Here is a 126,530-nt window from a genome sequence, read left to right as displayed (position 1 = left end):
TGGTCTCCTTCCTATCGGAAAGATGTTGTGAAACTTGAAAGGGTTCAGAAAAGATTTACAAGGATGTTGCCAGGGTTGGAGGTTCTGAGCTATGGGGTGAGGCTGAACAGGCCGGGGCTGTTTTCCCTGGAGCGTTGGAGGCTGAGGGGTGACCTTGTCGAGGTTTACAAAATTATGAGGGGCATAGATAGGATAAATAGACAATGTCTTTTCCCTGGGGTGGGGAAGTCCAGAACTAGAGGGCATAGGCTTAGGGTGAGAGGGGAAAGATATAAAAGAGACCTAAGGGGCAACTTATTCACGCAGAGGGTGGTGAGTGTATGGAATGAGCAGCCAGAGGAAGTGGTTGAGGCTGGTACAATTGCAACATTTAAGAGGCATTTGGATGGGTATATGAATAGGAAAGATTTGGAGGGATATGGGTCGGGTGCTGGCAGGTGGGACTAGATTGGGTTGGGATATCTGGTCGGCATGGATGGGTTGGACCGAAGGGTCTATTTCCATGCTGTATATCTCTATGACGCTATATGACTCATCTTGAGTCGAAACATTAGCTTGCTCTTTCTCCATGGATGCTGTCTGACCCACTGTGATCTCCAGTATTTCTTGTTTTCAGTACAGATTCCAGCATCTGAAGTAATTTGATCACCATTTCTGTACACCTGGTTTATTCAACCCTATTAGAATGTTTTATATATTGCAAATCAAATCCTGTGAAGGCCTTTGACAAGTTCTTGCATGGTAGACTACTCAGTAAGGTCAGATCACTTGGGATCCAGGGAGAGAAAGCCAATTGGATACAAAATTGGCTTGACGGTAGAAGACAAAGGATGGTGGCAGTTGAAGGCTGTTATTTGAACTGGAGGCCTATGACCAACAGTGTGCCGCAAGGATCTGTTCTGGGTCCATTGTTGTTCAACATTCACTCCAACAATTTGAATGAGAATATCAGAGGTATGGTTAGTAAGTTTGTGGATGACACCAAAATGAGTGTTATAGTTGACTGTGAAGATGAGTATCTCCGTACAATGAGATCTTGATCAGAAGGGCCAATGGGCTGAGAAGTGGTGGATGGACTTTAATTTGTGCAGGGTGTTCTAGCTAGGTGGATAAAGAACTGGTTGAGCAACAGGAGACAGAGAGTAGTAGTTGAAGGGAGTTTCTCAAAGTGGAGAAAGATGACCAGTGGTGTTCCACAGGGCTCAGTGCTGGGGCCACTGTTGTTTGTGATATACCTAAATGATCTGGAAGACGGCACTGTTGGTATGATCAGCAAGTTTGCAGGTGACACGAAGATTGGCGGAGTAGCAGAAAGCACAAGGGACTGTCAAACAATACAGGAGAATATAGATAGATTGGAGAGTTGGGCAGAGAAGTGGCAAGATGGTGTTCAATCAGGGCAAATGTGAGGTGATATACCTAAATGATCTGGAAGACGGCACTGTTGGTATGATCAGCAAGTTTGCAGGTGACATGAAGATTGGCGGAGTAGCAGAAAGCACAAGGGACTGTCAAACAATACAGGAGAATATAGATAGATTGGAGAGTTGGGCAGAGAAGTGGCAGATGGTGTTCAATCAGGGCAAATGTGAGGTGATGCATTTTGGAAAGTCTAGCTCTAGAGAGAATTATACTGTGAATGGAAGAGCCTTGGGAAAAATTGACGAGCAGATAGATCTGGGAATGCAGGTCCATTGTACCCTGAAGGTTGCTGCACAGGTAGATAGACTGGTCAAGAAGGCATACTGTATACTTGCCTTCATTGGACGGGGTATTGAGTATAAGAGCTGGCAGTTCATGTTAAAATTGTACACGAATTTGGTTCAGCCGCATTTAGAATACTGTGTACAGTTCTGGTCACCACATTACCAAAAGGATGTGGACACTTTGGAGAGGATGCAGAGAAGGTCTACGAGGACGTTGCCTAGTATGGAAGGTGCTAGCTATGAAGAGAGGTTGAATAGGTTAGGTTTGTTTTCATTATAAGAAAGGAGATTGAGGGGGGACTTGATTGAGGTTCACAAAATCATGAAGGGTATAGACAGGGTAGATAGAGATAAGCTTCTTCCCAGGAAGAAGGAGTCAATAATGAGAGGTCATGCTTTCAAGGTGAGAGGTGGAAAGTTTAAGGGGGATACACGTGGCAAGTACTTCATACAGAGGATGTGGGCGTTTGGAACGCGTTGCCAGCAGAGGTAGTAGAAACAGGCATGGCAGATTCATTTAAGATGCGTCTGGACAGTTTATGAGTAGGTGGGGAACAGATGGATACAGATGCTTAGGAATTGGACGACAGGTTTAGACAGTACATTTGGATTGGCTCTGGCTTGGAGGGCCGAAAGGCCTGTTCCTGGGCTGAAAATTTTCTTTGTCTTTGTTCTTTAGATAATTGTGAGCAGTTGCATTTTGATAAGGTAAACCAGGATAGGACTTACACAGTTAATGGTTGGGCCCTAGGGAGTGTTGTTGAACAGAGGAACCTAGGGTACAGGCTCATAGTTCCTTGAAAGTGGTGTCACCCTATACAAGGTGGCGAAGAAGGTGTTTGACATGCTTGTTTTCATTGGTCAGACCAATGGGTATTGGAGTTGGGACATCATGTTGTGGCTCTACAGGATATTGGTGAATCCACTTTCAGAATACTGCATACAATTCTGGTTACCCTGCTATAGGAAGGATGTGATTTGACTAGAAAAGGATGCAGGAAAGATTTCCAAGCGCGTTGCTGAGACTGGAGAGGCTGGATAGGTCAGGACTTTTTTCCCCTGGAGCATTGGAGGCTGCAGGGTGGCCTTGTAGATGTTTGTAAAATCATGAGGAGCATAGATAAGGGAAATAGCCAAAGTTTTTTTCCAAAGGTAGGGTAGTCCAAAACTAGAAGGCATAGGTTTAAGGTGAGAAGGGAAAGGTTTAAAAAGAGACCTAAGGGGCAACTTTTTCACACTTGTAATTAGCTGCCAGAGGAAATCATAGCGGCGGGTACAATTACAACATTTAAAAGACATTTGGACAGGTAGATACCAGTTTCTTTTTTAATTGTTTGTTATACCACCTGTACACTTTTATTGACTGGTGTACAAGGAAATTGTACAATATTGACATTTGTACATCTGCATTTCCCAATATATCACCATTTAAATAATACACTGCCTTACAGTCTTTCATACCGAAGTGTGTAACTTCACATTGAATCACTTGTATTGCATGTGTTTGCCCACTCACTCATCTGAACTACATTAAAACTCCAATGCATCCTCTTCACAACTCAAAATCCTGCCCAGTTTTGCGTATCAGCAAACTTGGAAATGTTGCATTTGGTTCCCTCATCCAAACCATTTATATATACCTGGGGCCCGGGCACTGATCTACACTAGTCACTATTGGCCACTCAGAAAAAGTTGCATTTATTCTTATTCAATCCATGTAAATACATTATCCCAATTCCATGTGCTTTAATTTTGCCCACTAATCTCTTACGAGGTAACTTATCAAAAACCTTCTTAAAATTCAAATACACCACATCCATATGGTTCTCTCTTATCCACACTACTAGTTACATTCTCAAAAAAATACAGTAGATTTACTAATCACAATTTGTCTTTCACAAACCTATGCTGGCTTTGTCCAATCCCATTAGTGCTTTCCAATGAGTTTTAAACTGCATGACGTTTATTCTTTCTGTCTGTAGCAGACACAATTCCTTTTAAATTTATTACCTGTGTGTGTGCATGTGTCTGATTAATGGTTTCTTTTTTTTCTCACATTTAGGAGGTAATAACATTCATCCTTTTTTCAGGAAAGTGAATCTTGTAATTGGCTTCTTTTTTTAATCTAGTTAACAACATTGTAAATTGACATATGATAGGGATATATACTAAAAATCATAAAAATATTTGTTGCAACTGACTAAGAATGGACCACAGCAAGGGTAGTCAATTTCCCGTCCTCACCTGGTCATAGCAAATTACATTCAGAATCTTAGAGATGCTATGGCACAGAAGGAGGCCTTCATGTCTGCACTGGTTCTCCACATCAGCATTGTGACTCAGTATCATTCTCCAGTCTTGTCCCCATACCCTTGAATATTTTAAAAATTCAAATCACCATCTAAGCCCCTCTTGAAGGCCTCAGTTGAACTGCTTCCATAACACAAACAGGCAGTGCACTCCAGATCCAAACATATTTTCTTCCATTATATTTTCTACTTTTAAATCTGTGTACTCTCATTCTCAATCCTTTTAAAAGGGGGATCAATTTCTCCCCATCTGCTCTTTTAGATTTCTTATGATTGTGAAAAATTCAAATGTATCTCCTCCTAACATTCTTCTCTTCAAGAGAAAAAGATCCAACCTCTCAAATTATCCTCACATCTGATGTTTCTCATCCACAGAATCATTCTCGTAAACCTTTTCTGAAACCTCTTCTCTACCTTCACATCTTTCCTTTGATCTATGGCACAGTTCTCGAGCTGAAGTCAACCAGAATGTTGTGTAGGTTCGACATTACCTCTTTGCCCTATGCTCCAATTAATATGCTCCAATTAATAAAACCCAGATTGCTGCATACTTTATTAAATGCTGTCTTCATTTGTCATACAGTCATAAAGTCATACAGCATGGAAACAGACCTTTCGGTTCAACTGGTCCATGTCGACCATGTTCTCAAACTAAACTAGTCCCACCTGCCTGTGTTTGGCTCATATCCCTTCAAATCTTTCCTATTCATGTCCTTACCCAAATGTCTTTTAAACGTGTAACTGTACCTGCATCCACCACGTCTTCAGTTCATCCCACACTCGAACCACGCTCCATATAAAAAGTCCTTTTTAAATCTTTCTTCTCTCACCTTAAAAACATGCATCCTAGTTTTGAACTCCCCCAACTTAGGGAAGAAAACCTTTGCTATTCACCTTACCTATTCCCCTCATGATTTTATAAACCTCTATAAGATCACCCCTCAACTTCCTACGCTCCAGTGAAGAAGGTCCTAGCCTATCCAGCCTATTTTTAAAAACTCAAACCCTCTATTCCCAGCAACATCCCAGTAAATCTTTTCTGACCCTCTCTAGTTTAATAATATCCTTCCCGTAACAGGGTGACCAGATTGCACAGCAATGTCTTATGCAACCTCAACATGACGTCCCTACTCCTATGTACAAGATACGCTGCTCTGGCATCTCAATAAGGACTGTACCCTTTGTTTTATATAGCTTGTCCATGCTCTTCCTACCAAAATGCAACATCTCTCACTTCTCTTTATTGAACATCATCTGCCACCCACATGTCCATTCCACCAACCTGCAACTCCTTTATTCAAAAAGCGAGGGAGACAGCAAGTAGAAAACCATAGGTCAGTCAGCTTAACATCTGTCACATAGAGAATGTTTGAAGCTCTTATTAAAGAAGTTATGGCTGAGTGTTTACACAAGTTCAAATTAATCAGGTCGAGTCAACATTGTTTTGCAAAAGAGAATCATGGTTAGCCAATATATTGGAATTTTTTGACAATGTAACATATTACTTTGTATGAATGTGAACCAGTGTTGATTTCTCGAAGGCATTTCACAAGCTGTGCCATCAATGTTTATTGCGGAAAATTAAAGCTCTTTTGTAGAGGGCATCATGTTGGCATGGATGGAAGATTGGCTGGCTAACAGGAAGCAGAAAATAGTCATAAATAGGCCCTTATCTGGTTGGCAAAATGGAATGAGAGGTGTTTCTGATACCTCAACTGTGCAATTTTCCATCAATGACTTGGATGAAAGAATAGAAGATATGGTTGCCAAATTTGCTGATGGTACAAAAATAGAGAGGCAAGTAAATTGTGGAGAGGACATGTGGAGACTACAAAAAGCTTTTAAATGAGTGGGCAATGACCTAGAAAATTGTCAGAAGTCACACAACACCAGGTTCTCATCCAAGAGGTTTATTTAAAATCACAAGCTTTCAGAGCGCAGCTCCTTTGTCAGGTAAAGTGAAAATTGAGTACAATGTGGAAAAATGTAAAGGTGTCCATTTAAGCAGGAGAAATTAAAAAGAAGTATACTGGTTGGAATTTTGTACATTTTTCTCTCCCTCTCTTTTTGAATAAAGGAGTTGCAAGTTAGTGAAGTGGGCATATAAGTGGCAGATAAGTTCAATGAGAAGTATTAGAATTAGAATTCCTACAATGTGAAAATGGTGCATTTTGGTCAGAAGAACATGTACAGATAATATAAAAGAAAGGCACAGTTCTTAAGGAGATGCCAGAGAGCAATGTTACCTGGATTCATATGTACACAGATCATTGAAAGTGGCAGTACAAATGGAGAGATCAGTTTAAAAGATCAGTAGCTCCAAATGTAGTTTCATCAGTGCCTTGTATAATTAAAGCATAATCTTCCAACTTTTGAATTTCATTGCACTCACAATAAATGATTAAAAAATAGCTTTCATATTTACTTGCTGTATCTGCATATTGTGGGCGGCACGGTGGCACAGTGGTTAGCACTGCTGCCTCACAGCGCCTGAGACCCGGGTTCACTTCCCGCCTCAGGTGACTGACTGTGTGGAGTTTGCACGTTCTCCCCGTGTCTGCGTGGGTTTCCTCCGGGTGCTCCGGTTTCCTCCCACAGTCACAAAGATGTGCAGGGTCAGGTGAATTGGCTATGCTAAATTGCCCGTAGTGTTAGGTAACGGGTAAATGTAGGGGTATGGGTGGGTTTCGCTTCGGCGGGTCGGTGTGGACTTGTTGGGCCGAAGGGCCTGTTTCCACACTGTAATGTAATCTAATCTAAATCTAATCTAATTTAACCTTTTGTGATTCATGCACTATGAACACCCAGATCCTTCCACATCTCAGTGCTCTTACACATCTCAAATCTCTCACCAATTTATTTTCCAACCTAACTTTGTATCATCAGCAAAGAGGGACCTTCTGAACTTCCATGAAAATCACTTCTATAAATAGTCGATTAACCTATTAAGATCCAAGCAGAATGCTAAGAGAGGTAGGTGAGGAAATTGCTGGGGTATTGTACTAAATCTTTGTATCCCCTTTAGTCACAGGAAAGGTCCCAGAGGACTGAGAACAGCCAATGTTGTTCCTTTGTTTACGAAATTACAGGAAATTACAGAATCTTACATCAATGGCAGGGAAATTATTGGAGAAAAGTCACAGGGAGAGGACTTACTCCCATTTGGAAAAATATGGACTTATTCATGATAGATAGGATGACTTTGAAAGGGGAAGGTCATGTCTCACAAATTTGATTGAGTTTTTTTGAGCAAGTGACAAAGATGATTGATGAGATCAGGGTGTAGATGTTGACTATATGGACTTTAGTGGGGCCTTTGACAAAGTCCCTCATGGCAGGCTGATACAAAAAAATGAAGTCACATGGAATCCACAGTGAGTTGGTAAGATATTTACAGAACTGGCTTAGTCATAGAAGACAGAGAGTAGTGATGGAAGAGTATTTTTTAGACTGGAAATCATTGATTAGTGGTGTTCCACAGGGATCAGTGCTGGGATCCCTGTTGTTTGTAATTTGCATAAATGATTGAGGTGAATGTAGGTGGCCTGATTAGTAAGTTTGTGGATGATACAAAGGGGGGAGTTGAGGATAGTGAGGTGGATTGCCAGAGGACACAGCAGGATATAGATAGGCCTGAGACTGGGGTGGAGAATTGGCAGATGGAGTTTAGTCTGGACAAATGCGAGACAATGTATTTTGGAAGATCCAATCTGAGAGGGAAGAATACAATAAAAAGCAGAACCCTTAGTAGTATCAGCATATAGAGGCAAATAGGCACACAAGTCCACAGTTCCCTAAAATTGGCAACACAAGTGGATAAGCTGGTCAAGAAGGCATATAGAATGCTTACCTTCATCGATCAAGGAATGGAGTATAAAAATTAGCAAGTCATGTTGCAGCTGTATAGAACATTAGTTAGGCCACATTTGGAATATTGTGTACAGTTCTGGTCACCATTTGACCAGAATAATGTGAAAGCTTTGGAGGGGGTACAGAATCAGGATGTTGCCTGGTTGGAGGGTGTTAGGTGTGAGGAGAGATTGGACAAACTTAGTTTGCTTTCACTTGAACATCAAAGGATGAGGGGCAACCTGAAAGAAGTTGACAAAATTATGACAGGCACGGATAGAATGAATACTCAGAGTCTTTTTCCCAAGGTAGAAATGTCAGTTACTATGGGACATAGGTTGAAGAAAGAAGGAAGTCAGTTTAAAGAAAATGTGAAGCAGTTTTTTTTCACAGAGGGTGGTAAATACCTCAAATGTGCTGCCAGAGGAGGTGGTGGAGGCAGATAAAATAGCAACATATAAGAGGCAACTTAACAGACTGGGGGGAGGTGATGACCTAGTGGAATCATCACTGGACTATTAATCTAGAAACTCAGGAAGTGTCCTGGGGGCCTGGGTTCAAATCCTACTACAGCAGATGGTGGAATTTGAATTCAATAATAATCTGGAATTAAGAATCTACTGATGACCATGAAACCATTGTTGATTGTCATAAAACCCCATCTGGTTCACTAACATCCTTCAGGGAAGGAAATCTGCTATCCTCACCTGGCCTGGCCTAGCCTACATGTGACTCCAGAACCCCAGCAATGTGGTTGACTCTCATTTGCCCTCTGAAATTGTCTATTAAGCCACTCAGCTCAAAGGCAACTAGAGCTGGGCAATACATGCTGTCTACGCTCACTTCCCATAAGTGAATTAAGAAGAAGAATAGGCAGGGAATGTAGGGTTATGAACTATGTAGAGAAAAAAGGTTTGTAGTTTAGAAGGGCATCATGTGTCAGTGTGGTCTTGGTGAGCTGAAGGTTCTGTTCCTGTGCTGTACTGTTCTGAACTGTCCCACCTGAAAAAGACCCACTTATGCCCACTCACTGCTTCCTGTTCGGCAGCCAATCTTTTATCCATACCAATATGCTACCTCCAATATCATAAGTTTTTAGTTTTGCAATAATCTTTAAAGAGACATTTTATCATACATCTTCTAGAACCTCTTACTATGTAGAACATGGAACACAGAACATTACAGCACAGTACAGGCGCTTCAGCCCTTGATGTTGCGCCAACCTGTGAAATCAATCTGAAGCCCATCTAACCTACACTATTCCATTCTCGTCCAAATGCCTATCCAATGACCATTTAAATGCCCTTAAACTTGCCAAGTCTACTACTGTTGCAGGCAGCGTGTTCCATGCCACTACTACTCTCTGACTAAAGAAACTACCTCTGACATCTGTCCTATATCACCCCTCAATTTAAAGCTATGTCCCTCGTGCTAGCCATTGCCATCCAAGGAAAAAGGCTCTCACTGTCCAACCTATCTAACTCTCAGATTATCTTATATGTCTCAGTTAAGTCATCTCTCAATCTTCTTCTCTCTAATGAAAGCAGCCTCAAGTCCCTCAGCCTTTCATAGAGGCATTGGGTCATAGAGATGTACAGCACGGAAACAGACCCTTCGGTCCAACTCATCCATGCCGACCAGATATCCCAACCCAATCAGGTCCCACCTGCCAGCACCCAGCCCATATCCCTCCAAACCCTTCCTATTCATATACCCATCCAAATGCCTTTTAAATGCTGCAATTGTACCAGCCTCCACCACATCCTCTGGCAGTTCATTCCATACACGTACCATCCTCTGAGTGAAAATGTTGCCCCTTAGGTCTCTTTTATATCTTTCCCCTCTCACCCTAAACCTATGCCCTCTAGTTCTGGACTCCCTCACCCCAGGGAAAAGACTTTCCTCATAAGACCTTCCCTCTGTAGCAGGCAACATCCCAGTAAATCTCCTCTGAACCCTTTCCAAAGCTTCCACATCCTTCCTATAATGCTGTGACCAGAACTGTAATCAATACTCCAAGTGTGGCTGCACCAGAGTTTTGTACAGTTGCAGCATGACCTCATGGTTCCGAAACTCAATCCCTCTACCAATAAAAGCTTACACACTGTATGCCTTCTTAACAACGTGATCAACCTGGGTGGCAACTTTCAAGGATCTATGCACCCGGACACCGAGATCTCTCTGCTCATCTACACTACAAAGTATCTTATCAGTAGACCAGTACTCTGCATTCCTGTTACTCTTTCCGAAGGGAATCACCTCACATTTTTCTGCATTAAACTCCATTTGCCACCTCTCAGACCAACTCTGTAGCTTATCTATGTCCCTCTGTAACCTACAACATCCTTCGTCACTATCCACAACTCTATCGACCTTCGAGCCATTCGCAAATTTACTAACCCACCCTTCTATGCCCTCATTCAGGTCATTTTACATAAATGGCAAACAACAGTGGGCCCAAAACAGATCCCTGCAGTACCCTATTAGTAACTGAACTCCAGGATGAATATTTCCCATTCAACCACCACCCTCTGTCTTCTTTCAGATAGCCAAATTCTGATCCAAACCACTAAATCACCCTCAATCCCATGCCTCGTTATATTTTGTGCAATAGCCTACCATGGGGAATCTTATCAAATGCCTTACTGAAATCCAGATACACACCACATCAACTGCTTTACCCTCATCCACCTGTTTGGTGGAACTCAATAAGGTTTGTAAGGCATGACCTACCCTTCACAAAACAGTGTTGACTATCCCGAATTCATCTCTGGATGATTACAAATCCTATCTCTATAACCTTTTCCAATACTTTACCCATATCCGAAGTAAGGCTCATAGGTCTACAATTTCCAGGGTTGTCTCTACTCCCCTTCTTGAACAAGGGAACAACACCTGCTATCCTCTAGTCTTCTGGCACTGGAGGATGTATTATATATTTCTGGCTAGTTTGGCCTTCTATTCTATGGGTAACCTCTTTATTAGTGTTTTTGCTAAGTTCTTGTTAGGAACATGGGAATAGGAGTGGCTGATCAAACACTTCAATTCCTTTTACTCACTCCATTCCCATAACCCATTGCCATGAGTAATCAGAAATATATTAATCTTGACCTTAAACATGTTTAGAAACTGAGCTTATACAACTCTCTGAGGTAGAGAATTCCAAAGGTTCACAATCCTCTGAGCAAAACTATTTCTCTTCATTACAGATCAAAGTGATATCCCCTTTGGATATAAGTTTGCTCACTGAGCTGGAAGGTTCATTTTCAGAAGTTTCATCACCATACTAGGTAATATCATCAGTGAGCCTCTGGTGAAGCTCTGGTGTTATGACCTGCTTTCTATGTAAGGTCATGTAAGGTCACTGAGAGTGGGTCATTTTTTTTGTGGCTAGTCGATGTTCATGTATCCTGGTGGCTAGGTTTCTGGCTGTTTGTCCAATGTCGTGTTTGTTATAGTTCCAGAAACCCTAGTCACTCTCCCCTGCATCAAAGACATCTCTGAAATAACTGCCAGACTACTCAGACCCGTTGGCATCATGGTAGCCCACAAACCCACCAACACACTAAAACAGCAGCTAGTGAACTTAAAAGACTCTATACAGACAATAAGCAAAACGAACATCATTTACAAAATACCTTGCAAGAACTATAACAAACACTACATTGGACAAACAGGCAGAAATCTAGCCACTAGGATACATGAGCATCAACTAGCCACAAAAAGACATGACCCACTATCACTAGAATCCTTACATACAGATGAAGAAGGACATCATTTTGACTGGGACAACGCATCCATCCTTGGACAAGCCAAAAAGAGGCACGCATGAGAATTCCTAGAAGCATGGCATTCCAACCAGAAGTCCATCAACAGACACATTGACTGGGACCCTATTTACCAACCTCTGAGAAAAAGAACAGGAAATGCCATTGCCACAGGAAATGACATCACCAACCCAAAGAAACCTCAACAATTAAATAGAAAGTGAGTCATAACACCAGTGCTTCACCAAAGGCTCACTGATGATGTTATCTAGTATGGTGATGAAACATCTGAAAACGAACCTTCCAGCTCAGCGAGCACACTTACATCCAGAATCTCAACCTAAGCTACAAATCTTCGCCAAACAAGCAGATGTCCCCTTTATTTTACATTGTGGACACTGGTTCTAGACTCCCCACCAGAGAGAACTTCTTATCTACATATATCCTGTTTAATCTATTAAGTATTTTTGCAAGTTTCAATGAGATCACTTCTTCTTCTTCAAAAGTCTAGAGAATACAAGCCCAGTTTGCCCAATCCCTTTGCATTGCACTGTCCTGCCTTCCTGGGAACAGGTATGGTGAACCTTTGTTGCACTCCTTTTATTGCAATCATATTTTGCTTGAGATACCACTCAAGGATAAACAACGAAATGTGTGCTTGGCGGCAGATGATAAAGGTGAGATCCAAAATGAGTACTTTGCATTGGTATTCACCCAGGAGAAGGGTATGGAAGATAGTGAGATTAGTGCGGTACATGCATTTTGAGATCAGGAGAAAAGTGGGGTTGGATCTCTGAAGAGCATTAAGGTGGATAAGTCCCCAAGACATGATGGTTTCTACCTAGGTTATTGAGAGAGAGGCCAGGGAAGGGGACAGGCGAGTTGCTAATGTTCTTCCTCTAATCAAGAAAGGAATTAGGGATAATCTGGGAAACATCGCTGGTAGGGAACCTATTGGAGAGAATTCTTTGGGATAATATTTATGTGCATTTGGAAAAGCATGGCCTAATTAGGGACAGTCAGTAAGGCTTTGACTTACTAACTTGATTGAATTTTTCGAGGGTGACAAAGGTGATCGAAGACTGTAGAGGAGTGGATGTTGTCTACATGGATTTTAATGAATCTTTTGAAAAGGTTTCTCAAGGTAGGTTCATCCAGAAGATTAAGATGCATGGGATCCATGGTGACTTGGCAGCTTAGATTCAGAATTGGCTTGCCCATTGAAGGCAGAGGGTAGTGGTGGAAGGGTGTTTTTCTGACTGGAGGTCCGTGAATAGTGGTGTTCTGCTGGGATCCATACTGGGACATCAGCTGTTTGTCATATATATATAAATGACATGGATGAAAATTTAGATGAGCGGGTTAGTAAGTTTGCAGACAATACAAAGGTTAGCGGAGTTGTGGACAGTGTAAAAGATTGTTAAAGGATACAGGTGGATATAGATCATTTGCAGATATGTGCTGAGAAATGGCCGATGGAGTTTCATCTGAGTAAGTGTGAGGTGCTGCACTTTGGGAGATCAAATGTTAAGGAAATGTATACAGTTAATGACAGGACCCTGAACAGTATTTTGTTCAGAGGGATCTTGGGTTTCAAGTCCATAGCTCCCTGAAAGTGACTATACAAGTAGATAGGGTGGCAAAGGAGGCATATGGTGTGTTTGCCTTTATTGGTTGGGGTAACCGAGTATAAGAGTCAGGATATCATGTTGCAGCTTTATAAGATTTTGTCAGGCCACAACTAGAGTATTGCATTACCTTCTCGTTGCCACGTTACAGGAAGGATGCAGAAGAGGTTTACCAAGGTGCTGCCTGGATTAGTGGTTATGAGCTATAAGGAGAGGTTAGAAAAACTCAGGGTGTCTTCTCTAGAGCAGCAGAGGCTGAGGAGGGACTTGATAGAAATTTATAAAATTATGAGATTCATAGATAGGGTTGATGGTCAGAATCTTTTACCCAGAGTTGAAATATCTATATTAGGGGGCATGCATTTCAGGTCAGAAGGGATAAGTTCAAAGGAGATCTGAGGGGCAAATGTTTTTGATAAACACAGAGAGTGATAGGAGTCTGGAACGTGCTGCCAGGGGTGGTGGTGGACGCAGATACGATGGAGGTGTTTAAGGTAAGCACACAAATATGCAAGGAATGGAGGGATACGAACCAAGGGCAGGAGGAAAGGATTAGTTTAATTTGGCATCACGTGTGGCACAACATCGTGGGCCAAAGGGCCTGTTCCTGTGCTGCACTGTCCTATGTTTTATGCTATATATTCCATAAGGAGATCAAAATTGCTTCATCTGCGGCCTAACCAGCTCCTACAGAATTGAAGCAAGACTTCACTACTCCTGTACTCAAATGTTAATAAGCATTAACATTCCACTAGTCTTCCTAATAGTTTGCTACATGTTCCAACCCTTTATCATTTAAGAATTAGTCTGCACATCTATTTCTTCTACCAAAATAGATAACCTCACCTTTTATACAATAAATTCCATTTTCCATGTTCTTACCCATTTACTAAGGGTATCCAAATCCTCCTGAAGCTGCTTTACATCTTCATAACAAACATTTCCACAACTTTATTCCCACGTATTTTGAAATATTACATTTGGTCCGTACGTCCAAATTATTGATGTATAATGTGAACAGCTCAGGCCCAAGCATAATTCACATGGTCAAAGCATGCCAATGTGAGAATGATCCATTTATTCCTACTGTCAACTTTCTGACTGTTAACTAATCATTAATCCATGCCAGTACATTACCTCCGATCATTCAGATAATGCTTGTCTTTTTCAGTTCAAAAGACCAATATATGCAACATATATACATAGTGGAATGGCAACCACTCTTAGTTTGAACTGAGTTACACTTAGTGGAGTTTTCTTGCCTTCCATCTTTCACTCATGGGCTTAAGCTACAGCCACTCATCCTCTATGTTAAAACAACCCTTATAGTTTCCAGTGGAGTACTCCACTTTAGTTACCCTCTTCTGGCAAATATTTGACTTTCATACCCACTTTTGGTAGTTATCAGTGTCACCCTGTCCTGTATTTAGATGATTTTCTCAGTATGTTCACATCCTGTCCTCTGTTTTCTGAAGTATCATCAATTACCCCTTTACACTACTAAAGCCACTGGAAAGGAATACATCCTAAGGGTCTCTTTTTAGTGCTTCTGATATTTGTTCTAGCACTCTTTATTACGACAATAGTAACACCTTAAGACATGGAAGCAGATGTAGCAGATGAATAAGCTCATTGAGCCTGCTCTGTCATCAATGAGATCATGGTGAGATTGGATTAGATTCCCTACAGTATGGAAACAGGCCATTTGGCCCAACAAGTCCACACCGACCCGACGAAGAGTAACCCACCCAGACCCATTCTCCTACATTTAACTCTGACTAATGCATCTAACCTACACATCCCTGAATACAACGGGCAATTTATCATGGCCAATTTACCTGACCTGCACATCTTTGGACTGTGGGAGGAAACCAGAGCACCCGGAGGAACCCCACGCAGACACAGGGAGAATGTGCAAACTCCACACAGACAGTTGCCCGAGGAGGGAATCGAACCCAGGTCCCTGGAACTGTGGGGCAGCAGTGCTAACCACTGAGCCACTGTGCCACCCCAGTGGGTAATCTGATAATCAGATCATGGCTGATCTGATAATCCTTAAGTCCATTATCCTGCCTTTCACCCATAACCTTCGATGCCTTTGCAAAGAAACATTGAAAATATGAACAGGAATATGTCATTTGCCCCTTCAAGCCTGCTCTATCATTCAATGTGATCATGGCTGTTCATCCTATTCAGTACCCTGTTTATTCTTCATAGATATAATTCTTAGGGCTAAAAGATCTAATTCCTTCTTGAAAACATTCAATGTTTTGGCCTCAACTCCTTTCTGTGGCAGAGAATTTCACAGGCTCATCGCTCTCTGGGTGAAGAAATTTCTCCTCATCTCAACACTAAATCGCCTACACAGTATCCTTTCGACCCATGACTACGGTTCTGGACTCCCTGGTCATGGGGAATATCCTTCTTGTATTTACCCTGTCAGGTGCTGTTAGAATTTTACAGATTTCTATGAAACCTTCATTCTTCTGAAGTCCAGTGAATACAATCATAACTGACTCAATCTCTCCTCATATGTCAATCCTGCCATCCCAGGAATAAGTCTGACAAACCTTTGTAACACTCCCTCCATAGCCAGAATACCCTTCCTCAGATAAGGAGACCAAAACTTCACACAGTACTCCAGGTATGGTCTCATTAAAGCCCTGTACAATTGAAGCAAAACATCCCTGCTCTTGAACTTACATCGTATCACTATGAAGACCAATATACCAGTAGCCTTCTTCACTGCCAGATGCACCTGCATGCTTACTTTCAACAACTAGCATACAAAGACCCCCCAAGTCTAGTTCCATCGTCCCCTTTCTCAAATGATCACCATTCAGATAATAATCTGCCTTCCTGTTTTTGTTACCACAGTGGATAACCTCACATTTACCGACATTATACTTCATCTGACATGCATTTGCCCACTCATTCAATGTGTCCATATCACACTGAAATATCCTGCATGCTCCTCACAGTTAACTCTTCCCCATAGCTTTGTGTCATCTGCAAGCTTGGAGATATTACACTTAGTTCCCTCACCTAATTCATTAACATATATCATAACTTTTCAACGTGGTTTAATTTTTCTATTCAACCTCATGGCACATGTCTGCCCGAGTGAGAAGGCTGCACAACAGGGGTGCAAGATTAGTGGTGTTGGATGCTGGTGAGTGAGGGAGAATGTTGGATGCACGGTGTGAGTGGTAGAACACGAGCTTTTGTGGGAGATCGGTCTGGTAGCGAGAAAGAGTGAATATGAGGTATTGGAGAGAAGTGGTATCATGGAGAAGAACATTGGCCTTCTTCCTCAAGATGACTGAGCTGATCTAACATGAGTGGCAATCTTGGATCAGGCAGGCATGGTCTCGTGTCATGGGCTGCACTGCTGCTCCTGGAGAAAGAAAAAAGACTCAACTGTGCACTACCTTGACCAGCAGGAGCTTCAGGTCCTTGCCCACTAAGCAGGGTTCCAATAGCCTCCTGTTTGCCATATCTGGGGCAAATGTCAGGAACCGGGCAGGGCAGCACCAGACTGATAGCACTTGTTTGAGTGCACAATTGTCTTTCCTGTCCAGTGATTGCAAAGATGCCCATGAATGGCACTTAGTAAGATAGTTTGGAAATTTTACATGATATTCATGATAAGGTCTGAAATATGAATTAATGCATTAAGTTTGATGAGATAAGGTGAGGAAATTCCCTCAGCCTCACAATGAATCACTGCATCATACTTGACATGACTCAAACTGAGCCAAAAAAAATGAGATTCAGCAGTCTTTCATTTTTTTTTGGTAAACTTCAGTGTTATTGATTGCTTTACGCACTCTCAAACCCTTCTGGTCAAGTTGTTTGCTATTTTCTACATTTATATCTTTCTCTTTAAGCTTGACCTTACTTTTTGGTTTGCCACATCTTCCCAAATTTAATTTTGTTGCTCCACTAGTTAGTTCAAAATCCTTTATACTTCCCTCGTTATTCAGCTGCTAAGAATATTGGCTCCACCAAGATTCAGATGGAGACCATCATAATGGTGCAGACACATATTCATCAGTCTAATCTGATTTGTCATATTCAATTATCACACAGCTCAGCTGATAATTAAGAATTTAGATCAAACTGGTGCTGGAAAAGCACAGCAGGTCAGGCAGCATTCGAGGAGCAGGAAAATCGACGTTTCGGGCAAAAGACCTTTCTATTGAAGCTCTTGTAATTCACACCCAAGTGTTAGGTCAAACTGAGTTGACTAGTTTATATACTCCTGTCACAACAGGCCGAGATAGCAAGCTTATAGAGGAACTAGCTCTTCTAATTGAGTCTTTGTTAAAAAAAATCAGTTAAGGCTGGGAAGTTTAGAATTTCAACTGTAGATCTCAATTAAATACTGACTACAAACTATGTACAAAATTAAATTTCTACAAAAATATTAGATTTCCTTACCATCAACTGAAGAATTTAGTCCTGGATGGAGCTGAGTCTCCTAGTTGTATTTATATGCCCCTCCTGCAAAAGGTCTTGCTGGGCCACTAAAAGAGGAACTGGTTTAGCCAGCTTCTTTTCTTAATTAAACTAAAACTCTCTTCCAGTGGAGACATTGTTAAAACCTTGCTTTCAGTTAAATGATAACTGCAAACCACAAACAAAATTAGATTTGTAAAAAAGAATTATTTCCTTTCCTCTCATCTCCTTCCCTCCCTCCCAGAATCACCTTCCATTCCTCCATTATTTGAACCACTTCCAGGATCATTTCACAATTGAATATATCTTCCTCTCCTTGATCAACATTTTGATCCACTCCTCAATTACTCTTCCAACACACCTTCCCCTTCCCATGACACTTCTCCATTCAAGAACAGGAGATGCAACGCCTGCCCTTTTAATTCCTACCTTCACATAATCTAAGGTCCCAAACAACTGCCTTATGATGAGATGATGAATAGGTTGGGCCTGTATGCATTGGAATTTAGAATAATGAGAGGACAATGAAACATGCAAGATTCTTCAGGGATAATAAAACAAAACAAAGAACTGTGGATGCTGGAAACTGAGACAAACAAAAACAGAAATAGCTGGAGAAACTCAGCAGGTTTGTCACCATCTGTGGAGTGACAATAGATTTAACATTTCAAGTCCAGTGTCCATTCTTTAGAATGGATTCTTAGGGGGCTTGACTGGATAGATGTGAACAAGTTGTTTTCCCTTGTGAGAGAGCCTTGCATTAGAGAGCAAAATCTAAAATTAAGGAGTGGTACTTTTAAAACAGATGAGAAGGAATCACTTCAATCAGAAGATAGTGAATTTGTACAATTCTCTATTGCAAAAGGCTGGATTATTAACGAGTTAGGCAGACACATTTTTCATCAGAAAGAGAATCAAGGGTTGTGGGGGAAAAGCAGGAAAGTGGAGATAAACATGATCATATCAGTTAACTGAATGGTGAAGCAGACTCAATGGAGTGAATGGCCTATATCTATTCCTTTTTTCTTACAATTTTATGGCCCTAACTCTACCACATGACGCAATGGTTTACTTGTATGCTTTTCAGTTTAGTGTACTATATTTGCTGTTGACAAGTATAGGAGTTAGGAGGTTATGTTGCAGCTGTATAGGACATTGGTTAAGCCACTTCTGGATTAGTGCCTGTAATTCTGGTCTCCCTGCTATAAGAAGCGTGTTGTGAAACTTGAAAGGATTCAGAAAAGATTTACAAGGATGTTGCCAGGGTTGCAGGATCTGAGCTATATAGGGAGAGGCTGAATAGGCTGGGGCTGTTCTCCCTGGAGCGTCTGAGGCTGAGGGGTGACTTACAGAGGTTTATAAAATCATGAGGGGCATTGATAGGGTAAATAGAAAAAGTCTTTTCGCCGGAGTGGGTCAGTCCAAAACTAGAGGGCATAGTTTTAAGCTGAGAGGGGAAAGATTTAGAAGAGACCGAAGGGGCAACTTTTTTACACAGAGGGTGATGCGTGTATGGAATTGAGCTGCCAGAAGAAGTGGTGGAGACTGGTACAGTTGCAATATTTAAAAGGCATCTGGATATGTATATGAAAAGGAAGGGTTTAGAAGGATATGGGCTAAGTACTGGCAAATGGGACTAGATTAATTTAAGATATCTGGTTAGCATGGATGGTTTGGACCGAAGGGTCTGTTTTCGTGCTGTACATCTCTATGACTCTGTGACATTGTGTTCTGCTCCACTCTAATGAGACTAAACACAAATTGGGTAGCCACTTAGTGAAATGTCTCTGTCCATTTCAAAAGAATGATCCTGAACTTCCAGATAACTATCATGTTAACTTCAACTTTTTGTCAAGTTGACTTCTCTGGCCTTCACCTCCTGAATATTTCCAATTAACCTAATCATAAGTTTCAGAAACAGCATAAACACATAAGAAATAGGAGCAAGAGTTGAGCCTGTTCCCCCATCGATTTCATCATGGCTAACCTCAGGTTTCCATGTCATGTCATGTTCCACTCTTCCTCCCAGTTTCCTTTATTTTCTGAGACAGCAAAAATCAATCTCACACAAGTTTAAATCTATTCAATGAAAGAGCATCCACAGCCTTGAGGGGCAGAGAATTTGAAAGATTTACAACGTTTTGGACAATTAAATTTCTTCTTATATTGGACCTAAATGATCACTCACTCATCTTGGAAATATGCCCCCATATTCTAGATTCCTCAGCCATTGGGAACAACCTTAGAGTGTGTACCTCTTAATTCCCTCTCTGCCTTCCAAACATATGAAGACTATAGGCTCAATTTATTTAGGGACCAATCTAGCTGTACTACCTACAAGTTAAATGTAGCCTTTCTTAAATATTTGACCAAATTTCTCATAGTATTATGGGTATTATCCCTCCATCTTCCTGTACAATTGTGGTAAGAATTATTTAATCTCGTACTGAAACACCATTGCAATAAAGGGTAATCCTAATTGTTTTATACATTTCTATGTTTTGTATATTCTTTGTACAAATACCCAAATCTCTTGAAACATCAATGATTACAAGCTTCCCCACATTAAAAAATTCTGCTTATTCATTGTTATGACCAAAATTAATAACTTCACACTAGCCCACAGTATAGACTATTTTCCACTTTGTTACTTACTCACTTAACTATATACATTCTTTTCTAGCTTGTTGCGTCCTCCTCACAGCTTGCATTCACATCCAGAATTACATCATCAGCAAACGTATATACGTTTCTCCTGTCTCTTTGCCTACTATAGTCATTAATATAGTTGTAAATAGCTGAGGCCCCAGCACTGAACATTGTACTGATCCACTAGGCACATCTTGCCAACTTGAACATGCTGTTTTTTGCTTCATGCCCATTAACTAATTGTCTATCTTTGCTTATATAGTTTATGACCCCAAATCTTGTTATAGCGTCATAGAGATATACAGCACATAATCAGCCCCTTCAGTCCAACTCATCCATGCCGACCAGATATCCTAAATTAATCTAATCCCATTTGCTGCATTTGGCCCAATATCTCTTTTAAATGTTGTAATTGTACCAGCCTCCACCACTTCCTCTGGCAGCATATTCCACACACCACCACCTCTGTGAAAACGTTGCCGTTTAGGTCCCTTTTAAAGCTTTCCTCTCTCACCTTAAGTCTATACCCTCTAGTTTTGGATTCCCCCACCCGGAAAAAAAGCTGGTCTGCTTACCCTAGCCATGCCCCTCATGATTTTATAAACCTCTATAAGGTTCACCTTTATAACCTCTACGTCCTAACACTTCAGAGAAAACAGCCCCAGCCTATTCAGCCTCTCCCTATAGCACAAATCCCCAACCCTGGAAATATCCTTGTAAACCTTTTCTGAACCCTTTCAAGTTTCACAACATCCTTCTGAAAGGAGGGAGACAAGAATTGCATGCAGTTTTCCAGTAGTGGCCTAACTAATGTCCTATACAGCCGCGACATGACCTCCCAACACCTACACTCAATGCATTGACCAATAAAAGCAAACTGACCAAATGCCTTCTTCACTATCCGAACTACCTGGGACTCCACTTTCAAGGAACTATGAACCTGCACTCTAAGATGGATTCTACAGATAGGAGGCTGGCCTTTGTGATTGTCCAGGCTGAGTTCACCACTCTCTGTAGCCATCTCCAATCTTGAATGGTACAGTTACCATACCAGAAACATCTGACAGAATGCTCTTGATGGCACACCTATAAAAGTTGGCAAGGCTATTCGCTGTCATGCCAAATTTTCTCAGCTGCATGAGGAAGAAGAGACGTTGTTGGGCATTTGTAACCAGTGCATCCACATGAAGAGTCCAAGGAAGCTTGTTGTTGATGACCACTCCCAGGAGCTTGACACTCTCCACTTGTTCCACCTCCATGCTGTTAATGTGTAGGGGGGCATGAGTAACATCCCATCAAAAGTCAATAATGAGTTCCTTGATTTTGCCGGCCATGAGAGCTAGGTTGTTCTCAGTGCATTATTTTTCCAGGTCTTCCACCTCACGTTGATAGTCTGTTTTGTCGCCATCTGAGATTCGACTGACCGTGGTGGTGTCATCAGCAAATTTGTCAATGGCATTAGTCTGGTATTTGGCGATACAGTCATGGGTATGTAGGGGGCTGAGTACGCACCCCTGAGGGGCTCCAATGTTGAGTGTTAGTGAGGATGAAATATTGTCCCCAATCCTCACTGATTGTGGCCTGTGGATCAGGAAACTGAGGATCTAGTTGCAGAGTGTGGGGCTTAGTCCGAGATCACTAAGTTTAGTAATCAGTCTCGAGGGGATAATAGTGTTGAAGGCTGAACTGTAGTCAATGAGTTGGCTTCTTACAGAGCTGTTCTTGGTGTCAGGATGTTCTAGGGAGGACTGAAGGGCAAGTAATATGGCATCTGATGTGGATCTGTTTATGAAGTATATATCAGATTATCAAAAACAATTGTTATCCTTATAGCTATTGTCTTTTGATGTTGTGAAACTTTAAGCTTTCCTTGTGTGTTGTGGCTTTAAGTGGAAAATATTGACAAATTCTTCTAATTATGTTTCTGTGAGTTCAATATCCCAAATGTCAATGCAAATACAAATATATTGACTGCATCTTAGCTAATGAAGGAGTTAGTGAGAATAAAAGGTTAGCCCCTGAAATGTAGCTCAAGAGAAACCTCAGGACAAGTCCTTGCTAAAAAAAACCCTGCCTTCTAGTGTGAAGATAGACACAAAATATTTGTTCAACATCTCTGCCATTTCCTCATTCCTTATGATAATTTCTCCTGATTGTTCCTCTGTGGGATGAATGTTTATTTTAGTTACTCTCTTCCTCTTCTGTCAACTGGTAAAAGCTCTTATGTTTTGTTTAAATCTGTCTTACAAGTCTATTTTTTAATTCCATTTTTTTCCTTTGCTGGTTTCCAAAACACTCCCAATATTCATTGTTGCTACTAACCTTTAAAATCTCATAAGCCTCTTATATAACTATAATGCTAGTCTTTACCTCCTTAGTAAATACAGATGGATCGTTGTTGCCTAGTTTTCTTCAATGAAATGCACTTTTGTCAAATACTTTGAAATGTTACTTTTTACCACTGCTTACTTACCACCTTATCTTTTAGTTTATTTATGCATTAAACCTTATCCGTATCTCCCTCATACATAGAGCCAATGTAACTGTCTCAATTAAAATTCTTATTTGGGACTCAATTATGTTGCTTTCACATTTAATTCACTCATACTATGATCACTCAATCATAAAGTATCCTTTATGGAGAGATTAGAAATTATACATTCCTTGTTTCACTTGATCTAATTATACATTCCTTGTTACTGAAGATCTAAAATAGCCTTATTTGCAGTTGGTTCCATAATTTATTGTTTCAAAATATAAAACATTAAAACATTTTACAAATGCATCTTCCAAACCACCTTCAGCAATTTAATCAGTTCAGTCTTTATGAACATTTATTACATCCACAATTATTACATTGACTTTGTTACATGCTCCAATAAATTATTTAATGCTCTTTCCAATGGAATAACTATTCTAGGGGGCAGCACAGCGGCTCAGTCGTTAGCATTGTTGGCTCACAGTACCAGGGACACGGGTTCAATTCCATCCTTGGGTGAGTATGTGTGTGAAGTTTGCACATTCTCCTTCTGTCTGCATGGGTTGTCTCTAGGTGCTCTGGACTCCTCCCATGTCTAAAGATGTGCAGGTTAGGTGGATTGGCTTTGCTAAATTGCCCATAGTATCCAAGGATTTGTAGGCTAGGTAGATCAACCATGGCAAATGCACAGTTACAAGGATGAGGTGGGTCAGTGCGGACTCATTGGGCCAACTGGCCTGCTTCCACGCTGTGAGGATTATATGATAATTTTGTTACGTGGCCTATAAACTACTCAGAGCAGCATTTTCTGATTGTTGCTTCTTTTTCACGGGTATCTGAGCAAAATATTATTTCTCATTAATGTCCTTATCATCCTTCACTATCAGCACTATTCTTTCTCTTTTTACATTCTCTACAAGATTGAGTGCCCTGGATATATATTTCCCAAGCTTGGTCACCTTGTAACCATGTATCTATAGTGGTGTTTAGATCTAAACCATCCATTTCTATCTGTGCCACTACCTTGTTTGACTTCTTTACGATGTTTCAAATATTCAGATTAAAAAAGCCTTCAACTTTATTTGTAACTACTATTCCTTACCGACGCACTATTAATGTTAGACTCTGTCTTTACATACATCAATATTCTGTCCCATTGCCCCAACATTTTTCTTTGGATTTCTAATCCACCCTTTTCCCAAACCTTCCTTACCCCCTCCTACCTCCCAGCATCACCTGTCCTCTAGCCTCCTGCCTTCCAACCTAACAGAGATCTCAACTTTGTTCTTTAGTCATCCTCCTCCCTTGACTCACTTAAATCTTATTTTATTTCTAATGTTCCCCAATTCTATAGCAAGGAGCTCTGCTCCTGACTTCCCAAAGCCTGTCCACACCCACAAGGCACAAGTTAGGAGGATGATGGAATATTCTCCACTTGCTTGTGAGTGCAGCTCCAACAGCATTCAAGAAACTCAATACAATCAATAACAAACATCTTACTTGATGGGCACTCTATCCACTACCTTAAACATTCACACTTCACATCACCAAAGTACGTTGTCAGCAGTGTATACAATTTACAAGGTGTACCTCTGCAACTCACCAAATTCCTTCAACAGCAACTTCCATATCTGTGATCTGGAAGGACAAGGGTAGAAAATATCTGTGATCACCACCATTTACAATTCCTCTGCAAACCATCTGACTTGGAACCATTTCCATGCTTCTTCACTGCCATTGGATCAAAATCCTGGAGCACTCTTACTAATAGTATTGTGCTGGTACCTACCACTCCCAAAATTGCAGTGGTTCAATAACGCACTCACAACCACTTTTTCAAAAGCAATTAGGGATGGAAACTAAATGCTAGCCTTTCTAGCGATCTCAAAAGAATGACATAAATAAAGATTTGTTTTAAATAGTCAGCCTTGGCTTAATTGGAAGAACTCAAGTCTTGCTCCAGAAACTTATGTCCAAAAAATTGCCCTGGCCAATATCAATCCCTCAACCAACAGATTATTAACTGAATCTTAAAACAGATTACTTAGTTGGTATCACTTTGCTGTATCTAGAACCTCAGAGCACAAATTTGTTGCCATATTTCCAACATTATAGCAGTGAGTAAATTTCAAAAGTCCTTTAGGACATCTGAAGGTCATAAAAGATAATACAAGAGTGCAGGTCATTCCTTTCTCAAATAGCTTTAGGATTGAGACTCAGTGTATGATACCCCTTTATTTTCTCTTATGTTTACTTGACAAGAGTCTTTATGGAAAGGCTACATAACCTTCTATCATCTACCTTCCTGAATGACCTACTGTGAAATTTCAACATTTTTAATCACAAGAAGACAGTTCCCTATTAATTTAAGATTATTTCACGCTCCACTTGCATGTCCATTGATTACCTTCACTAAATTTTCCCTTCAGGTTGGAAAGTTTATTTGGCAATAGACGACAGCCTAACAAAAAACCACCTCCCCTTCCTGGAAGCACTCCTCTGCCCCCACTGTTGGGTTGCTCCCTCTCTTGAACGTAGCTGCAAACTATCCAAACAGTTAACGATCCATGTGATGCAAAAACATTTCCTCCCAATTAGATTAAAGAAAGAAGCAATGGGTTCAATATGTTGAAGACAATTGATAACTTGTGTGTGTATCTCTGGTATCCAGAGTTGTTGCCAAAACGCAAAGAGAAATAAAGAAAACTCTACACGTTCAAATAGGGAAGGGAAAGATAGTGATGAAGGTGGAAGACGAAGGAGAGTATTAAAAACTTTTTTAGATACATGCAGCATTGACACTGCCATGAAGTCTACAATACTTGACTCCAAGGTGGCGCGTGGCGCCTTGCGCTCCAACAGCCGGCTCGAGTGCTCGGCCAACCTACCTTAATAGTAGGGTGACGTTAGACATCGAGGTTTTTTTCACCGCTTGTCATTGTTGGCCCCGCCCCTCCACCCCCACCTCCACCAATCGAAACACGGAACCCCCACGGGAGGCCCAATGGCCTCCTCGGAAGAATGCAATTGGCCACTGGCCATCAAGCTAGGTTGATTCCGAGGTTATATAAAGGTGTCGGCCGCCCGGCGGCGGGGCGAGCGAAAGGGGGAGAGAGGTAAAAAAAAAGCTTTAGAGTAGTTGAGGCCGAGTTGTCTCCGCGACGTTTGGCCACTGAGGGAGATATTGAGTATAACATTAAAAAAGAGATTGATAGAGGCGAAGTGGGAGTGTTCAGGGAGTGACCGGCGACGTTAATAAACTCAGGCGGAGAAAGAGAAGATTTTTTTTCCTTCCAAAAAAGGCAAGCAACAAAATTGAAAACAACAACAAAATAAAACACACCAAAGAAGGGGCGGAATCAACTAATTTATTTATTTTTTAAAAAATAAGAAAATAGGGGCCTGGAAAATGGCCGGCGACAGCGGCACGTACGAGGTGGTGACCAGCCGGTATTTAAAGGACAGGGATGAGCCGTGTTTCCCCGGCTCGGGGAGAGGAGGCGGCGGCGGCGGCAGGGAGCTGGCCAAAGGCGGCGGCGAGGATGAGGAGGAGGGGGAAGAAGAAGAAGGGGAAGAAAAAGAATATTCTGGAAGGAAGGTCGCCGGCGCCTCCTCCAGCTCCTCGGGCGATCCGTCCTGGGCGGCCTCCGGCTACGAGCTGATCGACGGCACCTTGTACCGCAAGAGGCTGGAGAGGGGGGCGACCAGCTACACCGAGGTGCTGGTGGCGGCCGCCGAGGAGCAGCGGCGGGCTGTCATCGCCGCCTTCCACCAAGAGCCGGCCCCCGGGCACCGCCACTGCACCATGGAGGAGACCTACAAAAATGTTTCCGAGAACTACTGGTGGGAAGGTGGGTTAACTCCAGGCTTTACTCACCGCCAGCCTCCCCTCTCTTCCCCCTCCCCCCCCCCTTACTCTTGATGGGTTGTGGTGAGGGGTTTGGGTTGGGATAGAGAGAGAGAGTGTAGACATTGCAATGGAGAAAATGCCTGGGCTCAGTATGTGACCCATCGATTCGTGCATCTGTGGTGGAATGCAAAGTCAGTATCTTTTTTGTGCAACTTTTCTTTCAGAAGGATCTATCTGACTCCTGCACCCTCCGCTGATGTTTTTGTCATGTGACTGTTTTGCTCGACTCGTTAGGTTTACTGAAATTGTTTTGATGTCTTTCTGGGAGCTGTGGCAACACCCAGGTTTCCTTTTCACTCCCCCCGATATTATAGCCCAGCTTTCAAATGTGGATGCGATTGAAGATTGTGTAGCGCGATTTCTAAACGTGTTTCCATAAACTTTAAATCGGCCAATTTGCTGAACTTTTAATCCGCAGGGTTAAATCGCTGTCTTCCCCCTTGATTTTTTTTCTGGTTTTCCTGAAAGTTGTTTTTTCAGAGTCGGGCCGTGAGGGGCCAGGATGATCTGTTCACCAACAGTGTGTATTGGTGTGATTTGGCCTGAAGACTCTCCCTGTCCCACCTTGTTTCTGGGAGACTGGAACCATCTCCTGAAGGCCGGAGAACTCAATGGAATGATCAGGGTTAATGGAGTATGTTGAATTATAATACTGGTGTTAGCAGTAAACTAGCAAGTAAATAAAAACTCTTGATTTTCAATAATGGAAAAAAAATGTGGGTTACTTCATGTTCTTAAGTATACGTAGAGCTTCCAATGGTACAAAGGATGTAAAGAAGCTTGCGTTTCCGTGGATAACCTAGGTTCATGATGTCATGTTTGTTTGGTAATCTGAGCCACGTCCTGTCCAAATCACATTTGCTTTGCTTAATTTCATCATGCCAGTTGAACCCAGCTTTTTTTCAAGTTAGTTCAACTGCATGTGTAGTCTACAGCTCTTACTGTCAATGACTATAAAGATATTTGAAATTTCAGTTCCTTTTTTGATGTAGCTGGCTTATTGTTTAGGAAATTGTGCAAATACACTGTTTAGAAGTCCATAGTTGTGGTGCCGACTTCAGTATTTTCCATCGCTAGCGGGCTCTCTTGGGTAGCTCATTAAGAGCCTCTAGTGGTAGAAGATCATGATTGCAGTATTATGGTAAATGTTGGTTTCTTGTCAAACTTCAAAATTTACTGAGAATGGAGTTAGTCATCCAGTCTACCTTGAGAACAAATTTTTAGGCTATGAGTTGACGTTCGTTGTTTGTATGGAGGAATAGATCTTACCAAACTTTAGCATTTAATAACAACGTTTTCAAACTTAATTTCAAAGCTGTGTTAGTGGCAAACAATTGATTTCAATTTAAACTTGATGTCTTTTGACTTCTGTACATGGTAAAACAAATAATTGACCATAGTAATTGCATACAGCCATTTTCATATGACACTTGGAATATTTTAAGTGGTGACAGTAAAATACCTTAAAGTTGGAGAATATGGAAAGATGTGCAGGAAAAAAACATTTTGGAGAGGTGAGCTGATAAGTGGCTGCTGGTATTAGATATGGGCAAGTGTAAGGTAATGAGACTTGGAAAGAATAAAATAGTAGTGGTAAAATCCAGGTTATTACAAGATACAGGGTAGATTTAGTTTTTATGCAGGAAGAGGTAGAGTGGAGGACTTGACTACTTTTTTGAGGGGTTGGGGTAGAGAAAGATAGCGAAGCATAAAGAATCAGGAACCGATATGAAGCTGACTATCACCTTGGGAAAATATCGTGCCCTCTTTTCCGATTTTCTTATGAAAGTAAGGGACAAGTATCTTCGTAACCAAAGCTGCTTTGCAGTTTTTCTTTTTATCCATGTGTTACCATTGAAAATTTATCACACTTTATCATGTGAAGATGAAGAAAGAGACAAGATAATTTCCCAGTTGCCATTGAATACAAAAGAGAATTAGAATTTTTTATATAAAAAGAGGGAACTGTGAAGAAGTACTAACTGAAGGCTGTGAGGAAGGTTGTAATTAGTTCCAAAGGCCTGAGTTGTCCTGAAGTTCTGACCACCTAAGGCATGTGAGGCAAACCTATCAGGTCATAGAGATGTACAGCACGGAAACAGACCCTTCGGTCCAACTCGTCCATGCCGACCAGATATCCCAAACCAATTTCGTCTCACCTGCCAGCACCCAGCCCATATCCCTCCAAACCCTTCCTATTCATATACCCATCCAGCTGCCTTTTAAATGTTGCAATTGTACCAGCCTCCACCACTACCTCTGGCAGCTCATTCCAGACACATACCACTCTCTGTGTGAAAACATTACCCCATAGGTCTCTTTTATATCTTTCCTCTCTCACCCTAAATCTATGCCCTCCAGCTTTGGGCTCCCCCACCCCAAGAAAAAGACCTTGTCTATTTACCCAATCAATGCCCCTCATGATTTTATAAAACTTTGTAAGGTCACCCCTCAGTCTCCGATGCTCCAGGAAAACAGTCCTAGACTGTTCAACCTATCCCTAATGCTCAAATCCTCCAACCCTGGCAACATCCTTGTAAATCTTTTTTGAACCCTTTCAAGTTTTACAACATCCTTCGGGTTGGAAGGAGACCAGAATTGCGCACAATATTCCAAAAGTGGCCTAACCAATGTCCTGTACAGCTGCAACATGACTTGTATTCAATACTCTGACCAATAAAGGAAAGCATACCAAACACTGCCTTCATTATCCTATCTATCTGCAACTGTCAAGGAGCTATGAACCTGCTCTCCAAGGTCTCTTTGTTCAGCAACACTCCCTAGGACCTTACCATTAAGCGTATAAGTTCTGCTATGATTTGCTTTCCCAAAATGCAGCACCTTGCATTTATCTAAATTTAACTCCATCTGTCAATCCTCAGACCATTGACCATCTGATCAAGATCCTGTTGTAATCTGAAGTAACCTTCTTCGCTGTCCACTACACCTCCAATTTTGGTTTCATCTGCAAACTTACTAAATATACCTTTTATGCTCACATCTAAATCATTTATGTCAATGATGAAAAGTAGTGGACCCAGCACTGATCCTTGTGGGACTCCACTGGTATCTTCTCCCATCTCCTGCGGCTCCACACAAAGGCTGTCTTGCTGATCTTTGAGGAGCCCTATTCTCTCCCTAGTTACCCTTTTGTCCTTATTGTATTTGCAAAAACTCTTTGGATTCTCCTTAACCCTATTTGCCAAAGCTGAGTTCCCTCAAGTATACTCCTTCTGCCTTTATACTGTAAGGATTCACTCGATCTATCCTGTCCATACCTGACATATGCTTCCTTCTTTTTCTTCACAAAGCCCTCAATTTCTTTAGTCATCCAACATTTCCTACCAGACTTTCCTTTCACCTTAACAGGACTATACTGTCTCTGGACTCTCGTTATCTCATTTCTGAATGTTCCCATTTTTCAGCCATCCCTTTACCTGCAAACATCTGCCCCGAATCAGCTTTTGAAAGTTCTTGCCTAATACCATCAAAATTGGCCCTTCTCCAATTTAGAACATCAACTTGTAGATCTGCTGTAACCTTTTCCATCATTATTTTAAAACTAATAGAATTATGGTCGCTGGCCCAAAAATGATCTGCCACTGACACCTCAATCATCTGCCCTGCTTTATTTCCCAAGGGTAGGTCAAGTTTTGCACCTTCTGTAGTAGGTACATCCACATATTGAATCAGCAAAGTTTCTCGTACAGACTTAACAAATTCCTCCATCTAAACCCTCAACACTATGGCAGTCCCCGTCTGTTTGGAAAGTTAAAATACCCTACCATAACCACCCTATTAGTCTTCCAGATAATTTCCCTCTGACTAATACAATCCCAATAAGGTGATCATCCCTTTCTTATTTCTCAGTTCTAGCCAAATAACTTCCCTGGATGTATTTCCGCGAATATCCTCCCTCAGTACAGCTGTAATGTGATCCCTTATCAAAATGCCACACCCCCACCTCTCTTGCCTCCCTTTCTGTCCTTCCTGTATCCTGTATCATTTGTGTCCTGGAACATTAAGCTGCCAGTCCTGTCCATCTCTGAGCCATGTTTCTATAATTGCTATGATATCCCAGCCCCATGTTCCTAACCTTGCCCTGAGTTCATCTACCTTTCTTGTTAGGCCTCTTGCATTGAAATAATTGCAGTTTAATTTATCAGTCATTCCTTGTTCTCTGCTTTGTCCCTGCCTGTCCTGACAGCTTGACTCTCTTCTCAACTGTACCAGTCTGAGATTGATCTCTTTTCTCACTATCCTTGGGTTACCTCCCCATCACTTATGGAATGATAAAAATGATCATTATAAATACTGTTAAGAGGCACGAAGTCTGGAATTCTGCATTCGAATCCTAGCAAAGTTTAATTATGATCCCAAATTGCATAAGGGATCTAGTATGGGTTTGATGCAGTGAAGTAGTTTTTACCTTGGAATGGCGAAGTTTGTTTATAAAGATCCATAAATGCATTCCTTATCAAATGGGCAAAGATGTTAGAGATTTACGCTTGTTTTAGATGGAGTGGAACAAGTATCACTGAAGCAGGTCTATTCCACATGCAGCAAGACTTGTACAACATTCAGGTTTGGGCTGATAGGTGGCATAAGTGCTAGGCAATGATCGTTTGCTCAAGGCCTTTATCATTGTTGATTCACCAACAGTCAGCATCTTGGGAGGTGTTATCTTTGACTTGAAACTTAACTGAACCAGCTATGTAACTCCAAGAACAGGTCAGAGGCTTGGATTTCAACTCCTGACGCCCTAAAGTCTGTCCAAAGTCTACAAGATTTAAGTTAGGACTGCAATGAAATATTCTCCACTTTGCTCAATAAATATATACGTTTTAAAAATCCACTCTTGAGATGTGGACATTGCTGCCTAGGCCAGCATTTGTTGCCCATCCCTACTTGCCCTTGAGAAGCTGGAGAAGAGCTGCCTTCTTTAACTTCTGCAGTCCATATGTTGTAGGTAGATTGCAATGCTTTTTGAGAGGGAATTCTAGGATATTGTCCCAATGACAGTGAAGGAACGATGATCTATTTCCAAGTCAGAGTGGCTTGAAGGGCAACTTGCAGATGGTGGATTTCTCATGTATCTGCTGCCCTTGTCCTTCTAGATAGCAGGGATTATGGGTTTGGAAGGTGCTTTCTAAGGATCTTTGGTGAATTTCTGCAGTGCATCTTGTAGATGGTACCGCAATTATTTTCTAATCAACATAATCAGATATGTTATTACACACCTCTGGAACAGCTAAGACTTGTACCTGGACCTCCTGGTAGAGATGCTACCGATAAACCAGAAGAGCCCTTTGTGGATGGTATGTACTGTTGCTACTGAGCATCGGCAATTTTGTTCCAACAACACTCTGGAACTGGGCATTAGATGCGATAAAGCAGTCTTTTTGGCCATCATCTTACCCACCATCTTAAACATTTGTTTCCTGCACCACTGGTGCACTGTGTACCATTTACAGGGTATACTTCAATTTGAGAGGTTTTTTTCAGCACCTTTCAAATTTATGACTTCTGCTACCATAAAGGACAAAGGTAGCAGATGTGGCCTTGTCACCACCTGCAAGTTCCTCTCTGAGCTGCATATCATCTAACTTGGAACCGCATTGCTATTCCTTTCATATCACTGGATCAAAAACATGGCAATCTCTTCCTAACATCACTACAGATGTACTTATATCATGTGAGCTACACCAGTTCAATCTGGAGGCTATCTATCATGTATTTGAAGCAAAGTCATGGCTTGAGGAATTTCATAAGTTTGTGCAAGTTCCATTTCAAAACCAATTCAATTTTAGATAATATAAAAGGATGCTTTAAGAATTTACAGATAGCATTGTGCACAGGTTATTCACACTTATAAAATCAGTTAAGGGTCGGTTTTTATTTTGAGCAGATACTTCTCTTTGGCAAAAGTATATTTTGTGCAACTACATTTTTGCCTTACCTCTGGAATCCATTGATAGGGAAAGATTACATATTTCACAAAAGCACTAGAAATCAAGTGTGCAGCAACTGTTGGAAAATTAAGACTGTCCAATGTGGTATGTTCACTGCTATATTCTGAGAGCTGTAGATTTGGTGTTTTTTAAAGTAGGATTCTTTCATCTGTCAGCAAGTATCTAGGAAGGAGTGAAGTATGTATGGCTCAAATTCCAAGTGTTTAGCTAAGATAATGTCATCTTTTGACCATATTCTGAGAACTCTTTGCTTCAAAAGAGCATTTCGTGTGAAATTTAAAGGTGTCTCCTAAAGGATTGACTAATTAAAGGAATAACCTCTCAACCAATGAGTCAACTTTTCAATCAATCAGCACCCTTTCTCTTGTCCAAATTATTGTGGTCATTTAAATGTTGCTATTCAGCTCCAGAAAAATGACTCTCCAATATTTATTTTGTTTGTACAAGAATATTAGAATTCTAGTGAGAAGACAATTCAAAACTATTGATTCACAGTAACCTAAATCATTGTGGGCTGGTGGATGAAAAGGTCCCTAGACAGACTCTGCAACAATGAAAGAACATCATGTAGGTTCAGAAGTTTCTGGAAAGCTTTTGTTGTGTGATTTTTATTTTCTCTATAATACCATCAGAAGCTGCATGTATTTTTATATCGATGTTTGACAACAAGACCCAAAAATGTGGTGTAATAACAAATGTGATTAATGCAACTGGTGTAAATTGATTAACAGTTTATATATTTTCAGATGCAACTTTGTCTATTTCAGGAATGTTTCCAGACATCAGAGACTATGTCCAGGGATGCAATCAATGTAAAAATGGGAAAGATAATCTTCTGGTGAGTGTTGGGGAAATAAGCTAATAGTGAAGGAACAGAAAGGCGAAAATCAATGTGATCATGTAAATTCTATAAGCTTGTTTTGTTTAACTAATTATACATTTTCTCCTGAATAGGTTCTTGGGCTCTTTAGACTATCATGTCTGTATTAGTGTTCAAACTCCATTTGCAGCCATGGGCTTTTCATTGCATTTCCTGCTGTTTTCCTTTTCTTTCAAATCTGTATCCACTCTGTTTCAAATCATACGTTTTTTTAAAGGCAGTGTGATATCGATTCCACTCAAACAAGAGGGTGAAAGGTTATCATAAATATGTGGGAATGTGAGATTTTGGGTTTGCAGTATGATATTTTCAAAAATTACCGTGAATGGTGAAGCAATCTATTCCTAATGACCAGCAATAACTTCTGTTTATGTAATAGCAGAGGAACAGGAGTAGGCATTCAACCCTGCAAGTCTGTTGTGTCATTCTAGATCATAGCTGGTTATATAGTGCCTCTTAATAAAGGAAAATATCTTGAAATGCTTCACAGGAGTATTGTCAAACAAAATTTGACACTAATTCACACAGGGAGATGTTAGGATAAGTGACCAGGGCTTGGTCTTCAAGGTGAACATTAAGGAACAGGAGAGAGCAGTGGAGAGATGGTTTAGGGATGAAATTCCACAACTCAGTGTTGAGTCAATTGAAAACATGACCACTTGTAATGGATGGTTTAATATCAAGGATGCTAGCAAGGCCAGAACTGGAGAAATTTCAAAAGATTGCAGGGCTGTAGAGGTTGGACGAGGAATGCTTTGAAAGGGGAAAAAGCTCGTGGGCTTAGGTAATCGAAAAAATCCATAAATGCTCTACCAATAAAATTTGGGGTACTTGAGGCCAGAATTTGATCAGCACAGAGATCTTGAAGTGTAGCGGGGTGTGAAAGTTATGGCTCAAAGCCATAGGTATGAAATCAAGGAGGCGAATTTTAAAATTACTGATGTTTCTTAACTGCACATTAAGTCAGCAAGCGCGGGCATAATGAATGAAAGGGATTTTGTCATACGTCACCAAAATTGTATTATACTTTTTCAGTCTACTAGAGAACTTTCAAAAGTTAATTTACATAGTATTAAGGACTCCCATTGTTGAAAACAGAATTGCATTTTTATTGTTAATGTTGAGGCTAAAGTAAAATTAATTCAGAGGATTTGAAGCCTCAGGTTAGTAAGATTCTAGGAACATATTAATTTTACTTGAGTTCTTATCAGCATTGCTGTGAGGAATATATTAATCTAATGGGTCACATTAAAAGGCTGACCATTAACGTTCCTACAGGTTTGTTGTTACTTTTTATAGATTAGATTACTTAGTGTGGAAACAGGCCCTTAAGCCCAACAAGTCCACACCGACCCGCCGAAGCGTAACCCACCCAGACCCATTCCCCTACATTTACCCCTTCACCTACCACTACGGTGTAATTTAGCATGGCCAATTCACCTAACCTGCACATTTTTGGACTGTGGGAGGAAACCGACCCACGCAGACACTGAGCGAATGTGCAAATTCCGCACAGGCAGTCACCTGAGGCGGGAATTGAACCCGGGTCTCTGGCGCTGTGAGGCAGCAGTGCTAACCACTGTGTTGCCCCTTGTTGAGTGTTTCTTTTTCCTGTGTTACTCTAGTTATACTGGTAATGCAAGCAGTGATTATTTTTTTTGTTTTGGTATACGCAGTGTTTATATTGATTATAGCTTAGTACAAATGAAAAGGGGATAATTGGGCTTGATGGCTGATTTGCAATGTCGACTGCATGCACTCAGTTCCCATACCCACTGTAAATTATTATGAAGATCCTACCACCTTGACCTCTCCCCTTGCCTGAGGTATGGTGATCCTCAGGTTAAACCACCACTAGTTGTGCCTCTCTAATGAGAGAGCAACCAGTGGGATTATGGTGACTTTACCATTATAAATTAAAATTCAAAACTGTGTCAATTGCACCCATCGTAAATCATGGATACTTGCTGCCTGTGTAATCTATATCTCCTGGTTCCATTTGTGTCTTGAAGTACTGATACACTTCATGATAAAGTGGCATGAGGTTTGTTTGTGGTTGTGATGTTTTAATTGTGTTTTGAGCCTGTCTGGGAAGGGTACTAAAGGAATGTGATTTCCCAGATGGAGTGAAATAAATGTTGTGAAAAGTTACATTTGTGTGCTTTCTTTGGCAGATTTCAGAAGAAAAGCATATAACTCGTGAATTGCCGACACACTGCACCAAAGTGCTTGAGAGACTGAACAGTCAACGTTCTAAAGGCCTTTTTTGTGATGTAACTTTGATAGTGGAGAAAACATCATATCCAGCTCACCGTGCTGTGTTAGCAGCTGTTAGTGAATACTTCCAGGATCTGTTTTCAGAGAAAGGATCTACTTCTAATAAAATTGTGGATTTGAAAGGTGAAGAATTTTGAAATGATTATTTAAGCTTGTTTTATTTCTAATGTCAGCTTAACCTAGTGAAGTAATGAGTTTGGAGGACATAGATTCAAGTCCATGCTACAGAGTTGAGCATGTTATATAGGCTGACATTTCAGTCCTTTCAACACTAAAGTACGCTGTCAAAGGTGAATTCCTTAAAAGAAGACTTTAAACTGTATCTCTGACAAAAGTTGGACATAAAAGATTGTGTTGCATTATTTAACAAAGAGCAGGGCATTCCTCCAGTATTCTTCTTACATTTGGCCTTCAATTAACCCTTTCAAAAATAAATCAATTAACCAGTCATTTATTTCATTGCCTTTTGAGATAATTCAGTATATGCAATTTGGCTGTTATAATTACTGAAGAAAAAGATGACCACATTTCAAAAAATCAATTTATGAATCATTTTGGAACTTGCTGAACACATGAAGGATGCCAAGTAGATACAAGTTTGTTCTTTCTGGTATTGTTGCAAATGTTATAATGAATCTTTAGCAGACTGTGGCAACAGGGCACAATTGCTGTTGTATAGCTCTAGATCATAAGGTACCCAAGCCCAAGTAGGCCTTTCAGCCATCAAGCCTGCTCTGCCATTCGATGAGACCATGGCTGATCTAATAATCCTCAAATCCACTATCCTGGCTATTCCCATAGTCCTTGATTTCCTTATTGATTAAAAATATGTCTATCTCGGCTTTGAGTATACTTAATGACCCAGCCTGTATAGTTCACTGTGATAAAGAATGTACAGCTTCTCTACCCTCAGAAGAAAGTCCTTCTCTATTTCTGTCTTAAATGGCGAATCCCTTTTTCTGAGATTAAGTTCTAGACATTTCCACAATGGGAGGCAACCCCTCAGCATCCATTCTTTTCAGGTCCTGAAGAATCTTATTCACTAGTTACCCCTCATTCTTCTTAACTCCAATAAATACAGACCCTAGCTACTCAATCTCTACTCATTTTAAAATAAAGTTAATTTGCTTCCCTGTTACCTGTTGAACTTGTATGCTAGCTTTTTGTGGTGTGTGTAAGAGGATCTGCAATCTTATTGTACTGTAGTTTTCCACAGTTCTCCATTTAAATAGTATTCAGCCCCTCTATTCTTACTGCCAAGTGTATAATCTCACATTTTCCCGCATTATATTCCATCTGCTAATGCTTTGCCCATTCACTTCTCTGTATCCTGTCTTCACAAGTTGCCTTCCAACCTATATTTGTTTCACCTGCAAATTTGATAGTAGTATACTTGCTTTTTGCCTCCGAGTCACTAATATCTATTGTAAATAATTGTGACTCAGCACTGATCCCTGTGGTATCCCACGAGTTGCAGATTGCTATCCTGCCATTCCTCCCAACCTAATCCCAACTCTTTTGTTAGCCATCCCTCTATTGATGCTCGCAGACTACCATGACACTATGGACTCCTGTCTTAGTCTTATAAGAGGTATCTTATCAAATGTCTTATATCTTTAGATTCCCCTTTATCCGTCCTGCATCTTCCTACCTCAAAGAATTCTAATAAATTCATCATGCATAATTTCTCCTTAATTATGAAATGCCTAATGTGCTTGATTATGCAGTTTAAAATGCTGTGCTGTTTCATCCTTTATAATCCTCATTTTTCCGAGTGTCGGTTGTTAAAATAACTGGCAAAATAAGCAGAGAATTGCAGATACTAAAGATTTGAGACAACATAACAGAAACTGCTGGAGAAACTAAGTATATCTGCTAGCATCTGTGGAGAGAAAACAGACTTAACATTCAAGTCAGACCTGCTGAACTTCTCCAGTAATTTCTGTTCTTGTGTGTTAAGTGAACTGATCTATTTTATGTTTTTTTAACCCTCCCTTTTTGAATAAGAATATTTATATTGGCAGCTTTCCAACTCTGGACGTTTCCTAGAATTTAAGGATTCTTGGCAGACTACTATAGGTCATGTATCATAATCTGCACATCAAAAAACTACAAAGGCTGAAAAACCAAAGGTCTTTTGAAAGTGGATTTAAACAGACTAGTAGACATGCTGAGTATGGGCCTTTGGAAATGAACTTTGCTTTAAAAGCGAAGATTTTTTCCAAAGGTTCGGAATGGATCCGAACAGATTCAAATGGACTTGATAGTATTTGAAATATTATCCTAATATATCTGCGAGCCAAGCATATCCTTTATCTGAAAGTCAGTTGGCCCCCAGATTTTCGACCAGAGGATTTCCAATTTGTATCAGTGCATCCGATATCACTTTAGTTCTTCCTTAAATGTTTTAGGCTCTCCCCGGTTATGTTGAGGGGACTTATTGAACTGGCAGTAGGATAATCTGCTTTTAGTATTTATGTTGTAATAGTCAACTAAGGTTGACACGTGGGCTTTTAGATTTTGAGGATTTTACTCTTTATGGTTGTAAAAGCTTTAATACTTTTGCTGAAACAAAAAAAATCCTTTAGAAGCATAGCAACTCTGGCAGCATCTGTGAAGAGCAAAACAGTTCATATTTCAAATTTAGTATGATACTTCAGAGCTCCTTTGTTGTGAAGAACACTCATTTAAGATTCAAAATATTAACTGTTTGTTAGATGCTGTCAGACCAGCTAAATTTCTCCATGACTGTTTTTATTTCATTCTTCCAGTATCCTCAGTATTTTGCTTTTTTGAGTATTTAATCCCTCTGCTGTTTGCCAGAAATGTTCAACCTTTGGCTTATTGACCCTGACATCAGACAGTTTGACCATTGAAGGGCATTCAACTCAATTCTCACATACTAATAATTTGATTAATAATCTTAATTGGAAATTCATGAACTTTCCTTAAGGTGTTAAAATGTGAAATGCAGTACAGAAAATAATGGTTGAGGCAAATAAGTGATCCACTTTGAAAAGTTAAACATTTATGGGAGAAGAGAATAGAAAAATATGGTGATACAAGAGGCTGAAGTAATTTAGAAGGAAGCTTGTGTGAAATATAAACACTGGCATAATCTGTTGGCTGAATGGTCTGCCTTTGTGTTGTAAATCATGATGCATACATAATTCCATTTCTGCTTTTACTTTTTACTTAACTGATACTTTTTTTGTTTTCATGGTTTTGGAAGTACTGTTCTGAGCACTGTTGACTCATGAGTGAACCTGAAGGAAAACATTAACAAGATCTGTTATTATTACCAATTGAGTAAAATGCAAATTATTGAGTGTGCCAATTTGAACGTTGTGTGGCCCAGGGCACCATGATGTGTACCTTTATGACTTTTCTGTATAAGCCAAGTTATTTTTTCATTGCATTTAGAAGAATGCCATTTATTGAATTTTAAGGCCAGCAATTGGATTTGTATAGTTTGCATCATTGCTACATCAAGACGATTGTAGTGGTTTACTCTAATTCAGAAACTTTAGATTAAACAAAACTGCAGAAAACCTTAGTTTGAAAAATTTGTTTAATGTCCAACATGAAGAATTTATTTTCATGACTGAAGTGTCACTGTGCAAATTTCATAGAGGTAATATTCTCAATTTATAATACGTGAAATTACTTCCATTATATTTTCTAAGATGAATTGATTGCCTTAAACTTTAATAGTTATTGAATCACTGTGAGCTCAATTAGCTGGATGGCTGGTTTGTGATGCAGAATAATGCTGACAGTACTGTATAGGTTCAATTCCTGCACAAGCTGAGTTACCACAGAGCACTCTCCTTTGCAACTCCTTCCCTTGCCTGCGGTGTGCCTGAGGTGTGATGAGCCTCCCGTTAAACCACCACAAATCATCTCTCTCTGTAATGAAAGAGCAACTCTATGGTCCAGTTGGACCACTGCAACTTTACCTTTATCACCTTGTGATAAAATAGTTTAGGTGCTCATTATTTAAACTCTTGATTTTAAAAGTTACAGTGAAAGTCAATTGTGAAAGTATAGATAGCATTGCCTCAGATGTAAACCAAACTTGAGGAAATGGAAAATGTATTTTGCAATATAATCATCAAATGGCATAAGTTTGATTCCACTGAACACTGAATGTGAACTGGAAGAAAGCATAAATGAGGACACAAAAATGCTTGAAATGTCCCTCAGTTACAAAGTTTGGGAGAATCAGTCCAACTTTTCATTGAAAAGTTACATTTCCAGTGTTCAGGAATCCTTTGAAGTACATAGTGATGGTGATCCTGAAACTGTTTTCAGCTAACCTGTGTATGTTTGAATACTTGTCCCATTATTGGATGAAGTCATTTTTGTTATTTGTTATCTGGAAAAAAAAGAATTATTTTTGGGTTCTGTAAACCTCTTCTTAATTAACATTCAAAACAAAATGGAAAAAGCATTGCTTGTCAAACCATCATTTGATGAGCATAGTACCGAAGGTTTCGCAGTTGTAATGACATAAAATGCAATTTTTTTTTGCCTTCTAGGTTTCAGCAGCAAGAGTTTCCTTCCACTGTTGGAATTTTCATACACATCTTCATTGTCGCTGAAACCGGATTATTTTGCTGAGACATCTGCTTTAGCAAGACACCTGCGGATTTGGGAAGTGGTTGAGATGTGTTCAGCATTGCATAAATTCCATGGAACAGGGAACAATAAAGCACATAAGGAAGAAGGCAAAGAAGAGAAAAAGGAATTTTCTTCGTTTGAAGCTTTTATTGATCAATCTTTTACTGGAGCTAGACAGCATGTTTCAGACATCTGTTCAAAGTTAGGTCAGTTAGAAGATGGCACAACTCAGCACAAAGTAGATAGAAATGTATTTAGTGCAAGAGCACATTCAGCAATGATTCAAGGAGAAACAAAAGTCTCAGATTTTACTGTTAAGTTTCAAGAAATGCAATCAGGACTTTTCAAAGACAAAGTGACTCCAGTACATTGCGAATCTTCTCTTAATAACACTGAAGTGGAGGGATTGGAAAGTTCAAGTCGACGATTTAAATTATTTGACTTTTATGATAAAACTCCACCTAAATTCTTCCCAAAAGTTAAATCTCTCTCCCCACAAAGACATCCATCTGTAAATACAGCATTGAGTAGCATCCCTAATTCACTGGATTTTAAATTAGCTGGCATGTCAAGAAATGCTAGTCATCAAAGAAAATGTAGCTTTGAGAAAACTCCCATAAAATCCAAACCACGTACAAGAATGTCAAAACATTTGGATTGTAACATTGTGAGCACTCAGGACAACTCTGGTTGTAAAGGAATGAACGCACTTCTCCGATCACCTGTTAGACAAATGACCACTGAAGACGAACTTTATTCTCCTAACACAACAGAGAAATACAAACTGCTTAGTGTTTTAGGACTAAGGAGAAAAACTTCTGTTATAGATGAAGAGCAGGCTGGTTGGAAACAAAAAAGGAGACTTAGACAGCCTAAAGTAAAAAATTATTCATTGCTTACTGGGACAAAGAGAAGAAAAATAGACATTGCAAAAACTCAGTTGCAAGATGACCATATTAGAGCAAAAGCACTTGCCAATTGCTTTGTTGTCATTGAAAAGATTCTACCACCAGTGCAGAAACAAAAGGTCGACAATCAAAAATTAAACAAAGCAAATCTTGCACTAAACAAATCAAAATCTTTAAGTCATAAAAAAAATGTCTCTCAGGGTCCCACCAAAAAGGAAATGGTTTGCATTCCAACTAAAACACACATAAATAATCCTAAAGCTAAAACTAAAGGCCGAAGCAGTTGTCTTGACAAGAAAATTCAACGAGTGAATAAATATATTAAAGGCAGTAGCCAGAGGAATCGACCTTTAACAAAAAAATCACAACGCTGCAAAGTAGATTCCAGTATTTCACCAAATGTGTTGAGGAATGGGAAGAATTTCTGCAGGGATGACAGAAAACAAAACGCAGTGTTACCAAAATCTCAGGCAAATGATAGCAAGGAGACGGAAGGCAGTTCATTAACTAGAAACAGTAGATGTGCCAATTATATGTCTGTAAAAACTTCTTCTGTGCGAGGCAACACAACATCTAAGGTCTCACCCTGCCTGATAGATGACATACATAGTGGCAGACGGAAGACAAGGCAGTCATTTAATTCATCTATGAATTATAGCAATTGTAACTTAAACTTGGACAATAAAATACGAAGTTGCCCACAAAGTGTTGCACTGAGAAGATGTGCATCTGTAAGAATGCTGCCAACTCGTTTTAGATCATTAGATCAGACTCCAAAACTAATGGAGTCACTTTCTGATGACACCTGTTCGACCATGTCATCCAAAACTAATGAGAGGCAAGTTCTAGATGAGAATTCTTCACATCAACTGTCTCCAAAAGCAGGGGTAGGTAACATTCAAAGGTTTAAAGGGAAATATGAAGGGAATAAATTAGTTCCTAATATTCACCAAAACACTTGTGTAGTAGGAAATGAGCAGAAGAGAATGACTCGACTAGCTGGCAAGCCAATTGGAAATGATCAGCCTACATCACAATTGAGGTCTAAACAGGAGGCAAAGAAACCAGAACAGTTAAAACCTGTTTTCAAGGACCCAGGAAAGCAGACTAGAACTGCTTCATGTGAGAAAATGCAATCTAGAAGGAAAGTAAAAAACACAAGGTGCCAATCTTTAGGTGCTGAAAACCAAAATTCAGGTACTACTTTGCACAATATTCAAGCTCATGGAAGTATTCCAATACTAGGTAAAAGGAAACACATACCAACACAAAAACTGATTGAATCTGGATTTTCTTTTGGATTTTTTATGTCTGAACGTAAGAAAAAAACTGACATGCCCAAGCTATCCAACCGAACCGATAGTAAACAATTTGAGTTGTCTCCGAGTTGTACACTGAAGGGCAACCATGCAACTAAAGCAAAGGTGGATGTGCAAGAAAATTCTAAGCACACCATTTCTGTCAAACAAACACTGGTTAACATAAAGCAGAACTGTTGCAAAACTGAATGTGGCATTGGACGAAACCCATCATGCTCAGAAATTTCAGAAAGGGCAAAAGGTGTACCAGCAAAAAATGAAAACGTGAAGCTAGTTGGCTTGTATGGGAAGAAGCTAATAAATTTGAACATTAAGAATGCACTGTTGGATAAAAGGGCAAAGCATCCTAACACAATAATGAAAGATGAACAACTATCTACCTCGCAGAAGGCAATAAAGTTGCAAAGAGTAGCCAGAGCTAGTTCGAAGCTCATAGGTTCCAAGGACCCACCAAAGGTATGCTGCTTTTGTTTTAGAGAAATACTGGCAGTATTTTTGATCTGAGGACTAAAGTGACAAGATAAGCCATGGAAATGAAAATTGAGTCTCATAATTTTATACTGAAATTGACAAGGATAGTAGTTGATTTATAAGTAGAGGTAGAGTGTTCAAAGATCAAGGAAGTATTGCTAATTCTTTTTAATATATTTAGGCCTCGTTGAAATGTGTTTAATTCTGGATGTCATGCCTTAGGGAAGGCTCTTAAAGCCTCACAAACGATGCAGATAAGATTTACGAGAATGATATCAGAATTGAAGGGCATAATTAAATGAAGAGCCTAGAGGAACTGGACATGCTGTCTTTGGAGCAGAGATGGTTCAGGAAAAATTTAATAAAGGTGTTTAATATTGTGAAAAGTTTCCACTAGCTGAAGGGGTAACTGGGGGATATATGTTTGAGATAATTGACAAGAGTAAGAAGAAAATTGAGAATTTTCATAACACGGTAATCTATGACCTGAAGTACATTGCTTTACTACACTGTCAAGCTATTTCAAAGACTCTGTGACTATAATAATATTCAAAACTGATCAATATTTAATGGGGATAAATTTGCTAGAGCTTGGATGCGAGCATGTGCGTACAATTGGATAGTCTTTTTAAAGCTGCAGACGAAAAAGGAATGGGAATGGGCAACTTGGCCATTCAAGCCTGCTCCATCATTCAATAAGGTCATGGCTGATCTGATTTAAATTTCAACTGTACATTCCTGTATACTTCTGATAACCTTCCATCGCCTTGACAATCCAGCATCTATCGACCTCTGCTGTAAAGTATTTAAAGTTTCTGCATTCACTGCCTTTTGAGGAAGGGAATTCCCAAGACATTGGATTTTCTAAGAACTTTCTCTCTATCGTAAATGGGTGACTGTTTGTTTATTTTTAAACCATGACCTCTAGATCTAGATTCTCCCACGAGAAAACATCCTTTTTGCATCCACCCGATTGAGACCCCTCAGGATCTTGTGTTTCAATTAAATCACCTCTAATGCTTCTAAACCCCAAAAGATAGACATATCCAACCGGACCTTTCCTTATAAAGAAATACTGCTTATTCAAGATGTTAGCAAATGTGCTGCTGATACTAAGCTGGGTGGCAGGGTGAAATGTGATGAGGATGTTAGGAGATTACAGGGTGACCTGGACAAGTTAGGTGAGTGGTCAGATGCATGGCAGATGCAGTTTAATGTGGATAAATGTATGGATATCCACTTTGGCAAGAACAGGAAGGCAGATTACTACCTAAATGGAATCAATTTAGGTAAAGTGGCAGTACAGCAAGATCTGGATGTTCTTGGACAGCAGTCAATGAAGGTAAGCATGCAGGTACAGCAGGTAGTGAAGAAGGCTAATAGCATGCTGGCCTTCATAACAAGAGGGATTGAGTATAGAAGCAAAGAGGTTCTTCTGCAACTGTACAGGGCCCTGGTGAGACCACACCTGGAGTACTGTGTGCAGTTCTGGTCTTCAAATTTGAGGAAAGACATTCTGGCTATTGAGGGAGTGCAGCGTAGGTTCACGAGGTCAATTCCTGGAATGACGAGATTACCTTACACTGAAAGACTGGAGCGACTGGGCTTGTATATCCTTGAGTTTAGAAGACTGAGAGGGGATCTGATTGAGACATATAAGATTATTAAAGGATTGGACACTCTGGAGGCAGGAAACATGTTTCTGCTGATTGGTGAGTGCCGAACCAGAGGACACAGCTTAAAAATACGGGGTACACCATTTAGGACAGAGATGAGGAGAAACTTCTTCACCCAGAGAGTGGTGGCTGTGTGGAATGCTCTGCCCCAGAGGGCAGTGGAGGCCCAGTCTCTGGATTAATTTAAGAAAGAGTTGGATAGAACTCTCAAGGATTGTGGAATCAAGGGTTATGGAGATAAGGCAGGAACAGGATACTGATTAAGGATGGTCAGCCATGATCATATTGAATGGTGGTGCAGGCTCGAAGCGCAGAATGGCCTACTCCTGCACCTATTGTCTATTAGTGTCTTAAACCTTGTCTGAACTTCTATTATAGTAAAATTCTTCTGTAAGACCGGTGGCGATTACTGTATGCGGTACTCCAGAGCATTCTCACCAATGCCCTGTTTACCTGAAGCACAATCACCCATTCTTATGTTCAATTTCCCTCATAATAAAACGTAACATTCTATTAGTTTTCCTGGTTATACTTGTTGAACCTGCATACTAGCCTTCTGCAGTTCAGCGTTTGGAATTACCTAGATCATGAGTAAAAACACTAGATCAAATCTGACAGCTGAATGGCCGCCTGTGCTTTAAGGTTCCCATGATTTTAATTTTTTGTAATAAGATAGTGAATGCAAATACCATTCTCTTAGCAACTTGTCAGAATTGATAAATATCTGGTTGAAAGTTGATAAAATCAAATATACGAAAACATGGTTCAGTGGTGCTGCTATTTTGATATCAACAAAAAGCAGCCTATAATGCATTTAAAGTTGTCTGGATGGGTTACCACTTCACACTTTCGAAATTGACAATGTGAAAGGTATTGTTCCTGTGTAGTTTCAAGATGAATTTATAAAATGCTATGTTTAAACTTATTGCAAACTTACTAATCTTATGATTTAAATGACCTACCTTAATTAGGCTTTATGAAGGCTGACAAGTGGCAAGTAACATTTGCAGCATACAAATGCCAAGTATTGGCTATCTCCAGTAAGAGATCATCTAACCACTACCCCTTGATATTCAATAGTGTTAGCATCACTGCATTCCCACGATCAACATTCTGGTAATTACTATTGACCAAAGATTGAACTGGACTTACTACATACACACAATGGCTACAAGGGCAAGTCGGAGTCTAGGAATATAGTGGTGAATACTTTACAACCTGACTCCCGAACGCCCGATCACCATTTACAAGGCATAAGTCAAGAGTGTGATGGAATACTCCCCGTTTTCCTGGATGGGTGTAGTTCCAAGAACACTCAGGTTTGACACCATCCAGGACAAAACAGCCTGCTTGTTTGGTACCACATCCATGAGCATACTTTCCCTCCATCACTGACACACTGTAGCAACAATCTATACTATCTACAGGATGCACTGCAGGAATTCACCAAAGATCCTTTGCCAGCAACTTCTAAACCCAGAACCACTTCTTTCTAGAAGAACTAAGATGGAAGGTACATGTGAACACTCGCCACAGGCAAGTTCCCCTTCAAGCCACTCACCATCCTGACTTGGAAATTATTTTGGTGTTCCTTCACTGTTGCTAGGTCAAAATCTCAGTAATTGGCTGGGATTGAGAGTCAACCTACAGCAGTTGAAGAAGACAGCTTGCTATCACCTTCTCAAGGGCAGCCTGAGGTGGGCAGTAAAGGCTGTCCTGACCAGTAACAGCCACTTGCCACCAGTGACTTAATAAAAAAAACAACTTATTTGCCTTGCACCTTTACCATAAAACACTTCAAGGTGGCTTACAAGAGCATTATGAAGCAAAATTTGATACCAGGCATTATAATATATTAGTGTAGATGAGGTAATTTTCATAGAATGCTTTCAAGGAGAGTAGAGGTTGGAAAGGTTTTGGGAGGGAATTCTAGAACTTAAGCTAGCTAAAAGTATACCCCACAGGGGATAGACCAATTAGAGATCCAGATTCAACCTGCCACACCAATGTTATCTATGGACTGGAAAGAGATTACAAAGAAAGGAACAATGACACCAAGTAGGGATCTGAAAAGAAGAATGAGAGTTTGAAGAATGAGAGTTTTAAAATTGAGGTGTTAATTAACCAGGAGCCGATGTAGGTCAGCCCTTCCAAAGATACAGACAGCTGAGTTCTCAGTGACAAAGTCTGTGGAGGGTAGAATGTGGGAGATCAGTGAAGGAATGTTCCTCAGCAGAGTAGCTGATGCAGGTTTAATGTTGTGATATTATGGAAATTGGCAGTCCAGGTGACGATGAGGGCCATAATGATTTTAGCTGTTATGTGCTAAATTACTTAGTGTGCCCTCAATATACTTTTGAACTCCCTAGTTAGTCAAAAAACATCAAAGTTGATGATATAGTCCGATCCTTTAGACTTTGAGCCTGCTTGGCGGCAGGTGAGAAATATTAGGTTCAACTCCCCAGTATTATAATAACCTCTGATGAAATGCTAATCAGATGTGGACATTGTAAAATTGTTCTTGACCACCCTAAATTCTAATAGAAAACCAGCAAAAGCAGAGCAGGTAGTTTGGTTTTGTTCCTTTCATATTTATTACTGTCTTGAGGATATTAAATCCTAAAGTAAATATGCAATGGTCTATATGAAGAACTTCCTGGAAAATAATTGCAGCCAATTACTGTGCATCTTTCTAGCATATAACACTACTTTTATGCTGCTTAATGGCAGGTGTGCTACTTGTTGAATTTGAATACTGTAAGCAGGTTTCTTGGCCCACGTACAGGGCTTTAGCTGGAATTTAGATTCTGCCATCATGTATGTGCAATATAGCTGACCATTGAAGCAGAATTAAACCACTTGGGAAATATGTTTAACACCAGGTGAAGCAATCATGGCTTCAACCATTGCTATGATTATATTAAGTTAAAAATCACATGACAGCAGGTTATAGTCCAACAGGTTTATTTGGAAGTACAAGATTTCGGAGTGCTGCTCCTTCATCAGGTAGCGAGTAGGTAAGATCTTAGGACCCGAATATATAGCAAAAGATCATAGTGTCATACACTGATGCAATATATTGAACAAACCTAGATTGCTGTTAATATACAAATCTTGTATAAAACTCTTTTAAATTTCTTTTTAGCTGGATGCACAAAATGGCAATGTGACCTGATTAGTAGATTATAACTTATACTGAAACCCAAATGTACACTCCAATAGCAGCATAAAGCTGGTACTGAGGTATTATGGAAAAATGTGTTGTGTATGCAAATACATAATCTGGAACTGGCAACATAATTTTGTCATACCATTATTTAATAAAATGCTGCAAATAAAAGCCAGAGAACTATAGATCAGCGAGCCTAATATGTGGTGGGTAAGTTGTTGGAGGGAATGCTGAGAGACAGGATCTATTTGCATTTGAAAGGCAAGGGTTAGGGATAGTCAACATGACTTTGTGCATGGGAATTCATCTCAAAAATCTAAGAGTTAGTTGAAGAAGTGACCAAGATAGATGAAGGCAGAGCGATAGATGTTGTCTACGTGGATTTTAGCAAGGCCTTTGACAAGGTAAACTGGTTAGTAGGGTTGGATAACATGGGATCCGGGGAGAGCTATCCAATTGGATGCACAATTGGCTTGACAATAGGAGGCAGAAAGTGATGGTATTCAGACTGGAGACCTGTGACCAACGATGTGCCACAAGGATGGATGTTGGCTCCACGATCTGTCATTTATATCAACAATTGAGATAAGAATAAAGGAGGAATGGTCAGTATGTTTGCAAATGACACCAAAATTGGTGGTATAGTGAACAGTGAAGATTATTATTTAGAAGTACAGTGGGATTTTGGTCAACTGGATCTGTGGGCTGAGGAATGGCAGGTGGTGGTTAATTTAGATTAATGTAAGGTGTTGCATTTTGGTAAGACAAATCAGGGCAAACCTTGTACAGTTAAGGGTTGGGCAATGGGGAGTGTTGTCAAACAGAAAAACCTAGATACAGGTACATGGTTCCTTGAAAGTGGCATCACATGTAGATAGGGCAGAGAAGAAGGCATTTGACACTCTTGCCGTCTTCGGTCAGAGCATCATGTTACGCTGTACACAACTTTGGTCAGTCCACATTTGGAGTACTGTGTACAATTCTGGGGGTCACCCTGCTATAGGAAGGATGTTGTTAAACTGGAAGGATACAAAAAGGATTTACAAGTTTGAGTTATAAGGAGAGGTTGGATAGACTAAGATAATTCTCCCTCGAGTGTAGGAGGTTGAAGGGTGACCTTGTAGAGATTTATAAAATCATGATGGGCATAGATAAGGTCTTTTCCCCAGAGCAAGGGAGTCCAAAACTAGAGGATCGAGGTTTAAGGAGAGAGGGAAAAGATTTAAAAGGGACCTAAGGGGCAACATTTTTGCACAGAGAGTGATGCATGTGTGGACTAAGCTGCTAGAGGAAATGGAAGCAGGTACAATTGTAACATTTAAAATACATTTGGGCAGGTGCATAGATAGTAATGGTTTAGAGGGATATGGGCCAAACACAGGCAAATGGGACTTGTTCAATTTAGGAAACATTGTCGGCATGGACAATTTGGACCAACTGGTCTGTTTTTATGCTGTATGATTCTGAAAGTTTACAATTTATTTGTGTCTTTAGTTTCATTGTGAAGTGCTACTTGTAAAGTGAAATGTTGAATCTTGTAACATAGCACATTGTTGAATGGCAATGTAATTTAATCTCTGAGGACAATAAGCCTATGCAATTATATGTAACACTATGGCTTTATATTCTTTAGAACTTGCGGGGAGCTGCACAAATCCTGAAGAAAATGCAACCAAAAATTAATGCAACATTAAAACTAACAAGAAGAAGAAAATCAGTAACTGGAGAAAAAGTTAAAAAGACCAAAGTTTCAGAATCTCATACCTGCTATGAATGTAGCACAACGTTTATAAATTGTGACTCGCTGTTTGTGCACAGAATGAAACACATTAAGGGGAAGAGCTGGCAGTGTCTGGTAAGTACGGAAGCTGCTGTCTGTATTTGTTTAAATGTGATTAGTAAACATGTTTGCTTTTTTAAGGGTGGGTAACGTGGAAGCATTTGAATTGCAAGCGTTTCCCCGAATGCAAGAAGTGAGGCCTCAGGAAAATTTTTGATCATATGAACACTTCCACTATGTTTTAGAGGTCATAGAGATGTACAGCATGGAAACAGACCCTTCGGTCCAACTCATCCATGCCAATCAGATATCCCATCCCAATCTAGTCCCACCTGCTAGTACCCAGCCTATATCCCTCCAAACCCTTCCTATTCATATACCCATCCAAATGTCTCTTAAATGTTGCAATTGTACCAGCCTCCACCACATCCTCTGGCAGCTCATTCCATACATGTACCACCCTCTGTGTGAAAACATTGCTCTGTGGGTCTCTTTTATATCTTTCCCCTCTCACCCTAAACCTATGCCCTCTAGTTCTGGACTCCCTGACCCCAGGGAAAAGACATTGCCTATTTACCCTATCCATGCCCCTCATAATTTTGTAAACCTCTATAAAGTCACCCCTCAGCCTCTGACACTCCAGGGAAAACAGCCCTAGCCTGTTCAGCCTCTCCCTATAGCTCAAATCCTCCAACTCTGGCAACATCCTTGTAAATCTTTTCTGAACCCTTGCAAGTTTCACAACATCTTTCCGATAGGAAAGCGACCGGAATTGCACGCTATATTCTAGCAGTGGCCTAACCAATGTCCTGTACAGCCACAACATGACCTCCCAACTTCTGTATTCAATACTCTGACCAAAAAGGAAAGCATACCAAATGCCGCCTTCACAATCCTATCTACCTGCGACTCCACGTTCAAGGAGTTATGAACCTGCAGTCCAAGGTCTTTGTTCAACAACATTCCCTAGGATCTTACCATTAAGTGTATAAGTCCTGCTAAGGTTTGCTTTCCCAAAATGCAGCACCTCGCATTTATCTAAATTAAATTCCATCTGCCACTTCTCAGCCCATTGGCCCATCTGGTCCAGATCCTGTTGTAATCTGAGGTAACTTTCTTCGCTGTCCACTATACCTCCAATTTTGATGTCATCTACCAACTTACTAACTGTACCTCTTATGCTCGCATCCAAATCATTTATGTAAATAACAAAAAGTAGAGGACCCAGCACCAATCCTTGTGGCACTCCACTGGTCACAGGCCTCCAGTCTGAAATAACTCTCCACCACCACAACTCTCTGTCTTCTACCTTTGAGCCAGTTCTGTATCCAAATGGCCAGTTCTCCCTACATTCCATGAGATCTAACCTTACTAATCAGTCTCCCATGAGGGACCTTGTCGAACGCCTTACTGAAGTCCATATAGATCATATCTACTGCTCTGCCCTCATCAATCCTCTTTGTTACCTCTTCAAAAAACTCGATCAAGTTTGTGAGACATAATTTTCCACGCACAAATCCATGTTGACTATCCCTAATTAGACCTTGCCTTTCTAAATACATGTACATCCTGTCCCTCAGGATTCTCTCCAACAACTTGCCCGACGTCAGGCTCACTGGTCTATAGTTCCTTGGTTTGTCTTTACCACCCTTCTTAAACAGTGGCACCATGTTAGCCTACCTCTCCAGTCTTCCGGCACCTCACCTGTGACTTTCGATGATACAATTATCTCAGCAAGAGGCCCAGCAATCATTTCTCTAGCTTCCCAGAGAGTTCTCTGGTACACCTGATCAGGTCCTTGGGATTTATCCACCTTTACCTCAAGACACCCAGCACTTCCTCCTCTGTAATATGGACAAAAAACTGTTACCTGGCTCACTGGGCTAATAGTTTAGTGATAATTACCACTAGGCCATAGGCTACACTGAAGTTATTCATTGGGTTATCTTGAAGTTGTTCTGTTATGGGACTTTGGACCAGTCCTATCAAATCCTGACTCCCCATAAAGGTAATCGTTTATTGCTTTTCTCTAATTTCCCAGAGCCACTTAAAGATCACCACATTACTGTGGGTTTGGAGTCACAGGTAGGTCAGACCAGGTAAGGACAGCAGGTTACCATCCCTAAATGACATTAGTGAACCAGATGGATTTTGTTTTTTGACATCAACAGTGGTTACATGATCACCATTAACTTTTCATTCCAGATTTTATTGAATTCCATCAACCATGGTGGGATTCAAACACATGTATGCAGAACATTTGCATACACCACACTCTCTCTCTTTTTTAAAGAGTGATGATATGGTTGCCATGGAAATCTGCATCACAGCTGGTGGCCAAGAGTGGATTCTTATAGGGAACTGAGTGACTTGAGCAATAATGAGATTTGTGGCTGACTCGGATGAGAAGTCCTGAAAAAGTATCTTTTATGCTTTCAATGAGCAGGGGAGTTTCTTGCTGGTCACTTGAAACTTAACAAGGTGGATTATGGCCTGTTAAATGCCTTGCTTATGGTCCAATTCACCTCATTTAACAGTCAGCTTCTTCTCTTACCAAATGTACCAAAAAAGCACGATGTCAAGAAACCTCAGCGTGGAAATCAGAATGGGCATCTGGTGAATTCAGCTTCCTGTTTGTTCCAAAGTGCCTGTATGTCGGACACTGGGTGTGCTCCATAGGCATTAGCCATGCATCAGTCTACATCCATGGACATTGGCATCCAACAAGCATGAGCATCTTAGGACCCCTCTTGGCAAATCTCTGATCCATTTACAGGATGCTTTTGGACTTCACTGCTGTTTGTGGGCTGCACTAGCAACTGTCTTTGTAAACCCACAGGAAAGGATGCTGTGCTGTCAAGGAAATGCACCCAGCTTTTGGATTGTACTATGCTGCATCACCACTTGATTTTATTTGATGTCAAGCACTCACGCACTGGACCTACCTGGATGCTCTCAGCATCCCTGCTTTGCCTTTGTGTATTTTACCTTTCAGCCAGCAATACCCAACTCGTTACTCTGAAACAAGAGCATAAAGTGTTGGAGAAACTGAGCAGGTTTGGTAGCATCTGGAGAGAGAAAAACCCTTCCTTGATATGCCTTTTTCTATTTATGGGGATAGGTTGGCCACCAACATCCATTACAAACCAGTTAACTCCCACAGTTATCTAGACTATATATGCTCACCTTGCTTTCTTTAAAGATTCCATTCCACACTCCAAGTTTCTCCATCACTACTTCTGATGCTGTCACCTTCCACAAGGGTCCTCAGACGTGTCCACCTTTTTCCTCAACCTAGAATTCCCTGCTACTGTTGTTAACAGAACTCTGTGTGACTGACCCATTTCCTGCACTTCTGCCCTCATTCCTTCCTTTCCCTTTCCTTCCACAACAGTGATAGGGTCTCCCTTGTTCTTACTTCCCACTCCACATCTTAAAGATCATAAGCTACCATTTCTGCCACCTTCACTTGGATGCCATCACCAGAGACACATTGACCTTGCCTCTCTTGTCAACATTCCGCAGAGGCCATTCCTTCTGGGACACCCTGATCCTCCACTTTTCCATTCCAACACCACCCTACACTGCCATTGTCACCTTCCCAGGCAATCACAGGAAGTGTAGCACATGTCTTTTTACCAATTCCCTCCTTACTATCCCAGGCCCAAAAACACTTTACAGGTGAAGCAAGGAATTATTTGCAGTTCATTCCACCTAGTCCACTATATTCTCTGCTCACAATGGGGATTCCTCTACCGTGGGGAGATGAAACCTGGTCTATATGATTGTTTTGCAGAATATCTCTACTTGGTGCATAAAAATGACCCTAGTTTCCAGCTGCCTTCCGCTTGAATGCTTCATGTTTCTGTGCCAACTTTCTGTTTCGGGCCTGCTGCAGTGTTCCACTAAAGCTCAACGCAAGCTGGAGGGAGATACCTTATCTTCAGCCTCAGTACCTTGCAGCCCTTAGGACTCTATATTAAGATTACTCAATCTCAGTGCACAAACACCTTCCTCTATGTTTGTTACCCACCCCACACCCCCAAGTCATGTTTCTCTTTCCACAAATGCTGCCAGCCCAACTTAATTTATTCAACATCATTTTTGTTTTGTGTCTCCAGCATCCACAATTCTTTGTTTTGTCATACATTTCTGTCTTGCTTTGCACAGATACTTAGGCAAGAAACTTATCATGTTTGTCAGCAGACCTTGGTCAAGGCACAGACTTTGTTCAGGAGATCTTGGCACAGTACGTTGATAGTCTCTGGTACCAGCCCAGGAGCTTCGGCATGGTCTGTTAGCCACCGGAGCACAAAACAAAAATAATGTGCTCCACAAAAGGGGTGAGGAGCCTAATGTCAAGCAGCTCATCACCCATCTTGAATCTGCTTGTCCTTTTGTGGGCTGTTTACTTCCTGCAATCAGAGACCGCGGCAGGTATTACAGAGAATGATAGTGAATGAAACAACTGTTACTTTTGCTGCAGGGGGAAGGTGTCTTGAGCAGAGAGCATGCAGGGTTAATGTTATCATGGTTGAGGTAGTTGGAGTGAGTGAGAGAAAATATTGTAGTGTGAGTGATAGAACCTTGGTGGGAGGAGGGTACGATAACAGATGGTGAGGTGAGAATGATTGCCCTTAACGTCAGGGTCACATTTGACCAAGTGTGGCATCAACAAGCTCTAGCAAATCCGGAGTCAAATAGATTTGGGGAAAATTCTGTGCTGATTGTACTGATATCTGGTGGTCAGACATCAGTCATCTCAGCTGCAGGACATCTCTGCAGAAGTTCCTCAGCATACTGTCCTCATCCCAACGAGGACTTCAATGACTTTCCGTCCAGCATACAGTCCAGAAGTGGAAATGTTTGCTGATGACTGCGTAATGTTCAGCAGCATTAGCAATTCCTCAATTCAATTTTATTGCTATCATTGAATTTCACACTAGCAACATCTTGGGGGTTAGATTAGATTCCCTACAGTGTGGAAACGGGCCCTTCAGCCCGACCAGTCCACACCGACCCTCCGAAGAGTAACCCAACCAGACCCATTTCCCTCCCACTAATGTACCTGACACTATGGGCAATTTAGCAAGGCCAATTCACCTGACTTGCACATCTTTGGACTGTGGGAGGAAACCGGAGCACCCAGAGGAAATCCACGCAGACATGGGAGAATGTGCAAACTCCACGCAGTCGCCCAAGGCTGGAATCGAACCTGTGACCCTGGTGCTGTGAGGCTGCAGTGTGAACCGCTGAGCCTCCATGCCGCCCTAAATGGGGGATGATCATTCACCAGATGAACTAGACTAGCCATATAAATACAGTGGAACAAGAGCAGAGTCTGAGTCTTGCAGCAAGGATCTCCTCCTGACTCCCCAAACGTCTGTCCACCATCTAGGAGTAACTCCATCGACAAGCACAAGTGAGGAATGTGATAGAATACTGTTATGGACCAGGCCAAACCCCCCCTCAAAACATTTCAAGTAGGTAGCCTGGACCCTAACGTTTGTTGTTTTGACCAGGTGTACTGTGGATATTCCAGGAGTGATGCAGCTGGTCAAAATCCCTCAATTTTAAACAGAACAGAATTTATTTACAGAGTACCAAATGAAACACAATCAAAAGAGAGTATAATACAGAATAATTTAAACCCAACAGACTTTCCAACTTAATGATGTTGGTCCAAATTCCTGCAACAATTTCCATGAACACCCTTAGCAAAAAAAATTAAAATCAAACACGGTCTTACAGGAGAGGGGGATGTCAGAGGATTCAGCCTGGAACACACACTTCCATGGAACTGTTTCTTTGACCAGCAGCCTCAAAAAACTGACTGCTTGCTAAAACCAAACCAAACAAAAGCTGAGCTGGGAGAAATGGCCACTCCCCTTTCATTGTACAAATGTTTGTTTAAAAACTTAAAAGCTTCTTCAAGTAGATAAACACAGACATTTTGGAATCTCTGTGTTTACGACCACTCTGGGGAAAAAAAAACAAGGACAACATGATCTTGTTAAAGGACAAGTATCATCACACACCCCACATGCTAGGCTGTGTGTGGGTCCAACAACACTCAAACTTGACACCATCTATAACAGAGCAGCCAACTTAATTGACACCATGATCCCATGCTTCCACCACTGACACTCAGGAGCGGCAATGTGCATCATTTGAAAGATTAACTGCTAAGATATGACCTTCTGAATGGTAGTAGTTATGTATGGGAACACCACCACCTGCAAGTACCCTCCAAGACACTCAACATCCAGACTCTGAAATATGTCACTTCCTAATGGCATTGTGGATTTACCTATGCTGAATGGTTTGCAGTGGTTCAAGAAGACAGCTCACTACCATCTTCTCAAGGGCAGTAAGGGATAGTCAGTAGATGCTAGTATTGGCTACATTCTGTGAATTAATAAAAAGTAAGGTATTGGCAAGAAGCTGTCAACATTTATACTGGCGAAATGGTGAATGACATTGATCTTCCCTACAGCGCTGGGCATTCCTCCATGTGGCTAAGACTGCTCTAACCTGGATGGCAACATTAGATCAAGCTGGCATGGTCTGGTGCTGTGGCCTCCACTGCTGGTTTGTAATCTGCCCTGGTCCCAGCCTACAAAGCTGGACACCTGCCTACCATGTCAGGCAAATGTTAGGAACTGTGCAGGGCAGCTAACAAGTGACGGTGCTTGTCTGGCTGCATAAAGGGATTTTAAAAATGGTCTGGGTACAAGGGATGCTCGTCTTTCCACAGATATTTGCTGAGGAGCCAGTTGTTCAGGGAATGGCATGTGGTAAAATAGAGAATTGGGGATAACGAATGGGATAGGTTGTTCATGTTGCTAAAATAAGGTGAATAAATCTAGTTGGACCTGAGTCCCTCCAAAAAATTCAATGGAACTCGCACTTATCCAAAAATTGTTAAAATTCCACCTTATTCTATTATTACAGTTCACTTTGGTGCGACATAGAAATATTCTCACATCTAGAGCAGCCAATGAAGAAGAGCCCCTCAAGGACCAAAGTGGACATGTATGTGTAGAACTGCAGGAGATGGGTGAGATTCTCAATAAATATTTCTCCTCTGTGTTTACCATGGAGAAATACTTGAGAACTTGGGGAAGTTAGTGGTCATATCGTGGGGATAGTCTATATCACAGTAGAGGTGGTGTTGGATGCATTAGAATGTATGAAGGTGGATAAATCTCCTGGTCCTGACCAAATATATCCAAAAACACTGCAAGAAGCTAGGGAAGAAATTGTAGGGGCCCGAGCTAATAGATTTGCATCATTAGCCATGGCTGAAGTCCTGGAAGACTGGAGGGTAGCAAATGTTGTGCCATTATTCAAGAAGGGCTGCAAAGAAAAACTTGGGAACTATAGACCAGTAAGCTTAACATTTGTGGTGGATATGTTGCTTGAGAAGATTCTGAGATATATGATATACATGCATTTGGAAAAACGGTTTCATTAGGAGTAGTCAGCATGACTTTGAGAGTGGGAGATCATGCCTCACAAATTTTAGTTCTTTGAGATGACCAGAAAGGTTGATGAGTGCATGACAATAGATGTAGTCTATACGGATTTCAGTAAGGCCTTTTATAAGGTTCCACATGGTAGGCTGCTCTGAAAGGTTAGATCGCACTGATCCAAGGCGAGCTGGCAAATTGGATACAAACTTGGTTTGATGGTAGGAAGCAGAGGATAATAGTGGAAGGATGCTTATCAGCCTGTGGAGTGCCTTGGGTTGGTGTTGGGCCCATTACTATTTGTTATTTATATCAATGATTTGGATGAAAATGTACAAAGTACGGTTAATAACTTTGCAGATGACACTAAAATAGGTGGTATCATGGACAGTGAGGAAGATTATCAGAAATTGCAGCAGGACCTTGATCAGCTGGGGAAGTGGGCTGAGAAATGGCAAATGGAGCTTAATTTAGATAAGTGTGACATCTTGCATTTTGGAAAGTCACATCAAGGTGGGAGATTCATGGTGAATGATGGGGTGTTAAGCAGTGTAGTGGAACAGAGGGACCTTGGAGTTCAGGTTCACAGTTCTCTGAAAGTGGAGTCATAGGTAGGGCAGTGAGGAAGGATTTTGCCACACTGGCCTTCATCAGTCAAGGTATTGAGTATAGAATTTGGGCAAGTTCTGTTGTGGTTGTTCAGGACGTCTGAAACGACTCAACGGTCTGAGTTACAGGGAGAGGTTGGACAAGCCAGGATTTATTTCTTTAGAGTGTAGAAGACTGGGGGGTGACCTTTACAGAGGTGTATAAGGTCATGAGAGGCATGGATAAGGTGAATGCATTCACTCTTTTTCCTCGGGTTGGGGAATCGAGGATTAGAGGGCATCACTTTAAGGTTAAAAGGGAAAGAATAAAACGGAACCTGAGGGGCAACTTTTTTACAGTGGGTGGTACACATATGGAATAAGCTACCAGTGGAAGTGGTTGAGGCAGGTACATTAACAACATTTAAAGGCATCTATGACTCTGGATAAATACATGGGTAGGAAAGGATTAGAAGGATATGGGCCAAGAGCAGGGACATGGGGTTAGCAGGGCAGACATTTTGGTCATCATGGGCCATTTAGCACCAAAGGGTCTGTCTCCGTGCTGTAGGACTCTGACTTGAGGAAAACTCAACTTGCAGGACTCAATTTCAATGTTATTCCCAGTATCATTTAAAAATAAAGAAGCTGTTCAAAAGTTTGGAGGTTTTGGAAATGAGGAAGGGGCATTGATATGAGTGAATGCGCACAATGTTTTAAAAAGTGCTACTTTACTTAACAATGGGATGGCTTTGTAATTTTAAGCTGATAATTAAAGTATTAAAACCATGACAGAAATAATATTTTATTTTAAACACGTTCATTTAAAAAAAATTGTAGTCCATTTTTAAACATGCAGTCGTATCCTCATTTTCTTGTTTCTTTAGAACTTATTTTGCCCTCAGTTCTTATCCTGAACAAGTGTCACTAATTTTTCCAATCAGATGAATACCTAGATCATTCAAATTGATATGGTTCTGTCATGCTGTTTTCCATGGGCTGATCAAATTATATGTCATTGTTCTCTGTTATAACATAGATACCTTTGTAATAGACTTGGACTTTATCACTTACTGTCGACCAGCAGCCCTGATTATCTTAAATCACATCGGAGCATAAGTCTTGTTTTGTCGATTACTCCTACAATTTCTGAAATGGTAACATGTGGAAAATGTTTGTTTTTAGTTATGTGATAAATCGTTCTTTCGCCAGAAGAATGTCCAAATTCACCTTCGCTGTCATAATGAGAAGCTGTACAGATGTAGACAATGTATGACAGATTCAAAGAAATCAAAGTCATTTCAGGCCAAGTAAGTGCTCTCATTAGTATTTCTCTCCGTTTCCCTGACTACAGTTGCATTATGTCAGATTAAGTCGCAACGAAGTTTATCCACAAAAGGACAGTGCTAGTGTATAATTGTAATACAAAGATGTAACTTGATAAGTTACAAGGTTTTGTAACTAATGTTTTACTAACATGTTAGATACTGTATTTCCTTTTATCTTCCTGTAATAAAGACAACCCCCAAAACATCACCACCTTTATTTGAATAATTGTCAGAGCATTCCAAGTTCTCTGCTTACCAGTGAAATGAAGCTGAATAATTTGCATTAATTCCAGTTAACAAAAAAATTAGAATCATAAAATGCTTGCAGCACAAAAGACCATTTAACTCTATGTACATGCCAGACTCAAATGAGCCTGTTCAACTTCCCTGCCCTTTTCTTGAAGACTTGCAAACTTTCTTATTCTTGTGAAATTGCCTTTTAAAAACGACAATGGACTTCTGCCTCCACTACACACTCGGGGACTACACTCCAAATCCGAACTGCTACTGCATAAAACAGTTCTTCCTCATGTCACTATTGGTTCACCCACTAATGAACTTCAATCCCCTAGTACTCGATTTTTCTACTAATGGAGTAATTTGTCAATATCTACTACTTCCAAATGCAGACTAGTTCATATAAGAGTAACAGAAGGGCTTGCAGTGTGCGATAGACAAAGGTAAGTGATGCCACAAACAGTTTGAGCACATTTGTGAATGATGGACAATTAACAAACACCAGGAGGGAAAGAACTTACAAATATACCTGCCCACAGTTGAGGGGAAGCCCAGCACATCAGTGCAAAAAAACAAGGCTGATTTGTTACCATCTTCAGACAGAAGAGGAGAGTAGCTGATCCATCTTGATCTCCTCAAGTCCCCAGAATCAATGATGCTTGTTTCCAGCCACTTCAGTTTATTCTGCATGATATCAAGATATGGCTGAAGGCACCAAATACTATAAATGGTATGGTTCCTCATAAAGCCTTAGTAATAGTGCTTTGGAACTAGTTGCAACCCTAGTCAAGTTGTTCTAGCATAGCTATATGTGGGTATCTAGCTGTCAATGTGGACAATTGCCCAAATAAGTCCTCCCCAAAATATAGGATGAATCCAATCAAGCAAATTATTGCTCAGTCAGCCTTCTCTTTATTATTAGCAGCGATGAAAGAGGTAAGTGATAGTGCAATTGAGCAATACTTCCACAGTAACCTGCTCACTGATCTGTTTGAATTCTCCCAAGCCACTGAATTCATTACCATGTAGACCCAAACATGGATACAATAACTGAATTTCAGAGGTGGGTTGTGAGTGATTGTTCTTGGCATTATGGAACACTAGCAAAATTTAACTCATTGGGAATAAAGGAAATAGTCACTGCTAGCTGGAGTCGAACCTAGCGCAAAGGAAAATGATTATGGTTATTGATGGTCAAATCTTCTCAGTCCAAGGAGATCACTGCTGAAGTTGGTTATGGCTGTTTTCTGGGCCCATTTATCTTCAGCTGTCGAGCCACTTGTGGTAAAGAATCTTGAGGTCCCCAACCATCCAAACATTGATATTTTTCCACCCTTCATATTTCCTCCAAAGTTTGTCAGCATGGAGAGTACTGATACATGTACTGAGCAACACATTGATGGTAATCAGCAGGAGGTTTCCTTGCAGACATCTGTCCTTTATGCTATGGGACCGTGGGGTCTGGAGTCAATGTTGAGCACTGCCTGGGTACGCCTTCCCTCTTGGGATCAATGTGCTGCCACCACTGCTCAGTCTGTTCTACAAGTGGTACTGGACATACTAAGAGATAGAAGGTGAGGATTGCAGATGCTGGTGATCAGAGTTGAGAATGTGGTGCTGGAAAAGCACAGCAGGTCAAGCAGCATCCAAGGAACAGGAGAATTGATGTTTCGGGCATAAACCTTTCATCAGGAATGAGGTTTGTGGGTAGGGGCTGAGAGATAAATGGGAGGGAGGTGGGGTTGGGGGGGGCGGTAGCTGGGAAAGTGATAGGTGGGCGAAGGTCAGGGAGAAGGAGATAGGTCAGAGGGGGCAGTGATGTGCAGGTCTACTGCATCCGTTTTATCCAGTGTGGTCTCCTCTACATCAGGGAGACAGGACGCATTCTTATGGATCGTTTCAGAGAAGATCTCTGGGACTCCCGCACCCACCAACCCCACTGCCCCATGGCTGAACACTTCAACTCCCCCTCTCTCTCCGTCAAGGACATGCAGTTCCTGGGCCGCCTCCACCGGGAAACTGTTACCACCCAACGTCTGGAGGAGGAACACCTCATATTCCGCCTTGGAACCCTGCAGCAACACGGGATAAATGTGAATTTCAACAGCTTCCTCATTTCCCCTCCCCCCACATTAACCCAGTCCCAAGCCTCCAACTTGGCACCACCCTCTAAACCCATCCATCACTGCCCCCTCTGACCCATCATCACCTCCCTCGCCTTTATCCACCTATCGCGTTCCCAGCTACCTTCCCCCAACCCTGCCTCCCTCCCATTTATCTCCCAGCCCCGACCCACAAGCCTCTTTCCTGATGAAGGGCTTATGCCTGAAAGATCCTGCTTCTCGGATGCTGCCTGACCTGTTGTGCTTTTCCACCGTGTCATTCATGTGTGGAATGAGCGTCCTGAGAAGGTGGTGGATATGGATACAATTGCAGCATTTAAGATATTTGGATAAATACATGAATAGGAAAGGTTTGGAGGGATATGGGCCAGAAGCAGGCAAGTGGAAATAGTTTAGTTTGGGATTATGTTCGGCATGGGCTGGTTGGACTGAAGGCTCTGTTTCCATGCTGTATGTCTCTGGGCCAAATTTTGAATTTGTGCCACATCTGCGATTATATGTTAATTGTATGCTAAGAAAACCAATGCTTCTAGTATTAACCCCTAAGGGACGCCACCTAAATAGAGATCATTACTCTCTTCTTCCAGCCACTGGTTGTATCTGTGCTGCCAATTTTTCTTTTATTCTATGGGCTTAGACTTGGTGTCTTTTATATGGCATTTTATCAAAGGTCATTATAAAGTCCATATTTTCTGTATCTGTTACACTACATCTCGCACCCCTTGCTGTTACTTCATCCAATAAAACTCAATAAAGTTAGTTAAAAATCTCACAACACCAGGTTATAGTCCAGCAGGTTTAATTGGAAGCACACTAGCTTTCGGAGTGACGTTCCTTCATCAGGTGATTGTCACAGTCACCTGATGAAGGAGCGTCGCTCTGAAACTAGTGTGCTTCCAATTAAACCTGTTGGACTATAACCTGGTGTTGTGATTTTTAACTTTGTACACCCCAGTCCAACACCGGCATCTGCAAATCATCAATAAAGTTAGTTAACTATGTTTACATGTGCATGGTAATTAGAGCTGTTTTAAGATTTCCATAAACTCGCTGACTCCATTTGAACAAATAGCAAACATGATTTCACTTCCTGTCGTTTCAACTTTAACATGAATCAAAATGAATTCATGAATTAACAGGGGAATCATACTTTGAATAAGAGATAAATTTCACTTTAAATAGTCAGTATAACAAAGCTGTGCTTTTTTGTTCATTCATGAAGTGTGGCTGTTACTAGTTAGGCCAGTGTTTATCGCCTGTGAGATAGTGATGTGTTGCCACTTCAAAACACTTCAGTCCAGGCTGGATTCATACACCCATTCTGCTCGTCAAAAATTGGTTTCAGAATTTTAACCTGGCAAAAATGAAGGAATTACTATACTGAAGATGGTAGGTGATCATAAGACCATAAGACATAGGAGTGGAAGTAAAACCATTCGGCCCATCGAATCCACTCTGCCATTCAATCATGGCTGATGGGCATTTCAACTCCACTTACCCGCATTCTCCCCGTAGCCCTTAATTCCTTGTGACATCAAGGATTTATCAATCTCTGCCTTGAAGACATTTAGCCTCCCAGCCTCCACTGCACTCCGTGGCAATGAATTCCACAGGCCCACCACTCTCTGGCTGAAGAAATGTCTCCGCATTTCTGTTCTGAATTTACCCCCTCTAATTCTAAGGCTGAGTCCACGGGTCCTAGTCTCCTCACCTAACGGAAACAATTTCCTACCGTCCACCTTTCCAAGCCATGTATTATTTTGTAAGTTTCTATTACATCTCCCCCTAATCTTCTGAACTCCAATGAATACAATCCCAGGATCCTCAGCCGTTCCTCATATGTTAGACCTACCATTCCAGGGATCATCTGTGTGAATCTCTGCTGGACACGCTCCAGTGCCAGTATGCCCTTCCTGATGTGTGGGGACCAAACTTGACTAGCACTCCCAGATCCCTTTGTACTTTGGCTTTATGAATTTTCTCACCGTTTAGAAAGTAGTCCATGCTTGTATTCTTTTTTCCAAAGTGCAAGACCTCGCATTTGCTCACATTGAATTCCATCAGCCATTTCCTGGACCACTCTCCCAAACTGTCTAGATCCTTCTGCAGCCTCCCCACTTCCTCAGTACTACCTGCCTGTCCACCTAACTTCGTATCATCGGCAAACTTCGTTAGAATGCCCTCAGTCCCTTCATCCAGATCATTAATATATAATGTGAACAGCTGCGGCCCCAACACTGAACCCTGCGGGACACAGCTTGTCACCGGCTGCTATTCCAAAAAAGAACCTTTTATTCCAACTCTCTGCCTTCTGTCAGACAGCCAATCCTCAATCCATACCAGTAGCTCACCTCGAACACCATGGGCCCTCACCTTACTCAGCAGCCTCTCGTGTGGCACGTTATCAAAGGCCTTTTGGAAGTTTAGATAGACCACATCCACTGGGTTTCCCTGGTCTAACCTACTTGTTAGATCGGAAGGAACTTGCAGGCTATGGCATTCCAAATATCTGCTGTCCTTGTCCTTCTGTATGATCGAAGTCTTGGTTTAGAAGATGTTTTTGAGAAAGTTGTGTTGAGTTTTAGCAGTGCATCTTACAGATGACACACTGTCACTGTACGTTGCTGATGGAGGAAGTGAATGTTGAAGGTGCTGTAAGGAGTGCCAGTCAAGCAGAATGGAGTTGAGTTGCTTGAGTGTTGTTGGACCTGCAATCATCCAGGTATATTCCATCACATTCGTAACTTGTGCATTGTAGGTGGTAGACAGATGGGGATCTGGAGGGGAGTTACATCTTATCCAACCCATCAGTATTCTCATCACTTCTCACAGAAATGTAGCCCTTGTGTAACTACACAGTTCTACAATACACTGTTCTTTATTCAGACAGTAGGTCAAGAGTCCACCCAACAATGGTTTTACCTTATGAGTTTTGTGATTATGATTATATTCAGTAAGGCACATTCTCCGATTCCTGTCTGGTCACAACAATCCTGTCTGGTCACAACAATCCTATCTGTGTGGCTTTCCAGAGTTGTTTTTCAACGTATACCTTTTCAAGTAGCTCATGGTTTGGCCACCTTTGGGGAAAATATCCAGCTCGCACTGTAGATCCAAGAGTTGTTTTTCCCTTTTCTGCATAGCTGGAATGCTGACAGCTTCCTCAGAGTGACTTCTTTCTGATAGTTGACTTCTCACTATCCAGCTCCTCTGTTTGTACCATTCTTTGGCTACAGCTTTCCATTGTGTTTTCCACCACATGGCTTCTTTGTTAATTTTCTTCCTGCTGATTATGTTTACAGCTTGCCAGAATAAATGGATAAAAAGTGTTTCTTATTCAAGAAAACTATAATTGATTCCTTTGCAATGGATTCAAACTCTTAACTTTTTTTAAACTTAGAGTTAAGAAATTATACGTTTTTCTTACCTGTGCTTCCAAGTCCAAATGTGTCGTGGCAGTGTGTTAAGTGCAGTAATGTGTAAATCATAGCTGCACCTTTTGTTTCCAAAAAAGAGTGTTAATTCTCAAGTTGTAATAAAAACTCAGGCTGTATTCTCTGATGGCCAGAGAATCATCATTCTAGTGTAGATGTGAGTTATACATGGTGACTCTGCATTATCCTAATCTTAGATGCCAAAGAAATTGACTGGGAAGTTGTTCTGCTGGGCAAATCCTCTACACTTGGCACCCTCAAAACAAAAATTAAATCTGAGAATTAAGAGGGTTTTAATTAAACAATATACATATTCTGACTCCTAAATAACTATTCAACCGACCCCATACATAGCTCGTAAACCCCCAAACTACACATTACCCTGACCTTTGACACCCTGCTTCTCTTCCTCCATTCCATCAGCCTGCTTCTATCTGTTCTGCCCCATCCCCTCAGATATTTATACAATCATCTACAGTTACATATTCTTTCTTTCTATTTGTCTTTTCTGATGCCAAACACAATCTTGTCCTCCTCACTTGATTCACAATTGCATCCACATCCAACACAAAACTTTGTGTAAGTACAACTGGATTCTGCACTGGAGTTTGAAAAGTAGAAATTTGTTGAAATATTATTGAGTGGTTTTCAGTGATTTCGGACATATACTTGCTGATTTCACCTTTACTGCTATAATGAACCAAATGTACAACATGCTTATGTTTTGTAAAGATCTGTTGATGATTATTGCAAAATATTTCAGGAAAATTAACACTTGGTCTACATTTAAGAGTGTGGTTACCTAATCCATTGTCTACGCAACTTCTGCTTAGTGTTTGAAGTTGGTTAGTGTAGTTTTGTTTTGATGGCTGGTTTGTGATGCAAATTGATCTCAACAGAGTGGATTCAATTCCCGCACTGGCTGTTACTATGACTCCCCTCACCACCTGAGGTGTGGTGATCCTAAGGTTAAACTACTACTAGTTGTCTCTCTCTAATGTTAGCTGAAAATGTGTTGCTGGAAAAGCGCAGCAGGTCAGGCAGCATCCAAGGAGCAGGAGAATCGACGTTTCGGGCATGAGCCCTTCTTCAGGAATGAGGAGAATGTGCCAAGCAGGCTAAGATAAAAGGTAGGGAGGAGGGACTTGGGGGAGGGGTGTTGGAAATGTGATAGGTGGAAGGAGGTTAAGGTGAGGGTGATAGGCTGGAGTGGGGGTTGGGGCGGACTTTACCAACACCTTCCACCCCGACCTCAAATTTACCTGGACCGTCTCGGACTCCTCCCTCCCCTTCCTAGACCTCTCCATTTCTATCTCGGGCAACCGAATCAACACGGACATTTACTATAAACCAACCGACTCCCCACTACCTAGACTACACCTCCTCCCACCCTGCCCCCTGTAAAAATGCCATCCCATATTCCCAATTCCTTCGTCTCCGCCGCATCTGCTCCCAGGAGGACCAGTTCCAATACCGAACAACCCAGCCTTCTTCAAAGACCGCAATTTCCCCCCAGACATTATCGACGATGCTCTCCACCGCATCTCACCAACCCAACCTCCACTCCTGGCACCTTCCCCTGCAACTGCAAGAAATGCAAAACTTGCGCCCACACCTCCCCCTTACTTCCCTGCAAGGCCCCAAGGGATCCTTCCATATCCGCCACAAATTCACCTGCACCTCCACACACATCATTTACTGCATCCGCTGCACCCTCTATATTGGGGAGACAGGCTGCCTATTTGTGGAACGTTTCAGAGAACACCTGGAGAATTTGCAAGTAATATTTGATTCAGAACAAATAGCACTTGCTGAGTTGCTATGAGACAAAAACACAAATTTGAATTCTGACAATCAGTTTAAATTATACCCCGAAAATACCAAATTCTAATCAAGTTTGAATTGAGAATATTGGCAATCTTAAAAGCCAGTGACACCGATGCTTTGGGGATATAAGACTGGGGAAATTTGAACAGTTAAGAGAAGGACTAACAAGCCCAGCATGTAAACAGACTGCCTGAAAAATACCTCTGTTAAAAAGGTACCTTCTTGAACAGTAACCTGTGACACAGAAACTCCTAAGAAGAAGAAAAGAAGACACAAGAAAATCAGACTAGAAGAAAGAAAGCTGCCTAGTTTTGAGATAGGAAGTGTGGTTTTGTAAATCTTAATTGGGAGTTTTATCGGACTAGTATTATAGAAGGGAAGGTAAAAGATAGGTTAGAGGAAGAAATTGTAAATAGTGGTTAGTTACTTATTCTCTCTTATACTTTAAGACATAAAGTTGTTAATTTTTACTTTAAATAGTTCTTGGCCACTCGAATGTGTATAGATTACTGCGTGGGTAAATCTTTTCTGTGTTGCTGGTTTTAAATTTAGCAGCAGGGTTTACCCCATGTCATAACAGTTTGGGGGCTCGGGTCAGTGATTTGAACTGGTTTAGACAGATTTGAATAGATTTTGGGGTACAAAGAGTCCCAGCAGTTTTACACACTATCAGGTTAGTGTCCTAGATCTCTAAATAAAGTGTGGATGAGACAATTTGTTTAATTTCGATAACTTGATTGATTAAATTGAGAGAGAGAAATGGCTCTTAAAATTGCTAAAGAGGTTCTGGGATTTGAAGATGATTCTCAAATTTGCCAAGAAAGTTTAGAAAGAAAGAAAAAGACCATACTTTTAGAATTAGCAAAGAAGTTACATTTGGGTTTAACCAAGGACAAAAGTAAAGCTGAAATTGTAAGGGAATTACTCAAACACTTAGGTGTGTCAGAGAAACGGAGGTGCAGTAGAGGTAGAAAAACTTAAATTGCAATTGAGGAAAATGGAGTTAGAAGATAAACAAAGGGAGAGAGAGAGAAAAAAGAGAGAAGGTTCTTGACAGAGCAAAGAGAAAGAGAATTTGAGCTTGAGTTGCAACTTAGCAAAATCAAGTTAACATGATGGAGATTAAAAGAGAAGGTAGTGATATATATAAATCAAAACTGCCACATATTGATGAGAAAGATGTTGAAGCTTGCTTTATTTCATTTGAAAAATTGGCTAGGCAGATGGAGTGGTCCGAAGATTTATGGATAATGCTAGTTCAGACCAAACTGGTAGGTAGAGCTAGTGAGGTATTTGCGGCACTGTCAGATGAGGTGTCAAGGGATTATTAAGAGGTTAAACAGACAATTTTAAGTGCTTATTGGTACCAGAAGCGCATAGACAGCAGTTCAGAAACACAGAGGAATCAGGTCAGACTTATGTTGAGTTTGTGTGGGAAAAGATTTGCTAATCCACGATAGGCCCACAAAAGCAATATTGGCCCAACTATACCAAAACACCCAGAATTCCCGAGCAGCTCACAGCTGAATCAGACAGCGCACATATAAGGCAATACTCTTTAAGTTCCCATGGACATGACAGAGCACCACAGATATCTCAAAGTCCTAAGGGCAGTTTCACAATCCAGCAATACCCAAGCCACACAGAGCAGGACAGACAGACAGGACAATGGAAGCACCTCACCACTTCAGAAGAGACCTACCTGTGAAGATGAATGGAACCATGATACTGTCAGGATGTTGCATTGTGTGAAGGAACAGGACACTCCTCCGATAAACTGTTTTCCAATTAGCATCTTTGCAACTAAATTACTCCATTTCCAGAAACATTGTAGTTTCCCATTTCTTAATCAGTGTCATTGTGCAGCATTATTATAAAACTGGTCTCATCCTTAGCTGTGGGAGGAGAAATCTGATCTACCTGTGCAGACTGTCAGTTCTGTGTCAGCCTAGTCAATTTCTCTTCCAGTGATGTGTTTTGTGATCTCTAACCTATTGGGCAAATTTCTCTGGTAGTTCGAAAGAAATAAACATAGTCATTTTGATGGATGGGTCCATAACTACAAATTGAGGGGTGATAAATTTAAGACAGATGTCAGAGGCAAGTTCTTTACGCAGAGAGTGGTAAGGGTGTGGAATGCCCTACCTGCTAATGTAGTCAACTCAGCCACATTAGGGAGATTTAAACAATCCTTAGATAAGCACATGGATGACTTTGGGATAGTGTAGGGGGACGAGCTGAGAATAGTTCACAGGTAGGCACAACATCGAGGGCCGAAGGTCCTGTTCTGAGCTGTATTGTTCTATTTTCTATGCTTTGAAAAGACATAAAACATTTGAGGCTCTGGAGCGGTTTTAAAAACTCACTTCCAGAGATGCTAAGAATTCACGTGGAGGAACAGAAAGTTCAGGAAATGAGAAGGACAGTAGAATTAGCAGATGAGTACATGTTGGTGCATAAGACAAACCTCTGGCTAGAATTTCTTCCTGAGAAGGGGAGATCCTACGCTACAAAACCATTGGTAGAGAGCACTGGTAAGAAGTTAGCACATGATAAAAAAAAGCCCAGGAGGTGAAAGGCCTCAGATGAAAGTTGCCACCCAGATTGACAGGGTTGTTAAGAAGGCATACAGTGTTTTGGCCTTTATTAATAGAGGGATTGAGTTCCGGAACCAGGAGGTTATGCTGCAGCTGTACAAAGCTCTGGTACGGGCACACTTGGAGTATTGTATACAGGTCTGGTCACCGCATTATAAGAAGGATGTTGAGCTTTGGAAAGGGTGCAGAGGAGATGTACTAAGATGTTGCCTGGTATGGAAGGAATGTCTTGCGAGGAAAGGCTGAGGGCCTTGAGGCTGTTCTCGTTAGAGAGAAGAAGGTTGAGAGGTGACTTAATAGAGACAAACAAGATAATCAGAGGGTTAGATAAGGTGGACTGGGAGAGCCTTTTTCCAAGTACGGTAACAGCAAACACGAGGGGACACAACTTTAAAGTGAGGGGAGATAGGTATAAGACATATGTCAGAGGTAGTTTCTTTACTCAAAGTAGTAAGGGTACGGAATGCTTTGCCTGTAACGGTAGTAGACTTGCCAAGTTTAAGTGCATTTAAGTCATCATTGGACAGGCATATGGACATACGTTGAATAGTATGATTAGTATGACAGTGTGGCGCAACATCGAGGGCTGTTATGTTCTATGTATTTTCACTGTAATGGAATAGGACACGGAAAATTATAGTGCCGCTTGTTTCAGAAGGTGGGACACGTAAAGACTCTGTGCGTCGTTAAAGAAAGGCACTGTGGGAAAAGATGTGGTGAAAGAAGCTAAGCCAGTGACATTACTGAAGGTAGTAAAGGAGATCCCAAGAAGAGCCAAGGAGCTGCAGGAGAGTGCACGGCCTAGGGAGGGGCTGGGTATGGAGTTAGTACCTGATCTCTACAAAGCACTCGCCTCTGTAAGTAAAGTTTATTCAGAACGAACAGGGGAGAAGGATAAGAAGTTATAATTTTGAGAGGTACAGGATCTAACCAGTCACTGATAGTAAGGGATGAGCAAATACGCACCCTGTCTGATCTGTTACCTGAGAGTTTGTGGGATAACTGGACAGAAATTTAGCGTTCCCCTCCAAGATCAGGTTGGAGTGCCAGCTTAAGACTGAGGAAGTTACAGTTGAAGTGATTGACGGTGTGTCAGTTCCAGGAATATGGTTTCTTGGGAATGACCTGGCAGGTTCCAAGGTGGGAGTGACACCCCTTGTTATGGAGAAGCCCAAGGAAGACCAAGAAACTGAGGAGTTAAAACAGAAATATCCTAGTATTTTCCCATACTGTGAGATAACCAGATTCCATTATCATAAGTCACAGCACAAAGTGAAGAGAAGATGAAAGAATTGAGGTTCAGTTTGCGGATACCCTGTTTGACGTAATGCTGCAGGAAAAACTTGCACAGGCAAGGGTCACAAGAGAGGATGTGGTTAACTTGCTGTAGGCATCATATGTGGCAAATGGTCTGTAGGCCTCAGGTGGTAATAAAACCAGCATCCCCATGCCTGCGTGGGTTTCCTCGGGCACTCTGGTTTCCTCCCACAGTCCAAAGATGTGCAGGTCAGGTGAATTGGCCATGCTAAATTGCCCATAGTGTTAGGTGCATTAGTCAGAGGGAAATGGGTCTGGGAGGGCTACTATTCGGAGGTTCGGTGTGGACTAGTTGGTCCGAAGGGCCTGTTTCAACACTGTAGGGGATCTAATGTTATCTGATCTACTATAATATAATCGTTGTTGCCAATTCCTGCATTTGAAGAACCTTTCACGGAGATTATAATTGATTGTGCACGTTCCCCTTCCGAGAACGAAAAGTGAGAACCAGTGCTTGTTAACCATAATGGATGTGTCTACCAGATTTCCGGAGGCAATTCCATTACGGAGTATCAAGACACAAAGCCTAGTAGAGGAGTTGGTAGCTTTCTTCACACAGTATGGGCTACCCAGAGAGATTCAGTTGGACCAAGGGTCAAATTTTACTGCTAGGCTGTTTAAGGAGGTTATGGATAGTTCAGGTATTTAATTCAGCACTTTAATTCCAGTGCATATCATCCTGAATCCCAGGGAGCTTCAGAAAGGTGGCATCAGACCTTGAGTACCATGTTGAGAGCATACTGACAGGATTACCCAAATGATTTGGATAAAGGTATCCCATTCGTATTGTTTGCCATTAGAGATGCCCCAAATGAATCTACGCAGTTCGCTCCCTTTGAGTTAATATTCGGGTCATGAAGTGAAAGGCCCTTTGAAATTAATTAAAGAAAAATTGACAGCTCCAAAGTCGGAGATCTCACACTTCAATTATTTATCAGAGATGAGGGCGAGATTAAGTCGCGTAGGTGAGTTAGCTAAACAGCACCTAAAGAGGGCACTGTGTAGAATGAAGAAGGGCTTATGCCCGAAATGTCGATTCTCCTGTTCCTTTGATGCTGCCTGACCTGCGCTTTTCCAGCAACGCATTTTTAAGCTCTGATCTCCAGCATCTGCAGTCCTCACTTTCTCCACTGTATAGAATGAAGCAGGTGGCATATAAAAGCTGAGGCTTGGACATTTTCCCAAGGGGATATCGTGTTGGTACTGTTACTAATGATAAGAGATCCCTTCAAAACCAGGTTTAGTGATCCCTATCAAATTTGAGGAAAAGTTGAGTCGGGTGAACTATTTAGTAAAGATGCCAGATAGGAAAAAAATTATTGAGAATGATGTGAACATGGTGAAACGGTATTATACTAGAGAGAAAGAACTGGAGAAACAAGTGTTAGTGACTGCCTCGCAGGGTGAGGAATCCAATCCAGGTATTATTTGAGGTGCCTCAAAATAGATTAAAAAATGAAGTCACCCTTGAGGGATGGGATAAATTAATAAGCTATTTGTCTCAGGAGCATAGAACAGAGTTGAAAGGTTGGTTACTACAGTACAAGACATATGTAAGAATCAGATGGGGAGGACAAATACTATTGCACAGGAAGTAGACGTAGGGAATACTGCTCCGATAAAACATCGCCCCCATCGGCTTAATCCTTTCAAAGCCAGACAGGTCCAGATAGAGGTGGAGGCTGTGCTCGATGAGAACCTCATCAAACCAAGCCAGAATGAGTGGAGTTCACCAATCATCTTTGTTCCCAAACCGGACAGGACTCGATGATTCTGCGAGGATTATTGGAAGGTTAACACCGTTACACAATCTGACTCTTATCCAATTGCTAGATTTTGTATTCTGTAAGTTACATCACCAAGGTGGACTTAATGTTTGGTTACTGGCAGGCACCTTTATCAGAATTGGTGAAAGACATTTCTGTGTTTGTAACCCAAAATGGGCTATATCAGTTGGAAATGATGCCCTTTGGAATGAAGAACATGCCTGCCACATTCCAAAGACTCATGAACAGAGTTGTGACTGGGTTAACAAACTGCAGTCTATTTGGGCAATGTAGTGATATTTAGTAAGTCCTGGAAAGATCACATGGTACAGTTAAAAGAGCTCTTTGAACGACTGCAAGACGCAAAGCTGGTGATAAACCTAAAACGGAATTCACGAAAGCAGAGGTGACGTTCTTGGGACATAACATCGGTCATGGAAGGTTGACCCCACGGAACGCAAAGACAAAGGCCATTGAGGAATTTCCAGGACCAACCTTGAAGAAAGAGGTGCTTCAATTCTTAGGACTCAGCGGATTCTATCGGAGGTCTGTCCCAAACTTGAGCAGTGCAGTGGCACCATTAACTGATTTGCTGAAGAACACCACAGTGGACAGAACCATGCCAGGAGGCATTAGACCATTTGAAATTGATATTAACCACCAAACCAGTTTTAACTACACCAATCTTTTCAAAACCTTTTAAAGTCACCATCGGCGCTAGTGACATTGGAGTTGGAGCTGTAGTGCAACAGGAAGTTGAGGATAGGTGAATTGCTAGTTGGCTACTTTTCAAAGAAGGTCCACCAGAGTAAATACTCCACAAATGAAAAGGAACTATTGAGTTTGGTACTGGCTTTACTGATTTTAATGTGTATGTCACGAACAATGTGTCTGAGGCAGTTGTGTACACTGACCACAATCCACTTACATTCTTAGAACATTTTAAAGATACGAACATGCGACTATTTCGTTAGGAGTCTTATGTTACAGGCTTTAATTTAAAAATCATACATGTTGCAGGTCAGAAGAATGTAATCGCAGATGTGTTATAGCAGATTTAACTCTGTTTAGATGAGATTTGTTATATATGGAATATATTATATATAGGTATATGGAAAGAAGTTAAGGTGAACTTATATGAAACTTATCTGTATGTTAGGGTAATGTGTTGAAAAGTTTGATGAAAAAAGAAGCCATCTTTTCATTGATATTTCATTTTTTTCTTAAGGGGGGAGGTGTTATGAAGGTGTAGAAATATCCTATACCTTCAAGAGAGTGAAGGACTTGCAAGTACACAGAGTGCTGGAGACTTTACACAGTGACATTTGATTCAGAACAAACAGCATTCACTGAGTTGTTATAAGACAAAAACACAAATTCGAATGCAGCCAATCAGTTTAACTTATATTAAACTCCAATCCAATTTGAATTGTGTATATTTACAATCTTAAAACCCAATGACACAGTCCGATGCTTTAGAGGTATAAGACTGGGGAAACTTAAACATAGAGTCATAGAGATGTATAGTTGAGAGGAGAACTGACAAGCCCAGCATATAAACAGACTGCCTGAAAAATAGCTCTCTTTAAAAAGGTCAGTAACCTGTGATGCAGAAATTCCTAAGAAAAAAAGACGACACAGGAAGATCCAAATAGAAGAAAGAAAGCTGCCTAGTTTTGAGATAAGGGTGGTTTTGTAAATCTTAATTGGGAGTTTTATCGGACTAGTATTATAGAAGGGAAGGTACAAGATAGGTTAGAGGAAATTGTAAATAGTGATTAGTTAATTATTCCCTGTTATATTTAAGAAATAAAGTTGTTAATTTTTACTTTACATACTTCTTGGCCACTCGAATCTTTACAGATTCTTGCATGGGATAAATCTTTGCTGTGTTTTAAATTTAGGAGCGTTTACCCCATGTCCTAACACACTCCTGAGAGAGCAGCTCTATGGTCTGGTAAGACTATGGTGACTCAACTTTTATTTAGTGAGCAAAATATGACTTCTCACTATCAACTAGGTTACCTGGTTATATGAGACTGATGTTCCTCTACTTTGAAAGTTAGAAAATGTGAAGATGTATCATTGGATTATTTCATCCTGTTACCAAGAAACTAATTGCTGATATCATGATTAACTGGTGATGAAGAATTGTGTTTTCATGTTAAATAAATTGCTCCATTTACGTTATGACTGGAAAAGTGCCAATGAAACTTTGTATTTCCAAGTATCACTGGTAGATGGTGCTATCATTTCAAAAATTCATTGTGCCCTCAACTAATTTCCTCCAAATTAAATGATTTAAGCACTGTGGAAATCTGAAATCTTGTTTTCCAAGGATATTTTTAAAAGTGTTTCATGAAAGGAGTTTGTTTCAGTTAAAATTGATTAGCATCTAGCAGTAAGGAAGAAAATAATTTTAATACATTAGAATAATGGGCTAATACGTTTTCTGTCAATCAGTGCTTTGATAATTTACAATGAGTGCAGTGAAAGGTTTGCAGTATTTATTAGAAGTTGAATAAGCATGGAATTGTGATCATATAAAACTACTTTCCAGGTGTAAGTTGAACAAACAAAATCGTGCACTGATTAAACTGAAATCAAATATGTGGATAGTCTATTACAAACTGCAATGTACTAAGTGTAATTTGTTTTTTATTTCTTCCAGGCGCTGAGAATTATTGGACCACTGAATGAGGACGAAATGGTGAAATTTGAGAGATAGAGACTGCTGCATTTGGATGTACTCAATTGAGTTCATTCCAAAATTTGAGAAAACAGGAATTATGAGAGGATGGGCTAAAATTCTTATGTACTCTGGTGCTTACATTTCCATCTGTTGAATCTCTTATCAACTTAATCATTTCTCAATGAGGAAAACTTTGTGAAGCTAAGTACACCCATCCCTAGAAAAATTCAAGCCATTTTAAAATTATGTACCCAACTCTTTTTTTAAAAAAAAAAGTGGTATCTTTTGAAATTAGCATTACCGATTTTTGTCCCAAAATAGAAGTCTCATTTGATTGACGAATACCTTGACTGCAAACACTGTAACTAGACTGCAGGGTAAAAATAATCTGGGATGAATAAAAACTGTGCCTTTGAAATGAATTGTGTACAATATAAAGATATGGTGGTTACTAAAGCCCCTCAGTGGGCATAAAACAAAAGCATAAATGATACCTATGCACTGGAGCTTGGAAACTTGTAACTTGATAGTTAGAAATTTTATTTGGTGTTCATCTGTGGTTACAGTCATGTACTTGCTGATGTGACCATTACTGCTATTATGAAGCAATTGTGCAAAACACTGTAATGTTTTGTAGATAACTGGAGATGATTACTGTTGTAAATATTACAGAAAAATGTATGTTCAGTCTATATTTAAAAGAACGTGGTTACCCAATCAACTGTCAACACTTAGTTCCTTACTAGTGAACAATCTTATTGCATTCATGCTATAAATTTATATTTATGAATCTAAATGTATAACTGTAGTTTTCACTACTTGAATATTTTTAAGACATGTTCTTAAATGTATGTGAAACTGTAGCATGTTTTATCTCAAATAGAAGTGTACCAACTATTTTTAAGAAGCAGACTTTTTGAATTTTTGCAAAAGGGTGCTTACTGTTTTAAGCCTTGAAGAGACATTTTAAACAGAAAAGGCCAGTTCATGTTTCAGGAAGTTTTTTTGTCCAATCTAGCCAGTCTAATGATATTCTAATTTAAGTATTTTGAAAGTATGTTACCAGCACTCTGCATCTATGCACATGTGTGCACACTCCCACCCACTTTCTCATCCACTCAGGTTTTATTCAGTTGGATGGGTTTTAGAGAGAAACAACATGCAAGATAAAATTTTTGTTTTACTTACTAAATTTTCAGTTTCTTGCAATTTTTAATATTTTAATTGTTTAATAATCATTGCTTGTCTGAAAAGACTGGAACAATTCTCTCATCTCAGTGTCCTCTTAACTTTAAAATGAGCTAGGAAACTTGAGCCATTTTTACTGTGGAATTCTAAGTAAAGTCTTGTACCATATAATAATTAGATGCTGAAAATTCTCAGCAGATCAGGAAACCTCTTTTGAGAGAAACAGAATTGACATTTCAGCTCTTGAACTCTGATGTCATTATGACATTAAATGCCAACTGTTTCTACAGATGCTGGCTGACTTGCTGAGCCTTTTCAAGTATTTTTGTTTTTATTTTATATTTCCACTTCCTGCAGTATTTTGCATTTGTACTAAAGTCATTACACCATTGCTGTCTAATGGTCTAGTTTCCGATTAGTTATATTCTTTTGAACCATTCACTGTGTGAATTGGTCAAGTTTCAAATTGGACCCCCTCAAGTCTCAATCTGTTTTCCTTTATTTATGCAACGTGCAGTTTTATGAACGTGGAAGTGACAAGTCTTGTATCAATTGAAATTGTATTAACAGTCTGTTTAAAAATTGCCACTGTTAAGTTATATCAAAATTATTTTATGTCCCTATAATTCGCTTATAATGAAATAAGTGTTACTTTGGCAAGCTTTTAGTAACTGTGTAGACTGTTCAAGAGGATATGATGGTTTTTAAGTTTTAAATCTAATTTGCCAATTAATTAAACAGAAGAAAATTTTGTGGCAGGAGTTAGTATATTCAAACCCGACTGATGTGTAATTTGTTGATTATAATTTTGTTTAATGATGATTTAGGCTAAATTTTATTTGAAGGGAAAGATACCCGAATACATAAAGCACAATTGCTGAACAATTTGACATGCTTTTTAACATGATAATCCTCCAGTTTATCATGTTTTTTTTTCTCCTTTAGTCTCAGGTTCAGTATATTCTGTTACAGGGCTTTATATACTAAAAAAAAACTGCTTAAACTTAAGCCACAATTTATATTATAAATGTTCTTCATGTAACTAGTGTGGTTCATTTTGCACACTACTTGCTTTTTACAGATTTTTTCCAGAAGTAATGAGTTCATTATTCTCATATGTAGAGATATGCAACTATATTTCCTTAGGGGAAAAATGCCCTCCCTTGAACTGTTAAATATTTACTGTTGGAGATTGAATTTGGTTCCCATTCCAAATATTTTAAACTTTCTAGGAATGTAAATTTTGTATCAACATTAGCACCTAAAATTTTGTACATAAGGAGTTTTACAGAGTTGAGGTTTTTAGAATATAGATTTGAAAACCCCAATGAAAGATGAATGAGATGGTTTTTATTTTACTATTTTGTAATTTAACTTCTGGCAGGTAGAATCAAAATAGATTTTTAAGTAATGAAACCTTTCGATCTAATAAGGTACTTGTTACTATGTATGTTTCACAGATTTATGTATGTGATTTTCACCATTTTTAATAAAGGTATATATAACGCTGTATGTGCCTGTTGCGCGCACTCTTGAAAATGCTGTAAGCTGCTTTTCATTAAAACATGTAGGAATTTATTTTTCCCTCCACTACATCTCTGATATACTCGAGCAATTATATAATAGCTGTAATAAGATTAAAACATGATGTAAATTTTATAGTTTTGTTTTACATTTGCTCCATAGAATAAAGCACATTGTAAATACAACCATAATGTGAAGATATCCACAAAAATAAAGTAAGATTTAATATCTGCATGATTTCTGTGGCTACAGTTTTAGTGAAGTGAAAGTTGCCATATTTTAACAATATATTTTGACTTATTTGTAAACTTAAGTTTCAGGATAGAAGATGATCCTTGTTTAGTTGTTCACTTTGCTCCTTTCATGTCGCATGTACAGAGCCAATAAACATTTTCCTGAAGTAATCTGTCTCTGGTTCTAGTCCAGCTGTAAGTTGAGTCTCAGCGACCACCCTCTACCTTGTGTTCATTTCTCAAACTCAAACGACTGACATCCAAATTAATACAAATGTTAATTAAGGTACTGCACTGAAAAATCCAGTACTATTGGATCCTTTGCCCTTTCTGATTTTGTATGTTTATTGCAGCTAGATTATAGTCCAACAGGTTTATTTGGAAACACTGGCTTTTGAGGCACTGCCTCTTCAGGTGGTTGTGGAACATGACCATATGACACAATTTATAGCAAAAGGGTTACAGTGTCATAGTGTCATTAAATATATTAAAAGTTGTTTAATATATCATTACAACTCTATGACACTGTAACCCTTTTGCTATAAATTGTGTCGTATGGTCATGTTCTACAACCACCTGATGAAGAGGCAGCGCCTCGAAAGCTAGTGCTTCCTGGATAAATAAACCTGTTGGGCTATAATTTGGTGTGTGATTTTTAACTTTGTCCACCCCAGTCCAACACTGCAGCTGGGTCATTGTTGGCATGAGATCTTACAATAGAAATTGCCCACTGGATAAATAGCTAAGTACGTTTTTGTGGCACCACAGCCATTGTTTAATTCTTATCTGCATACAACTTTCTGAATACTTTATTTCTATAACTTATTACATAAGCTTTAATCAGTTGCTGCAAAAATTATAAGGTAGGCTATGCATGTACCATGAACGTTTTTGTTTAATATCCAAACACAAAAGGTTATCATATTTCCTTTATACATAAATGTTAAGCAATGAGTTGAATGCTAACAGCACTATTAAAATATGATTTGTGAACTTTTCAATGTGATAAATTTGCTGCTTTATTATTCAATTAAAGAAAAGCTTGTTTGTAACTCCTAAACGAGGTTTTGAGTAGCTTTGTGTCATATTGTGAGTAATATTTCATGAGTATTGCTTGCAAGGCCTGTAAATAGTTGTATTTGTGGATGTTTACAACCAAAAAAGTGTATTATATTTAGAGTCATAGAGATGTACTGGATGGAAACAGACCTTTGGTCCAACGTGTCCATGCCGACCAGATATCCCAATCCAATCTAATCTAATCCCACCTGCCAGCAACCAGCCCATATCCCTCCTAACCATATTCATATACCCATCCAGGTGTCTTAAATGTCGCAATTGTACTAGTCTCCACCACTTCCTCTGGCATACATGTGTGAAAAAGTAGCCCCTGAGGTCTCTCATCTTTCCCCTGTCACCCTAAACCTATGCCCTGTGTTTGCAATGCATGCTGAACTTAGTTTCCATTTTATCAGTGTTTATTTTTGACAACCTTGCAATATGTGACAATTATGCAATTTAAAAATCAAATTAAGCAGTAAGTAAATAAAGTAGAAATGCAGGGCCAGGCAATATATTGTACTTGCATGATGTGGTAGTTAGTGGACCCCATTTGTGGTTCATAGTGATTGTATCTGTAGCAAGTGTTGGTTGCTTGAGGAACTCTGGCTCAGAGTTAATGAGCTGAACCTGACTTTTGATCACTGTGACACCAGGGTGGGAGCAAAACTGTTTCTGGAGGTCCCTCCTCTGCCATAGATTAATTACCTCTAATTTGGTCAGTGGTCATGGAGAGGAGAGTGCGCTTCTAAGTGAGGCCAGTAAAGGGATCCAGGAAATAGTGCTGAAGGAGCCTCAGCCCTTGAGCTTGTCTAACAGGTATGAGATTCTTGTTCCTGTGCGAATGAGAGTGGAGTGGTAGGAAAGGATGAGCAAATTGTCCATAGCACTGTATTACAGGGGAAGAAAAGAGAAATGTAATCAGGGATAGTAGATTTGAGAGAATGGACACTTTTGGCCAAGGCCAGAATTGAGAATCCCAAAGACACTGTGTTGTTCGCCTAGTGCCCACATTCAGGATATCTCATTTGGGTTGCAAAAAAACTTGGAGTGGGAGGGGAATGATCCAGTTTCTGTGGTCCGCAAGTATCAACGATACAGGTAGAAAGATGTTCTGCTGAGGGAATATGACAGCTAGGAGCTAAATTTAATTAGCAGAACCAAAAAGGTAGTAATCTCTGCATTACCACTTGAGCTACTAGCCAACTGGCACAGGACCAATGAGATTAGTGTGTTATGAAGATCTGGGTGTTCTGTACCTTTGAGAGTTAAAAGCTGGCAGAACTACTTGACCCAGCAGCAAGTGTTCTGAAAAAGGTATAATGTAACATTTGGTCGAACAAATCGATTAGCTGATTGCCTGGAGACTATGAAACACATTTGAATTAGGCCAATAAATTTAAATTATCCACTGAAAAATACCAAACTCTGATCAAGTTTGAATTGAACATATTGACAATCTTAAAAGGCAATGACACAATCTGATGCTTTGGGGGAAAAGACCAGGAAAAATTGAACAGTTGGAAGGAGAACTGCTTAGCAAATGACATCTGCAGACTGCCCAGAGAATAGGTCTCTTAAAGGTACCTTTATCGATCAGTAACCTGTGAAGCAGAAATCTCTAAGAAGAAAAGAAGATTCGACATCTGGCTGGTTTTTGAAAAGTTGAATTTTGGGAAATCTTAATTGGGCTTATCAGAAGGGAAAATTAGAGGAAAGAGTTGTAAAAAGTTGTTAGTTAATTAATCTCTGTTATACTAAGAAATAATGTTATTACTTTCACTCGAACTGGTTCTTGGCCTCAAATTTTCACAGATTACTGCATGGGATAAATCTTTTCTGTGTTGCTGGTTTAAATTGAGCAGGAGAGTTTACTCTGTGTTGTAATGAGGTAAATGTGTGACTCAAAGATTGGTGTCGGAGAAATGGATTCAAATTAATGGGACATTGATGCCAGTACTGGGGAAGGAAGGAGCAGTTTTGATGTGATGGGTGCCAACTGAGTCACGCTGGGATTTCTTTTTGGGGGGCGGAGGGGTGCAGTGAGGGTGGAGGTCCAGTTACATGGAAAATTTATGGAAAAACTTAAAGGAGGCAGAGGGCTCAGCAGAGGTTATTCAACTTGCCAGAACAAATAATACAGGTTGTTTGGTTATAAAGCATAGTTCGTCGATACTAATTCACTGTCTTGTGATTGATGAATGGGGACACAGTTTCTACAGCGTGAACTTTTGAAACGTGTTGGCTGTAATGCAATTATAGTGGCAATGTTTTAAGCGCTGTTTCTAAAGCGTGATTTTTCTTTAACCTGGGTTTGCACAAGAACTCAACCATTGCATTACCAAAACAACTGACTGTAGGACAGACTATGGAAATACTTAGGCATCTATATTCAAGCACAGCAGGTAAGGGGACAATTATGATGAGGGGAGCAATCAACATAGGAGTGAGGGTGTAGTACTTAAATGCACACTGTATGTGAAACAAGGTAAATGAGTTTGTAGTATAGATTGAAATTGTCAAGTATGATGTGGGTTTCACAAAGACAGCCGGGAACTAAATGTTCAGGGATATGTCTCCAATCAAAAAGACAGGCCAGAGGGGAAGGATTACTTTGCTAGTAAGAAATGAAATTAAATCAATAGCAAAAGTAATATGGAGATGGAAGGTGTGGATTTATGCGGGTAGAATTGAGGAATTAACAAAGTGAAAGACCCTGATGAGAATTACGTTCAGGCCCTCCTAGCAGAAGTTACGATGTCGGGCAGAAAATAAATCAGGAGAAAGAAAAGGCATGTAAGAAAGACACTATTACAATCATCATGGCGGGCTTCAATATGCAAATGGAACAAGAAGGTCAGGTTGGTAGCAGACCTCTAGGAAAGAAATCTGTGGGATGTATGAATGTTTTCTTTTGGAATAGCTTGTGGCAGAGCCCACTTTGGCACAGGCAATTCTGGATTTGGTGATGTGTAATGTGGTAGACTTGATTAGGGAGCTTAAGATGAAGGAACCCCTTGGGGCAGTGACCATAATATGATAGAATTCATCCTACAGTTTGAGAGGGAGAAGCTAAAATCAGATATAACAGTGTTACAATTGAGTAGAGGTAACTACAAAGACATGAGGTTGGAGCTGGCTGGAGTTGATTGGAAGAGAAGTCTAGCATGGAAGATGATGGAGCAGCAATGCAGGTGTTTCTGGGGATAATTTGGGAGGCACAGCAGAAATTCATCTCAGGAAAGAAGAAATATACTAAGGAGAGGATGAGGCAACCATGGCTGGCCAGGGAAAACATAAGAGCAAAAGGAAAAGCGTACAATCTGGTGAGGGAAAGTTAGAAGCCTTCAAAAGCCAGCAGAGGATAACTAAAATAAATAATAAGTGGGAGAAGATGAAATGTGAGAGTAATCTTGTTAGTAATATAACAGATTTCAAGAGTTTTTTTTTCCAATACATAAAAAGTAAGACGCAAGAGTAGATATTGGACTGCTGGAAAGAAGAAGTAAGGGGGAGCAAAGAAATGGCAGAGGGAGTAAATGGCTACTTTGCATCAGTCTTCTTAGTGGAAGACACCAGTAGCATATCAGAACTTGGAGAGTCAGGGGGCAGAGGTGAGTTTCATGGCCATCACTAAGGAAAAGTTGCTGGGAAGCTGAAAAGTGTGAAGGTCGACAAATCATCCAAATCAAACAGACAACATCCTAGAGTTCTGAAGGAAATAGCTGAGGAGACTATGGAGACAATCTTTCAGGAATCACTAGAGTCAGGGAGGACTGGAAAATGGCCAATCTAACATCAATGCTTAAGAAGGGAGGGAGGCAGAAAACGGGAAGTCAGAGGCTGGTTAGCCTGACCTCTGTTGTTGGTAAGGTTTTTGAGTCCATTTATAATAATGAGACTGTGAAGTACTTGAAAGTGCATGCTAAAATAGTGCTGAGGCAAAACGGCTTTGTCAGAGGAGGTCATAAGAAAGTTAGACAAAGGAGAGCCAGTGGACATGGAGTCATTGAGATGTACAGCACAGAAACAGACCCCTCGGGCCAACTTGTCCATGCCGACCAGATATCCCAACCCAATCTAGTCCCACCTGCCAGCACCCGGCCCACATCCCTCCAAAGCCTTCCTATTCATATACCCATACAGATGCCTTTTAAATGTTGCAATTGTACTAACCTCCACCACTTCATCTGGCAGCTTATTCCATATACATACCACTCTCTACGTGAAAATGTTGCCCTTAAGTCTCTTTTATATCTTTCCCCTCTCACAAAACCTATGCCCTCTAGTTCTGGACTCCCTGACCCCAGGGAAAAAAACATTGCCTATTTACCTTATCCATGCCCCTCATAATTTTATAAACCTCTATAAGGTCATCCCTCAGCCTCTGACAGCCCCAGCCTGTTCAGTCTCTCCCTATAGCTCAAATCCTCCAACCCTGGCAACATCATTGTAAATCTTTTCTGAACCCTTTCAAGTTTCATAACATCTTTCCGATAGGAAGGAAATCAGAATTACATGCAATATTCCAACAGTGGCCTAACCAATGTCCTGTACAGCCACAACAAAACCTCCCAACTTCTGTACTCAATACTCTGACGAATGAAGGAAAGTATACCAAACACCTTCTTCACTATTCTATCTACCTGTGACTCCATTTTCAAGGAACATGATCCCTTTGGATTTCTAGATGGCCTATGACAAAGTGCACACAGGAGGCTGCCAAATGAGAGAAAAAGCCATGACATTGGCTGCAAGGTCCTTTTTGTAAAAAAAAATCATCCACAGGATATGGCCGTCACTGTCTAGGTCAGCATTTATTTCTCCAGAGGGCAGCTAAGAGTCAACCACTTTGCTATGGGTCTGGAGTTACGTGTAGGCCAGACCAGAATTGGATGGCAGATTTCCTTCCCTAAAGGGCATTAGTGAACCAGATGAGTTTTTCCTGGTCTCATGGCCATCATTAGACTCTTAATTCCAGATTTTGAATTGAATCCAAATTCCACCATCTGCCGCGTGAGATTCAAACCAAACGCCCAGACTATTAACAGTATTTCTGGATTAACAGACTAGTAATATCACTAAGCTATTGCCAAGTGGCATGGGTAGAAGATTGGTCGACTGGCAGAAGGCAGAGAGTGGGGCTCAAGCAGTCTTTTTCCAGATGGCAGCCTGTGGCTAGTGGAGCTCCATAGAGGTCAGTGTTGGGACTACAGCTATTCATATTAACCATTAATGATCTAGATGAAGGGACAGAGGGTATTGTTGTTAAATTTACAGATGAAACAAAGATAGGTGGAGAGACAGGTAGTGATGAGGAAACAGGGAGGCTGCAGAATGACTTGGCCAGATTAGGAGAGTTGGGCAAAGAAGTGGCAGATGGAATACAATGTGGAGGAAGTGTGAGGTAATGCACTTTGGTAAGAAGAGTAGAGACATAACTACACGGATAGCCTCACGATGCTACACTTTTCTAGCTTCCACCTTAAACATATTAAAACATCCATCCCCTACAGACAAGCCCTACACATACACAGGATATGTTCAGATGAGGAGGAACATGACAGACACTTGGACTTACTCAAGGATGCCCTCATAAGAATGAGTACATTGCTCAACTCATCAACCACCAGTTCTGATGTGCCACAGCAAGAAACTGTAATGACCTCCTCAGGAGACAGATGTGAGCTACCTTCCAGGAGCTAAAAAACTATGCCATGTTCTTCACTGCCTGCAAAACATTGTTGATGAGGATGAGCACCTCACAAAAACTTTCCCCATGCCTCCACTTCTTGCCTTTAAACAACCACCAAACCTCAAACCACCAAGATTATTGTTTGCAGTAAACTGCCCGGCTTTCAGGACAACACCATACAACCTTGTCACGGCAGATGCTGCAAGGCGTGCCAGAGTGTCAACATGGGCACCGCCGTTACACATGGGAACACCACCCACTATGTATGCAGCAGGTACTCATGTGGCTCAGGCAATGTTGTCTATCTCATACGCTGCAGGCAACATTGGCGAGACTGAGCAGATGCTACGACAACGGATGGATGGACACCGCACAACACTCACCAGGCAGGAGTGTCCCCTCTCAGTCGGGGAATACTTCAGCGCTCCGGGACATTTAGCCTCGGACCTTCAGGTGACCATCCTCCAAAGTGGACTTTGGGACAGGCAACAACGCAAAGTGACCGAGCAGAGGCTGATAGCCAAGTTTGAAACCCATGGATGGTTTCAACGGGATCTTGGATTCACGTCGCACCACAGGTGACCCCACTGCACTACAGACTCTCTCACACCTGCACACAAATTCCTACAGACCAACATACCCACACAGACCCCCCTCTCATACACAAGCTCTCTCTCATATGCTCACACATACACCCCCCCCACTCACACCCACACATGCATCCTCTCACAGAATTATACCCCATTACACTCACACACACTCTCTCACAGACACTCACACCCCCACACACATACCCACATGCGCAAACTCGCCCGGTCTCCCCTGCACAAAAACACACACACATAAGTTTCTGGGGTGAATTTGTACTTGCAGAATTACGTTTTATTTTGCTCAAAAACTGCATACATGTAAAATTCTGTAAATTCCACTTTCGCAAAAAAATCCACCTGATCTAACATTGGGACACAGACTGACTTTAACTTTGCACCTTCAATGCATTATCTGAGCTGAGATGACACCTATTGTTAAAAGCTATCTTGAGAATGTAACTTTTAAAATATTCTGGGATTTACATATGAAGAAACCAAAACTAACATGATCATTGTAAAAGATGTAAGATTCAAGCTAAATTTGTTTAATATTACATTCCTTGACACTGAAATCTGTTGCTAGATATTCTGTGTTGTATGATTCTGCTCCACAGTCACCTGGTGAAGAAGCAGCACTTTGAAAAATAGTGCCTCCAACTAAACCTGTTGGACTATAACCTGGTGTTGTGTGATTTTTAACTTTATAAATGGGGAAAGGCTTTGGAAATCTGAAGCACAAAAAGACTTGGAGGTCTAGTTCAGGGATCTCTTAAAGTTGACATGCAGGTTCAGTTGGCAGTTATGAACACAAGTGTCATGTTAGCATTCATTTCATGAGGGCTAGAATGCAAGAGCAGAAATGTACTGCTGAGGCTATATAAGGCTATGGTCAGACTGCATTTGGAATATTGTGAGCAATCTTGGACTATGTATAAAAGGGTGTGATGGCATTGAAAGTCTGTTATGAGGTAATGTTTCCTAATATCAAAGACTACTGATGTCATGTCATCTCATAAAGTATCAAGGCAGTGCTCTGAATTGTAACAGTCTTGTATAACTGAAGTCTATATCACACCTCCTAGTTGCAGAACGAAAAGCTCTCAGAGTACTTTTTAGCTGGATAGCATTCCAACTTCCATTTTCCAGTTTATAATCGAAAAGAAAAAAAAAATGGTGCTTTCTTACATAGTATTTATATGGCTGGACCGTTTCATTTTTTGAATTATCGAAATCTGAAGGTCAACTGTAAAGGAAGTGAAGTTGTGGAAAAGGAAACTCAGAAGAACAGAAATTAAGGCTGAAAAAATTATTGGATTCCACAAGGACACGAAAGGAATTAAATGTGAGGATAATAATTTTGAATTAGTTATTAGGGATTGGAAGTAAATTTGAATCAATGAGGAAATAGATTAAAAATGAGCTTGATGTAGGATAGGGTATGAAAGCAGATCTTTGGGCAAGCTACAAGTTTACAGAGGATGGGAAATAAGAGGCAGAGCAAAAGAGCATTGGAATAGCTGAAGCTGGAGATGACATAGTTATGGATGAGGATTTTAGTAGCTCAGACAGGGAAAAATCCTGGTGAATTCCAGTTCTACTTGTAAGAGAGGATTTTCACACTGGATGATCCACGGGGAATGATTTTGCCATCTCTGCAGGCAAATGAATAATCTTGAATTATAAACCAGCTCCCTTTTACCGAAATAATAAAAATTATAACATCATTTTTATAAATGTCAAGTCAATTTGTAAAACAACTTACTTGCCTTCTGATTTACAATAAGCATGCACTTCGATTTTCACTTCAAGTTAAATTGGTAGAAGTTACTTCCATACCTGGCCATTTGTACTCATTAGCACATTAATATTTAAAAGGTATCATTCAAGTACTTACAATTCATTTCAAGTTATGTTGAAATAATATTCCATCTGAAAAGGCAAATCCTCTTCAAATTGATACTTAAATTTCCAAATTTCAGTAGGAGATACTTGGTTTCAAATCTAGCCTTCAACATTAAATTGAGAAATAAGCCTTTCAAACTTTAGCTAGCCCAGCGACTGAAAAGAAAAAGAGCAACTATCAGAAAAGAGAAAAAGTCATACTGAATTGTAATAATAAAAGCTGAAGAAGGAGGTACTGTTTTAGAGGAGAGTCAGTAATTCTCTACAACCTGGATACAAAATTATCATGGATAGTCAAAGGGAAGTTATTTCAGTCGTTTAAGTTATAGCAGGAATGTTAGCCAACCATGAGTAAAGTCCATGTTATTTTCTGAATAATACTTTGGAGCCATACAGTGGAATAATATCTTAAGATATTTTGTTATGTTTGAGGTGCTATGTTGATGAAAGTTGTTGTTGGAATCTTTAATAATCACCTAAATAGGCAGGCATGGCCTTCGGTATACTTCTCAATTACAGGTCAGGACCTCTGACAACACTGCACTCCCTCAGCATTAGCCTAGTGTTTAAGTCTTTTGAGTAACACTTAAACTCATAGATTTCTGGCTGAGAGGTGTGCGTGCCATAGAAGTATATTATTCACACTTTTGACAATTGAGTACAGCACTTGGGAAGGAACAGACATGGTCACCAAGGCCAAAGTAGTTATCTAAATTCCATAGGAAGGGAAGAAAACCTGCATCACATTCACCGGTTGCCTCAAACCATGATGAGTGTTGAAAGCAATAAACTAAACCTTATGCTGTTTCAAAGGAAGTTGGGAGGAGCTATGTTTTGACACTATTGTCTGTCAAGATGATGGGACTGTAGTCCACATCAACAATGTTGTGCTTACTGCTTGGGTGGATTCCAGAAAATCTCCCCGGGGAATACCACCATTACTCTCTTGAAGTGTAAAGCACATATTGGTTTCTTAATCACCTGATCTCAGTCCGTGTTAGTTCGTCCTCAGGGGTTATCTGAAAGATCTGGCACATATGTGCCGACATCCAAAGTGCCCTGGAGGAACATAAGGTCAGTATCAAACCTGAAGTCTGGAGAATCCCCTGACATGCAATTTTAAGAGTTGTAAGCAGCTGTTGCAATGTGGTAAGCAGAGATCAAGCATTCTAAACAGCTGGCAACCCTAGTTTAACTGTCCTCTCAGTTTAAGTATTTAAAAACAAAATTGACAATCTTTCATTTCAACTGAAGTATTTCACTTTGCAACTTTGGTGCAAAAGAAAACATATTTCGCTTTTTAAAATGTTTTACTTCATTTTATTTCGTTATGGTATTGTGAAGGACTACTGCCATAAAAAATACAGTTAACTGGGATATTATGAAGGGATAGAATTTGATTTACACCAATCATTCACAACAAGATTACTTGAATTAATTCATTCTTCTTAAAGTTGCCGGTAAGTGGCTTTCTAGAGTGAAACGGATGACTTCTGGCACATCTTGTAGACTCTATTTGAGAACAATCCTGGCAGAAACAGCTACTACAAACAATTTAAATTCATAAATGCCTTTAATGTAAACACAATATCACAGGATTCTTCACAGGAACATGATAAAACACAATACATCACAGAGCTATTAATGGAGAATGTAGGACAAAAGCTTGGTCAAAGAGAGGATTTAAGGAATAATTTAAAAGAGAAAAGCAAGGTAGTGATATGAAGAGGTCTAAGGATGGAATTCCACAACTGATGGCCTTGCCAATGGAAGGCATGGCCATTAATGTTAGAGCAATTCAAATCGGGAAAACTCAAGAGAGCAGAATCAGATAACATTTACATGGATGCAGATAACAAAAGAGGGGGAGGAGTAAAGCCATGGAGAGATTCAAAAGCAAGGAATTTAAAGTCAAGGTATTGCCTAAATGGGAGCCAGTGTAGGTCAGTGAATACAGGAGTGAATGGTATCTGTTGCAAGTTCAGGCAGAATATTGGATGATCTCAAATTCATGGGCAGTAGAATGTGGGAATCCAACTAGCATTGCATTGAAATATCAAGTCTAGGGTTAACAAAGGTAAGAAAAGGCTTTCAGCAGCAGATGGGCAGAGGCAAGGATGAAGTCAGGCAAAATTAAACGTAGTGGTTTCAGTGATGATATGAATAAGTGATACGAAGCTCAGATCAGATATGTCACCAAAGCAATGAATGAACTGCTCACAGCCCAGGGAGAGGGATAGAGTTGGTAGCTAAGAATGGAACAGACAACTATATTTTATTGGAAACAGTTTCTGTTCATCCAGGACTGATAAGGCAGCCTTATAATTTAGCAACAGTGAAGCAGTTTAGATGGTTGTGTTAGAATTGAATGTCAAAGTGCATGTGGAAACTGAATTTATAATTTTGAATGATGTTGTCAAGGGGCAGCATGTAGATGAGAAACGAGGGAGCACCGAGGATAGAACCTCGGGAGAGACATCAGATGTAAGAAAAGCCATTGCGAGTAGTACTTTCACTACACTCAGATGGGCAACAACGGAAACAGATAAGAGTAGTCTACCCCATCTGCACAACAGTAGAGAGACATTACAGGAGAAGGGTGTAGTCAACCATGTCACATTAAAGCTGCTGATGTGTTGAGAGCACAAGAAGGGAAAATTTAACACAGTTACCTAGGATGTCATTGCTTACATTGATGAAAGCCATTTTGGCATTGTAGCAAGGATGGAAAGCTGATTAGAGAGATTTACGCATAAAGTTCTGAAAAAGGTGGACCACAAATTGAGATGGGGTCTGTCTGCTTTTCCTTTCAGTTTGCAGATGGTGTTTGTTGTGAAAGAATGTAGGGAAGGTGACACGGAAATGTATTTTTTAAATTAGGGGTGCAAATAGAATTTATGAAAGTCAGGAGTGCATCTGTGTCAATCTCCAAATACATGGTTTTCCCTCATAAGCTGCATGGTTCTGTAATTCTGTACAGCTGTAGCTCCCCATTTTCTCTTTGTTGCTGATATGTCTTCAAAGTCACCCCTTTGATATAGTTGCACTGAAGGTCAAAATACAAGTCTTCTATCTCACATGGGTAAAGTTGTCAGCACATATTTATGAGCTTTCTTTAAATCTTGACAACTTTTTCCCTATTCCTCATTAGTTTCTGGACTTCTGTACAATATTTGATATAATTCTATTAATTTAGAACTGATATTTACACTCTGCATTTGTTTGAAGTCACAATATCAGCAGACAATAGAGCATGCATATTTTTCTTTCTCATTACCTTAGCCGAGAGATTATCAGTCTTTGGTTAATTTTGTAATTATTTAACATTATAAACAGAGAAGGACAGTTTCAAATTTTTACTGATGTGCCTTTTTGGACCTCACTATGAAGTAAAGTGAAGTAAGCAATCTTTTTGAAAGCAATGCTGAACATTTTACTTATAACTAGCCACTTGATGGCAATCTTGCTAAAAGCTTTATTCTGAAAGACTTTGGGTACTGCTTTTTGCTGCTGGCATAATCTTCTTTGCTAAACCTTCCCACATTTCTTGATTGAAAAGTGGCTAGGGTCAGTTTCAAGGAACAATGTCCTGCACCCCAAGACAGCTAAATAAATAGTGTTTGGGGCTGTTGCATGGCATAAGCATTGAATAGCCTGCATGTGTAGATAAAGAAATTGAACTTCTACTGCACTTTGCAAGACCAACAGACATCTCAAACTAATTCCCTGCCAATTAATTACTTGTTGAATTATTTTTGCTGATTCAATATAAGAAGTGTGACAACCAAAATGCTCACAGCAAACTCCCACTAAGAGCAATGTGAGAATGACCAGATAATCTGTTGTTGTAATGTTGATAGAGAGATAAACATTGGTCAGTCAGTGGGACAGAATTCTCTTGCCCTTCTTCAAAAATAAGTACTGTGGAATCGTCTCCATGCATTCAGCTGGACAGACATGGCCTCAGTTTAATGCCTCAGCAGAAAATGGCATCTATGACAATGTAACACTCTGTACGCAATGCTGCACAGGAGTGTCAGCCTGAGTCCAACTTGAACCCCAAACCTTTCGGCTCAGTAACAATAAGTTTATTACCTGAGCCTTTTGTGACACAGTGCAGGGCTACTTATCAGACCTACTTTGCTCAGCTCCTCCCAAGTGTGATCACAGAGGCTAAGTTCATCTTGTAAATTTGATTCGGCCTCAGGAGGAGGAGGTTGACCCTTTCTCCCAGCTCCACAGAGGGCTCACAATCTTCAAGTGGTGATCGGTAAGCTAGACCTAACCCTAAACCGAATTCATCCCAAACGTACAGTGGGCTGCAAGGCTTTATTTTGAGCTAGCCTCAAAATTTCCCATATGGAGCAAGCATTTTACCATTTCATGCCTGGGAATGTTTATTTCAAGAAATTTCCAAAAGTGTGGAACCTAATGCATATTCTCTTGCTGGTTCCAATCAGTGTTTTCAGTAACTTTCATTGTCAGTGTTACTTTGATATTAAAGCATCTCAGTGATCCATTAGAATTAAATGAATGCTGGAGATATTGAATTTTTCATTCTTTTACTAATACGCTTGCCTGTTTACATGCTATGTTGATAGAACTTTTCCGTATGGGGCTGTCTTGTGGCTCAGTAGTGATGTCCCTACCTCTGGATCGAGAAGCCCGGGTTCAAGTCCCACCTGCTTCCAAGTGTGTAATAACATTTCTGAACAGATTGATTAGCAAAAACAAAACTCTTTTCTTAAGAAGCCTTAAGTTGGATTTTCTGGTCCCCAATCGGGAGCAAATGGAAATTCTGCCAGACAAAAAGATCTGACAATCAAAAGGAAAAAATTAATAAGCAAGCAGTAATACATAGAACTGAGTGCACCAGTCGAACTGGAGCTCCACTTTGAGGTATACTGACAAGTCAGCCAGTATGTTATACCAGCTATGAGGAGTGGGAAACAATGGATTGATGATGGGAAGCATTTAAAAGGTTTTGCCTCCTTTGTAGCTACAGTCATACAGTACAGAAACAGACCCTTTGGCCCGACTCGTCCATGCCGATCACATTTCCTTAACTGAACTAGTCCCACTTGCTTATGTCCCATATCTCTCTAAATTCTTGTCCATCTATCTGTTCAAATGTCTTTTAAATTTTGTAATTCATCATTAAATATTGTGGTATGCATGTTCCTGCATTCAGTGAGGTAGGTTATGACAGTACTGCTGTGAATGTAAGATGTAACTACCCCAAGGATTGTTCCTTCTGCCAATTGGATGGCTGTCAATGTGAACTAACAACATTGAAAAAAATTAGAAAAGTCTTCATGTGCATTTAAAAGTCTACTGAATTTATAAAAGTTAGAGTACATTTCACTCTATTGAATGGTAGACTAAAATACCTCCAAGTTCAACTTGAAGACTTCATTGAGGTAAAATCCTGTAACTCCCTCCAAAACAACATTGTGTACCTACCTACACCAAATAAACTGCTTCGCTTCAAGAAGGTAGCTCATAGCACCTTCTCAACGGCAACTTAAGATGGACAATAAGAGCTAGGCCAGCCATTGACCCCCAACTCTAGAGAGTGAATAAAATAATATTGATGAAGTATACATTTTAAGTCTTTTCCCATTGCTTTCAATATTCGGTCTAGATATTTATTGAGATAACAGTTCTAAAGTCTGTAGTTTCTGACTTTTATTAAAGGGTTTGTTGGTATTTCTCACAAATTGAGTAGTGATCGAGGAGTGAGGAATCGGAGAATAACTGAATGGGAATGGTAATGTTGCTGAAGGGAAGAAATGAGAATGAACAAGTGAGAGTGAGGCATATGAGCTGATGATGGTAAGGCATTGAGAGGGATGAGGATTATGGAGGAGACAGGTTTAAAGTGTTTAGACAGTTTTCCCATATATAGATGAGATTCTGATTGGAATTTAGAACTGTCTTGAGGATTCATTTGTGATCAAATGTAGGCTTTTAACTTCCAGCTCTGAACTTAGTCCACATCTATTCCTGACCTGAACATCAGACTAGTGAAGATCTGGACTCCTTGAAGATCCCATTTACCCGATGAATGGAGGCAGGCAATATGCTGAGATTAGTCTCATCTGCAATTCCCAACTCCAAGATGAAAACCAGTCTATTGACGGTATGCTTAGGAGAAGTAAGCAGACATATTTGTAAGGAATATGAGCACGGGATGGGCGATGCTGCAGGGAAACAGGCCTGGACATCTACAGATATGAGTTAGAACAATGAGTTACTAGCACAGAGATGGGTTTAGCCTGTAGGCATTGTTCTATGATTGCACAGATCTCAGCAAAGCAGTTCACCTAAAGGTAAACAAAAAACAACTGCAGATACTCAAAATCTGAAAGAAAAACAGAAGTTGTTGGAGAAACTCAGCAGCTGTGGCAGCATCTGTGGAGAGAGAAATACTGTTAATATTTCAGGTCCAGTAACTCTTCTTCCTAAAGTTAGTTTCATTATATCATGAGAAGTGGCATGCTGCTTTAAGAGGTCTCCATCTTACCCTCCCTGTATTCTGCAAGAGTGGTGACTGCAAAAATCCTGGCAAGATTTGACAAGCCTTTGAAGATCGACTTATGATCAGAGTTAATTTCAAGATTCGTTGACAGGAACTCATGTCATATCAGCAACAGCCAGCTGAAAATATGGAACAATTCACAGGCAGATGAAAACACAAAAGTAATTTTGTTGAAGGTAATTTAGCTGAATCGCTGATGAAGCTGATTACCTACATCTATCAAAAAAACCGGAAGACTACAACATTAACACACTGCTGGAAGAAAGTTATAAGTTTAAGGCAATTGTGGGACAGCATCATCCACAGGTCCTTGACTCTGCCACTATTATTCCTGATGAAGGGCTCCTGCCCGAAACGTCGATTTTCCTGCTCCTTGGATGCTGCCTGACCTGCTCTGCATTTCCACACCACTCTAATCTTGACTCTAATCTCCAGCATCTGCAGGCTTCACTTTCGCCCACTATTATTGCAAGCTTCCAAAATCTTTTGCTATAAATTCTGTGTCTTATAGTCCTGCTTCACCACTACTTGATGAAGGAGGAGCACTTTGAAAGCATCCAAATATATCTGTTGGACTATATCCTGGTGTTGTGTCATTTTTAACTTTGTCCACACCAGTCCAACACTGGCTTCTCCACCTCATGACTATTTTTGTAGCCATCAACAAGAACATCAAAACATCCAAGTTATATTTGAGATCTAGATGGTCTCGTTCACCAAAATAGTCCTCAGCATTTTATGACGTGCAAGACATGTTCAGAGGGCTAAATTGCACAAAAAATCTAAGTGCATAGACAGTCCCAAAGTGCAACATAGCTCTGTACAGCAGCACGTAAAAAAGATCAAACCAAGGATGAATATCAAAGCCACTTCCAAACTGCCATCTCTGGCAGGTAATCAATGAACTCAAAGATGAAATGGCAGTGTGAGAGCCTACAGACCCCAGTCAGAAGTGCATGTATTCAGCTTGACCATTAAAACTCCTCCATCCTAGTAATATATCGCAAAAGGAATGAACAACATGTGCTACATGCCAGCATTGAGATTATTGCACCTGCAAATCATATGGCACAGCAAAAGACAAGCGATTGGCACGTGAGAGTCCATCAACGTCAACAGTCAAGAGATCCACAAAAACGTCTTCTGAGCCAGGGTACACGATCATAACTCATATTCTCCATGTCCAAGGATGTGATTATATCCTGGTGACAGACTATTCCATTAAATTCCCTTTTGTCTCATTTTGCCCCTTGTTTTTTACTTGTACTTAACAATTTTTCATCATTCTATGAGCCATGACTCTATTGAGCAGGTCTTCTGTTCCCTTGCCTTTTCTATCATCATTCACTTTGGCCTTGCAACATGAAACATATTGCTATTTAATCCTGTCTTCCAACAAAACTTCTCTCTTTTTCCAATCTCCCCTTTTCAGTTGCATACAATCCATTGCATTGCTATCGTGTCCCAGTCCTGATGTGAGGTTAATTGTTCATTCTGTTTCTCTCTCCATAGACGCTGGCTGACCTGTTGAATATTGCAATTTTCTGATTTTGTTATAAGGCTCTCTAATACTAATTGCAATAAATTTCAAATCCATATTTTTCATCCTGGGAATGATAAGCTAAAGATTCTCAGTTGAAATGAATTGAAATGCTCTCTGAACAATAATAAGTGAATCACTCAAAGTTAACATAAAATTATATTAATGTGACTGAGAAAACAACTCTACAGGTTATATATTAAATGATAATGTCATGCTAATATTGCTTTTATTGTCAATTAAGTTCTGAAGTCCAAACAGTGTTACATTTCTTGCTGTTCTCTCTCCAGTCCATTATCGAAGATATGACAAACTTCAAATGCATTCATACTTTCCTTATGATCTTCAAGACTTCTGTTTTTCTTGCAAATTAGCATAAGCTTACTTTGCATCCTTCTGAAATGTATTGTTGCTTACCAGTCATTTATAATTCAGTTTTATAGTCCCAATATAGTTGCAGAATAAATCAGTGAGGTTTTGAAACTTTTAAAACTTAATATTTATTTTCAGTAATTAACATTATTAGATGTAATCATTCTTTTTAAGTACATAATTTGCCTTCTATTTATGAGGACGTTTGTTTAAGAATTGGTACCAAAACTCAAATATTTCTCAGGAAACTACAGGTTAAATGTAAATTAATCACTCCCAAATGTCCTCTAAAATAAATGTAATATTTAATACTCTAGAGTACAGTATATAATGTATAAAAACAGTTCAATTATTTCAGTCTGAGAAATTGCCAGGTGACTTCAGTGTTGGCTTTTCAATTTCTCTGGGGGCTAATTTGTGGCTTACTGATTAAAAACTGGGCTGGATTCTATAGATTGCAAATTTGGTAAAGGGCTATGACAATTTATTTGCAGAGACAGCGGTGTAGTGGTCATGTTATTGAATTTAATAATCCAGAGGCCCGGAGTTTGAATCCCACCAGAGCAGCAGCCGGTGAATATGCCAGTGAAGGCCCTCAATCTTAAGGGAAGAATTCAAACAGTTAGATTCTGGAAGAAATGTGCAAAAAGACAATCCATCCAAACCAGTCCTGGGCACTTTGAACAATTCATGCCTCATTGGTTCTGCATTAATGCAGCAAGATTGGAATATTTACTGGATAGTAATGGACAGCTCCCCCATCAAAAGGTGCAGGACAGTCCAAACACAGCTGGATACAGACACTGGACCTCGAGGGTCATCCTTGAAAAGAAACTTTGTGGAGCATCAATAAGAAATGTGTGAGGTTCTAACACATCTAATCAAAGGTTCCAGAGACATTGCATAGCCTTGGAGAGTGATTGAGGAGTCCATCTCTTGTGGGAGAGTTATGATGGCCCAGGTACTTGTGGTGACATCCACCGCCATTGAAAGAGTGAGCTACTGAATGGAGTGACAGGTTACTGAATGTCTGCAGGCCCAAACCAATGGCCTGCACATTCTGACTGTCACTTCAGAGAGAATAGAAGAAGCCGGGCCTTGGTGTATCAAATCCAAGAAAGTAGTCTTTAGAGAAATGTGGGGAGGCAATGGCTGATTGATCTTATTGCTAGATTGTTAATCCAGAGATTCAGGTAATGTTCTGAGAGCCTCTGTTTGAATCCGACCCTGGCAAAATTTGAATTTAATAAAAATTGGGAATTAAGAATCTCATAATGACATTGGAGCTATTGTTGATTGTTGGAAAAAATCCATCTGGTTCACCAATGCCCTTTTGGAAAGGAAACTGCCATCCTTACCTGGTCTGCCCTACATCTGACTTCAGACCCACAGCAATGTGGTTGAATCTTAACTGCCCTCTAGGCAATTAGGGACAGGCAACAAATGCTGGTCTAGTCAGCATCTCATGAATGAATAAAATAAAAGGTCATGAACAGCAATTAGAAAAAGCAACTATAAATTTTACATTTGTCACAATGATTATATGATTTATCTACAAATCGAAAAAAACTTACAGATGCAGAGATACAAGTACTTGCACCTTAAAGTTGGCAATATGTAACTACTCAGATAATATTATAGTGAAATTCGACTAGGCCTCACTTCCCCTAAAATTCGATCATCCAATGGTCTCGTTCTGCCAAGAGATTACAATACCTACATTTGCTATCATCTAAAGTGAATGAACAAAGAATTGATGGTTAGTGCTGGAAGAGCGTAACTTTGTAAACATATTTCAGATGCACGTTTCACAATTCCATGTCAAATGTTTCTGTAAGTATTCACCAAAATATGTATTAAATGACCCCAAAATATACAGAACAACTGATAATATTTCTAACTAGTTATTTCTCTGCAAATTGTAAAGCCAACACATTATTATTTTGCACTTATGTAACATGTTTTTATTACTACTTTCGGCTACTAATGTATTTTAAATACGTTTGCTTAATGGAACAATTTAGTAAATAGAGTAAAGCAATTCCACCAGGAAATTTCCAGTAATAGGCTGAAATAGCATTAATGTGCAAATAGTCTCATGACATGATCTCTGTCCAGTGCCTTATAAGAAGGAGCATTTGCATTTTAATCAAGATTAAAAGGAAAATAGAAGTGTTCTTGGATATGCTTTTTCTAAAAGTGAACTGTTTTGCATTGTTATTTAAATATGTTCCTAAGTTATTTAATCATGTGAAAATAAGAACAAGAAATTTTTGACAAAAGTGAGAAATAAAGATGTAGAATTCAGCTTTCAGAGGCTGTGAGAAGGAATGACCTTGTTTGCTGCATACCAATGTCATCAGTGTTCAATTAACATCGTTCGGTGCTCTCTGGACTCAAAGTGGTTGCAGGCATGCTTGGGTGTAAAATGTTGTAATAAAACTTCATAGAGGTCTGATTGAAAGCTTGCTAACTTGAACCATAAGCTGATAGACTGACAACTTGGCCCCTAGTGAATTTCTGTCTTGCAGTCAGAGACCATGCAGACGTGCCCTAAGTTTTGCTCAATGAATTTGGACCTTCTAATTGCCAGAGCTGTGAACTTGTGTAACCTTATGACTGTAGCTGTCATTTTACGTTAGTGTGACTTGAAACACAGTCAGCTATTTAAACCGTGCAATTACTAATTAACCTTGCACTTTTTCAAAATAGTCACAATCACTGGACAATGATTGTTTAACTAATCCCACTCTTTTATCAGTGACACACTCCGTATTACACCTTCAGTACCAGGACCCTCCACTGCTTCAGATGACTGAAAACCACTTTTATCAACTCAATCCCATGAACATAACTTCAGTATGGACAAACTTTAACTCCTAAACAAGAAGGTGACACTTTTGATCCTGTAATTGTATTCTCAATGTTAATAATGAATAATTACAGGATTGGTTGTTGAACTACAATGAAATTCTTTGACATTGGAGTAAATTCTGATGAAGGGCCATTGTTAATACATCGAGCAGCTTTCTTTTATGAACTTGTTTTACATTTTCAGCTGACTTTGGGAAGCTAGGGAGCAACTGAGGGTGTTATGTCTCATTGCTACTGTGAGTTGCATAGATCACATTTGGTTCCATTTCAGTGTAACCACAGGGCCTCAAGAGGATTGCTTCTTGATTACTACAGCATCTGACATGTGGTATTTTTGAACACCCCAATCACCTTACTCCACCTACATAATTTGCATATGTGTGTTGTGCACCTGGAAGGACTGTCTTGTGTAGGAGAAGAACCAGAGCTGGAGCTTAGTGTAACACAGACACATGACATCTCACTTCGCCACTCAGTCTGTCACCTGAGTAAGCTGCATAGCTTCACTTTGGACAGTTTAGCAATTTGAGAGTGTGAAGCATATGGCAGGTGCAAATGGAGGGTGAACAAAAGCAGCAGCAAAAACTGTTGGAGGCGCCAATCACATCCACTCTCAGCTGATGAGAGCAACAATCATGACTCCAGAGTCAAAACAGAGTGTTCTCAGGGCAAGAAAATTTGCTCCAGTCATTGAAACATTTTCCATGACCTTTCACCTTGTGATAGAGAACCCACATACTAACAAGTATGGGATTTGTCAGTATGGCATTAATACTCTGCATTCACTGTGGATAGAAATAGCACTGCCAGTGGCACCTGCTTAATCATAGAAGGCCAGTGTGGAAGCAGGCCATTTGGCCCATCTAGTTCACACCAACCCTTCAAAGAGCATCCCACTGAGACCCAACCCCATCTCCCCCCACCCCACCATCCCTCCCCACCCCCACTCAACCTTTTCCCTGTACATTCACAATTACTTATTGAGTGAATCACCCTTTCCCAAATTTGGGGCCCTGAGATTATAAGATACTTTCTAGATAAGCTTGTAAACCCTACTTTACAACCACTGGCAGTTGCCCCATTTTCCACACCCTCCATCATTGAATTCCTACAATGTGGAAGCAGGTCATTCAGCCTATCAAGTCCACACCGCCCTCCAAATAGTGTCCAACCTAGACCCACTCCCTTATCCCTGTGACACTACACTTCCCATGACCAATCCATCCAACCGGCACATCTTTGGGCTGTGTGAGGAAACCGGAGCATCCAGAAGAAACTCATGCAGGCACAGGGAGAGTGTGAAAACTCCACAAAGACAATCACCTGAAAGTGGAATTGAACCCAGGTCCCTGGCATGCCATCTTCATTGTTACGGGGAGCAAGAATGATTGTCCTGAGCAAAGATCGCTGCCAGACAATGGCTGAACCCCACTGGGGCCTCCCATGGGGTCTCCAAAATGAAGTTGCTGGTGAGACGTTTTGTCTGATGATCAGGATTGGTTGCAGACATAGTTGCATTGGTGGGGGCTGTGCCCAGTGCCAACAAGGATGAAAACTACTGCCAGCAGCTTCCCTACATCCATGTGAATGGCCGGTAAACCCTGCATGTGATCAGTGTCAGAGGTAATGGCACTCTGCATCCTCATGAACATTCACAGTGGCACCACATCTACAATATTCCAAGTTCCATTTCTAGTGACTTCCTACATGTCAGCAAGTGGCCAGGACTAGACTGTTACAGCCGATACAAATTAGGCTAAGGCAAGAATTGAATCGATTGAGTGTGAAAGTGAAAGGTTCTATGCCCTAGTGGATGAGTTAGAAAGCCTTGAAACCGACACTAGACAACTGTAGAGAGTGATGCAGATTCTTATGGTGGTAAAGGATGTATGTTGTACTCCATTCTCCATTCTTAAGGAAATCAAAAACCATCTGAATCCTGAACTTGGGAATCACAGAAACTCAATCGCTGACCATCTGATAGTATTCCCCTCAGTTAGATTTATGTTCAACACGTGCACACTAAGAAGACCATTTCACTTTGTAGTTTAGAGAAGATGGCATCTGTCAGGGGCAAAGGGATAGATGCGCGAAGGAGTTGATATGGGGGCTATTAAACAGAAGGCACCTCCTGCTAAAATTTGTTAAATGCTTGTTGCAGATGACAAAAGTGCTGTATCCACCAAACCCTTTGCTTCTTCTATTGATATCCTTAAACTATTCATCAAAAATCTATTGCTGTCAGTAATGATGCTGTTAATGGCGTGGGCATTCTGCAGATTGCATTGTTGTTGAATGTCCTGCAGAATGCCTGATGCTATCGATATCCTTGTTGGTCTCTGCAAAGACTCTACAGCTATCACCTTCATTGTCACTACAGTTGCAATGTGGCTGACTTACCATTTGATTCCCTTCTGCAACAAGTGACTCAACTCAGTTATAACTTCACTGCAAATCTGGGTATATGAATATCTAACTCTCATGTATACTTCAGATATGGTTGGTTGGTCAAGTACCTTGAAATAGGTACAAAAACTTGATATTTGATGTGGAACAGCACCCTGGTAAAGTCTGCTAACTTGGGGGACAGCCAAATGCAAACACAATCATGATAGCTCCTGGACTGTTCTAAATAAAACTCAACAGGTTCACTAAAGGACCTGCCATTCTGGCCTGGATCGTTTGAAGTGAAGCAAAGATTTATTTGTACTTCTTTCAATTTAGTTGACTGTATCTATTGCTGACAATGTAATCAGCTCTAAACTGAGGTGTTCAAATGTCATTTGGGTGACAGTGTTGCACAGTCCCTTTATTTAGCTTGAAAATGTGACCTGGAGCTTCAGGCCAGCTATCATTTTAATTCCCTTGTCATTCCTATTTTGACCTTTCTGCTCAGTTTTCTATCTAGCTCAATGGACCTCAACATAAGCACAAGGAATAGCACCTCAACTTTTTGTTACGCACTGCATGCCTCTGTACTTACAAACTGTTACATCTCTAACCTTGGCAAATTCTGAGGAAATTTGATCTGAAATATTAACTCTTTTTCTTCCTCCACAGAAACCATCACCCATGCTGTGTACTTCCAGCACTTAAATGTTTTAATTTTAAATGATAAATGCTGCATTGTCAGATGAAGTTGATTGAATAGCAGTATTTGAACCAGAAAATTCAGGTCAAAAATTAGGTCAAACAATGTCAACCTTCAGATTTAGATATCAATTGACATGAAAACCAAAATTTGAAACTGGTGTTCATAAGATATCAATGTCTTGATGTATGTCTGTCTCTAAAACGAGCAAAGAGAACCTGTGAGATTCAGATCTAAAAGTGTCATATGTTAAACAAGCTCAATTTTATTTAATTGCCAGTGCACGTGACTAGTTTGCATTATAAGCTTTACAGAATGTTGTAATTCATTAATGCACAGACATAAAAAAACTCACTGTTGATGAAATCAGCATTTGGTTGCTTAATATGATTTTATATTATATTATATATTTTATTTTATATTTTATATTATTTATATTAAGTTATTCTATAGTGTAAAATCATTCTTCGTTTTACAAAATTCTATTTATAGCTGTTGTTACAATCCAGAAAGCAAAATTGGCAATAATATATAATGATTTACCAAATAACCCCAAATTGAAGAAATTACCAACTTTTTTGAAATATTTAATTTAGCATGAATCAAAATCTACACAAATTAAATATACAAGAGATACTTCAAACAAAAAGATAAATAAAATTTTAAATACTTGCCATAACAATAATGCATCCTTCACAGCCATAAACTTCTGCAAAACACTCTTTATAGTTTTATGGCACCACCTGCAGTTTCAATGTCTTCTAACTCATCCACTGGTACATAAAATCACTCACTTTTTTGCTCAGTCATTTGACTCTTGCGTTGAATTTTAAACCCAATTTTTTTCAGTATCTGGAATCAGCATAATGATTTTTTTTACAGTATATACTGTGGTCCTGAGTTTCCTCTGTGTTTCTGGAGATGTTATTCAGGCAGTCAAAAACTACCGGGGATGGATTTTGCTCAGGCATTTATTCAAGCTATTGCTATCTGCGATTGCCATGCTGATGTTTGTGCAGTCTATCGCTACGCCATATCGAAGTAAAGATGGGTAGTTTGCTTTAGGTTCATATTAATAGACGCTGAATTATTTGATCATAGGACTTTGATTAACATTGATTGATGAGGCTCCTGACCCTGTTGAAATAACATGTCAAGACATGAGTTAGCGGTTAATATGATGGCAGAGCCACACTGGCAATAAGTCCTCAGCTTAATTTTAGCTATGGTTGTGGACTGTTTCTGCCAGAAATTAAAGTTAAAATGCTTATGTCTCTAACCTTGAACACGAAGAGTACGTTTCAACCTCATTCCCTGATGTGTGTCTATGTGGATGAAGAGACAGAGATTCATTCAGTACCCATGGCTTGAAGATTACAAACTTTGGCTGTAGAAATTCTTATGTTTAGGGAGCCATTGAGGTGGGTGGTTTTATAAAGAGACAGAAAGAGACACTTTGCTCAAATCCTGAATCAGTCTAGAGCTGAAGTTGTACTGATTGCCGAAAATGCATTGCTGACATGCACGGAGTTTGCAAAATATCCCAGATTGACAAAACAAGCAACAAGTGCACAAGGGCAATTTTGCCGTCAGGTTTTTGTGAAAAATGTTTCACAACTTATGGTCACGCATCATGCATTCTCGTGGTGTTACATGATGTTTAAGTCACTTATTGATTTATTGGTGCTCATGTCTGAAAAAGCTGCAAGAGGTAAATGCAGACAAGTAAACTACCACATATTACCTCATGCAGAAAAGAAAATGCATCCCCAAAAAATGCTCCTGCACATGTACGATTTTAAAGGAAAAACTGAAATTGCTGTAAATTTGAAAGAAGAGCAAACTCTGGAAAGACACAGGTCAATCAGATACCAGAAGAGAAAAATCATGTTAAGGTTCTGGATGTAGGGTTGTCCGCTGAGCTGGAAGCTTAATTTTCAGATGTTTTGTCACCATTATGGGGTAACGTCTTCAGTGAGCCTCTGGACAAAGGACTGCTGGTGTTTCCTTCTTTCTATTTATATGTTTGGGTTTCCTTGGGTACAAATATAAATATACATTTAAATAGAAAGCAGGAAACACCAGCAGTGCTTTGTCCGGAAGCTCACTGAAGATGTTACCTAGTATGGTGATGAAACGTTTGAAAATGAACCTTCCAGCTCAGCGAGCAAACCTATATCCAGAAAAATCATTTTATGGTGCTTCAGAACACACACTGAATATATCAATTTTTTCTCCATCCTCATGACAGAAGCTGTCTGGTTCAATATTCAGCAGCTTATAGTTTTTATGTCACATTAAATAATCTCAAATAATGTCACATCTGCCAAGCAACTAATTGCCAATATATTCAGATGCTCTCCTTAAAATTCAACATTGCTACTTGTTCTATCATTAGTGATTACCCTAGCAACATGGAAACGCCCTATTCAGTTATGGTTATAGGCAACTGCAGATTTCAACAAATAAACCAGTATGAACACAAGGCAGAGAAAAGAACTTGTGAAGAGGAATGTGTAGCGATATCAGGATATTTAACAAATTATGACCTGAAATGATCTTTATTCATAATTGCAAGGATGACAACTTTGCCTATTGCGCAGTTTTAGTCAATTTCATTTATTTGCAATATTTTTACAAAATACGCACAATTGATTTTAAAAATGCAGTCAATTTATTCTTTTTTAATTGTAGTTAAGTGCTGGTATTGATTAGTAGCTGCTAACAACATTGCTTGTCACAATTTGAACTGAAGAGCATTTTAATTTCTGAGTGCTTTATTATTGCTCTCAACATACTGATCGGTTAATCTGAAATACTTTGCAATCAATTCCGCTAATCTCTTTTAGAGGAGTGAAGTTGAAATAAAGTTCATAGCACATTGCTGAATACTATTGACCATTACAATTAATATGTCCACTCTTTAATCCAGTTTTATGTAACTATCTACTCTTCAACCTTGTGTGAAATAAAGCACCCACTTACATTTCTATCCAGTACTATATCCAGTCTAAGCTTAGATGCAATGCAATTTTCTATTATCTTCCATTATTATTATATGTAAGTTTACCTTTCTATACAAATCTATAAATAAATCAACTGTTCCATCAAGTATTCAATATTATTCAATTTATAAAAACAACTTCCTTGAAAAAACTGCAGAATATATTGGGCAGGTGATAGTACAGCTGACATATTGTGCAGTTCAGTCCTAAACAGAGGTTTGGGACTGTTCTATTGAAAAACATCCAAAGGCAATGCAAATGGGTCAAATTTGAATAGACAATTGCTAAGCTCTCTATTGTTGTAACTGTTCTTCTTGATTTCCTGAGATCTTGGTTCCAGTGTTTGGAGGGGCAACATTTTGTTGCTGACAACATTTCTTTTATAAAATGGACAACTATAGATTAGACTGGCATTGTGTTGTTACATGTCTCACAGCTAGTATGCAATATATCTTTTAAGAGACAGGCTCATATGGTCACTGTATCACAGCATGTGACCTGATGGTATAAAGGTCTCAGATTCCATCTTAACTGGGGCCACTTCAATCATGACATGCTGATGGGAGCCTGCTACCATTTGTAACTGAATATCTTAACATTAGCCCAGATACTGAAGTAAGTGCCTGTGATTGTAAATTGTGTATGTATGTCATTATGATCCCAGCTGATGTTATTACTGGATAAATCAAATTCAGACTGAAATCTGGTTTGATGGATTCTTTTTAGTTTTAATAAGGTGGTCTTTCATTGAAACATAAGCACACAGTGCTGCAAATTTGGTTTTAACAATAAAACAGCAGTTTATGGTACAAAGAAAGTTAAGATAAAGTAGAATAAACTGAACTATTTACATATAACATAAGTTTAAAGATTTTGAATGGTAAAAATATAATTCTATGAATCCCCAAAACACTCCTTTTTGGATCCCAAAATAACCCCTTTCCATAACTCATGCCAGTGAGAATCTTATTCACTGTCATCTTGATGGGCTTAATTTAATTGTGGCTTCAAATCTCCATCTTAAGAATCCGATAACTTTATAGAATCAGGAATGTCCATAACCCAGAAGAAGGCCATTCGGCACATGATGTCTGTGTCAGTCAATAATTTTCTGACGACAATAATCTCATTTTCCAGCTTTTAGCCCTTAGCTATGGATACTATGGCAACAGAAATGAATATCTAAATACTGCTTAAATGTTATGTGTGATTCTGATTTTACCATCCTTTCAGGCAGTGAATTGCAGACATCCACCACCCTCTGAGTGTAAAATATTCTCAACTCTCCTCTTAGCCTCTTTTTATATACTTAAATCCATTCCTGTAGGTTATTAATCCCGCTATGAATGAAAGCAGTGTCTTCCTATCCACCCTATATATGCCCATGTCTTGTATGTCCACATGCAGATTTATCTCTATGGTCCGTAATGGGCCCTATTCTTTCCCTAGTTATTTTCTTGCTCTTTATATACATTAAAAAAGACATTTTATTCCTTGATTTTACCTGCTAATGTTTTCTCATACAATCTCCTTGTTTTTTAAGTTGACCCGCTCATGTTTTTATTTTCCTCTGGGCACTCTGCCATATCGAGCCTTCAGTATCTGCCGTAAACGTCTTTCTTTTCCTAATCCTAAAGTTTATGTCCCCAGGGTTCTCCAGTCCTGCTCCCATACCTTGTCTTTACAGGAACATATTTACCCAGTACTCTCACTACTTTTGCCATGACTGTTCCCCATAGCTTGATACAGGTTTAACTGCAAGAAACTGTTCCTATTCCGCTGGGCCAAATCATGTGTCATTTTAGTAAAATTAGCCTTTCCCCAGTTTAGAACTTTCATTCCTAGCCCATCCTTATCCGTTTCCATAACCATCCTAAGTCTAACTGTGTTATGATCACTACCTCCAAAATGCTTCCCTACCAATATGCCTCCCATCTACCTGGACTTATTTTCAAATATTAAATCCAAATTTGCACACGCCTTTGTTAGATTTTCTACTTACTCATTTATTAAATTTCTCCTGGGTACAATTCAAGAATATTGTACCTTGCACACTAAAACTATCCCAGTTATAATTTGGGTAGTTAAGATTCCCTACTATTAGGCCATGCTAAATGCTCATCTTTTTTTATCTAGCCTATGTTTCCACTGCATCCCAGACTCTTATGTTTGCATTTCCATCTCAGCCTCTCTTCCCTCTGAACTATTTGTTATGATGCCATCCACCAACCAATCCAGTTTAAATCCATTACGGCAAACCTCCCTGTGACAATAGTGATGCTGTTTCTGTTCAGATGTAACCTCTACAACTTGCACAGGTCCCACCTCCCCCAGTCCCTCCTGAAACCTTCCCTCCTGAAACATCTCTTGATCCACACAGTTACCAGCTTTTTTTTATCTTAATACTCACGACTACATGGCCTTTGAAGTAATCTGGAGATTAGTACTTTTGAATTCCTGCTTTTTGGTTTCTGATCTAACTCCCTGACATAGAATTATAGAGTCATAGAAATGTGCACCATGAAAACAGACCCTTCGGTCCAATCCGTCCATTCCAACTAGTCATCCCAACCCAATCTAGTCCCACCTGCCAGTACCAGATCCATATCCCTTCAAACCCTTCCTATTCATGTACCCATCCAGATACCTTTTAAATGTTGCAATTGTACTAGCCTCCATCACTTCCTCTGGCAGATCATTCCATACATGTACCAAATTCTGCATGAAAAAGTTGCCCCTTAGGTCTCTTTTATATCTTTCCCCTCTCATCCTAAACCTATGCCCTCTAGTTCTGGACTTCCCCACTGCAGCGAAGAGACTTTGTCTATTTATCCTATCCATGCCCCTCATGATTTTATAAACCTTTATAAGGTCACCCCTCAGCCTCCGACGCTTCAGGAAAAACAGCCCCAGCCTATTCAACCTCTTCCTATAGCTCAAATCCTCTAACCCTGGCAGTATCCTTGTAAATCTTTTCTGAACTCTTCCAAGTTTCACATCATCAGAAATTGCACGCAATATTCCAAAAGTGGCCTAACCAATGTCCTGTACAGCCGCAACATGATCTCCCAACTCAATACTTTGACCAATAAAGGAAAGCATACCAAACGGGAACTTTATTTCTGTTTCTTCCTATGCCATTTGACACAACAGAGTTCACGAATTCTGTCTGTTCACCCACCCATTTCAGAATGTGTTGCAACCATTTCATGACATCCTTATCTTTGGCACCTGGAAGGCCATATACCATTCTGGAGTCACATCTATTGCTCAGAAGTGCCTGCCTGACTCCTCATTAACAAATTCACAACCCACTATTGAATTTCCACACTTGTTTGTCCTCCACTGAGTAGCTGGACTATCCTCAGGCATTGCTCTGGGTGACATCCACAGAGGATTTGTCACTCTCAATATTGTCCAAGGCTGATAAATGCTTTGCAAGTGAGGTGCACTGTGGATATTCCCTGCATGGCTCTCTTCTCTGTCTGACAGTACCCTAGCTAGCAATGCCTATGTTCATGAATGAATAAAATACAATTCTGCTTGCTGGCACTGTTAATGGCCCCTTCTATCTCTTTGCTAATGTTGCTTATGAACTCTCCCAATGTAAACAAAAAAAACAATTTGTTCTTGGAGATTATCTCTGTCAAACTACTTTAATAGAAATTGCCATGGCTACAGAAATACTTACAATCTAATGATTAAAGCCCTTCAGTCACACAGAATCTCCAAAGGCCACAAATTAAAAGTACAAAAACCGGGACTCAAAAACAAATAATATTAAAATATGTACAACTCTTACAACTTGCACCACATGAATCAAACGCAGCCCCAATATTTTTCAATAACATGTTATCCCCATCTAATGCTTATGATACAGGATTTGCCATAAATATAATACTATCACATCAGGTACAAATACCCTGCTAGAGGAAATATTTACACCATGGTGGCAGATTGATTCAGATATCTGGAGTACATACTAAGATGCAATGTGGGCCTGATACAGATTACAAAGTGGGTCATTAAATAGACAAACAGCACAATCACTGTCAATTTCAAGTCTAAAACTTCACCTCTATGCAAGTTTGAATCCTATTTCAATTGTAGTTACCAGTTATAATTTTGAGGTAGAGAATACTCAGAGATCACATCCGAACTAAGACACAGCCTGAGTGAGTATATCGCTCAGGGAATTTGGAGGCAATGTGCCAATTCAGGTGTTTTCTGCTTGCTTTTTTTTGGCTCTAAATTTATCAAGTTTTTATTTAAAACAGAATAACTTGAAGCCATGGACAAGGGCTGAGCTCAAATGAGTGACATCACAGGCAAATTAAGTTCCTTGGTTGGTGATAGTTACTAAGTTGACTATCCATTCATCGAATTTTTCAGTACAGAAGGAGGCCATTTGACCGATTGTGTCTGTACTGGCTACCAAAGAGCTACCCAGCTAGTCCCACTCTCCAGCCCCATCTCCGTAGTCCTCTAACTTCATCACTTTCAACTGTCTTTTGAAATGCCCTATGAAATCCACTTGCACCATTCTCCCAGACAGCACATGCCAAATCCTAACAACTCTCTGAATAAAGAAGTTTCTTCTCACCTCACTTCTAGTTCATTTGCTGGCAATCTTGAAATTGTGACCCCCAATTACAGACATACCAACTCGTGAAATTAAATATCCTTCTTTACCCTGTCAAAATTATGAATAATTTTGAACACCTCTGTCAGGCCATCTCTGCTCTAAGGAGAACAAGCCTAATCTCTCTAATCATTCCTTGCATCTAAAATCCTTCATTCCTGGTATCAGTCTAGTAAATCTCCTTTAAACCCTATCCAACCCTTTAGCATCCTTCCTTAAATAAGGTCACCAGAACTAAACAGAATACTCCAAATGTGGTCTTAGCAATGATTTGTAGAGGTGTAGCATCACTTCCTTGCTTTTAAACTCTATGCCTCTGTTAATAAACCCAAGGATTCTATAAGCTTTCTCAACAACTGTTTCAACTTGTCTGGCCACCTTCAGAGAATAATGTACGTGAACCCCGAGATCCCTCTGTTCCTGTATTTCCCACAAAGTTGTACCATTGAGTCTGTATTGTTTCCCATGTTTCTCCTACAAAATGCATTAACTCATATTTCTCTGCATTGAAATTCATCTGCCAGGTGTCTGTCCATTTGGCCAACTTGTCAATGTCCCTTTGAAGTCACTTAGCATCATCCTCACAAATCACTACTCTCCCTAGCTTAATATCATCTGCAAATGTAGAGATTTTGCTCTCAACACCCATCTCCAAATCAATTATATAAAATAGAGAATGCAAAGGTCCCAAAGCCCGGGGAAAAGTACTTTGAACTCACTACCAATCTGAGAAATGCCCATCTGTACCTACACTCTATTTCTGATCCTTTGTCCAATTTCTAATCCATGCTGCTAAGGACCCATCAATCTCAAACATTTCTAATGAGCTAACCAACCTGCCATGTGGCACTGAATCAAATGCCTTCTGGTTACTTTCAGATTGAAGATAAACAGGGGAAATAATTACAGGTTACAAACTAAAAAAAAGGTAGATTTTTTTAAGAACCAAGAAAATTAAATAGAGATGCAGGGCCACAGTGTATTACACCTGCTTGATGCAGGAGCTGGTGTGCCTCATTGTGGTTCATAGTGACTTAGTACTTTACTTATCTTTTAAATTTTACAAAGTTAAACCCAAAATGTAACAACGATGTCAAATGCAAACTTAGTCCACAGCGAAACAAACTGCCCTCTTTCATTTTTCAATCTTAAATTTCCAGATACAATAATAAGGGCCGCAGAGAGGGAAGACAGTGCATTTCACCAACTCCCTGACATTTACTGACAGTTTCAGAATCACTTGAGAGATGATCCTTGACAAAACTTGACACAACAAGTTAACACCTTGACAACACTGGGAATGAGGAATGTGGTTGGGTTTCAGGGATCAATGTAGAGGTAACTCGGGAAGAGATGAGGAGGTTTCCAGTTTCTGAGGAAGATTTTGTTGAAAGCCTACCTGTGTGCTTCAGCATTGTTGCCAAAGATTAAATTATAGCAGTAAAACCAATCCTCCTGCCCTCATGCTTTCCTCACTTCACCTCATCCTTCCTTCACATTTCATCATCCTTCGCTCATTCCCCCTCACCTCCACATTAACATTTACTTACTTTTACATACAGATTTTGAAAACGAATCACATTTCCCAGTAGCCTGGAATAAATAAGACATCATTCCCTCTAATTTAGAGTTCATTTTCAGCTTTTAAATGCAAAGATCCAAATGAGCACATTGCCCACAAAAATAGTAATTTATAGTATACAGTAAAGACATGGATATACTGAAATGTGTATTTTTTAACACAGAATAAATTCTTCACAAAACTCACTGCTAAGTGACTTGGTTCTTTTATTGATCGAGAATCCTCCTGTATGTGTTTTAAGTTCAGGTCCCTCTTTGCTACAATCAGACATAATTGTGTAAGCGGTAATTGCCATGTGAGGCTGACGTTTGTGAAGTTGGGTTGCCCTTAGAAGCGAACGGTAGCCTGTACTCAGGCGCAGTCTGTTCAGATGAAGCTTGTGGTTCATAGGGTCTACTATGCCTTTGCTGAGGACAGGACAGACAAAAGAGAGCCCCTCCAATGAGTGTCATGCTCATTGACACAAAGCCAACGTATAAAGCCTCTCCCATTTCATATTTGATTGCAGGTGGTATCATTGGGTTGTAGAAATCTCGAATTAAGTCATTTGTTGACCATGACACTGGAATGAGACACATGATGCCAGCAAGGATATAACATATTCCTCCAGCTACGGCAATGTTATTTTTGAATGAAGATTCCTTGAAGCACATGGTGCATTTCATACCCATGACAGAAATGCAAGTGGCTAAAGCAGAAAGCAAACAGGAAATTACCATCATGGCACGAGCTGCCTGCAGGTCGGGAGGCAATGCCAGCTGTGAACGATGGACTTGACATTGGTAGATGCCAGTACTTTGCCAGACACACTCCATCCACAGTCCCTTCATGAACTCAATCGCCATGATGATATCTGCACCCAAATGTGCTCTTCTGTGCCAATGTGGTAGGATAGTAGTGATCAATGTTCCAAATAGGCCAAGGAGGCCAAGAGAAAACCCAATGATCTGAATTCCCATGTGAGCCATTTTGCCTCTTGCTTCTTTAGCTATAGTTATTAGATAGAGCAGCAACACCAGCTTTCCCGAGAACGTACTCTTTTTATCGTGTAAGCAAAACCTATTAACAATAATGAAATAGTATAAGTTACCAAATGTAGCCTATCAAGATTTATGCAAGTACAAATTGCTTAATTGCTTAATAATTTGTAAGTTGGTCAGCAAGGAAACATTACATCTGAAATCACACATTGTTTTTGGAAGAATCTGTTGACAGTGGCTTTGTGAACAGTAGTAAATTGAACATCAAAAGTTAACTGTTTTCCATTTAATCCACTTTCAAAACTTTCCAGTATGGCCATGCCTGTACTGTGTTCCTTTTGCTCCTCGGATGCTGCCTGACCTGCTGTGCTTTTCCAGCACTACTCTAATTTGGACTCTGATTTCCAGCATCTGCAGTCCTCACTTTTGCCATCTTCATTTTTAATCCCATTGTGAACTCTGCCTGTCCTATCTCTACATCCTCCTCCAGTTCCACAACGCCTAAGGTACATGTGCTGTTTGAATTCTGACTTCTTAATGATTCCCGATTTTAACTGCACCACTATTGATGGCTGTACCTTTAGCGGCTTAGCTGCGGACTATTCTCCCTAGATCCCCCCGTCTTTCTAATTATCTTTTCTCCTTTGAGAGATTCCTTTAAACCCATCTTGTTTTCTTAACCAAACATTTGATCATCTAAACTAATATCTCATTATGTGCCCTAGTGCCATAACTTATTTTATAACACTCTTATGCTTTTTGTTGTTTCTGTAAATTAGAGACATTCTGCTGCTGTATATTTTCCTTAAAGTTCCAAAGAATGAGAGATGATCTCATTAAAATGTACAAACTTCATACCGGGAATGACAGAGTGGATGTGGCTAGGATGTTTTGCCTGGCTAGTGAATTGAGAACAAGGATGTAATTTCAAAATTATTTAAAACACATTTAAGACCAAACTGAAGGGGAATTTCTTGACTCAGAGGGTGTGACACTTTGAATTTGCTTTTCCAGAGGGCAGCAGAAGTTGAACATGTTCAGGACAGGCCTCCAGGTTAATACCGTGTATGGTTTAGATTAGATTAGATTACTTTACAGTGTGGAAACAGGCTCTTCCACACCGACCCACCGAAGCGCAACCCACCCATAACCCTACATTTACCCCTTAACTAACACTACGGACAATTTAGCCTGGCCAATTCACCTGACCTGCACATCTTTGGACTGTGGGAGGAAACCGGAGCACCCGGAGGAAACCCACGCAGACACGGGGAGAATGTGCAAACTCCACACAGTCAGTCGCCTGAGGCGGGAATTGAACCCGGGTCTCTGGCACTGTGAGGCACTTGGCATGGTCACCTCATTATGCCCAGGAAAGGGTGGTGAACGTGACAGTGGGTGCATGCTCATGTAGATAAGTTGGGTAGCGACCTGAGACATGGACCCGCAAGAATGCTTCATCAGCCCCCTACTGTACTCCCTGTATACCCACAACTGTGTTGTCTAATTCTAAACAGATGCCATCTACAAGTTTGCACATAACACCACTGTGGTAGGATGGATAGCAAACAATGCTGAGTCAGAACATAGAAAGGAGATAGGGGGCTTAATGACGTTGTCCATTGATAACAACCTCTCTCTCAATGTCGGCAAAACTAAAGAACTGATCACTGACTTCAGAAAGAAAGGAGGCGGACATACCCCCATCTACATCAACGGGGTGGAGGTGAGAGGATCAAGAGTGTCAAGTTCCTCAGAGTGATGATAACCGCCAGCCTGTCCTGGACTTCCCACATAGATGCGACCGTCAACAAGGCACAACAGCACCTCTTCTTCCTCAGGCAGCTCAGGAAATTCAGCATGTCCATAATGACCATTGCCAACTTTTACAGATACACTATTGGGAAGTGCATATCAGCCTGGTACGGTAACAGCTCTGCCCAGGACTATAAGAAACTACAGAAGGTGGTGTGCACAGTCCAGATTATCATGGAAGCCGACCTCCCATCCAAGGACTCCATTTACTCCTCTTGTTGCCATGGAAAGGCTGTCAACATCAGCAAAACCCAATCTCACCCCGGCAATGTTCTCCTACTACCTCTTCCATCAGGCAAAAGATACTGAAGCCTGAACACATGCACCAGCAGGTTCAAGAACAGCTTCATCCCTGCTATTATTAGACTGATAAATGGACTCTCTAACTTCAAATAATGTTGATCTTGTTAATGTTCTTCTTGTATTGCACAGTGTCACCTCTAAGCCTCACTCTCTCCAAGTTTTCTCACCCTATGATCTGTATGTCATTGTTTACTATGATCTGCCTATACTGCTCACAAACAAAGCTTTTCACTGTACTTAGGTACACGTGGCAGTAAATCAAATCATTATCAACAACATGGCAATGGCCAACTTGTCCATGGAGGCAGCAAGACAATTTCATGCTTGAACCAACTGCACCCCCACACTGTAGCTGCAGCCCAGTAGCCTCTGCACAATGGGGCCCATTGCCTCCCACATTCCTGCCCTTGGCTCCTGTGTCTGCTTCTGCATGTATATAAAATGCCTACATGGTTCTCTCCTGCAAGGGGCTCAGCAGGTACCTGATTTCCAGCATTTCTCAGAGTGCCAGTGACCTGCGGCATTTCTTTCTCCATCAGCTGTGGAGATGTTGCAGTGATGTGCTCCCCAGATTGTCTCTAGTCTTGCTAACATTCCCACCGAAGTTTCAGTATTTTGAATTGGTGCATGCGGCAGGGGGCTACTCTTCATGCTGGCTCATCCTCTGAAGCCATGGAACTCTCCTCCTCAGAGGGAGTCAAGGGCCTTCTTAACAGGCCTGCTCTCTTGACAGTGATGACAATGGACATCCCACTAGAACCTACAAGGTAAAGGAGTGAGAAGGCAACATGGTTTAAAGAGGTATGCGATGAATGGCTCTGATGGTGGCATTAAGGGGAGAGTTGTAATGGAACGAGAAATGGAAATTCCTTGGTTGGCAGGACACGGATGTCTCAGTTTCCCCACAGGATAGTCCTGGTCTTCTCCTGCGAGGTCCAAGATTCTTTCCTCACTGGAATTGGGTGTGACTTGCTGCACCCTGAAAATGAGGGACATATTTCCATTCTCCATTTACAATCAGCTTGTGCAGGAACTCGGTGAGTGACACTACGTGACATCAAGGATGGAGTGCCCCTATTGCTCCAGCACCTCCTATTCCAGATCCATGTCAAAAACTCAAACTCTCCCTTCATTCAGTGCTAACCACTGCCTCAGTAACATGACAGGTGACATGCAGTTCCCATGGCACTCTTAGATGTTGCATGAGTATTGGTTCACCTTTGGCTAACACTAGACTTTTTTTTAACATCATTGCTGTCAATATCATTAAGACGTTCATGTTCAATTTGTGAGCTATCACGTTTAACCAGCAACTGACCCCGAGGCACCTTCACTCTGCACACATAGCAAAGTGAAGATGAAAAGATTAAATGATGCTGGAGTTTGCAAGCAACTGCTTCATTTATTTGTTCCTTCAGTGTATCCAGCAAACGTGGATCCTGCATTTCACCCGGCAAACTGGCACTGATCCCACCCACCCAAATGGTGTCCCCACCACTTTCACATGCAGAGAATGGAAAATGATGGTGGGGAACACAGCCTGCAGTGGACACTATTAGCACCAGACCCCTCCTGGTGACCAAATACTCTCCCCCAGTCCTCTTTTACCTTGCCCTATCTTGACAGGCCATTTCCGTCTGTCCCCCAAGTGGAGACCCACCATAATGAACATTGCATCTTGCCCTAATGATCCCCACCCTGTCCTTCCATGCTCACTCAGTGGAGCACATGGTGATGCTCACCACCATTACCATATCCTCCTATGGCCTCCCTTGCTGTTCCGCATACTCCCCATTGTTGGAGTTTAGAAGATTAAGGGGAGATCTAATAGAAACTTACAAGATAATACATGGCTTGGAGAGGGTGGACGGTAAGTTATTGTTTCCGTTAAGCGAGGAGACTAGGACCCGTGGACACAGCCTTAGAATTAGAGGGGGTAAATTCAGAACAGAAATGCGGAGACATTTCTTCAGCCAGAGAGTGGTGGGCCTGTGGTATTCATTGCCATAGAGTGCAGTGGAGGCCAGGACGCTAAATGTCTTCAAGGCAGAGATTGATAAATTCTTGATGTCACAAGGAATTAAGGGCTACAGGGAGAATGTGGGTAAGTGGAGTTGAAATGCCCATCAGCCATGATTGAATGGCGGAGTGGACTCGATGGGCCGAATGGCCTTACTTCCACTCCTATGTCTTATGGTCTTATGGTCCCCTTGTACTCTGCAAATGCCTGTTTCCTCCCTCATAACCCTGACACCCTTTGGCACTGATCACCCCTGCTATCCCTATAGCCCTCTCTTACACCCCATTGAATGATGGAGTATGTATTTGCTAAGAACTCTGACCAACATCAGTGAGCAGCCACTAGACATGATGGAGCAGATACCTGACTGCTGCCTTTGCAGCTCCCCGGTTGACGACACATGATTCCCTGAGTCTACAGGACAAACTATTACCCTCCCTGGACTGTTGATACAAGACTATGAGCATAACCACTGCAACTATGGTGCATGGCATCACTATACAACCCTCTGTCTAATGTGGGGCTCAGATGTAATGCTACATGCCTTGACCAAGACCATTGTGGAGCAGAATATAGAGATGTTGGAGATGTGGTTCTGCTGCTTGGACTGAGGCAACATACTGGATGCTGAAGAAATGGGGAATAGGAGCAGTCTCCTGAGGAGGAGACTGATGACAGAGGTTAAGGAAGCTGTAGTTGTCCACGAAAAAGCTCAGCTGTTTTGGGTGTTACAAATTAGAATAAACCTCATTGATACCTGCTTCCTATAGAAGAGGACTGAGTGCATTGTTGACTGTAATATGGTCATTGATCGTGATGCTGAAATCTGGATTGCATTATCAAGTGAACCTCAACTTCTGTTGGTTTTGCCTTTGTTCTTTATTCTGGTCTGTACATAAAAGCTGAAGGTCATAGAGTCATGCCGAATGGAAACAAACCCTTTGGTCGAACCAGTCCATGCCAATCATAATCCCAAACTAAGCTAGTCCCATCTGCCTACTCCTGGCCCATATCCCTCCAAACTTTCCTTTCATGTATCCATCCAAATATCTTTTAAATGTTGCAATTGTACCTACATCCACTACTTCCTCAGGAAGTTCATTCCACATGTGAACCATAATTGTTTGCCTGTATGTGATATTTCCCAACTCTTAAATGACAAGTTGAGGGCCTACAGTTGGCATTAGGACAGTATGGAGCTGGCTTAGTGGGTGGTTTGACAGAAGAAGCAAACTATGTGGTCTGGTGAGGAAACAGTGATGAGGGTAAGAGATTGTATGCCCCGGGGAGTGTCAGCCATGTCAGCTTTATGCCATGGGCAGTGTGACGTCATGGCTAGATGACACTTGACAAAGGATGCCAGTCTTCCTGCAGATATCTATGAGCAATGAATGTTACAGCAATGGCGCATAATAAAACAGGGCTGAAATCTGACATGGCTGACATCAAAGGTAGGCGGTTAATGAAGTGAGTATGGTAAGGTATTGCAAGAAACACCGCAGCCAAAATCCTTCTAACATACGCAATGCAACTCAGACATAGTCAAATAAAAAAAGAATCTGTCCAATGATAGAAGAGACAGAAGAAGTTATTTAGCTGTGAACACAATATTATTCGTTTCTGAAGAATAGGAAAATGACTGTCAATTCATTGTAATGCTTTAAGAAGGAATGCTTTACCAGGTTTATTTTACTAGTTTGAGTAATCAATTTCCTTAACAAGCTCTTTTGTCTGACTGCCTATTGAATCTTACATCTACACATCCTGCAGACTCTGAGGTTTCATGGTTGTCGGCTCATCCTTTTTTGACACGAGGTGTCCCTCAGGCAGAGAAGATTATATTATAGGCCAGGGGGGATTATGGAGACGTAAAACCTGAAGAAGGGCTTATGCCCGAAACGTCGATTCTCCTACTCCTCGGATGCTTCTTGGCCTGCTGTGTTTTTCCAGCATCACATTTTTCAATTATGGAGACATGCCCGGTTTGAGGCTAGTCAAGCCATGAGGATGAGGGGTGAATGTTTATGGTCTCTTTAAATCAAACACCTTTGTAAACCAACAGAATCCTCAAGATCAGTGAGCTGTGAGAGTCATTTTGAGTAACAAAGGTATAGTGCTTGAACACGCTGCTCCTTGTGGAAATGAGTTTCCTTGACACTGTTGCTAGGAAACAAAATGAACGAGGCAAATGGTGAATACGGTTGGTGGTATAGATTAGCACCACAGCCTTGATTTGATTTAGCCACCCCAGTGAGATCACTGAACTTCTCCCTGTGTAGCTATACTCCTTTATTACAATTACTGAGCAATAAACTTACAGCACTTGAATTAGCAGCGAATTTTACAACTGCACCAGAATTATACTCTCTTATTCCACCCAGTGGCAGTAAACGAATGAATAAGTTAGCATAAGTACAAGAGCAGACCATTCAGCTCATCGAACACTGCTGACTTCCAGTGAGATTGTGGCACAGCTCTACCTCAACTCCACCCACCTATCATGGCTCAATTCCCTTCATATCCTTGGACAGCACAAATCTACTGATCTCACAGTTAAAGTGATCAGATGAGCTTTATGCCAGAGACAGTGTGGCACTTTGACAACCCGTTGTGTGAAACGTTTCTGAACACCTCTCCTGGGGTGATTTTAAGGTTTTGTTCCCAAGTCGTAAGCTCCCTTACCAGGAAAGACTGATGAAGACACTGCAAGCATGTTGTAACAAATTAGCAGGGGTAGTTTTAGGATGGTTCTGTCACAGATTCCTAGGAAGTCTCGTCACTGTGCTTTGAAATCAGAGCAAGGTTACAATTTAAGGTTAGTTCCAGATTAAAGCAGAGAGCAAAAGTGTGTAAAAGACATACCTTTGTCGCAGTACATTATCCATAAGAACTGAACATAGGAGCTGCTTAATGTGTGTTATTGCTCATTGCAATGTATTTTTAGACAGAACTACATGAGCTATTTATACATTGTGAGCAATTTAAAACCAGCATTTACAGACTACCGGTCTAGATCAATTTCTGTACTCTTGGTGTCTTGAAGTCTGATGACTAATTCATTGAATTTGAAATATTGAATTTGTTTTCTCTCCAGAGATGCTACCAGACCTGCTGAGTTTGTCCAGCAAGTTCTGATTTTGTGTTGTTTCAAAAAAAAATCAAGTGCTTGGTCATTTCAGAGGACAGTTCGAAATCAAAGAACAAAGAACAAAGAAAATTTACAGCCCAGGAACAGGCCCTTCGGCCCTCCAATCCTGAGCTGATCCAAATCTACTGTCTAAACCTGTCGCCCAATTCCTAAGGATCTTTATCCCTCTGCTCCCCACCTACTCATGCATCTGTCCAGACACATCTTAAATGAATCTACTGTGCTTGCCTCTACCACCTCTGTTAGCAATGTGTTCCAGATCCTCACCACTCTCTATGTGAAGTACTTGCCGCATGTATTCCTCTTAAACTTTCCATCTCTCACCTTGAAAATGTGACCTCTCGTTATTGAATACTTCACCCTGGGGAAAAAGCTTGTCTCTATCTACCCTGTCTATACCCTTCATGATTTTGTAAACCCCAATCAGGTACCCCTTCAATCTTCTTTTTTCTAATGAAAACAAACCTAACCTACTCAACCTCTCTTCAGAGCTAGCACCTTCCATACCAGGCAACATCCTCGTAAACCTTCTCTGCACCCTCTCCAAAGCGTCCACATCCTTTCGATAATGTGGTGACCAGAACTGTACACAGTATTCTAAATGCAGCTGAACCAATGTCCTGTACAATTTTAACAAGACTTGCCAGCTCTTATACTCAATATCCTGTCCAATGACAGCAAGCATACTGTATGCCTTCTTGACCACTCTATCCACCTGTGCAGCAACCTTCAGGGTACAATGGACCTGCACTCCCAGATCTCTCTGCCCATCAACTTTTCCCAAGGCTCTTCCATTCTTTGTATAATTTGCTCTAGAATTAGTCTTGCCTAAATGAATCACCTCATCTTTGTCTGGATTGAAATCCATCTGCCACTTTTCCACCCAACTCTCCAGTCTATCTATATTCTCCTGTATTCTTTTGACAGTCCTCTATGCTTTCTGCTACTCCACCAATCTTCGTGTCATCTGCAAACTTGCTGATCATACCAAGATCTTCCAGATCATTTATGTAGATCACAAAAAACAGTGGCCCCAACACTGATCCCTGTGGAACACCACTGGTCACCTTTCTCCATTTCGAGAAGCACCCTTCAACTATTACTCTCTGTCTCCTGTTGCTCAACCAGTTCTTTATCCACCTAGCCAGAACACCCTGCACACCATGTGACTTCACCTTCTCCATGGGGAACCTTATCAAGCACTTTACTCGAGTCCATGTGTAGGACATCAACAGCCCTTCCTTCATCTATCAACTTGGTCACTTCCTCGAAGAACTCTGTTAGGTTAGTAAGACACGATCTCCCCCGCACAAAACTATGTTGCCTATCACTGATAAGCCCATTCTTTTCTAAATATAAATAGATCCTATCCCTCAGTACCTTCTTCAGCAATTTTCCCACCACTAACGTCAGGCTCACTGGTCTGTAGTTACCCAGAATATCCCTGCTACCCTTCTTGTACAGGGGGACAACATGAGAAACCCTCCAGTCCTCCGGCACCTCACCTGTATTTAAGGATGCCACAAAGATATCTGTGAGGACTCCAGCTATTTTCTCTCTCACCTCCCTCAGCAACCTTGGATAGATTCCATCCGGTCCTGGGGACTTGTCCACTTTAATAACCTCTAGCCTACCCAACACATTTTCCCTACTTATGTCAACGTGATCCAGACTAATCAAACGTCTATCTCTATTCTCAACATTCATCATGTTCCTCTCCTCAGTGAACACTGATGCAAAGTAATCATTCAGAATCTTACCCATTCTCTCAGGTTCGACAGATAACCTTCCTTCATTATCCTTTAATGGACCAATCCTTTCTCTAGTTACCCGCTTGCTTCTTATATAAGAATAAAATGCTTTGGGATTCTCCTTAATTCTTCTTGCTAAAGCTATTTCATGACCCTTTTAGCCCGCTTGATTCTCGTTTAAGACTTGTCCCACTCTTCCGATATTCCTCCAGGGCCCGTTCTGTTCTTAGCTCCCTGGACCTTATGGATGCTACCCTTTTCCTCTTGGCTAGTCGTACAATTTCTCCTGTCATCCACGGTTCACAAATCCTGCCCTTCCTATCCTTTGCCTTCAACAGGACATCTTCGAGGAGAAAATGAGGTCTGCAGATGCTGGAGATCAAAGTTGAAACTTTATTGCTGGAACAGCACAGCAGGTCAGGCAGCATCCAGGGAACAGGAGATTCGACGCTCCGGGCACAGGCCCTTCTTCAGGAATCATTTTTTCCTGATCCCTCGCCTTGCCTCATCCCACTCAGCTTCCAAGCCTTCGTGAAAGCCTGCTCTAGGTCTCTAGTGTATGTTTCATTCATCAGATTTCTTCCCCAGCTCTCTATAGAGAGCCATCTGGAGGCATTAGCCTAGTGGTATTATCACTGGACTGTTACTCTGAAGACCCAGCTAATACTCTGGGTGTTTGGGTTCAAATCCTGACGGGACTGATGCTGGAATTTGAATTTGATCAAAAATCTGAAATTAAGAGTCGAATGATGAACATGAAATCATTGTTGACTGTCAGGAGAAAACCAATCTGGTTCACTCCCTTAAGGAAGGAAACTGCCACCCTTATCTGGTCCACATATGACTTCAGACCCACAGCAACAGTGAGCTTTCTCCTGATACTAAATCAAAAATGTGAACTGTCGCCCTCTCTCTGCATGAAGTATTTCCAGCACTTTCTCTCTCTGCCTGTCAAAACCCTTCACCATCTTAAGAATATTATCAGGTCACTATGCAGTTTTCTCTTTTCAGGAGAAAAGACCACCAGACACAAATGCACACTCATCTTATGATTGAATAAAACAAAAATCTGCCTGGTGCCTCCCTCTGATGACATGGGGTAAATAAGTAACCAATGGGTTATAGGCCTAAATCTTCAGCCTCCCTATAATTTGCAAGAACAAGCGAGCTGAGTGGTCTGCTTCAGCCCAGCGGGAAAGTGAATAGGATCAGGTCAGATGTAGCATTTTAACTCCCATTGACTTCAGAGGCCCATTTGACCCTCAGTTTCTCAACGGTTGAGCTGAGGTAGAGTTACTTTCGCTGTGGCAATCCACAACAGAAATTAACTTAGAACGGTTAGTCAACAAAATACCAACATAACTAAACAAACATAAATAAGTCAGAAGTATAATTGCTTAAGCAAATTGATTTGAAAAGTGGAGATAATAATTAGTACAAAGTGAAGACTATGACCACCTAGTATACAGAGAGGTGCATTCAATAGAGACACCGGACACCTAATCAGAGAACACACTATTTCCTAACAGTGTTCAATGTGAATCAAGCCAACTATTTTGAGTGTGCATGTGTCTGGTGGCCTTTTCTCTTGACCTTTTATCAGTGACCTGATAAAATTCTGAAGATGGTGAAGGGTTTTGACAGGCAGAGGGAGAAAGTGCTGGAAATACATCATGCAGACAGAGGGCGACAGAGTTCACATTTCTGATCTCGCATCAGGAGTAAGCTCACTCTGACGAAAGGTCACAGAAATGGGTCTGGGTGGGTTACTCTTCGGAGGGTCGGTGAGGACGTGTTGGGCCAAAGGGCCGGTTTCCATATTGTAGGTAATCTAATCTAATCTAAACTGAAGGATTAAACCTAGTTTCATGACCCCTTTTAGCCCGCTTGATTCCTCGTTTAAGACTTGTCCCACTCTTCCGATATTCCTCCAAGGCCCGTTCTGTTCTTAGCTCCCTGGAACTTATGGATGCTACCCTTTTCCTCTTGGCTAGTTGTACAATTTCTCCTGTCATCCACGGTTCACAAATCTTGCCCTTCATATCCTTTGCCTTCAACAGGACATGCCTATCCTGCACTATCTTTAACCTATCTTTGAAAGCCTTCCACATATCAAATGTCGACTTCCCTTCAAATAGCTGTGTCCAATCCACATTTCCGAGCTCCTGCCTAATTTTGATATAATTGGCCTTGGGCCACAACCACATTGCTATGGGTCTGAAATCACGTGTAGACCAGACTAGGGAAGGATGGCAGCTTTTAGTTTAGAGCTTTGATCAGTTATTACTGCTCTTTTGAGTACTAATTAATTTTTTCAGGTTTTAATTTTGATTCAAAATAAAATGATAAACCGTCAGAACTGTTTGATTATGTGGAAAGATCCTTCCATTATCAAGCTGTATGACTCTAACATTCCAAAACTGCTTTTGTACCAGATTTTTAAAACTCAGAGGAAAACTGAAGTTTTAATCTTCGCTTTATTTACTAATTTGAATATTAACGACGAAGGAAGTGCTGCTGAGGACCTATTAATGGCTGTAAACATGGCTGTAGCTTTTATGCCTTGTTCACAGACAGAAAGGCATCACCAAATTATCAGTATTTGCATTGTTTTATTCCAGTGCATACCAGCTACAAAGGGCTGACAGAATACCAAACAATGTATTGATTATCTTTTTTGACATAGCTTGGTGAAGAGTGAAGCCAGATAGAACTGACATTGCCAAGCTTTAAAGAAAGACTTTACCGAAGGAAAGATATGCTGGCATTGGAGGCAGTCCACAGAAGGCTCACTCGGCTGATTCCCAGTACAGAGACAAAAAAAAACTGCAGATGCTGGAATCTAAGGTAGACAGGCAGGAGGCTGGAAGGGCACAGCAAGCCAAGTAGCATCAGGAGGTATGTAAATCAACACTTCGGGGTAACCCTTCTTTAGGACTGTAACGTCGACTTCTCCACCTCCTGTATCGATTAGATTCCCTACAGTATGGAAACAGGCCCTTCGGCCCAGCAAGTCCACACCGACCCTCCAAAGAGTAACCCACCCAGACACATTTCCCTCTGACTAATGCACCTAACACTACGGGCAATTTAGCATGGCCAATTCACCTAACCTGCACATCTTTGGACTGTGGGAGGAAACCGGAGCAAACCCATGCAGACACAGGGAGAACATGCAAACTCCACACAGACAGTTGCCCCAGGCTGGAATCAAATCCGGGTCCCTGGTGCTGTGAGGCAGCAGTGCTAACCGCGCCACCCACTGTAACAACAGTGCTTAACATTCAGTTTTAACACGCAGCACAGTAATAGGAGCGTTAGGCAGCAGTGGGAGTGGAACCCACGCCTCTGCGGAGTCAGCAACCTGAATCCAACGGCTGAGACCACTCAGCCACAGCACCAGGCGGCCTGGCGTGCTGTGTTCTCCCAGCCTCCTGCCAGTCTAGCTTTAAACCCAGTACAGAGGCACTGTCTTATGAGGAGAGGTTGAGTAGGTTGGATCTGTACTCATCAGAGTTTAAAGAATGGGTGGTGACCTCATTGAAACATATAAGATACATAAGGGACTTGACAGGAAACTGTCCGATACAGAAAGATTCTTTTTTTTCCTTGTGAGAGAGACCAGGATGAGAGAATATTATCTCAGAATCAGGGGTTACACATTTAAAGACAGAGAGGTACAGTGAGTGTGCCACCACTTTTTTTCTCAATGAGTACTGATTTTGTGGAGTTCCTTACTGTACTGCAGAGACTGGCTCATTAAGTATTTTTAAGGCTGAGATCAACAGGTTTTCAATCAGTAAGGGAATCAAGGATATGGGGAAAAGGCAGGAAAGCAGAGTTGAGGATTATCAGAATAACCATGATCTCATTGAAAGATGGAGCAAACTCAATGGGTTGAATGGCCTTCTTCCTTTCCAACTATAACTTATGAACTTTTATATCTTATAAGTAGAGTTGAAGTTGATAATGATTAGGGACAACTAGAATATTTGCTGTTGTGACTCTGGTGGGTGGAGTAATAGCAGTAACACTTCCACTTCTGTTCAAAGTATTCGACTTTCAGCATCTCTGCCCATTCTTCAAATGCTTCTGTGCCATCTGCATGCCCAGGGTTCTCTCTAGAGACAAGCAATTCAATATTGAGGATTCAGATTTCTGCTTGAAAAATATTGCCTTGACCAGTTCTAATGAAACTCTTCTTACATGGCAACCATATATAATTACAAATGGACTAAATCCAGCAACTCTCTGCTGATAAATAATGGGAAATCCAAACTTTTATCCCAATCCTGAAGATATTCATGACAATATGCTTTCATCATTGTCTTCAGAGTCAGATGGAATCTCTTTAAAGCTCCCTGTGTTTTTGACTTCAGCTGTTTAATACCCAAGTTACTCATGATATCTTGAAAATTTCTAGACATAACACTGGAACCTCAGTCTGACTATTCCTATTTGTAGTCTATAATTAGTAAAACATTAAGTTAATTTATCCATCTTTACTTTAGCTGTAATTGTTCTCAAAGAAATAGCTTATGGAAATTGAGTTGTCATATCCATAATTGTAAAGACATACTTTTCAATGTTGCACCATCAGCAATAACCTTACACAGTTTACTAACATTTTACAGAATAGTTGTTCAAAAACTGGTATGGGGATTAATGGCGAATGTTTAATTTCATGCTGAGCTTTTCCCATTGTCTGACAATAATGGCATATTATACAGGACTGCACTACATCCTTATGAAGCCTTGGCCAAGAGAAATGTGTATTTTTGAATACTCGAGTTTTTCATATTCCTGCATATCCTGCCATGGGAATTTTATATGAGAACCACAATATCTCTGTATGATATATGGGTGCTTCTATTAAAGGACAAACAACTGTCTATTTACCATCTGCAGCTCTGTGAGTGTGTATAATAACCCTCTGGAACTCCATCAGTTTCAGCTTCAGATTTGGGCTGATTGTGTCAACTCACTTATCTCTGGAACTGCTGGTTCAGCCTCAATTAAAAAAGACTTACCATACAAGGTACAATTAGTAAGTTTGCAGATGACACCAAAATGCAGGTGTAGTGGACAGCGAAGAGGGTTACTTCAGATTACAACAGGATCTGGACCAGATGGGCCAATGGGCTGAGAAGTGGCAGGTGGAGTTTAATTCAGATGCATTTTGGGAAAGCAAATCTTAGCAGGACTTAAACACTTAATGGTAAGGTCCTAGGGAGTGTTCTGGATTAGTGGTGCTGGAAGAGCACAGCAGTTCAGGCAGCATCCAAGGAGCAGCGAAATCGACATTTTGGGCAAAAGCCCTTCATCAGGAATAAAGGCAGTGAGCCTGAAGTGTGGAGAGATAAACTAGAGGAGGGTGGGGGTGGTGGGGAGAAAGTAGCATAGAGTACAATGGGTGAGTGGGGGAGGGGATAAAGGTGATAGGTCAGGGAGGAGAGGGTGGA

At 40.5% G+C, this 126,530-nt stretch overlaps 2 protein-coding genes across 3 annotated transcripts; one reads left to right on the top strand and one right to left on the bottom strand.

Moving 5' to 3' along the window:
• Positions 1-25,915: 25,915 nt before the first annotated feature.
• si:dkey-229b18.3 lies at positions 25,916-78,325 on the top strand. Of its 2 annotated transcripts, XM_043701234.1 has the most exons (7): positions 25,917-26,699; positions 33,498-33,568; positions 35,785-36,010; positions 40,429-43,193; positions 49,687-49,908; positions 59,078-59,202; positions 75,193-78,325. In XM_043701234.1, the coding sequence occupies exons 1-7, from the start codon at positions 26,258-26,260 to the stop codon at positions 75,197-75,199; spliced, it is 3,858 nt and encodes a 1,285-aa protein (XP_043557169.1). In that variant the 5' UTR covers positions 25,917-26,257; the 3' UTR covers positions 75,200-78,325. The 2 variants fall into 2 exon arrangements, with proteins under 2 accessions (XP_043557170.1, XP_043557169.1); XM_043701235.1 differs by lacking the exon at positions 59,078-59,202 and having other exon boundaries at positions 25,916-26,699.
• A 32,728-nt stretch (positions 78,326-111,053) lies between these two features.
• On the bottom strand, positions 111,054-112,088 carry LOC122555573 (claudin-14-like). Its single transcript, XM_043701597.1, has one exon. The coding sequence runs from the start codon at positions 112,017-112,019 to the stop codon at positions 111,315-111,317; it is 705 nt and encodes a 234-aa protein (XP_043557532.1). The 5' UTR covers positions 112,020-112,088; the 3' UTR covers positions 111,054-111,314.
• Positions 112,089-126,530: the final 14,442 nt, after the last annotated feature.

Source organism: Chiloscyllium plagiosum, chromosome 12, assembly GCF_004010195.1.
Source record: "Chiloscyllium plagiosum isolate BGI_BamShark_2017 chromosome 12, ASM401019v2, whole genome shotgun sequence".
NCBI lineage: Eukaryota > Metazoa > Chordata > Chondrichthyes > Orectolobiformes > Hemiscylliidae > Chiloscyllium > Chiloscyllium plagiosum.
This window is presented reverse-complemented; position numbering and strand designations above follow the sequence as displayed.

Excerpts from the sequence above, each read along its gene's own strand:
- si:dkey-229b18.3 (XM_043701234.1), top strand. The coding sequence starts at position 26,258 with ATGGCCGGCGACAGCGGCACGTACGAGGTGGTGACCAGCCGGTATTTA. Across the intron at positions 26,700-33,497 it reads CGAGAACTACTGGTGGGAAG|GAATGTTTCCAGACATCAGA; the intron begins GTGGGTTAACTC and ends TGTCTATTTCAG. Across the intron at positions 43,194-49,686 it reads GTTCCAAGGACCCACCAAAG|AACTTGCGGGGAGCTGCACA; the intron begins GTATGCTGCTTT and ends TATATTCTTTAG.
- LOC122555573 (XM_043701597.1), bottom strand. The coding sequence starts at position 112,019 with ATGGCTCACATGGGAATTCAGATCATTGGGTTTTCTCTTGGCCTCCTT.